Source organism: Anabas testudineus, chromosome 6 (assembly GCF_900324465.2).
Source record: "Anabas testudineus chromosome 6, fAnaTes1.2, whole genome shotgun sequence".
NCBI classification, from domain to species: domain Eukaryota; kingdom Metazoa; phylum Chordata; class Actinopteri; order Anabantiformes; family Anabantidae; genus Anabas; species Anabas testudineus.
In genome coordinates, this window is record NC_046615.1 from 16,393,553 (window position 1) to 16,516,654 (window position 123,102).

General features: G+C 40.0%; 4 protein-coding genes across 6 annotated transcripts; 2 read left to right on the forward strand and 2 right to left on the reverse strand.

Moving 5' to 3' along the window:
* Positions 1–9,099: 9,099 nt before the first annotated feature.
* Positions 9,100–71,878, forward strand: LOC113166137 (cGMP-inhibited 3',5'-cyclic phosphodiesterase A-like). 2 transcript variants are annotated; one of them, XM_026366101.1, is made up of 14 exons: positions 9,100–10,743; positions 41,861–41,911; positions 50,185–50,445; positions 54,845–55,002; positions 62,019–62,092; positions 62,495–62,643; positions 62,776–62,913; positions 63,097–63,208; positions 63,445–63,558; positions 64,154–64,353; positions 64,593–64,796; positions 65,914–66,072; positions 67,446–67,704; positions 67,997–71,878. In XM_026366101.1, exons 1-14 carry the CDS (start codon positions 9,805–9,807, stop codon positions 68,308–68,310), a joined length of 3,132 nt encoding a protein of 1,043 aa, XP_026221886.1. In that variant the 5' UTR covers positions 9,100–9,804; the 3' UTR covers positions 68,311–71,878. The 2 variants fall into 2 exon arrangements, with proteins under 2 accessions (XP_026221886.1, XP_026221887.1); XM_026366102.1 differs by lacking the exon at positions 41,861–41,911.
* Positions 71,879–74,867: 2,989 nt separating this feature from the next.
* Positions 74,868–86,010, forward strand: LOC113165975 (solute carrier organic anion transporter family member 1C1-like). 2 transcript variants are annotated; one of them, XM_026365827.1, is made up of 15 exons: positions 74,868–75,023; positions 78,097–78,274; positions 80,810–80,951; positions 81,475–81,607; positions 81,766–81,887; positions 81,972–82,118; positions 82,338–82,436; positions 82,561–82,809; positions 83,095–83,259; positions 83,896–84,091; positions 84,335–84,500; positions 84,604–84,788; positions 85,093–85,157; positions 85,271–85,388; positions 85,483–86,010. In XM_026365827.1, the coding sequence occupies exons 2-15, from the start codon at positions 78,182–78,184 to the stop codon at positions 85,706–85,708; spliced, it is 2,106 nt and encodes a 701-aa protein (XP_026221612.1). In that variant the 5' UTR covers positions 74,868–75,023; positions 78,097–78,181; the 3' UTR covers positions 85,709–86,010. The 2 variants fall into 2 exon arrangements, with proteins under 2 accessions (XP_026221612.1, XP_026221611.1); XM_026365826.1 differs by lacking the exons at positions 74,868–75,023; positions 78,097–78,274; positions 80,810–80,951 and having other exon boundaries at positions 81,529–81,607; positions 81,743–81,887.
* A 256-nt stretch (positions 86,011–86,266) lies between these two features.
* LOC113166161 (B-cell receptor-associated protein 29-like) lies at positions 86,267–88,383 on the reverse strand. The gene is made up of 7 exons (XM_026366132.1): positions 88,283–88,383; positions 87,970–88,070; positions 87,726–87,873; positions 87,414–87,549; positions 87,080–87,176; positions 86,735–86,835; positions 86,267–86,628 (listed from the first exon to the last, which is right to left on the reverse strand). The coding sequence occupies exons 1-7, from the start codon at positions 88,372–88,374 to the stop codon at positions 86,593–86,595; spliced, it is 711 nt and encodes a 236-aa protein (XP_026221917.1). The 5' UTR covers positions 88,375–88,383; the 3' UTR covers positions 86,267–86,592.
* A 9,266-nt stretch (positions 88,384–97,649) lies between these two features.
* Positions 97,650–101,753, reverse strand: LOC113165927 (G-protein coupled receptor 22-like). The gene is made up of 3 exons (XM_026365737.1): positions 101,635–101,753; positions 99,503–100,657; positions 97,650–99,020 (listed from the first exon to the last, which is right to left on the reverse strand). The coding sequence occupies exon 3, from the start codon at positions 99,014–99,016 to the stop codon at positions 97,700–97,702; it is 1,317 nt and encodes a 438-aa protein (XP_026221522.1). The 5' UTR covers positions 99,017–99,020; positions 99,503–100,657; positions 101,635–101,753; the 3' UTR covers positions 97,650–97,699.
* Between the last annotated feature and the right edge of the window lie 21,349 nt (positions 101,754–123,102).

The window sequence follows — 123,102 nt, forward strand, 5'->3', positions numbered from 1 at the left end:
CTATTATAGAATGTGGGCTAATTAATTATATGTCTTTTAAGTTACTGAATAGTATGTTTAGATTTTTTGGTGGCTTTGCAGTTTATTCCATGATATCAGTTTGCTTACATTAAAAGCAGATCACTTGTACTGAAGCAGCATTGGAGCAAGTTAAGTATGGACCTTGATTCCAAAATATGAGATTCAACAAGGCAGTTTTCCAATGGGCACTCTGTAGATAAATAAATACCAGTGGTTATTATGTCTCACAGTCAGCGAAGATCAACCAAGCTTAATATATAAAATGTAGTGGTGATTGTTATAATAATGTCCAGTAATGAGCCTGAGAACAGAACTGTAGACCAGATCTAAGGGCCTAACTGTGGCGGCAGCATCCTGTCTGTGAAATTACATCCCTAAAATACAGGACAGATAGGAAAACTTTAATAAAATTCTTCCTACATCTGTGAGCAAGACAGAACTGACAGTATGCTGACAAACATATCACTATAACATCTTGGAAAACAAGAGCAATCTTCTCAGTACATTTGCCAATATGTCGCCACATACTACAAACACAATAAAGAACCACAAAAAACATGGTTTCATAATTACCTGCTGAAGTCTAACTTTAATTTTACTGATGGACCCTGACATTGATCTGATATTTTTAAGTGGGCATTATACTGAATTCCTGCGTTTATGCTCCACTTCACTGGGTACTGTGCTATGTATGCTCTTTAAAAGCTTACCTTGGGTCAAGGTCATTGAATTTAAATGACCTTGACCCCATGATGTCAACATCAATATCTCTTATGGAGCACACTACACAGCAAGTTTTCCTTTGTTGTGCAATGGAAACTTCATACTGTCTGTGAGTCATCATGCATCACTATAATGTTCATTCAAACTTGAAAATACTGAGTATGTTCTCTCCAGATGGTGTTCCTGCTGTGGAAGCCAAACATGATGTGCATGTGCCCTCAGCTGCACGTACAGCCAAGTATGAAATGCTCCCATACACATGCAAATAAAGCCACGGGCTGAGTTTGTCATGTACATTCGGCCATAGCTACATACTCACATCGACCCATGGGCATAGGCTCCCAAGCTTTATCTTTGGATTCCTGTGTGGTTAGTTAGTCTGACGGCTTATCTGGCCACTGAGACCAAAATTGGAGTGCAAGTGCAGAGGAAGGAGATTTTTTTCCTCATGCACTAGACTAATAACAAGCCCTGCTGGGTTTCTTGCCCAGTACAGATTAGATCAGAGCCAGGGCCTGATGGTTTGGTCTGTTGGAGAGCCCCGGGTCTTTGGCTTTTACCACTTGGACTACGTGGAGGCCCTCTCCCCAGTGGCCAGTCCAGTTCAGGCCAAGCAGAGTGGAGTGCTGCAGGGAAAGTCCAAGTCCAACACACATTTGTCTGAGCACCAGGAAGTACAGACAGGAAATGACCTGGGCCTTTGGAAGTCATTAAACCTTTAATCTGATACCACAGGGATAGGACCACACTTCAGCAGTTCCCATCACCTCTTCTTTGAGTGTTTTATTCAGATTTCCAGTCATTCCAGTGTTTTTGCTGCACAAACAGAGTTGGTTTGATTTGAATTCTGATGATGTTTTAGCTAAATCTATCCTAAACTGACATTAAATGATTAAACCCATGAATGTGTTTCAGCTTGGGTGTTTTAAAATCCAACATTTAATGACAAAATCAAATAGAAATTATCTTCTCATAAACAAACTTTAAGTAGAGAAATCAATATGAAAGAAAAAATTAAAAACTATATGTCAAAAAACTAAATTAGATTTTTTTTATTATTCTTTTTTGGTCCTTTCCACTTCTTTATCTTTTCACCTCTTTCTAACTGATCTTCTGTAGCTGTATCATCTGTAAGTAAATATATAACACATCGGTGGAGTGCACAAGTCCGGCAAAAGTCGCTGCTTGAATTTTTAACCATATGGCATTTTAGTACCTTAATTATTTAACACTCTCAGTGAGCTTTGAATAACTAGTGCATAATGCAGACCCAGAGAAATGTTTCAGCACTGTAGTTTCTGCCTCATGCCCGTACTCAGTGTAGTACACATTACAGTTTCCTCTAAGAAAAAAGCTACTGACAGGGGGTTCTTACGTTGCAGGACAGGACAGAACAAGTCAGCAAAATGTTTTGTCAAAAGAAAGAAAATCATCAAGAAGAGCACCTTGCCTTAAAACATGGATGTATGTACAAAAGTATCCCAGCACAGATAACAGAAAAACACAACAGAACTTTGTGATGCTCTGATTTTTACCATTTCCCTCACCTTACATGTACAGATGCAAACTAATTATTTATTTACAGTGATGTGATGTAACTTATTTTGAGGGAAAACATACTTAATGTTTAAATGCAAAGTTAAAATCTTTCCTTTCTCACAGGGCTTTTCTTCAAATATGTCGATAGCTTTATCTCTCTGCAGGTTTGGGGCAACTAACTCTAATTTAAAACATCTGTACCTCTCACTCTCAATCATTATTTCAACAGTGACATGCATCTCCACTGGCTTTGCCTTTAAAGGGTAACGAGGATCTGCTGCTACTGTGTCTGTGCGTGCACCAAGGACTTATAAACACTCCTGACACAGTGTAATGTTCAGTGTAACCTGGGGTACACATGACTTCTGTAAACTGAACCCAATGTCTTTTTCTATAGACAACAAAACAACAACAACAACAATAATAATAAATTAGAGAAAGTAAAAAATGAAGATGAATATTACAACTTTGTTCTAAGAAATGTAATTTCTACAGTTATGAAAATATGAAAAGAACTGCAAACGTATACAGGTTGCAGCTCTTTCTCCCCATTCAGTTTAGTTCTACCGCACATCTGGAACTAGATATACTGGCTCGGATCTGTAAGATAATAACAGGGTGTTTAGGTATTATGGTGCAAGAAGAATTTCCTTCCTGTCTTCCGAGGTAAATAATTAATACTATTAAGATTCTAGTGTGTTAAAGCTTAACTTATAGCACATATTGTGCTCGGCAGAGACGTGTGTGTGGCAAGGATCTTCTCCGATTTTTTCCCTGATGTTTATAATGCTCAGGCTTAACCAAATGACAACTGTAAGCTGTTAGAGAGGTTTCTCATTTTTGTCAGTTTACTTAAGACAGCCTTTCCTCCATAAATGACGTCAAACAGCCACTGGGAAGACTAAATACGGCTTTTTAAAATCTGTTGCCATCTACACAACTGTCCTCACACTGTTCTAAATGGGAGATTTTAAGTCCCTCCTCCTCAGTTGATGAGGGGAGAAAAGTGAAGAGGTGGGGATGTTTTATATTCTCAATTTAAGAGCTAAAAATGTTGCCTTAAAAGTCCTTGTTTAGCGTATCAACCCTGGAGGTGTTTCCCATAAAATGTTATTGATAGAGGAGAGAACAAGAGTGAAGAGTGAGAATTTGTAAATTGAGGTCTGAATCGGCCTGCTTCCTCCTGAGGGACCACACACTTTATGGATCACTTCCTCCTCTTCTCTGGTCCAAGAACGGCCTGACATGTGCCGGCGCCATGTTCTGTGATGACAACCAGGATAAACGGTACAAACAGCGGGGGATACATGGCAGCTTAAAAGCCTTTGTCCCAAATAAAATTTACAAAGAAACCGAAAGGGAGAAGGGCTGTCAGAATATAGAGATGAAGACCAGCCATGTGAGATGCAAACTGACTGGACAAAGCTGGGACGAGGCCAATCTCGCTTCTGCTGCTTTCTTGGGGACAGGAAGTCTGCTGTGGGGTCCTGTCTTCTCTCTGCCTCTCTTTCTGTTTAGTTGCCAGTTTGCCTGTATTCTGTCTTTGTCTGCTTTTCTGAGCATCAACACTTCATAATCAGCCAACATTAAACTGAAATCTCGGTCCTCCCTTTTCATCACAGTGCAAAATTGTGTTTTACAGTAAATCACCTGACAAGTGATTCAGAAAAACTGACTTTTATGAAGGTCTGCTGGAGTTTGGAGGCTTTGGCCTGAGGAGAGGAAAGTTGACTTGCATGCTTCACTGAAAGCCCACAGCTGCTGGCTGATTCTGAGTGGTACCCTAAATTGCTCCGTAGGTTTCCATCCTTGATGATTGTTTGTGTCTGGCATTTGAAAGACCAATAGCATGTACTTCAGATTCCTCTTTGAATGCAGACCTCCCTACGCAGCCAGACACATTCTCCCATAGCATATTTACACCCCAGGAGAATAAAGTGGCCAGCCAACCCAGGCAATGTCACTAAATTATTACTTACAGTTTGGAATCTGGTATTTTCTCTCCTGGTACTGATTCTAATGCATAGACTCAGGATGTGCATCAGGCCTTACAATGAGGCATCGAAAGCTGTATTTGTTCTTCAGACGTTAACATTCATTTAAAATGTGCGTACCTTTTTTGTTTAACGTCTCAATCCCATTTTAATGCTGTATAAAAACATACATTTCTAAAATATCAGTTGACACACTGACACAAGACACTGAACCCCAAGCTGCTCCAGGTGCATCAGGCCAGTGCATTGCCATGAATTTATCTTTGCACATTTGGGCCGAAAAGCGCTAAATGAGTGCAGACCACTTTGATTATGCTTTTGGAAAAGGCTGTTCATTACTCTCATCCTTTTTCCTGACTGGAAACTTGCCGTAAAGCACTTTACCCATGACCCCCTATTTCCCTGACAAGAGGCTAGAGCCTAAGGATCTGTTTCGCAGTCTGAGATCCCAGTAGCATTCCTCATGTTTAGGAAAACATGTAAACTGACGTCTAAAAAACTAAAAGTGAACAGTCAGCTCCCTTGGCCTTTCTCGTCTGGCCCAGATGCCCATATGAAAGCTGACTTTTGTGTGCTGGACAACTCTCATACAAGGTGAGCGGTCGCTGTTTTTCCTGGCATGTCTTAAACAAACACAGACCAATTACACTGGGCTGCCTGGTGTGACAAACCATGACCTACAGTTTTATTTTGCATTATTCGAGAAGGCTTAAGAATTAAATCTGTACTCTGCAGAACAAGAGAGACAGAAATATATAATACAAGTTTCTGACGTTTCCCTGGGTTAGCATAAATCCCAGGCTCAAACAGAAATCTAGTGTCTAAGACAAGCGCTGCGTCCCTCGCCAGCTAACTGCCACATGGTCTGAGTGAGCTGCGGTGGCAGAGCAGCTTTGAAAACTTTGATCTGAAGTATTCAAAACTCACACATGCAACTTTCCTAACTCCTCTGAATATATATATGCAATAACATGTGGCTTCTTTCCCACTCAAACCTTGGAATTGCATTATTCATCTGAGGCAGTGTTTCAACTTTCTCTCTTTCTCTGCCCGCAGCGCTCCCACCCACACCAGTGAATTAAGTACCCGTTCTCTAATTCAATCCCAATATTCTTTCCCATCATTCTCTAGAAACTGAGCCCTGTGAGTGTGCACATGTTCTTTGAATATGAGCAAGAGGGGAAACACAAAACTTCAATTAATACGCTTTTACCTTAACAGACTGGCTGATTATGGCTGTATGATGACTTTGCCTGTAAGAATTGTTTAATTGTGTGGCTTAGATGTAGTATTGGGGGAAGTGTTCAGAGCAGTTATTTAAGTTTAAGTAACACTAGTAAAATAAGTCTCCAAAGGTCCTTGGATATTCTTGGATTATTATTATGTCTGCATTCATGCGTAGCAGACTGTGCTGTTGCAGTTGGTGGTAATGGGAATTAATTTTGCACCTAATTCGACCTTTTATGTAAAACAACTACCATCAATATTTCCTCTGATGCTGGTTTGCACAAGTGTTGTTGATTGTTTTTTTTAGTGGTTCAATAACATTCCTACAAATACATGACTTGCAGTCTATAAAATGTATGTCACAGTTTGCTTTTCTGACATTTCTAGAGCTGCCTGTTGCTGATGGAGAGCTAGATTATCCCACTGGTTAAATGTAATTTTAGAGGAATTTTTCAGGCGATGAAACTTTTTCTGCCATGAAAATGAGCATATTAACACATATGCCCGATATTATAGATGCAGTATGTCACAATTCGATATGTCTGGAGGGCAGCAGTGTTACCAATCATCACAGATAGATGGTGGCAGACGGCGGCTGCATCTACGTATAGTACAATGTAGTTGACGGTGGATTATTTTCATTATTGATTAATAGAGTTACTGTACATATGTGAAAAGTGCCTTTTACAATTCACTAAAGCCCAGATGTTTAATTCTTCACACTGGGAAAATATATGATTAGATGTAGGTACTCGTGCAACTGTGTGTACATACACGTTGGCAGACAATGGCTGGAGGTCAGGATGCGTCCGCACGCGGAGGTCTGTGCATTTGATGGCATTTGAATGTGTGTGCGTGGGGATGGGTGTCCACGGCATCTCAGTGGAAACTTGGCTGTGAGCCAACCATTGCCCATGAGGGCTGGTAAACATGCTGTGATGGATCTCACTCTGTGCACCCAAGTGCCAAACACAATGTAAACTTGTTTCAAACACTCCATTCAACTGCTCACTCCTCTTTTTTACTTCATTTCCTGTCTTTGAAATCTGAATAACACACTGTTGTGTAATGTATAGCATTGTTGCTCTACTACATAGATAATCTAACACTTGATAGCTCAATCTGCTTTCGCCTCGTTACACCTACTGTCAGAGTTTGATCAGACAGCTGCTATTGGTCTATAGTGGATTAAAGCCTTAACTCTAAAATTAAGTGAGAGCTATCCGAAGATTCATTGATATTTAACACATGCAAGAGAAAAGATAACACTATAAGAGGACAATTCAAGTGATATATAATAGAACATGTGAACTTCTTTACATCCACAAAGACAAATCCACCCACAACTCCCCTGTTCTTTTCTTGGATTAACTTCTAAGTGAGAGGTATGTCATCGGCTAATTTTCCTGTTGGATATCGGCAGAGTAAAGGAGGCTGCAGGGTAAAGTAGTTTAAAGTTTACAACCCCATAAGAAACCTTCCTTTGGAAATTCACACTTCATAAGTATAGATCACATCTGTCAGCCACGGCCCCAGAGGCCGGTGCAGGTCTGAGCGAGGTCACATCAAAAGACTGCCCCCATGCAACATCCAAACCAGATGTCTGATGAATTGCTCCTCATGAAAATTAGCTCTTTTACAATGGACCGTGGAATTGCCAAATAGGGTCAGTCTTCCCAAGTTGTTAAAATTCCTGCTCGTAATTCAGAGAAGCCTCTAAACCTGTTTGTGGAGACTGATAGAGTATTTGCAATGATCTTGTCCTGAGCTGCTGTAGTGGCTTCAGAGAACTGAAGTGATTGATCTTCATCTGCTATAAACTACATCTGAACCAGGAAATTATGAGCCTTAGAGACAAAGATAGGCAAACATCTGGTATAAGTGTAACTTTCCAGACAATTTGACATTATGACACAGAGATATTGATGTTTTGGGCAACATGGGTTCCCTCTGAAACATAAAAGATAACCAACAATGCCACAACATGAGTGTATAACTACAGGCTACAAGTAAAATAAAAGCTTTCACATCCCTGGTTTCTTGCCAACTTCTCTTTCTTTTGTCTTCTTCTTGTTTTTTATCTCTAGTTTGTGAAGAGTTACTGTTTCTCTTCCTGTCACCTGTGAAATAAAACAGAATTGTTTCAAGTCTCTCACAGTAAATTTACCTATGGGCTCTGATAAGGTGAAAAAAAAGCAAATGTTGTTGCACAGATCTGCACAGACTTGGATCCAGCAGCTGTCCTGTGTGATACACTGCTTTGAAATGGCTGTCTGGCTCGCTGAGCATGTGCTGAAAGGTGATGGGAGGGACCTGGCCTCCCCCTGATCCCATCGCTCTGTTAGCACCTCTTCTCCTCCCCTGCTTCCTCCTCTACTAATCACAACTGACAAGGGATACGCAAGTCTCTATCTTCACCCATGGAGAGAAAGAGTCGTGCTGACCTGTCTCGGTCTGTGGGAATGAGTACAGGTAGAGAGAGGATTAAAGGGAATAAAAAAACAACTGCTTAAAAACATCACAGTCATAAGCAAGAGTCCTGCTAAATGTGCTGCTTCTGTGTTTAGAGAGCTGCAGGATTTTCATAAATTAATGAAGGACGCCGAGCTGCAAAAACAAGAGCATGGCATGACAGAGGGTTTTAAAAGACAGCGTTCTGTCTGCATTCGATTCTGTGAGAAGAGCAGATGTTGAACAGCTTCGGGGTTAAATGCACAAGCGAAGTGTGCCTGTGGGAGAGTTACAGAGTTGCGAAAGAGACAGAGACTGACGACATGCGCTTTGTGTGTTAACTTCTTTGTACACTACCTGCATTGAGTGCATGTGTGACATGTGCTTGCTTAACAGTGGGTCATTATTCTGTATATTTGAATACGGTCCATGTGAGACAGTGTGAGTGTTATATGGGCGTTAGTAGGAACAAGTGCACCTCCTGAACTGTGACACATGTACTCGTGCACAAGGAAGAGCTGCGTGCTTAAACATGGATGGAAATCTTCTACTGTGATGCAACACATCATCAGTGAGACTTCAAGTGAGATGAATATTTCAATGACCTGGTGGAGTGGTGACATTCGGAGTCAAGCTGGAGGGCAACCAGTGGACTATTATGGCATTTTCTCTGCAAAACACTTTGCATGCAGAGGTCCCATCTCGCTTGTCAGCATCTAGACGCTTCCAATGAAAAATGAATTCATGTCAAACCAGTTTAAAGCCCGTGGGTTGGCTTGGCAGCGTGGCAAAAAATATTACACAAAACATGCAAATCAAAATGCACCCATGGAGATTAAACATGACCTGAAATTTGTGTTCCAACAAAGTAAATACACCACAGTTGTTCTATTCAGTGGGAAACTCACTAGGAAAATATAGGTCAAGCCATTTATATATATATAAATAGTAATGTGATATAGATATATAGATATATATAGTGATATAGATGATAAGACTAGAAATGATATAGTCTTTTGTTCAGTTTTTTCTGCAGTTTAAGTAACATAAGAATATTTTTATTTTATTTTTTTTACAAAAACTAAGGTATTCAATAAAATTAAACAGAAAAAACCTCCACATAAGTCAGATCTAGTGAGGACAACGCCTGCTGGGCTGGCTGAGGAAGGATTTGGGGGTTTCACTACTGCTCCATTATCTTGCTCCCTGTGAGAAGTCGGAACTCGGGGGTGTGAATGATCTGAGACTCACGGCTGGTTGGAGAACACTCTGGATTTGTCCCTCAAAACGCCGAGCAATAACCTGACGGACATTCACTCAGCAGCTCCGATTCCTCCGCAGCATTTACAGTATCCTCGAAAGTAAGGGGAGCCTCTACCGTTTCACGGGAGTCCGGGAAGTGGCCAAACAATGGACAGGGAGAGCGCGTTTTCTCGCCTAACGTTCAGGGAACGGGACTGATGTTTTGCGAACGCGCTCCTGCACGGACCGGGCCGTGGAGCCTCCAAACCACGAGAATGACAGCGGGAGCTTCGGAGACGGCGCGCCGCAAAGGAGGGCAAAGCAGGACGTGTGTGTGCAGAGAAGCAGTGCCCTAGATCTGGATAGCATCTGAGTTCACTTTGTCATTCAGGCTCCTTTCAAGCTGTTACAGGCAGCGGTTTGTCAGCCCGCACCTGAAAAAACAGCAGCACCTCTCCATCCGTACATGGAGACACATCTGTGCGTATTCGTGTCCGTACTTTACAATGAATTCTGTTTGTTTTGTCACTAACTCAAGTCCTGTCCCATGACCACACTGGTATAGAGGCATTATAGACTTCCTCATACTTCATATCTACCATGAGTGATGGCGATGTCTGCAGAATCTGACTGCACCGGTGCGCAGAGCAGCACTTATGAAAAAAACTTTAGCGCACGGGATCGCAATGGTTATGTGAAAACATGTGTCATCCCGCTGTGCAGTGACCGACAATACGAGTCCTGGGTGAGGCTGATGTTCACCAAAATATGGAGTTCCCAGAGACTCCGGAGCGCGGTGTACATGGGGTCGCTTTCGGTTTTTCTCGCTCTAATGGTCAAATGTGCAGAGTGGAGAGCAGAAGCCAGCAGCAGCAGCAGCAGCAGCAGCAGCAGCAGCGCTGACTACAGACTCTCTCACTCATCGTCTCCCCTTCACTTCGTTACAGGCTGCGCGGCGGAGCTGTTGCAAACTTGCTGGACCGTGGTTTCGCCATTGTTCACCGTGGTGTGTGCCTTCTTCTGGGTCGGCGTGTACTTAATCCGCTGCGGGGTTCTCATCCAGACCGCCCTCTCCTTCCTAACCTTGTGCCACCTGGGCGAAGCAGCGGCGCGGTCTCTCCTGGACGGGACGGATGAGCAGCTGTTTTCATTCCCCACAGCGGCCGTGGTCGTGCTCGTCTGCGTGGTCACCAGTGCACTCATGGTAGCTCGTCTTAATCAGGGCATCTCTGTGGTCGTTTTCATCAGCATCGTCAGGACTATTTCACTCTTCTCGCTGCACAAAGTACGGGCCACTTGGAGACCGTACGTGGCGTACCTGGTTGGAGTGCTGGGCATCCTGCTGGCGAGGTATGCTGACAGGCTCCTTCCCAACCAAGGGAGACACAAGGAGGGCTGTACCCCCGTGACAGAAGCCAGGGAAGAGATTCCTGTATTTAAAAGGCGCAGGAGGTCCAGTTCTGTGATAGCCTCAGACATGGCACATAGTCAGTCCAACAGTAAGTCACACCGCCGGACCTCTCTGCCATGCATCCAGAGGGACCAGGTAAGAACTTTCTTTCGCATTTAACTTTTCTAATTCAGCCTTGTTTTCTTCTTTCAATGATGAGTCTGGTGTTTTGAGGCGAAGACAAGACAGGAGGGCGCTGTGGCAAATGAACAGTACCGTTTTATTACACTGATGTCAGTGAAGTATGATCATTATTGCTGTTGAGTGTTATTAATATTGACCTCTAGAGAGTTTAGGAACATTTTCTTTAAGTTATATGTGTGTATAGTCGACATGAAGATGATGCTATTATTATTATCTGTGTGTATGTATGTTATACATTGCAGTGTGGATATGAGAGAGCTTTGATCTGCTGTTATTGCTCTGATCTGCACAGATAATCTTTGAACTGATATCTTGTCATATTCTGTAGAGGCACTTGCAGCCACTGGAAGCCAAACACGAAATTATACTAATGTACAGTATTTTATTTACTTGTTTTCTTTTTTTAATCAGTGCCCCAATATGAATATTTTTATAAGTCAAATGTCAAACTCACCGTAAGGGAATGCTTTTGTCGACACTTGCAGTCCAGCTTCAAGTGGAGCTCTCTTTAGTAAATTGAAAATAGAGAACCAAATTTAGTTTTTTGTTTCTAAAGGCAGACAAAAAAAAACTGCTTTCAAGTGCTGATGAGAAAGGGACTGTAAGGACACGATGTCAATGATTCATCTCATCCCTAATTATTTATATCTTACGTTTTCCCCAAATGATCCCTGAGCCACAGCCACAAAACTGACTAATGTGTTTTTATCTGAACTGTAATGCCACTTGCTCTTTATCACACATCGCCTCTTGCTGTTCTTAAACCCCAGGAATGTAGACGCTCTGGCTATTAAACGTCCTCTGATGCTGATATGCATGCATGCACACCTGTGCCTGTGTTCAGAAGAGATGGGTGGCTTCACTCATCCAAAACTCGTATCAGCTCCTCAGCCCCCTTCTGGAAAATCAATGAGCATGCTGGGCATGTGAACGGGAAACAGATTTTGGCGTGATCAAAGCGCTCGTTGTGACCTGTGAGTGCGGTTAGGTTGGGAGATGAGAGGCTGCACTGTCAGCCTGGCCACTTAAAAGGTGCCCTCAGCTCTCGGGGCTAGTTAGCGTTGTAGTGTGCGTGTTTGTTTTTCTTTGTGGTCACACATACACACTTATGCACACACACAAAACGGATATGAAAAGACTCTTAGATATTTTACAGTTTACACTTTACTCTGATTTAGGTTTGATGTCTCAGCTGAAGCTTATTCAAGTGTCAGTCTTTATTAATTTGATATGCGGTCGTTGCTTTGCTGCAGTGTTGGAGTGAGGATGAACAGTATCTTTGTTTTTAAATGAGAGATGAGCTGGAAAATCACTGGCTAAATACCTCGTTACTGAAGGCTTAGATTGTTTTTCATGCTGCTGCATTTTAAAGAACATTTTTGTAAATAGTGGCAAGAAAAGTTGACTTTTTCTGTCTTGCAAACATATACAAATACATATACACATAAAATCTTCGATTCAGTACGATTGATAGGTTTTTTTCTTGCTGGATAGTTAAATAATGAAGGTCCACATATCATGTAATCACACATTTAATACAAGACAGAATTTGTCTGTAGGTAAAAGTAAGAAACACAATTTTCTCCACTCCACACACAAAACCATTTGCATCATAGTAAGCGTAAATACAGGCATTAAATTGTCATACTGTCATAAAGTTAAAGCAAAGCAAAGACACAGAACATGTAAATAAAGGTGGAGATATACCATTATATTCAGATGCTGAGTCTATTACTTTAAGGGATTCAAGATGGAGTTACTTAGAGAACAATAAAAGCAGCCTTAAAATCGAGACATTAGTCGTAAACAGCTCTCAAACAGATCTCAATCGCAGCTCTCTGCAATTAACGTGCTTCGCTCTGCTTTATTTTTTCTTGCAGTGATGTCCCAATAAAACCTGAGCAAGATGGAAGGACCAGGCATAGTAGATGCAGACATTTATAACATCTCTGACTCCTCTTTGCTTTGTCGTCTCGACCAGACAGGAGCCCTCTGCTGGGAGAGGATCTCTATTACATGTTTTTGTTGTGGCACCTTAAGATAATAGTTCTCAGACTGTCTTCATACGGTAGCATGTAAAAGTATATACTAGATTTTCTGTAACAGACGTCTGAGTGATCTAATGTTTCCTCCCAATTTATGATGACCGTGCTAAGCAGCTGACCAGTCATGGCCGGTCTGTAATTGAGACACACATGGCACACATATGCTGTCTTAACCATGTCTTGTCTGTGTGGTCTGTAATGTGTAAACAAGTCCATGCTGACCCACACTAGTCATCACCTCTCTCACACGGGGCTCTGGTCTCCCTAAGGGTGGTCAGACACATGTTTGGGGGCCACAATGCAATCACCACATGGTGACGAAGACATGGAAGATGTCAGACAGTCTCTGAAGTGTCGAACGGACTCTGTCTGGAGGAAAACATATAGGTTTACTGCATGGCAGTAACATGGTCGTAATTTTCCAGGTAGCCCTTCTTAGTTAGATGACCTAAAGGAGCGGAAAAATGTTTTAACAGTTTTGCCCTTTGCTGGGTTCAGTAGAGTTATGATGTTTTAAAGAAGCAGCACAGTAAAAGGAGCCATGCCAAGGAGCAGATCTGCACTTCGTTGACCTCACCATGTTTGCGTTAGTGCTGTGCGTCTGAAGTGTTTGAAGAATAGTGTGAGGTTGGGTAGAGGATTACAGTTGATACTTAACTTTGTTTTTCTCAGCAAGTGTCTTCCACAAACCTTAGAGCCTTACGTAAAGGTCCTTCAGATTGATAGGTTCAGCTTATTCAGAAAATAAATCCAGCAAAGAGGAATCCCTCTGTCTCGGCTGCCATGTTGCTCTCTGCCCTTCTGCTGAAGCAGTGCTCAACTGTAGATTTAATAAACAGCCATTTTACCTCCTTTTGAATGCAAATTGGCTGCCAGTATCTATCAGCTCACTAAGTAATGTTTCACAGTGCTGGGGTCATCCTCCCCATCATGGCTGCAAAGAAAGTCATTATCAGCTGATCTGATGGTGATTAGTGGGGGCCTTCTTCTTGGCTTAATACAAAATGACAGGCTGGTCTTTGGTGTTTCAGCTGGGGATATTGAATTGGAGGAAGAGGTGTGGACTTGCGATGTGGATCACTTTTCGCAGCGTGTAAGGAAATTTGAGTCCAAAGCTCTCTTGCTGCAGACACCAGCGCTGTCATAGAACTTTCTCTCCTCACAAGCAGAGGAAAGCAGCCAGCTGTGCTGCCGGCGCACATCGATTTTTTAAAACTAAACATACCTGAGCTGCGCTGTTTGATCAGAAACTGATTAGTCAGTGGACATAAGGTGATTCTCTTTGCAAGACGTCAGTAGCCACTCCTTTTGCTGTTGCTGACTCCACCCCTCTCCACGGTGCTCTGCTCTCTGTCCTTTTACTGACACCAACACAAATATTATCCCAACCAGAGGAGGAAATTCTTTCTTAACTTGGATGATGAAGATATTCTTGAAATCTATGATAATGACTTCCTGTGGAATGAGAACCAAACACAATTACTGTTGCTATTGTAAATGTTTCCTGTTACTCTATTTTTGCTGCACCATCCATAATTGAATTGTGTTTTGGACAGAGGAGGTTGTTGATAGCCTGTAGGGCAGTGATTTACCACTGGGCCACTGCGCACTCTCATCCCAAACAGCCTGTTTGGATTCTTAAAACATCATAGGATACGATATTTTTTCACATTCATTTTTGCGTGGACGGGCCTCTGGGTTAGAAATGGTCTCATTGAAAGCCTCCTCCTACATTTGGAAAGGAAGCTGATATCAGCATGAGGTTGTGTGTCTTGTGATGGGGCGATCCACTTCACACTTTCAATCTTCATTCAGTACCAGTGTATTAGCTGCACCGTGCCTGTGTGAGGAGGCAAGGGGTGGAAGAATTGGGGTAGAAATTAAAGTAGGTCATTCGAGGTTTTGTTTAGTAGCCAGGGAAAACAGAAGGCTTACTCTTACCCCCCCACCGAATGGTGGAAGAGTCTTGTGTGACGCAGCGTAGCAACATTTAGCACGCTTGGGCTCCAGATTTGTATGTGTTACCTCTGCTCTGTTGGGTATCCAGCAGGAAGCCACACTACACTGAGTTTTGGTTGGTGTTGGCATAAACAAAAGCTCCTTGGCTTCATATTTTGTCTCACCAAACTGACAAGTTCTGGACAAAGTGCTACAACAATCAGCTCCCAGCTGTGTAATCATCTGTGTAAATGTATTTATTTATTTATTTTTACAACCTGGGCTTTATTTTCACGGTTGAAACAGTTCATTTCAGTATATCATGCTAAACTACTCACAGACGTAAATTGTTTTCAAAACACAGCAACATCTCCGCAATAAAGTTTGAGATGGCAAGAAATGAAATGTTTAGAGAAGTGGTGTAAATAAGTCTGATTATCTGAACAACTTCATGAAAGGTTAAAACCAAAAGCGAGTGCACCTGATGTGTTGGTGATAAATCCTCATTGCACATTAAAACCACAGAATGTATATTAGGTCAAAGGGGTCTTCTCTAAACTGCTCTGTGTAGTTACAAAGTAGTTTGAAGTATATTTTTCCCATTTACCTTTGTCTCCTCCTGAAAAGACTTAATAATCTGAGGTTGATTTAAAGCAATAGTTCAACATTTTAGGAAGTACATTTATTCCCATTTTTGCTGAGAATTAGATGAGAGGTTTGATACATATAACCCAACCAAACCAGAGGTCCAAGTTGAGTAGCCGTCTTTCCTTTCTTTCCTACCCCTGGCACGACCACGATCTGGCTCCCTGCTGATTACCATGGAAATTATGGAAGGACGTCCGTGTGAGCATGTGTGTGCATGTAAGCGAGTGTGTGTGTGTGTGTGCGTGTGTGTGTGTTGCCAGCAGCTTGATGGCTGCCAGCTGCTGCAGGCTGAGAGGTTGAATCCGCTCGGAGAAACACGGAGGGCCTCAAACCACAGACACAACCCAACACAGCTGGAACTGCTAGACAGGCGCAGGCATCCAAGCCTGACACACAGCACACATATTAACACCTCAGGATACTAATAACTGCCTCACATTTGAATTGAATAGTAGAATCTGAAGCAAATTATGGATTTTTGTGTATGTAGAGCAGTAGATTACATGCTGTTCTTTCTTCTGCTCTCTGTTTCAGACTAAGGCAATTATGTCACTCAAGTTTTCTGTGTTAGCATAAGAGACCGACTATTTCAGAGATGGAGGTGAACAGAATGTTCCTGGCACAAGTGTGCGTATGCATACAGTACGTTGGTGTGTGCGCTTGTGCACGAGTGTGTTTGAGTGTGTAAGGCAATAAGAGAGAGAGACATAGAAGGGGTGTGTGCATGTGTGTTTGTGTTAAACTAAATTCATTTGCATATGTGTATGTGTGAAGCGCTGTTTACACTGTAGCTGATGATACCTGAGTTTTGGTGGCGCCATTATAACAACACATTCATTGATGGTTTCCTCTGTGCAATATAAAAATAGGTTTTCTTCAGCAGAAGCCAAACTTTGCAAGTTTTAAATGCTGTCAAAATGCAAGCAGCTATAAGCAGCTTCAGAGAGGACGTCATAGTTTATCTGTGGGAACTTATCTGTAGTAAATATAAAATAAAGTATACTAGGTATTAATGTGTGGTTAGTTTAAACCATAACAATTGGAGTTTATTGCAAAAAAAGGTTAATTCTAATATTGAATTATTTGTTAAATAAAAAAATATTAAAATAAAATAAATTAAATATTGAGCACTCTTGAAGTAGTGAGACGTTTGTTGATATGACTCACGTACAAACAGAAGAGAGGAAAATGCAGAAATAGGCGGCAGTCAGTTTGAAAAAAATATGGACAGAGTAACTCCGCAACCACACATAAACACTAATAAACAAACATCACAGACGGCGGTGGGGGGGGGGGCAAGAAATTGCTAAAAAATAAAGTTGCATCTTTTTTGATGTTCTCCAAATGATGGTCGTGTTGGTTGTGAAAGCAAAAACTGAATATATTAGTTCAAACCTTCTGTTAAAAGTACCTATGGTTGCTAATCTGCAAGTGTTGCAGTGGGTTGTTTCTTTGGGTGGACCCACTTTCTAGACCGGGAGCTGGAGTAAAAGCCTGAAAGTTAGGCAAATTTGAGAAGAGCAGTGTTTTAATTTGACATCTAATTATCTGATTTACACAAATCAGAAAGATAATTACGCTTTCAGTGTAGTCAAGATGTCTTCCTAACCTTCAGTGCTTGCCAGGTTTTAATTTGAAGGAAAAGAAAGTTTGCTTTGCAGCTCTGTGAAAGCTGAAGCAATGTTTTCGATCTTTAAAGAATGGATGAGTAAATGGGTGCTAGTACACATCCGACAGCACACTTCATGAACCTGAACGCAGCGTGAGCATGTTCGACTTCCATCTCTGTTTATCTTTTTGAAGGGCCTTTTCAATCGCATGGGGAACCCGCCTTTAAGACAGTGATCCCTTACATGTAGGGACATTCCTGCGCTTGCCCTGCTGCTAAATGAGCTGGAATGTGCAGGTTGAGCAGTACCTGAAGGACAGCCTGTGGGCCCTTTCACCCAGCGTTCCCCTCCTCTCCCTGCACACCCTGACCTGAGCCAACACCACCATCCAGGGCTGTCACCAGGTGTGCAGCTGGCCTCTACCGAATGAATAGACACTCTCACATCGCCCCAGGAAATGTGTGTTTGAGTGTGTATGCATGCCTGTGAGGGGGAGGTAGAAATGTAGAGTGTGTGGAGGGGTGAGGGTGTAAGTCCTAGACATAAATAGCTGCAGTCAGTAGAATGTGTGAAAAACAAATGGAAGAAACAACTGTTAATTTCCCTTCTCACAGTGCGCATGCACATCCGGGACGGCGGTGCCTGAAATAATTGATCTCATGGCTTTTGATTGGTGTCCAGGTTCAGAGAGGAAGTGCAGCTACTCCCCCAGGTCCAGTCTGGCCATTGTGTCTCAGGTAGAAGCAGAGCAGGCCACAGTCACCGCTGCTGCTGTTACCATGAGTCATTGAGCAAGCAGGAACATTTTGAACCTCTCAGACTGAGGCCATCCAATAAATCCAAACATGGTCAGATGTTAATTACTCATATATTTCAAGCACATGATGAGGTAGACGTCTTACTGATGATGATAGTTTGTAATCCACTACCTGGTTGATCACATATGGCTACAACTGGACAGGCTTTTGCTTTATTTGATTCAAATTGTTCATGCAGTGTTCATATTTCTATGTTCAAAATACCAGTGGTAGAACAAATATTTAAAGTCTTCATGTAGGTCAAAGTTTTTGCATCCAAAATATTCCTAAACAGATGTACAGACGTTTAATTGTGCTTATAATAAAAATAAAAAACGAGTCCTGTTGCAGCAGAATGGCATAATATATATAGTACATGGTATTATGATGTCGGGTAGGATTATTACCAATTCATAAATATGTAATAAAACATAAATCTTGTCAAGGTTGAGTTTATGTCAAACTTTATTACACACTATAAAGCATTGAATTACTTGCAATGATGCATATTTTATAACTCCATCTAGTTTTTCTTATATAAACTCTTGTAGAAAGCAGCTTCTCTGGAGAAAACAACATTTTGAAAGCCTCTGACATTTAGTGAGTCGAGTACTGTGGAAGTAGAAGGCAGCACAAAATGAAAATGCTCAAATAAATTACAACTGTGTCCAAACTGTACGTACAGGAGGTACAGTCCTTCAGTAAACATACTTAGTTACATTCCAAAGGCACAAAAGATTTTAAAAATGGTTTTAAAAATGTTCAGATTTCCTTGGATACTTAATAGTTTTCCCTCTTGTCCTTTATAACATTTGCACTAGTTGTGGAATTCCTGGTATTAACAGTAAGTATCACAGGTCAAGATTTTACGTGATTTTGGAAAAACAGCCTTTGGACCTAAATGTCACGAGCTTCAGTCAGTAAGCTGCATGTCTGTTTAGCTCAGTGGCATGGTGTGAGGAAATGTGTTGTTGTAACCTCTGCATGGTGAGCCCTCCCCATCGGTCAAGCCTGCTGCCTCACTGGCTCGCCATGAGCCTGTCTGTCCCTGCAGCCAACAAGGCCTCTGCTGTTCCCAGCTCAATGCTATGTTTTACTCTCTAAATATGTTAGAGAAAAAAAAATGCGTCTGTACATCTGTCTGTCAGTTGGCTTATTTCACCCATTGCAGGGGTGCAGAGTGTTAGGCTTTGGTTTAAGGGCTGTTTTCACACAGTCACTTTCAATTACTATGATATTAAAAGCACAATGTATAGTTGTAGCTCTGTGCTGAATTTGCATGATGGTATACAGTTTTAATATGATAAAACGTTTTTATGGACCCAGTGAACAAATACCAGTGTTGGAACGCTGGTGGTGATGCTCAGTTAACAGCATGGAGCCATTTTAATACAACTTTGGTCACATTTCTGAATCCACTCTGCAAACAAAAACCACTAATGGCCAGCTCCAGGAAATTTGTTGTTTTTATTAATTAAAAATAGCAAAAAGTGGGGAAGAAGTAAAAAATGGTGTGTGGAAGTTTGTGCATAATTGGCATTTAATAAGGGATTTAACAAAAATGGAGGTGCAGTAAATATTTAATTTAATTTTAATGTGAATGTTGTTTCAAGTGGATTTTCGGTTGTGAGTTAAAGAAAAGATATCCCAAAGGCACAGAGATATTCCAGTACCTGCAAGAATTCAACTGCTCACTGTATTATTCAGTTTCAAGTGGGAGTCTCTGCTCAGTTGTTATAGAATTGATGAGACGGAGCAGCAGCAATGACATGACCTCAGTTCATTTCCCCCAAAACTGCTCCGGCCTCAGCTTTTTGTCCATGAATAGTTTGATAAAGTGCTGATCCCCTACACTGCTACACTACTACTTCTCTACACTGTAACCACCTGCTACCTAATGCACATGCACACGTTTCAGCAGACTGGCCAACCAAGGCCTTATTGATTTGTGGCTGCTAGGCTCTGCATTGCCCGGAGACACTAAACGATGTCAGGGCTGACGTGTTCTTGTGTAGGTGACATCCGTTTATACTCGGTCACAATCAATGGCTATGAGCAGCAGGGTCTTCTCTGCATATGTGTGTGCGTGGTCAGAGTCCTGTGCAGTTGAGATAGTGGGCAGTTGGTTCCCAGCATCCCGTCCTGCCCAAGATAACCCGGCTACAAGTGCAGGAGCACAACCCAACACTAATTCATGGATCCTGAGTCAGGTCACATGTTCGTCTGTAAAACAAGACATGAGAAAAGACACTCAGTGCCAACATGTGAGCCACGTTGATAAGACACACGGCTTTGTTTCAGAAAACTTCCAGTGAGTCCCCATCCGCAGTCCGTCGTCCACACAGATAAGACACAGCCACATGCTTTGTGTCTTTCTGGGAAGTCTCTCTGTGTTGTAAAGAGAGGGTGAAAATTGTAAAAAGGCCTCACAACAACTTGACAGGGATTAAAAAAGGCATACATGGGCCTTGATTTTAATGGTTATGTTCTTGGGGCAGCCTTCGGTTTCTCTCCCCACACTTTCACTCCATAATGTTTTCCATTAGCTGCTGCTTCATTCATACTGTTGCTGATTCCTGCGTGGCCTCCTCCGGGGCTGGACAGCTTAGATGAAATCTCCATACCTCTTCTTTTCTTTTCTCTTTTTCATCTTGTCTGATCTGTCTTCAGGTCCTCAGACTTGAGGCAGTTTAGCAGCCTTAGATCCTGGATCACAATGATGGCTCGGAGACCACATTTCAGATTTGTTCAGTAATAGAGCAGCGCTACTGAGATAGTCTGTAATTCTGCAGCTCTCTTTTACCTCCCTCACTGACAAGAGAATGTGTGTTTTGTTTTTTTGTCATGTGTTTTTTCCTCTGAGGATAATCAACCCTTCACCTTGTGTCTCGCTGTCATGGTCAGATCCACTTCAGTTTTAAGCTTTAAGAATTGTGAGATTTGGCAGGTGATTCATCATTTGGAGAGAGTATTTCCATTGTAAGGATGAGGAATGGCATGTGGTGGTTCTGGCTCCACAAACTGGAGAGGCAGAAGGACCTTTGACGTCATCGGGAAACGTGACCCACTTCTCAAGAGGCGAGGAGCCTTGGGCTGGTAGAGCAGATGTTGCACAGATGAGCCTGCATACGCACACACACCCCCACCCACCCACCCACCGAACCACACACACACACACACAACCCAACCCTTTTGCACACTTTCTGTTCTGCCTTTATTTTTTATTAAAATACCCACAGAAAAAGAATCAACGGCACAGTGACTTTGGCCAAGTCTCATTTAGGTTTGTGGTTCCACACAGGCGTGAACTGATGTGGTCATCAGCTTGTGCGTATGCAGACGAGGTAGAGCATGACAAAAAGGAGGGTGTTAGTGGGTCATTCAGGTTAGATCTGGTGGGGTTTTTTCAAAATTGGTCTCAAAGGGTTAGAGAGTCTCGTCAAGCGGCTACAGGATGTCTTTCAGCTACACTGCTTCTGTTATGTAAGCTGGATATAAGAAGACAAGGTGATGTTAGGTCTAACAAAGCCAGTGGTTCAGTTCTTTACTGGGTGTAGCGTTCAGCCAGAGGCAATCACCTCCTGAGCTTCCTCTCTGCCATCACTCTTTCAGACTTCTTATATAAAACCTTTCTTTCTGGTCTGTCAGTTCATTAGACATGTTAAAGTGCAATAGTCCTTCTGTGATTTTCATCTTTTATTGAAAATGTTCAGGTGCCTATCACAGGGCTTTCACAGAGATTGAGTAGATCTCAGAGCTCCAGGCTGACAAGCATGTCACTAAAAGCTGTCTTACCTGTGTCTCCTCTGCCAGTTCACTTTTGGAATCAGTATTTTTCTACTAACATCGCGACACTATTTAACTGTATTTCAAAGGTGCCTCTCATTAAAAACTCACTGAGAATCATCCCTTGACTGTTGCTCACCTCTCTAGTATTTAGTCTTTCAGTTCGTTGTTTTGGTTTTCAGTCACAGTCGTATGTGTTCATACTGTACTCTGAATAACCCAGTGTGCACCACACGCTCCACACCAAACCGCATACAAACAAATAACAGCTAAAATGAGAATAAATATTGGAATTACATTTATCAGGTGGACTAAAACATGACTCCAGTTAAAGGATAATAGTCTGTGTCTATGCAACATTTGATAACAAGTGTGGCTTATTAGTGATAACACACATCGCTGTTGTGTTCACAGCTTGTCGTCAAGATAAGATATGGTAGCAGTTTATTGATCCCTGTCGGTGATACAGGAGTTGAAATAAAATGAATAACAGAAAATGAAATAGTAACCACAACTTTAAAGGAGTATTCTGCTTTATTCCTCTGCTCTCTTATATATTTTTTTCTGCCAGTTTTTTGGTTTGTCGTGTGAATCTGAACTCAGTCCCCTGTGGGAGACGATAATGTTTCATCTGATCTGATTTCGCCCCCTAAACCTGATACACACATAATGATATGTGGTGTAACCGATCTTCTACATAATTTGTGGTAATGAGGGGAAAACATTCAGGCATTTCACAAATTTCAGTTGATTAAATCATATCACAGACATAATATGTTTGTCCACAGCGTCCGTAGCAGGGACGAACGGTCCAACATGCAATCTGAGAGTTTGTGTGATTTGTGTATGAACACCTCAGCTTTGACTTATTCTGCTTTTAAAACCCTAATTTAGGGCATTTTTCTTTCTTTGCAATGACTTGGACCAGTTTTGATAGATATTTTTGGATTATGGCTTTGTTGTAAATAAGCGTCTCTGTCCATAAAGGGTTCGGAGGATTCCTCAAAAATGTGCACAGCTTCGCTATCAGCCAAGCCACAGCTGGTTATTCAGTTACAAATTTCTCACACAAATCTGCAGAATATCCCACATCTATGGAAAATGTAATCATCAATGCCTATTGATCATAATTTTAAGCCTGGCTGCGTACTGTTGACATGTTGGCATTGTTTAGTTTTAATATAGCTTCATTCTGGCAGCAGCCTTCTTTTTTTCTTCAGGGAAGAGCCTGAGGTTAAATTATTTCAGGCAGATGTTAGGTCCACTCTTTCTGTGCGTGTGTGTGTGTGTGTGAGTGTGTGTGTGTGTGTGCGTTCAGAATCGAAAGTCCAGTAAACAACATGGTGGCTCTTCCACTGAGAGGCTGCTCCCACTGTTTATGATGAGCTCATTATTTCCTAAATGTCAGTAGTAATGAAGATTGACCATCTTTAAGAAGCCACTCAATTTACTGTGACTGAGGTCTTTACGTTTCCCATCATGCCCAGCTCCTCACCACTCTGTCGCTGAGGCGCAGTGAGCTAAGAGCGGACCCAACAGCATTACATGCCTATAAAGGTTCTTCCTGCTTCGTTTCGCATGTGCCTGTGTTGACGCTTGATGACAGCAAAGTGCTTGGATGTAGAAGGAAATACAAACAGAAAATATTCATGAAACACATATGCACATGCACATGCAGCACCCACACACCTGTGTAAAGGGGACTGGAGCCTGCGATGTTGCCACAGTTGTAATAAGCACTCATTCATTTCCACGTTGGCAGAATGTTAAGACTGATTCAGGGGCTGGTAGATGAAAAGGTCAGTGGGCTTGTTTTGAGTGAGTGTAAGATTTCCATCATCACACCGCATGCTCTACCAGGCCCAGTCCAAACTACACAAACAGCATCTCTGAAGCACTTGACAGCCTTGATTCTCCCATTAAGTCAATAATCTGCCTTCAGTCCTCCTCCTTTCTCCTCCCCCACAAAACTGACCTTAGTTTACGCACTTCCCTTTTTACTTACTCTGAACAACGCTTGTCTAAACAGCAGCATAACTTTCCTCCTTATGTGTTTCCCTCCCTCCTTCCTCCATTTTCCACAATTTTTCTCCTTTTTCTCCCCTCCCCACTTCTCACCCAGCACCTTTCATTGTTTCCAGACAGTGGTGAAACATATTGAAGGAAATGTGTGGAACGTTAGATTCTGTTTGCATGGAGAAAGGCAGGAGCACACACACACACAGAGACACACACACACACAGAAGGAATTGTTCCATGAAAGTGGCATCTGTGCAGCCCATTAGACAGGGATTCACTGGACCTGTGCGGGCCTTTTACATATGGTGGTCAGCTGCTGGAAAGGAACTGGAACCAGGGGTCACATCTGATAGAAAACATTAGGGGAGAAGATGCTTGTGCAGACACACTGTCTTCACAGACGCGTAGTGCCCTTCACTGCTCCCCTTGGTAGCATTGCACTGGCGAAGTCATTCATATCCACAGAGCCTGGCTGAATGAGGGGCTCCTCAGCTCATTCTGTCTCACACACTCCTCCAATCATAAACTCTAAAAAGTCTGACATTTACTCAAAGGAAAGTCTAAAGATCAGTGTGGAATGGAGCGAACTCTGCTCTCATCAGTAGCAGCACAATTATTATTGCAGGAAAAATCCAGCTCTACTGTAGCGACTCTCCAGAGTGCGAGTCTGCCCCCTGACTTTAGTAGAAGAGGAGCCAGTGAGCGAGTGAGGAAGTATTCTGTGAGGGAGTAAAGAAAGGACGAGGCTTTCTCTTCAGATCATGCATCTGTGATTCATTAGTATATTTGGGTTGCTAGGTTTGAGTTGACTAGACCAAGCATGGACCAAGTGTTGGCCAGGACAGAATATTTCTTCTGGACCAACCCAACAGTATATATTGAAATGTTGTCACTGATTTGATACCAGTGTGCAACAAAACCTATTTCTCTTATAAGCGTGAGACACAATTTATAGGTCATATTTAATTTTGGGTTTAAATTTTTCCAAAAGAAGGAATTAACCTGAATAATTTTATATATTTATATTTAATTAAGATAATTGTGCAGACATCAGTTATGATACAGAAGATCTGAAGTAACGTTTTTTTTTAATCAAATACTTTCAGAGCTAATCATTTAATGCTTATCTCAGTCTCAATGAAAGACGACAGTGAACAATGTCACAAACTGCCATTTGGGACAGGTAACAAAAATCTGTGTGCAAATTAGTTTAATCCTGTTGAGTAGTTATAAAGGATCTCTAAACATTTCTTTGTTAACATTTTAGGTTGCCTGTGGCTCAGTAGGTGGAGTAACTTCTCCATTAATGACTGTGTTGATCGTTGTTCCTAGCATAAAAAACACATTCATTCCATATTTTTTTCTATGAAATGCCACCTCACTACAAAACTATATAATTTAGAATATGATTATACAATCAATTATTTAATTTTGAATATTTTTATTTATTTATTTTATGCACATGCAACTAGTGGATACGAGGAACCTTTCTGTCTCTGTTTTATTTAGCTTAGCTAAGGTTGTGTTGCTTTTGTTCTAATGAGAAAATGTTTTGTGTTGCAGTAAGTTACTTATGGTGACATTACAGTATTTAGTTGAGCAGGTGTTTATACTTTTCAGTAGCTTGACATTTGGAAGGTAACTCAATAATCCTGTTCCACACCTTGTTTGGAGAGCCTCCCATATATTTAAAAGTCAGCTATAGTCGAAAAATGTTGTTAGAGTTTTAAAGGAACATGTTCCTTCAGGGTGGTACCTTGGTCACGGGGATGTTACGAGAAGCACGACCCTACGTTGTTTGAAGATGTGTCAGAGCACCTGGCCTGTGCCTCAGGATGAGGATGTGGCTGCTAATGCTGCATGAGACTCATTAAGTTCACTGGCCTGCCAGGTGTACTGCAGCGTTGGTCAGCACACACACTGTGCACACACACTCGCACTGTGATGCATGAATGTATACATGTGTGTTTGCTAATATGTGTACAAATAAGACATGTTAACACACTTGTGTGTGACAGACAGAGGGAGGGCTATTGGACTTGTAAGCCTCTAATCGGATCAGCTCAGATATGGTATCATTGTAACCAAATTAGTGATGATGCAGAGTATAGTATATCAGGTTTTGGCCAGAGCTCAGTCACATTTGTGGCAGAGAAGTGACATGGAGCACTTGTTCCAAATGTAATAACTGCACTTGCGTCATGCACATTAACGACAGCTTAAATACAGATACTGCAGAGAAAGATGGACTCGACACTGAAGCTTACACATACAGCGCTTTGTACAGACACAGAGAAATGACCAGAGTCACTCTGCTGCAGTTACAGTGCTGCGGGTATCAGTGCTAACCTCTCTCAGTCACAGAGGAGACAAGGAGAGTTTGCAATATTTAATGCATGCAATTTGAAATGCATTATTTTTACTTCTATATAGGGATGCTATAGCAACATTTCTACAAAATCTTCAAAACAATTATGACTTAAAGGCTGCTGGATAAAACGGAAGAACACAGCAGTGCAAGTTAAATACACATTAGTAATAATAATAATTGATTACTAATCCTCATGGGGAAGTTCTTGTGGACAGACTCCTTTTAAAGCACAACGGGTTCAGGTTTCAGTGACATGTCCAGGAAAACTTCAACATGCAACTTGGAGGAACTGGGAGTGAAATCACTGACACTGTGGTTTATGGACGACTGCCCTGTTCACCTTATTGAAACCACCGCAGTACCCTGGTAATAACAAACCATAATATGTGAATTAGCCAATTTTCAGTTGTTGAAGGCCATATCAGATGTAAAGCAAAACGTTGTCACTCTCTCAGTCCAGGACGAAAAACTCAAAAACTAGTACATCCAAAAAAGCGAGTGAGTGCCAGCCCGTAAGTCTGAATAATGAGGGCTTTTGCGATTTAAATGAAGAAGTTGTTGTAGGATCCTTAATAGGAAAATCCTTGTAAGAAAATGTACTTTAATAAAGAATCCACTATAGTGACAGCCATTACTGAGCATCCCTCACAGTGATGGAGTTTAAAATCAGTGATGCAGTCGTATGTGTTCATACTGTGACAGAGAAGAAACAGCTTGATTTTTCAAAGGTGATGGCTCTTTACTTAAAGGTCCTGTCATATCTAAATAAATTGTCTGTGGAACATTTATTAATGGATTATTCTGTCTAAATAATAAAAAGCTATCGCTTCAACAAAGACCCACATTTCACACAGTAGAATTTGTAGTGAAAACACATTTAATTTGGTAAAACTACTGGAGCTAAACTCTGCTTCTTGGGTTCTGGTGCGTCTCACCGTCTGTCTGGACTCACCTAATGATCTTTGTGGTGGGAATGCGCGCAGCCTGGGTAATGGAGTCTGGATTACATGTTTATACAGCATACTCTTCTCTGATATGCCCGTGGTTCTTAATTACCAGAGTGACTGTTTATCCACACTGTTTGCCTGGATCCTTATCAGCCCTAACAGTGTTTTAACTCCCAGTGGAGAATGTGTGGGAGATGGTGAGAGGAAGTGTGCATGTGTGTGTTGTGACGCACAATAGCGTACACGTCAGCGTGCATGTTTAATGTACTTTAGTCAGACATGGGTCAGAGTGTGTGGAATGCAGAACATGCAGATTCTGCCAGTGATATCCTGGTTGTGGCTGTGCTGATGAGGTAGTGTTTGCACACTGGGCTGTCGGGATGGAGAGTCAGACTTGTGGTCTGCAGTCACTGAGGGGACACTCGTATTGAGGTTTTAGTGCTGAGCATTGAGTGTTCAGGTTATTGCCTCATTCCTCAGCACTGAGGTTATCAAGCAAACACTGAATTTTGCTGGTTTTACATTCCAGATCAGGAGGCCTTGTAAAATTGTGCAGATTTTACAGAGTAAAATCTGGCCTGTAAAAATGTTCATACAGTGTATCATCAGTCTGCTTTTTGTTTAACGTGGGGCTGGGAGAATGAGTTGGCGCTGTGTGTCTACACAAGTGTGCATCCCCGTTCTCATTTGTGCATTTGGGGTGACAAAACATTAGAAGCACATCTCAATATAATGCACAGCAGTACCATAACATCAGTGATAAACATACAGTAGATTTATCACCTTTCTGACAATTTAAACGCAGCTAAGAAGTGATAATCTTGTAAAAGTACATTTCATAGCAGAGCTGCTGCACTGTTTTGCATTAGATCGTACAGGTGTACCTAATAAAGTGGCCAACGAGTGTATGCAGGCTTGTGTGTAACCTGATCTGGCCATCTCCCTGTGTGTGAGTAATGGTCCCTGTTTTATTGTCCCGCTCCTCAACACAGTCCATGAGTAATCACATAATGCCTGCTCTGACGTCAGGGCTGTTGCCATGGTAACGCAGTGCTCCCCACTCTGGGGAGGTGCGTTTCATTTTTTTTTTTTTTGTCTTCTTCTTCTTCTTGTTTTTTTTTTTTTTTTTTTGTTTTGTTTTTTTCTTTTCCCCACATCTCGTCCTGTGTGCGCTCGAAGCTCTGGCTCCGGATGGAGACATTACTCCTCAAGCTCAAATCACCTCCCTCTAATCTATAGTTTCAGATTGTCGTCTTACGATTAGAGCCCCGGACTTTGCTCTTTTAGCTTCCCCTTTATCTTTTTTTTTTTTTTTATATCATCCTCATCGCTCCACGATTCACTCTCTGACTCTCTTTCTTCACTGTCCCTATTTTAGTCATCCACTGTCTCTTCTTTGCCTCCCAGCTCTATCTCTTTCATGATTAGCCCCCATTTTACTCTCTGTCCTCTCCCTTCCCCTCTGCTTTTTTCTCATTTCCAAACTCTGTAATAACCGACAAGCCACCTCTCCTATTTCAACGCCAGATGTATTCATTTTTCTCCCTGTCTCTCATGCACTGCTGAATTTTACTGAACGACCCCTCTTTTTTCTACAGGCTCTTCCTTTTTGCAATTTTGCCATTTCCTTACTCTTTCTTCACCCTGGTTCGAGTACATGCTTGGATGAAAAGGAAACATACTTCCTTTGTGTGTCCGTGCCTACGTCATAATATTAATTCAGCTCCAACCATCCCCAAGGTGCCAGAGGACAGTAAAGCAAGTTCAACTGTAGTTAGAACTGAACTGAAAAAGGAGTATTGTGAACATGTATGATTTGTCTGATTTTATGCAGAGATACTCCATTGATTTATTGTGCTTTTATTTATTTAGGATCACATTACATCAAATACATTTTGATGTATCACTCCAATATCCAGTGTGCTAAATGCATAAATCAAAGTTGTGCAAAAGCTTTTTAAGCATGATAGCCAAATTCAGATTTCCACCAAGTCTAGCTTTTCCCAAGCCTGAAAACCATCAAAATGTCAATAATCAGGCCAGTCTCAATCTCTAGCTGGTCGGCCAGTCTGTCTGGCCAGCCAAACACTCACACAGTGAAGCCGTTAATGGCTCTGTGTTACGTCTGTTGTCATTGCTCAGAGAGGCCAGGGCTAAAAGCATTACACTGCCCATTTCCAACCCATTTCCTTCCCCTGTTGAAAGTGCTGTATCGCTGCTAAGGAAAGGGGTATTGCTGTCTCCAAAACCTAGGAGTGATCCACCGCTGCCTCTCTGTCATGTGGCTGATCAGCTCTGTCGCTCATCTAGTCAGGAGTGTGATTTGTAGCTAACAATGAAGACTGGCTTGTTGTCTGGGTGACGTGTTTGTGTCGTGAGCAGGACCACTGTAATAGACTCTATGTGTCTACGGCTAATCAGCAGGGCTCATCTTGCACAGGCGTCTGTCTTCATTTACCAATCAATTAGACCCCAGTGGACAACAGGCCGCCTGACACAGGTGCATGTGCGGCTTTTCTCTGTAGATGTGTCGCTGACAAAACCTGAGCGGTGGTTCAAGACTGTGTGTGATTCTGTGCAGTTTGCTCGAAAGGCAGCCACAAAAAAGTGCCACCTTACAGCTCAGCTTTGAGTCACAGCCTTGAGACGTGTTTCTAACTGACTTGGCCTTGACTCTTAGTGGCCCCGGGACAGACGGAGCCATGGCCATTTGTGCATTGTTGCACGCTACTGGAGTTTTGACCTGAGACCCTGAGAGCGTTATTGAACCATAACTCGGTGAGCCACGGCTGAGGGTGTCATTGCCTGAGGCAAGGCCCATTCTGCCAACACAGGTTCCCTGGTTGCCCAGTTTAGTGCAGCACTGCCAGCTCAGCAGAGTGATTGAACCCAGTCAAGGACAAGGACAAGGTGAGCATTAGAGCCAGGCAGGGTGGATTTACACAGTGCAAAGAGGATGCACCACAAAAATCAATGCAACAACGTTTGGAAAGACATTTCTCCCTCCTGTTGAAGGATATATATGTACACTAATATGTCCTTTGAATTAGTTATTAGACTTTAAGCCAAACTAAGTTTTATTTAACAGGCAGATGAGTGGGAATGGTCATCTAATCTGCCTTCGAAAGAAATTGGAAAAAGTGTTTGTCTCATAAAATGCTAAGTGAATTAAGTGAATCCCTCTCATCAGCAATGCTCAGTCACTTTTTCAGCCTATCAGTGTTAATCCATCAGTTGGCACCTCAGTGTATAAAAGACTGGAATGAAATGTGACACATGGAAAATGCACTGTTCTACTAAAACAATCCCCCTTTGACCTGACAGGCGCCATTTAGCTGCTGCCTTCCACCTTCTGACAGCTCATTATTGTACCTGTGATTTGTTCTAATCGCTGACAGTGAATGTTTGAATGTGGAGGTAGGTTAGGTGAGATCTGTTTGCAGATTATCCCCTAAATCTTGGCTTCAAAGTTTTACAGGAGGACAGTGGCAGCTGTCCGTTCAACGTACACCCACACCCCTCTTCTTTATCCCCACTGGTTGTGTGTACCAGACCCATTTCGTTCGGGCTGGTGCAGATGTACTAATCAGGTTATATGGGGAGAAGTAATTTGTTTGGTCTGTTTTACATTAGATTAATGCGCACGTGGTGATAACAAACATGCGGATTTTTTAGATGGAAAAACATGACCATTTGTCCAAATTTGAAACTCCAGGGTGGCCATTTTGTATTTACAAGCCCTACACAGTACAGCCTTATCAAGCGTGCAGTTGAAGCTGTTTATGGCTCAGTTTTATAATGCTTCTCCTCGAGTCTACCTCTATAATTAATTGAACTACTTCCATTATGCTGGATTATCCATTGCAATTGGACATTTTTGAGCCAGGTTTGTAAAAACAATCCTGGCTGATGGTCGTCATTTATCCAGATTTGCAGCAGACGTTATTTGTTTCTGCTTTTACATGGTCTACGGAAAGTGCAATTACAGCAATTACAGATGAGAAGTCACACTAGCTGCAGGATACAGACCCACTTTGTTGGATGTGAACCTCTGCTGAACACGATCTTAAAACCAGAATCAATCTTTCTTTTCATTGTTTGATTAATTATCCTGCCGCGACTACTGATTGACCAATTAGACAGAAACAGATGAGGATTTGGACGATGCAGCGACCGAGCGAGGTTAAACACACGCTCCATCTTGTTTTCTCTTCTTCAGATGGTAGCAAGATGAGCCTGCTGTTCTGTGGTGTCAGAATGTGAAAGGCAAAGGTCTCAGCAACTTGTTTCCTCAGCTGTGCTGCACCGTAGCCTGTTTAGGAGGCACTAAGAATTTAGAAGTTAGAGCTTTGTTGTCTTAAACTTTCTCTGTTTCCCGCAACACAAAGTTTGAAACCACAATATTATCAAGAAGAAAAACTAGTCAGGAAATACAAGGAAGTGGGAAAGTTTTTTCTTTTGGTGTTTGATTGATTTATTGTATATGCATTTTGACAATTGTTGCTAATTTCTCATGACATTTACATTTATAACTTGATGCTCCAGGAGGTTTTTGCACCACATGAAATTCGCAGGGTGCTTAGGATTAGTCACACAAAGCTGAGCCACATCGCAGTTTTGGCCCTTTGGTTAAAGTTTGTTGTCATTATAGTTAAAGGTTGATAAAATAAATGCATTATGTCTCTTAAAGCCGTAGATTTAACAACAATTTAACTATGCTTTAGGTGAAATGAGCTCATTTCTCAAGAGCGGATTATTATAGAAGAACAGATGAAATCCAATGTCAGGGAGCATTTTAATGCTTTATTTTATTATCAGTATCAACATTTAGCAATTGGTCGCTAATTAACTTCTCATCATAAGCCTATTTTACAGTATTGATTAATCAGTGTTTTTGTGTTACTAGCTACAAAACACTGTAATCCAAAATATGCCACACTAAACCATGTTACCTGTTACACATTACCTTCATCGCATTATAGCTTTTCACAACAAAGGTTAATCTTCAACTACCACTAGAATAACATCAAATGATTCCTCTACCTACGATATCATACGTGCATTATAATGTAAGATATTCTTGTTACTTTTGCTCATGAGAGAAAAATAAAAAACACAACACGTTTAACAATAAGTCACCAACACAACCTGTAAAATCTTCAAACGAAACATATTGTACTTTAAACAGACGTGTAAGTGCTCATGCATATTTATGGAGTGAGTTGTTTGTTCCTTGTATCTTCTCTTGACAGCAATTTTGCAATTATTTATGGATTCCATATTTTAAGTGGAACAAGGAGACTATTTCAGGCAATAGCTGCTGATGATATGAAAACAGATGGAAAACACAAAGTACTTCTTATTTATTTTATCAGGAAAAGATAAATATAGCAAACACAGTCCGAGGGGATGATTGCTGCTTTTATAATGTATGATCTCTGCTCCCTCTTCTCGGCAACATCTTAGACAGTATCAGTGAGAACTGAGACCGATGAATGTGTGGAATGCAAGCTGACGTCACTGGTCCTACCGTAACTTTAGTCACATGGCTAGGTAAACACAAGCAGCCGTTCATCCTGGCGTGTGTGGGAGGTACCGGCGACTCTGATGAAGAGGATTCAGGAGCAAAGTGTTCCTTCAAGAGAGCTTTGCTGCGTGTTGTCGAGTGTGAAAAAAGAAACAAATGTTTGTGTATTTTTTACTCGGATTCCTTCCATGTTTAAACAGCAGACTAACAACGTTTTTTCAACAGTGTTTTCCTAGCTTGTGGTCGACCTTAATGCTGTTCCAGATCCAGAACATCTGTGGACTATACACACACACTCACAGACACGAAAATACACTCATTTACAAGGAAATACTGTATACTGTATGGAAATATGCTGTAGATCTATGCATGGATACACTTTAAAATATAGTGTAAACAAGAAAAGAGCAACTTTGCATGTACTTTAGGAATCAAACAGGCATTTACACACATTAATGCTACTTTGTGTTTTCAGTCCAGTATACTTTACATGTAATTAAAGTAGTATAAGACTCAGAAATTCACTATTTAAAATAAATGTGGGTCTGTGAATGGTCGATCTGGTTCAGACAGAGCGCTGTTGTCACTTCACATTAGTGCTCAACTAAAACCGTATATCCTGATATACCTTTGTCAAAGGCATAACTGCTGCACAACATGGTGACAGCATTTCATTTTGATTTCTCATCATACATTATTTAGGTGGACAGGACAGGGAGCTGTAACGTAGCATAAATTGTTTATAGCTTTCAAAATCTCAATGAACCAAAGATAGAAAACTATGGCAGCCTATTTCTCCAGACAATGTCCTACATTGTCTATATCTTATCCTCCTATTTGCTTTGCTTTAAACCAGGTTCCCAGAATGGCTATGGGCATGATGGCTGGATTTTAATTGCTCTGTGCTGTTCCTCATAGAGAGACATCTACCAGAGTGTGTCAGGGAAAGCCTTCTCTTTTTCCCTTGGACCTTCATGGTCCCTGCAGATCCCTGCATTCCTTCTACATGAGGAACTAGGGCCCTCTGGGAATTTCACTGACAAAGCAAGCGTTTTACAAGCTAATGGTGGAAAACTTGCCCATGGGGCTGACCTGAGCCTCTTCTACGGGAACACGCTCTGTAATGCAAATCTTTCCACCTGCAAAAAGAGGAAGCAGAGATTTATGCCCTGTACAGGTACACTTTCTGTTTCTCAGGGTTCACACAGTTTGATAGATGCACACATTTTGAGATTCTGTCACTAATATTTACGTGGATTCATTAGAGATATACTTAGGTGCGTGATTTAAAGACATATGGTTGAGTGGGAAGTCACTGCTTGTTTGTTTGTTTACTGGAGTCCTGTGGGAATCTGGATGGGATTGTAAACATTCTATGTGCAGCTGAAATAGTAAGGGAGATGGGCGTGTGTGGTCCTCTCTCTGATGAGCACTGACAACCCATGGAACATAGACCTTGCTGAGTCAGGCCTGTGAATAAAAGATGAAATAATGTATGCACTGGAGGAAGCATGCATGCACGCAGTTCCCATACAGCTTTCATAGCGTTGCCTTTGACTAAACTATGCATATTTAGATTGTCAACCCCTGTACAGTAAATAATTTTAAAAGTAAAGTTTAAGTTGGATACTCAATCAAGATCAGAATAATATTTCTACAAAATTAACCCAGTCCAGAAAGTTCAGTGCATTAGCCTCAGTTCTCATGTCAGTGTCGGGTCCAAATTGTTTTGTTATTCAACTGTTCATTAACTTTGAAAACCCCTCTTGACGTAGATCGCCTCCTCCAAAAGAAATATTGCCTCCTGTCCCAGTCAGACTTATGGCTTCATAAAAACATTTTATAGTGGAAGTGTAACACCCAACTCTGTTGTCTGAGACCTGCACTAGGCACTAAACTGGCACAAATCTGCCCATTTTTCAGAGCTTAAATAAGACCTGTGAGCAACACAAGAGGGAGAAATGTGGTTTGATCCTTTTAAACTGCCCACACTCCTAATCCTCTGGACTTTTATAATATAATTCATAAACACTACAGAAAGTCTCTAAGAAGACACAAAAGTCAATATTATCATTTTGTTTTTGTAATGAAAGTTGGACTATACCAGAGACTGAAGCTGGCTGAAGGGCTGAATTGGCAAATTGATGGATGGTGGAATAATGCACTCTTTATCTTATTGGTGTCCGTTTTTTTATTGGACATGAAACCAGAGCAATAAGACTTGAAGTGTACATTTGTTCTGCCCTTTATGTGCGTATAATCAGCCAATCAGCAAGCAGGTGCAGTCACATTTGAGGAAATGTATCAACTCTTTAGTGAGTTACTTAATTTCTCTGTATTTCAGAGGAAGACAGGTTGTTTAATAAATGACTGGCAGTGTCTTAACCAATTTATTGTGGGTGTGTAACTCTTCAAAACAAGTGTGCCATGGCCAGAGAGTGGCCAATACTGTTGATGAACTATATATTGTTTGAATTAACTGTGATTTCAACCACGCAAATTCCACTGGCACCTTGCACACGGAACAGAGTATAGACTTGTAAAACAAACAAACAAGTGAGTGCAGTGTTCCCGTCTCAGCTCTCCAGGCCCCAGCAGTAATCCTGACTGGACCATTATACACTAACGGGTTTGGCATGCTGATTGGAGGTGGGCTGCCAGGTCTACCCAGCCAGATCCCCTCTTTTTCACCTAGCTGAATGTGTGGAGCTGGGAACTGCTTAAGAGGACGTTAGCCAAAGAAAAACAGCATGTGCACACACAACAACAACATTACAGCAAATTAAACAACAATCATTTTTATTAATGATAACACTGCATGTGGTTATAAAAATGTCTCTACTATCCATATAGTTTTCATGCGGAGGATTTTGCTTTGTCAGTGACACATTTCATACCACCGTGTTTGATAGCTTTTGAGGTCAGAATATGGGGTACTCCCATTGAGCTTTTCTCTGGGTCATGGCATCTTTGTGGCCTGTGCTTCCACCCTGGAGACGGACAGAGCTATCTCTGGTCGAGACTCACACACTGGGTTCCTTCTAGGATAAGACTAAGCCTCTCCCAGGAAACATAAAGAAGATAAATCCCATTAGTCACACTTCAGAAATGAGAAGAGTCTGAATAAAAAAGTGTGCAGAGGGGGTGGGCAGAGGGGGGTGCGCAAACAGAAGCAATGTTCATGTGAGTGGTTTTAATGCACATGCAGGTGTAGTATTGTTTGTTACTGTAAATCTGTGCGTGCTTTGTAGGCTGGTGCACGAGCCAGAGAATGTGAGATTGTGTGAATGCCAAACAGCTTTGAGGTGTGCGTGTGTTAATCTTCGCGTACACACGAGTGTATTCCTCATCCTCTGCACACTGCCCCCTCCGCTTTGGCAGCCCACTTCAATAGTTCCCTTCCCTCCAGCAATGACGCAAATGACCCACGATGACTGACCCCCACGGTAAAACCTGTAAAACATTAGCTAGCGTGAATAGGAATGACTCTTCGTACTCGCCCCTCAGCAGGCAGCAGGGAAGGATTTATAGGTGTCCTCGCAGCAAATGGCTGCTGTGCATGGGGTGGATATGACCGAGGAGGAGGGGCAAGGTTTGTGGAGTCACCTGGACAAAGAGTCAGACAGTTTGGGTCAGAAGTTTGTGCCTGGAACCAAGCTTTTCCACATTTTGTTCCTGTACTTATACTTTATACTGTACACACCCATGTTAATATGTGTTTTCTTTTCCTTTCATCATTTCAGTTCAATACTATTGACTAAAATACAGAGACTGAGCAAATTCTGACATTATGAATAGAATAGAATCTATCTAATCTCTTTTTCATGTACTATATAATTGTATGTTTGTGAGTACTGTAGAGTCTTGAAACTCTGTTTTAGTTTTTTAGCCTGTCCTGATGTTTTTAACTTACATACAGTCAGAGGCCAACCTTTGGCTCACAGTTTTAAATACAGCAACACAAGCAAATCGTTTTAGTTGGGCAGACGGTTCACACTTCAGATTGCGAAATATATGAAGGAAGCCCGGTTGACAAGATGGTCCAATTGCAAACGATCCCTTAAAGCTTACTTAAATGGGGATGTACACATTAATCCAAAGAATTACTTTACTTTTTTCCCCCAAAACATGTGTTTTATTCCAACTGGTGCAACAAAATCCTTGAAGAAAATAAAAAACTGTCATACAGCAAAGAGCACAGTTTCCCAAAGACAGTCCTGATAGGATATGATGCTAATCATGAGAACACCTCCATCTGCAGGTGCAAAACAAGATTACACCTTTTTCACCTCAGCAATGTAGACTTCATTGTAGCTCTAACACCTATGAAAGGGAGTTCAAGGATCCTTGATTGCTGCCTTGATGGTATCCTTACAGCTAAGCCACTGTCGATTTTGCAGCCTTCATATAGTGAGACTTAGTAGAATCTGACCTACTTTCTTTTTGTGAGCTGAAGTGAAAGTGAGTGCAGAGATGTCTGAGTCAAACACTGCAGACGTCAGAATGTCTTTGACAGAAAGCAGTGATTAAAGAACAAAGGAGCAATAACTAAGAAAAAATTCAGAGACCTTGAGGCAGTGGGTGTGAATCTGAGTGCATGTGTGTGTGCACTTATGTACGCAGGCATATGTGTGAATTCATGACTTTGCAGACTTCACTGTAAGTGAAGTGAGTATCGCAAGTCTAATTGGACAGAGAGGTGGTGCATAAAACCCTTGGGTCAAGCTAATTGGAAGTCCTGCAGACTGATCTGGTTCTTCAATACCACCTTAATTAACCCAACCATAGTGAAAGATCAGCACTCTCTTGTTTTGCCTTTCCTCCTCTCTAACCAGGAGACACTGTATCTAGTGTGCACTTCCTCTGTGTCTTCAGCAGACACTGAATCTGGGTCTCAGTAAATGTAGTGCACTAACAAGCTAACGCAGCTACTGAAGATACAACTAGACGCACATCAACTACGCTCATATGAAGCCAGTAATGAGGGACAAATAGGACACGGGAGGCAGAGGAGGTAAAAGAATGAAGGCCCGATCATGAATGAATCATTAAGAAACACAGCTCGTGGTTCTCTTGCGCTGAGTTGTATGAGGATGGGGCAGTTTCCGGTTCCCTTTGCATAGCTATTTAGAAAAGTACTCAGTAGTAAGTTGATGACAGTGGGTCAGGTTTGTTCCAAGGCTTCAGGTTGATCATTATGAAGACTGAGCTTCTTTACTGTACGTGCTGGTGTTGTAGCTCTCACCACTTCACATCCACAGGGAAGTGGTTCTCAACTGGTTATTGGCGGGAGCAAGATAAACAACAAGCATATTCCAGTAGTTTATTTGTGCTTTGACACCGTGGTGTTTACCCAGCACCTCAGAGGCATGACAGCTTGCTGTGGGCTGTGGCTCCAGGCCATGGTGGTGGACAGGGCATGGCTGCATACTGGCATCCCAGACTGCAGCTCTCTTAGTAGTCTGGGTGAGAGTAAGGCTGGGGAGTTTACTTGGCTGGCACTAATTTGAGTCATGAGACTGCAGTTCAGTTACCAAGGGCAGTTGGCACATTTTAGCTGTTTTCTCAGTATTGGACATTTTCATATTTTGAGCACCTTTCACATTATTTACATTTAAGCCTTTAGCAATTATCTATAGTATGTGTGTTTATTCCTCTGCTGTTGCTTAGTGATGAAAACCTCAATTAAACATTACTTGATGTAACATAAAGACTGAATTTTGTACTAAACAGCTGCAACATTTGACTGTAACATTCAATCTGAGTATTCAGATTGGAGTTTCCTTCACTTCAAGAGGTCACTTGATCTAAATAAGTTACTAATTACCTATTTAAATAAAAGCTTTTCTAGTGGTGGTTTAATTTCTCCAGGTTTTTACCTCGATACAATGAAAGTAAATGGAATTTTGTTTTTGATGTGCACAGTATTGAAAAGTAACACCTCTTTCCAGGAACAAATTTTCAATGACAATGATATTCTAGACCTCATCGTGTGCAGCCTTCACAGGGAGAAAGCAAAACAGTGCAAAACAGAAAACAGTTGACAGTCTGTGGGTTATGTAAAGTTACAAGGACATTGATCCTGGAAAGACAGATTGCTGCTGTATTATGTAAATGTACCTCTGTTATGATGCATGCGCAACAAGAAAAGTGTAATTAATGGCAATTGCCGTGCAAGCAGAAAACAAACATCATCTCCAAACTCAGACAAACTAAGTCAAACTATCTAAGTGAACAGAAGCCATTAGACAGGACAATTTGTATCTTTGATTGTATGTATTATGGATTGGTTTCATTTTAAAAAGGCAAAAAGTCCACATATTTGTGTTTAGTAGGAAAATACTACTATTAATAAGTGACAGGCATATCTTCATCATAATAACTGATGGTCTTCCACCTCAATCCCACATGTTGCAATTTAGGATGCATGAAAAACTAATTAGCAAATAGAAATAGTAATTCTGTAGAAGAAGAAAAGAAAGAAAGAGATTCTAGGCTTTGACACTCAATATTATTGTAAACGTGACCTGGTGACAAAAAATGTAGAAGTCTAAATAATAACAAAACAGAATCATCATGTAGCTGAATAACTTGTTTCTTTTGTTTGTTTCTCACACTAGCATCATTCTGGATCATGAAAGGGCAGTAAATCTCCAGAAGAACCCCATAAAATGTTTGTTGAGTGTGTCATGTTACTCTGGTGGCTATAGTGCCATGATTGAAAGACACACACTTCCATTTTCAAAGACACAAAGCATTTTTTTTCTCTTGAGGACTGGTTTCAGTCCCTTATAAATTACGAGTATTGCTATAAATGATGGAAAGCCTCTGCTAGACCTGGCTTATTCTGAGTTATGGGGCAGCATAATGAATCTAGCAGAGGGTGAAACAAAGGGCATAACTTCTACAAAGTTGTTATTTTTCCCAGTAGGTGCACTGGAGCTTTAGGACAAAAACAAATCCATTTGGAAATTTTACTGCTTCAGCTGTGTTATGCTGCCTGGAGGGTGTCCATGAAAAACCAGGAGATATCTAAGAAATCACTCATCTGTAGTTTTACCACTTCAGACATAATATTGGCACTGAGCTGTCATATGTTTTAAATATAATCTTATATCACTGCTCTCTATCCTTTTGAACAGAAGACATATAGCGTCTTTTCTCTCATCGTATTCCTTTTTTAAGCAGTGATCTATATGTATTTGTGAGGTTATTGTCTAGCGCTGCTATTTTTTGATTCTCGTGACTGATAATGCTACTCTTTGTCTTTTGTTTTTGCTGCACACATTTCTCTTTGGTGAGAAAAAAAAACAAAAAAACAAGAACAGAACACAGCGGCACCAGCTTGAATCCACTGTTTGGTTTAGCAAGTAAGTAGTATACATCCACGTGTATTTGTTGGTCAAACTTTTGGAGCCAGTCTCAGAGGAAATTACTTCCACTGTGGCCTCTAAGTCATTCCATGCAAGAGGCTATCAGAGTCGCTCAAATTTTATGCCCAGCTTTGATTTTATGTGGGTTTTTTGTTTTGGCACATCAAAGCGAGCGAGTAGACTTCTGTGTAGTCTGGGTCTTTCTTTCATAGCAGGGAGATGAAACGTTGGGTTACATAAGACTGTAAGACGGAAAGGCTGTTTATGTGTGTGCGCCTGGAGAGCCTCACTCCTTCTAGGACCTTCCAATGGAGCAGGACTCTGTCGCAGCCTAGCCTGCTGCCAGCTCTCTTTACTTTAAAAGCAAAACCCTGTCATCAGGGTAGTAAAGAATAAGAAACACACTCACTGGCTCTGGCTGGCCTATACTATTATTTACAGTAATTTACATGTCGTACATGAGCCTCTTACACAGCTGATTGCTTGTTGACATCCTTTTCCATCTCGTATGGTGATTTTAATGCACGAGAATGTACGTGCATGCTTGATGGAGCTTTAAAGTCACTCACAATATGATGCTGATGATCGGGGAATCCAGGCTTTTCATAGCTGTGGTGCTCAGGCTGGAAAATGGAGAATAAAAGAATGAAGATGTTTGTTGAGAAAGGGCAAACCCCTCATACTGCATTGTTTTACAACCCCCTAAATGTCAAACTGTGGAAAAAACCATTGCTCTTTAATAATAGGTGTGCATTTCATTGTGTGCAATTGTTATGATGGCGACCTTGTTTTCGTTCTGTCAAGGTTACCGTGTTTTCTGGAGCAGCAGCCATTCTTGTCAGAACCTTGAAAACAGAATGAGGTGTACAATAACTAAGCCAGCAAGTATCCAACAGACCACACATATTGTGCAACCCACCAAAATACAGTGAAGTCACATTTGGTGATCAGAATATTAAAACTAAATTGAAAACACTGCTGAAGAAATATGGTTTGTGGGTCATCACGATTACTCATGAATCGTGTTATTGCAGCGGAACTTTTCAGATTTCATTTTAAATGATGTGTGCAACACAACTCCACTTTCTGTTGACGTCAGAGAGTTTGTGGGAAGAAGTATTGAAGGCCTGGATAACAAGATAAAACTGAAACGATCTGCGTGGCCAATAACTTCAAATCTTCAATTCAAATTACAAATATAACTGTATTTTCACAGGCAAATTTTTAAAGCCCTGCCTACCTTATAACAAGGGAACATGGGCAGTAACTCCACAATTTATTGTTGAGAATAAAGCAGCACTGTGGGAAAACCCTCCACAAAACATCTCTGCTGTCCAGACAGGCCCATAGAACTGGTGACTAAAACCAACAGTTTCTTCCTAATGTTTTCACTCACAGCATGACACAACTCAGTGACCTCCTCTGACACAGTAAATTACACCTAAATTATCAATTTGGCTGTTATGCTGAGCCCATTGCCTCAGAGTGCGCTACAGCAATTTGTCACAGCGACATGCTGGGTTCATAGAGCTTTTCAGTTCTGGGGCAGAAAGCCCTAACAGAGACGCGGGAGTGGAGGGGGGGGATTAATGTTGACTTGGCTCTCCTGCAACGTGTTCAACAAAAATCAGTGACAGAGCAGCACTGATGCATTTGGTGACTCCCAAGAAAGTGGAAAACAGGTTTATGAGGCCTGTGGGAGGACACAGTGGTTGGTAATTAGACAGCGTAAAAATCCTCAGCCTCCACCAGCCCTTTAGGCAGAGTATAGGAGCTAAAGTAAACCAAGCCTTACTATGAAATCGCATTAGACGTCTGTGTTTAATGGAAAGGGGGAAAAAAAATAGACAAAACCCATTTTTTGCGTTTATGAGTGTTTCCATTCGCCGCACACTTCCTCAACTCTTTGCCACGCCACCCCTTTTCTTCCTCTTTCCAGCTACAGGTCAGTATATCTCTAATATGGTTGTAGCCTCTGAACATGCTCTTGTCTCTATTTTTCCCACAGATGCTCCCACGTACAGATTGGGACCACAAGAGAGGCTCCCGAGGATCACAGGTTAGAACTGTCCACAGGAAAAAAAAACACAAATAAAAACAATAACGATAAACAGCTGACAGAGAAACACACACACACAGCTCCCTGATCTGTCACTTGCTCACACACGACTTATAAAATGACGCAAATAGTTAAAATACTACCAGGACTAGGGAGTGTTACCCACTCATTTTAGCTGTTGTTAAACAGCATGTCCACAGGGGTCACTTCCCAACACTTAGTTAGTAATAAAGGCCAGGGAATTGAAACTAGAAGGACTCAACACAGCGGACACTGCTTGTAGAGGGCAGTCACACACAGCCACATCCTTCAGATTACCTTTCCAATCTTTGGGGACAAAATATGTGTGTGTGTTTGGGAGTTGATGAATTGAGCTGCTATGGAGCTAAAGGGCAGGACTCTGGAGTACATGAAGAACAAACATTGCCGTTAGCATTAGAATTGCCATATACTTTACACTGTGTGTGTTGTTTAATGCATGTCCTCCTATCAGAAGAATATTTTTTAAAAATGACGGCACATCTGTGCTGACAAAGTAGTATATGCTTGGGTAGCAGTAAATGCCGCAAAGCTGTGGTTGGAGGGAAAATTAGGGGATATTTCATGAGTAGTGATCATAACTGTGCAGCGTGGGATTGGCTTGTAATCAAATTATACACTGTTTAATTTCCTAGATATGCTTAAATGTATAGAGTGATATATCTGTTCCAAAATCAGCCTTGCAGTATTATCCCTGCAGAGCAGAAACATTTTCAAATAGCATGTTAGCCTTTTGAAATATTGTCAAAGGCTCAAATCAATTTGTTATTTGGGGTTAGTAGGCAAGCACATATTTTTTGATTGATGCATTCCCTAAGCTGCCATTTAAACTCAGTGGTCAGTTCAGTCTTTTTTCAATTTGAATTGGTCCAGTGCAATCGTCAGTGGAATCTTATAATAATCCAGAGACTGACGAGACGTCTAAGAAGTCTAGGCTTATGTTGGCATCTCTCGCCATCTTGTGGCTATTTTCCCTTGGCTCTTCTTTCTTGGACCATGTTGTTGGTCAGTGAGGCAGGTTGTGCTTCACCATGCCATCGCGACTTGTAGTGTGTTTAAATCACACACCTCGCTCTTTAGCCGGTGTCCAGAGCAGTTGATTGATCTCCGCTGTGCTGTATTTGCCAACATGTGCACATCAGCAGGCTCATTCTCCAAACCACATCTTTTTTGTCCAAGGCTTGCAGTGGATATTTTAGCTTAGGAACTGACGGTGAAGTTATGCATGGAAAGAGCTATTTAAATATTTGTATTTGATTTGAAAACACATTTTGGAAGATTACCCGGAGAGATTATCAGAGAGAAGTTTGTAGACGCAGATCTTGTGACTGTTATTCTAAATTACAGAAAGGCTGGAAAAGTGCTCTATGAGGCAGACAAGCTACGACTTTGTAGTCATGTAAACGATTTCTCAGTCACTTTCAACAATCTCGATCACTTGAGATCAGTTTAGGAGTTGCAAGGTTAAAAAAAGATGAAAACATTTAACTACCTGTTCTCTTGCTAGTCCTCTGCCTTTTACTTGGTTTTGTTGGTGGTATGCCTATTCAGGTTGCAACAGTTTGAATAACGTATTGACTGTGCACACTGCGGTGCTGAAGATAGGTACCCGTTTATATTTAACCACTCGTACCATGTGATAAATCAGTGCTCAGCATTAACCGTCTGTTTTCCTTTATGCATCTCTTTGGTTCGCTCTGTCCTTCGTGTCTTGTTTCTGCCTCAACCAGTTAGTCTGTGCGTCTATCTCTCTACATCTGTTCTTTTAATCGTATTTGGCTCCTTTGTTGGAATCAAACACCCCGAAATATGTGAAAGGCAAAATAAACTTCTCCTTGGAGATGAGATAGCTGCATGCTAAGGGTCAATTGGCTCGACCTTTCCCACTAAATCTTTAATGAGGCAGTTATTATTTCTTTTGTTTTGATCCCCCCACATCCCCAAACACCTCCCCTTTTAATAAAATATGTAATAGCATGTAATTGTATCCCGACTGCAGCCAATGGCCTGGCTCAGCACAGTTTGTGGGGGTGAGAGTGGTGCTGCAGGGTGTAGTTTTGGCTGTAGGAACTCAGACGGGGAGCGTTGAGCGTCTCAGTTGAGTTTCGTGTTACGGCTGTGCTGTGATTCACACTGTATCACTGATCTGTTTTTCTAAGTAGAAAACATCACCATCTCCCAGGATCCTGTTCCATCTCTTCAACTAATCCATCCCAGCAGACATAATCAGGGCCGTGACACTAACCGTACTGCCACTGAAATAGAAAACTGCATAATGATCATTTTTCAAACATGCTGATAGTTCTACGTGAATCAAATCAAACAAAGTAATGGACACGCTGAAGTATTTTTACATATGACCCAGCTTCTGGCTCAGCATATACTGCATTTCTGTGAGGGGTTAATTGCAAAATAAGCACTACACTGTGTGTTTCTGTGCCTTATGAAGAACCAGAATTGCTTACATTAATAAAATGCATTTGCTAAGGGAATCAAATTCTTTCTTTCTCCAGTAGGCCCCTGAGGCATTTGTCCAGTCTGCAGATCTCCTCTGGGATACATAATATTCTCACCATTGCACAATTTTAAGAAGCCCACATATCACTGGTGTTTTACTGGAGGCTTAGAGGATTCTATGTTTAGATGAGAGAACCAAAGGATTAAAAGTGCATGTAGTGGACCATCTTCAAAAAATTCTCAAGAAATTACAAATATGTGACCTCTCAGTCTGTGTATCCATTAATTTTCATCATTAGACAGAAGGATTAGTGTTTTGTTTGTTGCACCAAATGTACTTCATCTGTCTTCTGCAATTATTGGCAAAAACATGTGGACACAGCAGGAACACCAACAATCATATTCCCATCCCTCTATGTTGTTGTAAAAGTCAAAGTAGATCATATTTCACAGGTGAAATGTAGTTTTGTCTGTACACACATACTGTATTTGTAAAACATCCCTTTGTTTTATACTGTATATACTATATATATCATGATTAAACCAGCACTAAGATTTATTTGCTAAACTTATTTGGTGTGAATAGTACAACTATAGTACAACTAAAGGTTCAGTAGGAACTGGAATACAGAAAGGCTGTGTGGACAAACACCTTTTAACTCTTTAGGAGTGATTGCCGGTTTGTTTTGACTGGCCCTCGCTCTGGTTTACATTAAATGCTGAGCGGTTGTTAATCTGCGGCATGTCTCCTGTGTTCACACAGGCAGAAGAAACATTGATCATTGTACACGGTTGTTATTCGGTGTAAAATGTTAAAACAAAATGTTCAGGAATGGTTTAGTGTTTGAGTTGGCTTGTACAGCAGTCACACAAAATGATTATTAATGCTATAGTAGCCATTTTTGTCAAATGGAGCATAACAATAAAAGCTGGAGGTTTGTGACTAAATATCTCACAGATTTGTGGTAATTTTGTGTATCAGCAGGTGCGCCTCGACCTGGCATTTGTCAAATCAGAAACTTTTAAATGCACTGTGCCACCTGCCAGTTAAATGCTAAAGACTGGCCAGTCATAAAAATACCAAATGGCTGGAAGCAAGAAAGAATCCACATGCTCCGAAAAATGACTTCTTGGATAACAGAAGGTCAACGGACTGGTTTATAATGGTACAAAGGTGGTGTGAGATTTAAAAGTTTTAGTAGATGAGTTTTGCTGCCTTTGGACAGTACCAGCAAACCTCAGATGTTTCTTTGTGTTAAACTAACCACCTGTATTTCTATACAGACAGCAGATAGGTCAGAATTCTTATTTAACTCTTGGCAACAAAACAACGAAGCATATCTGCTTCAACGCCGTGTCAGTGCTGCATACACAGACCAGTAAGCCAGACTAAAAGACAAAAATGAACGTTTTTATTTTGTTGAACACTAAATCTCATTCTGAATCAACCATTATAATATTGGTGCTATTGTGTAAATTTGACAGGATGATGGTTTTTCAGTTTTTCAGTTTGAGTCACTGTTCCAACCTGCACTCCTGGCGCTGCCAGCTGTTTTCATGGCCCCTGACTGTGTGTTTTTGCCGTTAAAAAGAACGATTCATTAATCTCACTTGAAAACAGATGAATGACGAATCATTTCAAAACCAAGGAAGCTGTTTTTTCAATGATCAAAGAGACCTTTTTTCTTTTTTGTCTCCGTAGTTTAAAGTAGTTACGCCCATAAATCCTCCACACAACTGTCTGAGGTGTTGGATCCTTAACCATCTCTGAAGGGTGTTTTCTCAGAAAAACCTCCATAGAGAGAAGTGTGAGCCAGTGGCAGAAGGTCGTTGGCGGTTTTAAGTTGTGTTGCTGAGAGTTGGTTGTAAGGCAGCAGTGAAAATAACGTTTATATTTGAGGAACCATTTGAGAAATAAAGACATATACAGCTGTGTGTTTAAAATTCATACATTTACGACACAACAGATGTGTTTTTGAGGTAAGAAAATTCACCCTGGCTCTGAAAAATATTAAGAACTTTGAAACGCATTTAACATCTGCCCAAAAGCTTTTTCTGTGTTACTAGAAATGCCGTTTCCCATGCTGGGGTCACTGTATGTGGCTCGTATGAGTTCCATCCTCTCAGACAGTGAACGCTGCTAAGTTGGCCACGGCTGATGAATGAAGCTGATCATCTAACCTGACAGGAAATCCTTATATAACACTATGATATTATGTAACGTCCTCGCAATTTGATCTGTTATGGGATGTCTGTTGATGATTTTTTTGATGTTTTAAGCTGCAGATTGTTGGACTGTATGCAACATCAGAAGGTGTCTTCCAGCCAAGATGCAGTTTTTAAAGCGTATATAAGAGCTGGACCCAGGGAGGATAGGGAAGCTCTAACTCTGTATCACAAAGTCAGACAGGAGATTTTTTTTTTTATACTTTAACAACATAATTTTTCTAATGCAGACAGGTATTGCAACTTCTTCAAGAGAATACATACCAGAGGAAGCAAGATCCCCACTGTGTACCCAAAGCTCATGTCTCAATCGCTACCCGTGCACCTGGAGCCTTTCACCACACTTTATTTTTCATGTCAGGTTTTGGGCATTAAGTGGCTTGCTCCCAGTGCAAAATATGCCCAACACATTCATCATTCCCTCCCCTTTTATGGCCCCTCAGGTCCATTTTGGAGTTTGTCAAGCTTAGTGATGCGATGCTCTAGGTGTATCTCTGTGCTGTATTCTAAGGATGGCTGCCTTTGTATGTGCTTACATGCCAGTGTCACTGAATATTTATGTGCCAGTATTTGTATATGTTTCTTGTGTTTTCACTTGATTTTTGCTGTGTGAGAACCAGGGTAGAAGTTGTACATGAGTTTGTGTGCACACATGCATGTGTTTGGAGATCCTGAGACCCCCTATGGATTACTGTTGTCTCTGTCCAGCCAGATGTTCACCAGCAGCCATATTTCCCTTTAACCCCCTCTTTAGCAAACTCCTAAATCAGCCTGTAAATTAGCTGGGAGACAGGTGTTTACATCTTATCCTCACATCATGCATTAAAGCCGAGTATGGGAGAGAGGGGAAGAGAAGATGTAGCTGTTAGACAAGATGGGAGGAGAACAGTAGTCGTCTGTCCAGAAATGTTCCATGTTCCATCCATCATTGTCTTTAAAAGAGATGAACTATTTCCAAACCGCTGTTCATATGTCAGATTTATCAATAAATGGGTGTCATGACCACATGCGGCTCGCCATATGTGGAGTAATGCCCTTTAACCTGCTGAACACACACCTTTTGTATTTTTGCAGACCAAAAGGAAAATCGTATAAATAGAGTGACTTATCTGATATGACTAGGAAAATAAAATGCGAAACCTTCCCTGTTCCCACAAGTGGAGACGATTGAAACATTTTCACGCATGTTGTGCAGGTCAACCTGTTGCTACTTAGCCAGTGTAAATAGAATAATTCTGGGTGCCGACGACATCGGGGGAGAACAATCTGAACATTCTTTATGGGAAAAGGGAACTCATGAGCTTATTAGCTAAATTAGCTTGCAGCCAAGACTGACCTGTGTTTAGTTGTGGTTGTTCAACTGCTCTAGGCTTCGCAATTAAGAGTGGGTTGTGAACCTTTCGCTTTACTCTGTGAAAACAAGGCTGGCTCACACTATGCTGGTGCCTTCAAAGCTGCGGGGCAGACGGTCAGAAACAGATGATGGCTGCTGGCCATTTTGAGATGTCAGGAGTGTGGAAGTCAAAGGTCAGATTCTTGCTGAGACATTGCTAACGAGTCCATTCATTAAGCATCAAGTACTGCACAACTGTGCGGAACATGTTTCAGACTAATGTTGTTGTTGAGGTCTTTTACAGACTGCAAGCATGTCAACTCCTAATACTGTGAAGTACCACCCCCTGTTCCGCTTCATGTTTTTGCTCTCTCTTAGGTAAAAGGAGCCGTATAAGGTATAAAATAAAGCCGTTGATGTGTAACTCCATGTACGTGTGGGTGTGTATGTAGTATGTGACTGCATGCACTTTATAATGCCTGGTAGAATTGAATAGGTGTCTATAATCAATAGTCTGTTGTTTTAGTATTTTAATATTGTTGTGAATTGTGTTTTATTTTGTGCCATGTTGTTTCATTTTTCCTAAACTAATTGATCTTTTGAAGTACAACTTGATTCTGGCTTTGTAAACTATCATTGTATAATGCTTTCTCCATTAACATGGGCCAGAACTCCAGCCAAGTGTTCACTTTAGCTATTGTACAATTGTCCCTCAACATCATATTTACACGCAGATTGTGGCAGCTATTGAATCGCTCTTCGCCTTTGATGTATCAGGCCAATTGTAAATTTATTGATATCAAAAGTGAAAGTAGTGTCAGTGTTACCATTTTTTAGCTGAATATTTGTACGACAATGTTTAATTAGTTTTACTGATGCATTAATGTGCAATCAGCATTTAAAGGGGAAAGCAGCATTTCACTTTTTCAATTTTATCTGTTTCACCAATCAGTCTCTGATGAGAGTAGCTAGTTTGATAATGATCACTAATAACACACATGTCAGGGTCCATGTTCACATCTTTGCAAAAAGGGTGAGAAATTTGGAATTTAGTGATGTTGTTTTTAATTATTTCTGTTTTATTGTGTAGTTTTATTTACTGTATAGAGTAGAGAGTAATGTATGTATTTAAAATGCTTAAACATACAACAAGCTTTAAACACTAAACTGACAAACTCTGCCTGGCCAAGTTTCACCCTCTAATACTTCTTTGACCACTTTTTGCTGTGTCATCATTTTGATAAGCTTATGCAGTGTCACCACATATATTTCTGGCATGAACTGTAGTAATTTCTCACCAAGATCTTGTATTGATGATGTGACTGGACCACTGTGTAATGTTTGTCAAGGGCGTTAAGGTCTAGTGTTTGGTCTCTGTGTTTGCCAGTCCATGTGGAAAATGATGCCTCATGCTCTCCAAACAGTTTTTTTTTTCTCAACAATTTACATTTAATCATTAGGCAGATGCTTCTATCCAAACTTACTAGTGAGAAATAAGGTGAGCATAAGGAGGTCTTGCTAAGAACCCTATTTGGAATTAGGCCACCACGTCATCTTGGAATATGCTTGTGTCATTAGGGAAGAAAAATCTATTGATGGAAAAATCTGGTCATCCAGGAAATTAAATTAAATAGTTAAAGTGGTGACTTTTTTATGGCCAGGCAGTGCATTATAATTGTGTTAAACGTGTTAGCAAAACATTCCCTGTTTACGCGTTGATCAAACAGAGAGCAACATTACTCCAATACTGACTCATTTCTCAGTTCAGACATATTGCTAAAAAATGCTCCACTGTGTTCACCAACCACTTGGTAACTCTGTGAAACCGTGGCTCGCTGTTGGGCAAATAGCATACTGTGGCCTTGGCAGAGTATTTTCACAGAAAACTTCTGTTGGCTGCAGCCACAAATGATGCAGATGAGAACAGTGAATTTAAAGTGTGCGAAACAATTGTACTGTACAGAAAGTTAATTTCTAGTGGGAAAGATAAAGCTGGTTGTCTTGTGCAAAAACATAACTTTAGCGTAGTTTCACTGCCTGTTGCACCAATGTCACCGTTAACCATATTATGTTCTCGCAAGGGAGCTGCTGACATAGTTTATGCACCTGCTCTTCACGTCACTAAGAAGCTGCAGTCATTAATTACCATCAACTCACATTAGTTCCAGGAGCAATGATGTTTTATTTCTTGTTTTTCTCTCTCCCTGTGCCCTCACAGTCATCAGGCACCACTGTCATGGTGGACATAGCAGTAATGGGAGAAGCCCACGGACTAATCACAGACCTGTTGGCTGACCCCTCTCTGCCCCCCAACACCTGCACCTCTCTGCGGGCCGTCAGCAACCTGCTAACCACCCAGCTCACCTTCCAGCCGCTGCACCGGCCACGCCCTGCTCCCCTGCTTAACCCCAGCGATGCCTACACGTGCTCCGATTCAGAGGAGGGACCTGAAAAAGGAGAGAAGACATCTATCCACAAGGTAAGGAAATAAAGAGCAAGCTTCCTATTTGCAAAGATCCCAAATTGTGAGTAGTAAATTATGTGCTCAATCTTGAAAATCACCAAAATTGTGTTTTGTTGGTGATCTCCTTAAAAAAACTGTGTGATTGACAAGAGGTGCAAACATGATGGAGGTTGTAGTTTTAAAAGAGGGTTTTGTGTGTTTCACTGTCATTGAGAGTTGGGAGAATGACCATACACAAATGCTCCTTTCTGTTGAAATAAGATGTTAAAAATCTTATTATGACTCACATAAAAGCCAGCCATCTCTATACTCACCATCTCCTAAGTTGGAAAAAGGAACACTGTTCTTCAGAATGAATGAATCATGACCTGGAGTGTTTGGCAGCTGACGCTGTTGGAGTCACACACGATCTGAACATTCAAAGAATGCGTGTGCCTATGATTCCCGTACACATGCACAGGTGCACAGAGGGAACAGGTTGCATATGTTTTAGGTCAGCCACCTATAACTCTCCAGCAACCGCAAAAAAGGTGCATTTGGCCTCAGTCGCATCCTGAGTGCACAAAAACTTTGCGTAACGGCCCATTCCCAGCAACAAGGATTTCAAGGAAAACACACATAAAAATCTACTCTGGAAGACAGCAGCAAATGGAATGACCCAGACACGAGGAAATGCTAGAAGTTTTGGCTTGGCGCTATTGTGTGGCTCCTTCTTCGCTTGCCCAACAGCTCCAAAACTGCATCGCTGGACAATATGTTTGTCTTCTTTTTTCTGTCAAAAATATTAACAAAAGTAGTAAATATGCATCCAGAGTGCATTCTTTCATTTTTCCTATGCCTCCTATTTGGCCAAATAACAGCAGCCATCTGTTCTCCAGCAGATTGCACCTGGCTTTCAAACATTATAAAAACAGATGCAATCACAGCCACCGCAATTACTTTCAGCCTCGATGAACCACATTGTGTGTTATCAATTTATGTATTAGTGTTTTCTCCTTCCTGGATTTTGTGAGCTCAAACAACAACACTCCACAAAGTCACAGCGTGCACTATTTTGTGATTTGAAACACACAGTCTTCACTGCGCAGCCTAAGCAGATCAGCTGGCCGCGCTTCTTATGGGTGATATCAAGTTTGCACGTTTTTGTGCATGCAAACCTTGAGTAAATCAGGCCCTAGGTGTCATGATTTACACTTAATTGCTAAGATATGCTGTAGAAGGAGCTCCAGATCAAAGTGAGTACATTTCAACTAAATATCAAGTCAGTCAATTGTTCAAAAGTAGTCAAGACCCAGACAAAAAACAATTTTGTTTGGAAAACGATGAACTAATCCTTAAATGGAAACGTGGTCCACCCTATAAAGGCCAAATGATTTATACACCACATAGTGCTTACCACACATGTTAATCTTTTAGCCCATGTTTCAGCTAATGAGTGCTTCCTGCTCTCAGAGCTTTTAGCATCAAATGAGGGAGTGTATTTTCATAGAGTTGAGTGAAGAAAAATAGAGCGCGTCAACTGCTCAGAACATTATTCTCCCTTTCATAGCCACAGCTGTGTCAACATGACAGATGTGCAGAGCCAGACAGCATGTGTGTGTGTGTGTGTGTGTGTGTGTGTGTGTGTGTGTGTGTATGAGTAAAGGAGAAGGGTGGAGGCAACATGAAGGTGAACGCATCTCTCAAAAGGTTACAAAGGAGTGTGTCAACAATTCTGGATCCCCAACATGATTATGGATCTAGCTATTTATCTAAGGTAGATACATAACCCTGCTGTCAGAAGCTGGTGCGTGGTCACTAGCTGCAACGCCATCTTATAATTATTTGTACGACAGGTGTATTTTACCTGAACTTTGTTAAAAGAAACTACTTCGTGGATTGGCCAGTAAGGCTGCACTCATCAGAAATCACTGCACTGGGTCTATCTGCCCAAGAGAAGGATAAGAGGGAGAGGGAAGGTGGTTAGTAAAGGAGCAGAAGGACTTGCTGGTGCTTGCTTTTCTGCCTGCTGGCTAAGGGTTTGATGTCCATCGTGATGCACAGTAATGCCTTTCAAGTGCTTTTGCAAAACCCCTTCTCTGTCTAACACAGAGTAAGTTCTCTGTGCTGCAGAAACGCTGTCGCTTTAGAAGCACATGCTTACATACACAAAAACCCTGAAAGACAAAACACACACTACTACTTGAATTTGATTTCACTTACCTCATTTAAACATTTGAAAAGAAAAGCAAAAAACACTTGCAAGCAGGCAGGAATACTTTGATGGCTGTGCAGCACAGACTTTATTCCATAAGCTGATGATTTGGATTTAGTGTGCCTGCTTCCGTGATTAAATCACAAAATGGGTCACATCATATACAGTGTATACAAGTGTCCAGGGCAACTGAAAGCACAAGACAGTCTGAGTCAGAAGAACAATTAAAACACAGTGTTGTAAATGTATTATTTTCTACACAATATTTAATCTCATTGTTCACATATCCGTCTGCCCTAGAAATGATGAAGGGCAGATTTCCTAAACACACAAACATGCAAGTGCCGCTGAACATACAACTAAATAGGGAAACAATTTCTGTACAAAAGAGAAATAGGAAAAACAAAATATCACCACAGCCAGCTGAGGCAGATGGCTGCCCGCTGACGCCTCATGCTTCCTCAGGTGGCATTTGTTGGGTTCGTATACAGTTCTGTAATAAGTGCAATAACTGCCTTGAATTCAATAATTCAACAATATTAAAGTTATCCTATAGGGCCCAGAGTATATATAACCAGTATGTCATATATGCAAGGAATATATATATAGTTCATAGCCCTAATGAGACAATTCAAAGGAATGAAGCATAATAATACTTATGATGTGGGCGTCAGGGTGCAGTGGTGTCTAGTGTGTATATCCAAAAGACTTCTCTCTGCTTAAATCTGGCTATAATATCTCCTCCTCTAGCAGATGTTTTGACATGCTCAATAGCTCTAAAATGTAATGCAGCTGCTGATGCATGGTTAACTCTCATATAATGACAGGCTGTAGCATAGCTGTCCTCCATATGCTAAATGGCTGTCTTTTGTTCTTCAGTGCACAACTTTAAAGTTCTTTCTGTTTGGCCTACAAAAGCCATTAACAGTGCATATAAATTACGTTAGTGGAATGGCAATTTACAGAGACAAGTCCAGTCATAGAGTTGAATCACTGGCAGAAGCAGGCATCCGCTGTAAGTTGTAAGATGTTTTTTTCTCTTTTCTTAACATGGCTAGGTTTTTTCATTCAGCTACTGATGTTGAATCACCACCATAACTCCACCAATCCACTTTGAAAATAGTACTTTTGATGTATTTTCAGTAAACACCATAAAAGCGCATTGGAAATACGATTTTCTAATCTTATAGCACCATAATACACACATTTCTTTGTCACCTTGCGCTGAGATTCTGCATCAATGCAATTTAAAGTGTGGTTTGGGGTTCAGTATCCTAACCAAGGACACTTCAACGTGTAACCAGTAACCCTGCAATTTGACACCCCTATCTGAAAGTGAATTCAGCACATTACCATCAAAATCATTTTCTGTGTTTGGCTTAAATTAAAGTGATGGTGCTTCATTTAATTTGAATACAAATAAAGTGTTGCCTAAATGTCCTAAACAAGCACACTGTATGAGTGCTTGTGCTCGCACTCGGTATACGATGCTTCGCTGTGAATGAACTCATTCAGGATTCTCAGGCGATCTTTACTAGGTCACCCTGCAGAAAACTGAGAGATAGAGCCTGCCATGTGTAGTGCTGCTGTGCCAAGCTGCTGCATGGCTCTGAACAGATGGAGGCATCACACAGGCACAGACCACTGGGAATCACAGAGAAAAAGCAAAGAAAAGCCAGATAAAGAAAGTGGCGGAGAGAATGAGACAAAGGAGACTTATGGAGACAATGAGACACAGAGAGGCAAAATCCCTCTGATGTAATTTATCTGTGCAATGCAATACTGACATTGTATGTGATAATGCACCATGAGGAGCATTGCTGGCACAGCTGTCTGCCACTATCCTCTAGTCAGTGATGACCACAGTATTTATTCTCTTTGAATTTAGTGAAGAAACAAATGTAATCCTCCCAGACATGAAAACATCTCCAGGTTATATCTCCTGCATCATTTTTTTCATCCCGGGCAGATGTAGGGAAAACAATTGTCTTGTCTAGATGATCCATGTGGTTAGAGACAAAGTGAATAAGCGTCGACTTTGTCTTACAGGTGGGAATACTTTTAGAGCTTTTATCTAAATGAAAACACAATTTCAGTCATGCTTTTTGACTCCAGCAGTTAATCATGGGTGAAGATTTTTATCATTTCTAATACAGAGATGTGAAGATTTTTTTTCCAGTGGCTTTATATGTGTCGGGGGTTTTATTCTTGTGTGTACAGCGTCTGAGGCGGAGTCTTCACCCCAGTCTTCTCAGGAGGATTTCTTCCACGTGGACTACCACCACCTCTGCCACAGGCCTGCCCACCATTGAGCCGGGGCCTGTTCGAAGGGACCGTAGCGCAAGCATCAAACCGTACCATGAAACTCTCATATGCAGGTACCTAAGCTTAAACTAAATGACTGATGCCCTATTGTTTTGTCTTTATGTTATCACTTGCTGCAACTCTTCTCTTCCTCATCTTTAAGCACTTACTTAAATCCCATTCCATTAGTTTCTACTGGGAATTTTACCTACAAGCTTTTACAAGCTTTGTTTCAGTCTACTAATTAGAAGCTAGTTTGTAACATAGCAGTATATGTATACATGTAGGTGGTACAGATGCTTCAAGGAGGACTCCTATAATGGCCACAGTGTGGATGTAGTTATACAAAAGACATCAGCATGAGGGAAACGTAATGGTGCAGCCATTTGGAAAAGGATGTGTGTGCAATGGGAGCCAGAATGGAAATATGCCCCGCAGGCGAACACATTAACCTGAATAACTAACACGCACATCAGCTCTCAGCACATTAGTGCTGAAGATAGCACAAGTCTCAAGCTCATGATTCAGATGTGCACAGATCTGTATGCGTGATTCTGTCTGCAGGATTTTTGTGGTTTATAGGAGAAAACGTGTTGGAGGGTAGAGGATGTTGCAGGTTTTGTGTAAGCGCTGATGACTATTTCTGCACATATACAGGTTTATGTTTGCATGAAAGTGTTTATGTGTGGTGGGTTCTTTGACTGAATGCAGTTTTTTCATAAAACCTGATCTGATAGTTTCATTGTTATCAGTAATACTGAAGCAGTGAATCATTAGATATGTCTCCACACACTCAACTGTGTTTGTATCTGCATTTTTTTTATTTTTTGCTAGTAAATCACATTGATGCTTTTAATCTTGGATAAACACAGGGCCTTAATTTATCAGACTAGTTATGATTACTATTTCAGTGTGAACTATTTCAGCATAATTTACCGTGATCAGTGAAGAGATTGCATTCCTTACAATCACTTTGTGATTACTGTGACATTATGTTTGGATTATCTTAAAACAGCTCAGGTTAAATACTGTTTTTGTGAATTTCAAAGGGGAAAATGGAGATTCATCTTAAATACCTCAGCTGTGCTAATTCCCATGCACTTGAGTATGAGCTATTATGCATACAGTACATTATTTTTCTGCTGTGGATGCGCAAGCAGTGCTAGACAGCACAGTCTCCCTGTTTTTAAAATATTAACAATGCCTCAACAAGAACGAGTCTCTTTGTGTTTCATCTACTATATTCAGTTTGTGTCACATGCACAAAAGTCTTCTGATGGAGGCCAGTGTTTTCCTGCAAATATACGCTTTTAGGGAACTCTGTGCTGCATAACACCATTACAGATATCTGTAGTGTGCCAAAATAGTGGGACTGGTTAGTACATAGTGTAGGTTTGTTGTGTGTCAGCTTGTTCTCATTGTTAGTTTAATGTTCAAATGTTTATCTGATCTCAAAGCTAAAGCAAGAACGTACATTTTAATGTGTGGGACAACTTTAAAAAAACATATCTGAAATTTGGCACACTGTAAACAAATCATTTGCATTTATTTACAAGTATGTGTGCGTCATGTGCATATGTGTGTTCCCTCTTTCTGTATTTAACACTGGTATTAAAGGATTTCTTAGATTTTGATACACAAAGTTTTTAAAACTAAATAAAAGGGACACACCTATTGTAAAGACAGAATACATATAATGAGCTGAGTTTTTAGAACAGAATAATGTCTGGAACCACAGATTAGGATCAGCTCACATACTAGGCCAGGCAACAAAACTAACTCAGTGCTATTCACTACTCACTTTGCAAACTTGTTACCAATTGTTGAAGCCAGGTGTTTTCGATGTAAAATGAGGCATAACCCTGCAACTGCATGGCCAATTTCCCACCTCGGATTAATTTAGAAACTAATTTGAGTGGATAGTTTTGAAGAAATAATATGTTTCCACAAGAGTTTCCATGTTTTTTTGGAAATTAGATGCAAAGACCTATCCCAGGTCAGCACGTGGTGCATTTATCCAGTCAGGGTTTATGTTGTCGAAAAAGTGACGGAGGGTGCTGTCTTACAGTATGATAGTGAACGTAGTTGGTATATATTGTATATTTTGTCTGTTTCTAACACGTTTTCCATTAAAAGTATTTTTGCGGAGATTTGTTCCATAAAGCTTGTACTTTGTTAATGGCTAAAATCTAAAACCGAAACCAAACTGTTCCTGTAACAACACACGTTTCTTGTCTTCCAAGGTAATGGTTTAGGCTGCTGCCTGGAGAAATAAGCTGACTAGCCAGACAATGTCTGCAGCTCGTGGTAGATAGAAACTACTACAGTATTTGTTCAAATTGTGGCGATTTTCTGATACGCATGTGGTTTTAGATTAAAGGATTACGCGTAGTGGTATTTTTCATGGCTTCCTTTTGAACATTTATTAAAAATGGCAGATCAGCATGCTGCTGCAGCCATTAGGGCAGATCATGTGACACATAAGTGAAAACAAGTTCCCTAGATGTACAATGCATTCAGCTTTGCTTGTGTCAAAATAATGTGCATGTAAACCATAAATACGCTAAAGCATTAGGACACCTCTGTCCCCTCAATTTTACGGCATGACAATATTGTGTTGAATGTTGTAGCAAACATTTGCAAAAGACCCTCCTAGTGCACAAAGCAAAAAGTCCATAATGAAAATTTTTTCAGTGTGGTGTTCTGGGTTTTCCTGAGAGCCTTCACCTTAATGGGATCAAACATTGTTTGCATGAATTGGAATGCCAACTTGCCCCTGTGCTCCTGTGGCTAGAGCAAGTAGCCAGGAACCAAAGTCTTGTGGAAAACTTTCCCAGAAGTGGGTGAGCTGCTACAGTAGCAGATTAATGCTTGTGGTTTTGGAATGAGATGTTTAACAATCACATGTCATGTTCAGGTGTTTGATCAAGTAGTTTCTTCTTGATTAGTAGCTATGTACTTTGAGCCACTTATTGTATGCTATCACATCCGTAACTATATGAATACAATATGTTTGTGTTTATGTGTATGTATCATCTGTATGCATGTTTGTGTACATGTAGTGCAGCGTGGTAGAGAGAGTGTCCTAGACTAGGAAAAAGTTGAAATAACAAAATGACTGGCATAGCAAGATGTGAAAAAATAATGTTTGTCTGATTTTTCCTTGCAAAAGTTGCAAATATCAGTGTGTGTGCATGCACATTCTTCGCTGACCACTAAAAAAGCACAACACTTGTGGACTCCGCTTCCCAGAACTGCTTCCCGGAGAATTTTTACTCTTTGAAGGGTAGAAATGGTTTTGAAATAGCGTTCTTTGACATGTGACACCCTAATAATAAGAAATAATTCAAATTCAACCAATGATTTGCAGTAGTTTAAGGTTAATTGTAGGGAAAATTCTGATATAATATTGTGTTTTTAATTATGTATCAAAACTTTGAGATCATACCATAGTATCATTATATCATATCATTGCTTTAGAAAATTGAGTATTAGTATGCTAAAACTGCTACAAGAGTCTGCAACTGATGGTTCGGACTAATAATTGTTTACTGTACTGCATTAGCAGCACTGTAAAAATATCCTTGCACACTGTTTTGTTTTGTAGTGATTCCTCTAAAGAACTGTGTGGGCTGCATCTGTCAGTGGCTTGTTTGGGTCTGTTTGCACAATGACAGTGTGATACTTGAACAAGTTCTGTAAATGTAAGCACACTGAGCAGCTTCTGTACACAAAGCCTTGTCGTCTGGTCTTAAAGCTCAGCCCAGCCCAGCAGCAGGCCCCAACTATGGCCACTTATGGCGGTGTGAGTATAAACAAACACCTGGGCCTCTCCCCAGTGACCAGAACCCCACAATTAACACACAATCAAATGCACACTTCTACACACTGTCACAGCTGCTTCTTCTAGCACTGGTTGTACAGGCACAATTGCAAAGTACAGAGAGTCTCTGGGTTTAGTTTGCTGCAGCTGAGAGGACTCTGAGTAACAGTAACATTTAAATTTTGTTCTAGGCATCTGGCCCTTTACAAAATACCTATAATGAAAATAGGAGCTGGTAAGGCTTCAATGCATTGACACTGAAACAGTGCCCATGCCTGTTGATGACTATTCCCTGTTGGGATCAGACCTCTGATGGTCTCTTAGCAATCGGCAACCTGCCAACACATCATTTCTCAAGCAGGCACTAACACAACAATCATAAGATTTAGTGGAGTTGAAGAAAGTGTTTGTAATTTATGTTCTGTATCCTCCATTTGTCAGTGTTATCAAAAACAGCCAAGACAGCCATAACATCCAAATGTATTTACGGAACAAACAAAACACTTATAACCATTCCCAATATTTAATAAGTCCGCTCAGAAAAGTGAGAGGCCGAGAGAACACAGAGGGAACACACAGAGCTGAGGTTGGGAGAAAATGAACACATGGCTTCAATTGTCTTCTCTCTGCTTCATCATCAAATCTGCACAATCTTAATTAGTACATTAGGCTTCTTTTTCTTCTGCCTCCTTTTTCCATCATGTCAGCTTTCAGTGACGTACAGTGTTAAGAAGGAATAACACCAACTTCAAAGCTACAATATCTAATATAAAGGCTTTTTTTTTATCAGGCAGAACAAGTAAAAAGGGGGAGCGACTGAATACCTTCCATTTCCCTCAGCCCCAGCCACTGTGCTGTTATCTTCTTCGCGTCATCTGGCTCAAGAGTAGGTAGATTACTGGAAGCACAAATAATAGCTGCTGTGTTTATTGTGGCTTGGACACTGTCCGTTTAGGCTCTCAACCAAAGGTAATGTGTCAACCTGCTGTGAGTGGTTGAGTATAAAATCTGGTAGTGAACTGCAGCAGAGAGGGGAGCTTAGTACGTGGCTCGATACATTAAGATAAGCAACATGGTCGGAGAACAGGCGGCATGAATGTTCTCAGAAAAACCATACAGTTTGACTATTTTTACAGCATTTCCTTTTGCAGGATAATTAACTTGATGAAGGTTCATACTTACAGTGAGAATTGCCAAGGTTTTAGTTTTAGAGTTGTTGCGATCTGGAGTCATTTTCCACTCCAGCAACAGACTCAGTTGACTGTAGGACTTTGGTTGATGGACAATGCATTTATTTAGTTTCTCCTGCAATATCGGTTAACAAGTTCAGTCACTGTTCCTGTTTTTATGGTGGTGATTAGGCACTCACAGCACTTCATTAAGGTTCGAAAAAGGCTTTGATTTTAGTTTTCTAATAAAAGTACTCCTCGCTAACTGGAAGCACAGGACAGCACATGTTTAGTTTATATATAGAATATAAGATATGATGATCTTTTCAGCATCTTAACCAAAACCTGACCACAGCGCATGATGCTGAATGTTTCCTCCACAGAACAAATATATTTGCAGGCGGCAGTTACTTTCTTCATGAAGCTATTGGAAGAAACACATGTGTAATATATATGTTATTTCTAGGAGAAAGGGTTGAAACAAAAACAGGCCTGTGTGTTTTTGTCTTCATACTTTAGGTCTATCTCACTGGGACAGTTAAATTACTGTAACCGTAGTGCTAACTACTGTAACTACACCATAGACGTTTTTTTGTGATAGAGGCACAGTCACTGACTGACAGATTCCCCAAGTGGCCAGCCTCTTTATTTACATCCTGAGCTGGAGGCTCAATGTCAGTAGCTGAGGTTATTCTGCTGCATTAGCAGAAAAGCAGTGTCTGCCAGTTTTTCAACTTTCATTAAAAGTAAACCTTCTAGGCCAAGTGCTGCTGCCTGCCCAGACCCCCCTGACAATAATGCACTGCAACTGTTTGTGGGCCGAACTATCAAAACTATTTTATATTCCACACCTGCTAGGCATTACACACAGTGGTCCGACCTGGCCGTGCAAGCATAACAGAATTCCCTTTGTTGGGGCCTGAAGGCCATTAGGAAGGGTGGGTACAGCTCGAAAGTGTTCAAGAAACAATTTATCAGAAGGAGATAGACACACTGCAGGCCTTTGTGCTCCCTGTGACAGTATGCTCTAACGGCAGGCATTTCCTGCTCGGCGAAGGCACGTTTTACAACATTTAGGGAGAGGTATTTTAATTGGAACCACCTATAGCCTGACAGTGGCCTCAGCGGAGGAACATGGAAAAGCTGTTGAGAGAAGCTCTGGAGGCTCCCCGTGGTGTCACACCACCTAACTAACTAACACAGGCCGGCTCAAAACTCTTTCCGTAAAACATATTAGTTGACTGATTTATACACCAGTCAATAAATATGAATATTTCCATCTGTCTCTGTGTCTGTGGTTAGCAGTAAGTAGTTCCTGTTGCTGACATTGGTCCCTCATAAATCTCAAAGAGGTTTGGCTTGATTTTCTAATGAGTCGTTTATAACAGCGCCAGTACCCACAACTGTTTCAAATTTGTTTTGTTGTTGATCCCCACTGCATTGTGTTAATGTGTGCATCCATTATGTTCATTAATGAGGATTTTTCTCGAAGCATCTGTGCATCTGTACGACGGCTGTTTCATGTGGGGACAGCACAGTAGGAATCCTATTAATTTTTTTTTCTTAACAACTTCTGCCGACATGTTAGACATCAAAGACAGATGTAGTGAATGGCATTATTCCCGATTCTTTTTTTGCAGTTACAGACAGCAAATACTTGCACATTTGTGTTCTGCAAGCAAACGCATACATACTATTCTGCATTTATCCCTTTGTATTTTTTACATTTTATTGTTGGGTTTTTTTACTTCCTGCTCTGACAAGCGAAACTAAATATGTAGAATTCTCACCATTGTGATAAACACCACATTTTCTCAAGAGTGACTCAATTTAATCTTACAAAGACATCAAATATTCTAATTACATTACCCAGAGGGCAGATGATAAGGCTGAACCCTGTTAGCATGTTTTGTATATAGAGGTTGAGCACTTTACTACTCAAATTCATCTGTGAACTAACTGTGACTAAATCTGACATACAGCATATAGAGGATGTTTAGCACAGCACCATTTGCAAGCGTCATAGCGAATGCACCATGGATAAATGAAACATGCTCTTTTACACTTGTTCTAACTTGTAAAACTCCTTTTTCTACAGCTGTGGGAGACCATACATCAGACTGAGCCATGGCGAGGGCTCTATCGACAAAGGAGACAGGATGCCTCGGTCAGGTATGCCTTCAGTCTTCTTTCTTTTAAGCATCGCTATCGTTGCCTCCGAGCAGCATGGACAGTGCATGGATATAAATAGTAAAATAAACTGTAGACACTCAAATGAAAATAAAACGAACGTTCTGCTGTTCTGTAATCCATTATGCATTGGTGTTAGACATTCTTCTCTGATGATATAAATGCACAACCAAGACTTGCCTCACCGTGACCTTCAAACTCAGAACTGTGTAGATAACCAGCTGGAACAAACCAGGGCTAGGACAAATATATATACCAGAGAAGTGAATTTTCCACCGAAAACACCTCATGGTATCAGGACAAAGCGTCACTAGAAAGAGATTAACACTGGAGTTTTCCTTGGCCAACAGTGTGACATCTTTTTGTTCCTTCTTTTAATGACAGAGGACCAAGTTGTTGTGTCATCAGACTACGACAGCACCCACGAAGCCAACCACAGTGACAGCAGTGATTTAGCACATACAGAGGAGGACACAGAAGAAGGAAAAAACCCTGCACAGAATGTTATCCTCCACCCACTAATACCTCCTGAGGTACAGTACGACCAGGCAGTCTGCCTTCAGTCACATTAGTGCACTTTTTTCAAGAAGCATTCCTAGTCCTACTGGAACAGTACATACGGTATTTTTGTCCTAACCACTTTTTGCTATGTGTCACTTGAACAGGACAAACCAATTCTGGCTCCAGAGCCTTTAGTAATGGAGGACTTGGAGCCTCTGATGAGTCAGTTAAACAATTGGAACTTCCCCATCTTCAGCTTGATGGAGAAAACCAATGGGAAATGTGGACGGATCCTCAGTCAGGTGAGCACAGTCCAGTGTTTTTAGCTGAGACTCAGGCTGTGTGCCAAGAAAACACGCAGATCTGTGATACTGTGTTACTTAACATTTATAAATGAAGCTTGTATAATTATTGTAACATTTGTGAAATGTTAATCAACCGATGATGTTCCCGGGCTCTTTGACAATTTAATCTTTGTGTATCAGGTCTCTTACAGGCTCTTTGAAGACACTGGCCTGTTTGAGACATTTAAGATCCCTGTGAAAGAATTCATGAACTACTTCCATGCCCTTGAGAATGGTTACAGAGACATACCATGTAAGCTTGAGCATCTCCCTCATCCTTGTTCATACATGTTCTGATAACCATGTTTGCAGCTGTAACAATGAAATCAGCCACTAGAGGGAAATATTATACAATTTTCCAGTGTTAGTCACATCTCACTGTATGCAGCATTTACATTGTTAGAAGATACATGAGCAGCCCAACAGTGCACTCTGCTGGGCAGTACTCCACACACACACTGAGGAGACTTGTTTTCTCTCTTGACCCAGATCACAACAGGGTCCACGCTACAGATGTGCTTCATGCAGTCTGGTACCTCACAACACAGGCTGTACCCGGCCTGCCCAGCCTCATAACTGACCACGGCTCTGCCAGTGACTCAGGTGTGTCTATTGGTACCTTCATACAGACATGTGCATGTCGTAGTGTGGCTGCTGGTGTGTAAGTGAATCCATCTGTTCCAAGTCGTCATGTAAGAATAAATGATGTTACCATGCATTGTTGTTTTTCAAATTTTTCTAAGCCATTTATGATTGGAAAGATTTTCTTCCAAGTAAGCTGGACTTTTTTATTTTGATTTTTCCATCTGCCTTCAGCCTCACCGTGAGCTACCTTATTAATGCCAGTGCATCAAACCTGCAGGAGAGTGTGTTCTTATCCTACTCATAGTTTGTCTTATCTTACTCAGGCTTTTGGCATTGGCATTTAAGTACCAAACACTATTTGAAGTCTAGAACAGCATGAAATTGCTGACAGATTAGAGTTCCCTCTCACCCATATTTCCATAACCTCATTTGTATGCCTTACTAGGGCCATCCCTTTGATCCACACATAAGTGGATTTGAATGTGTATTTCTGTGTGTGTGCTCTGGAGTGCATGCGCATGTGTGAGTTTAGGCATATGCACATGAAAGTACAGTATATGTGTTTGCGTAAAATCTGCCACCCTCTTTACTTTGTCTGTTCCCCTGTGGCTAGACTCTGACAGTGGAATAACACACAGTCATATGGGCTTCCTGGTTTCAAAGACCTACACTGTGTCAGAAGATGGTTATGGCTGCTTATCAGGCCTCATACCTGCTCTGGAGCTCATGGCTCTTTATGTGGCCGCCGCAATGCACGACTATGACCATCCTGGGCGGACCAACGCTTTTCTTGTAGCCACCAGTGCCCCACAGGTACCTATGCCATTCACCTAGGCTGAGATAAGAAGGTTTTCATTTCACCAGGGTGTCTTGATACAGAAATACAGCTTTTCTCTAACATAATTTGTACCACTGGCTGTAATAAATTGGAATCGTGTACATTATTTACTCTCACTTTTTATACCTCTTTACTGCACTGTATTTGCATACATTGTTGAATTAGATTTTGTAATTGTTGATTTTAAATGTGAGGTTTTTGGATGTGTTTGTAGGCAGTGCTCTACAACGACCGATCCGTCCTGGAGAACCACCACGCTGCCTCAGCCTGGAACCTTTTCATGTCGCAGCCAGAGTACAACTTCCTTGTTAACCTAGACCATGTGGAGTTCAAGCGTTTCCGTTTCCTGGTCATTGAAGCCATACTGGCCACCGATCTGAAGAAGCACTTTGACTTTCTAGCTGAGTTTAATGCCAAGGTAATTCTGAAAGTGTAAATGTTTGATATTGAATATTGAAAGAGAGTTTTTCGATATGATGATGACATAAATAAACAAAATTATCAACTTAGAAACATTGTTTATTTCAATTTATGAATATCTAGCATCAGATTGACTGAATAATGAATTGTATTGGGGACATGTTAGTAGTATTACAGTTTTTGAGTCAGTTGTATTTTGTTGAGGTGCTACAGTCAGGTTTATTTATACCTCGACTCTTTTCATATGCAAAATACGATTTGTTGAAAAGGGACCATGCAGTGGTTTTCAAGGAACGGGTCTGTTTGTGCAGAACATTGCAGCACTTGGTGAAGATATGTTCTGCTCAAGTAAACAACGCATAGCACCCTGGAGCTTTTCAAGAACTTGTTAAGTGCAGACAGATTGTTGACTTTGGATTTGATGGTCTCGGGTTTTTCCATCGTAAGTATTAGTACAGGGGTACTGCTCAACAGCCAGGCCTGTCAGCTACCAATTAACTAGCTGTCTTGGCAGTAAAAGTAAAGCAATGTTTCTCACTGTAGTGCACCCTGCTCAGCTCTTCCTGGAAGCAAAATAGCCTTCTGTGAAGTACCCATCATGTTTTGCTACACTTGCACATGATCTCCTCAGCTTCCTGGGTTATTAGGTTAGAATAATAAAAATCTGGTTGTCAGCAGTCTTTCATATCTGGGTCTGAATCTTATTAAACATAACTAGGAATGTTAAAAAAATGCTTATTCAATCCAGAGAACTATTTCACAACTAGTGATGTCTTACAGAATGATATTCAAAGCATAATGATTACAACCGTTACCTTTTGAAATAAAGTGTTCGCTAGAAGACGTCTGCATATGTGCCTGTTAATACAGGTGGTAGCTACAATTAAAAAGACTTGAGACCTCATATCTTTTATCCGAAGTCTCAAAGTGCATTTCAGTGTTGCTCTTTGTCTTCTCCAAGATGAGTAAAGCCTTTAGGCACCGATATGAATACACACTCTTTGAACAGCAAATCGATGGTGTCACATTTACATAATATCTACAGACCCCATGCTGTGTCTGTCAACATGTTTGAGTATGTTGAATGTCAGTGCATCTATCTGTTGATCCTCTAGGTGGGTGATGAATCTGCAGGTATCGATTGGTCCAATGAGAATGACAGGTTGCTGGTCTGCCAGATGTGCATTAAACTGGCTGACATCAATGGACCTCTGAAATGCAAGGAGCTGCATCTTCAATGGACAGAGGGTATTGTCAACGAGTTCTATGAACAGGTGTGTGAGTCGTGACAGCTAATTTGTATACAGATCAATGTACTGTCATGTTTGTATCTAGAGGGAACACAGCAACACAAACCGTGTGAGGTATGATGCACAAGAATTTCAAAGTTTTCTAGTTAGTTTTTTTTTTTTTTAAAGACATTAAGATACTGTTTTCCCTCTGAGAGCTGTTATTGTATGAGGAGCTGTCATTATATGAGAAAGGATTTATGTATCTGTTCATGTATTTGTAAAGTAAAGATACTAAAGGTATCCTGAAATCTTTGCTGTAAGAACAAGCAAAAAAAATTACATTTATGTCTTATACGCATGAAATTGTGTGACTTGACTCATTTAAATTTGCATAGCTACAGAATGGAGTCATGCAGAAAATAGAATCTGTGATCAGGGTTCATATGGGTCACAGATGGTGGCTCACAATGACCTGCAATGCATTATGTCCCCTTGGCACTACATGGCTACTAATCTCTGCTAATTGCCTAATGGTCAAGCACAACATGCTCAGGCCCGTTTGGACCTTGCTACATTGGCTAGGTGACACAGCCAGATTGTTACAAGCCACCATGGAGTCTATTGGAGGGGGACACAGAATACAGGAGCCCCACAGAAGCAGCTAATTCTCTTATCTGACCATAGGTGGGTTGCTGCTAGATACAGTATGGTGATGTAGGAGCGGCAAATGTCATTCATGTGAAGTAGCCTCTGATTACACTGAATTGAGAGTTTAACAACCTTGAAAAATGAAGAAAGCAATCAAACTCAATACAGAGCATGTTCAGGTTAGGGTTAGCTCTCACTGCTCCTCTTCCCCTTGTTTTTCCCACCTGTCAAGACATTCCATCAAATTGCAGATCGGATCCATCTGATATCCCGCCTATGGATGAGTCATTGTGTTTTACATCCACAGTCCACAGCAGGGACAGAGGCCTTTTTTACTGTATTTTGTATGGAATAACACTTGGACTCAGTTACCATGGCAACCAGGAAGCCTTGTAATAGCTGTTGTTCGGTCACTTTCATACGGACGTCATACTGTAGGCACACGTGCAGCTGCTCTGTCGCCTTCCCACTATCATCATGTATTCTTTAGGCTGTTATGACTCTCACAAATGCTTTTCTCTCATTTAAAATATGTGTTTCAGTAGATTATTAACATGGGATAATGTACTGATTTTAATATCTATCTTCACCTAATCTATTTAGTCATTTAGTTAAAGTACAACGAATAATTTTCTTCGGCTTCGGTTCTCTGATGCTGCGGACACAACAACATTTTAAATTCTCAAAACAAAAACGAATCATGCCATGCCTTCGTGTTCATTCAGCTATTAATCATTTTGCACTAATCTGGGCCATGCTTCATGTAGGGTGATGAGGAGTCCAGTCTAGGCCTTCCTATCAGCCCCTTCATGGACCGAGCAGCACCACAGTTGGCCAAACTCCAGGAGTCGTTCATCACACACATTGTGGGACCACTGTGCAACTCCTACGACTCAGCATGCCTGATACCTGGACGATGGGTGGAACCCAACCCAGAGACAGATGAGCCAGAGATCTTGGAGAATGAAGAGGAGGATGAGGAGGATACTGCAGAGGAAGACACATCCACCAGCTCAGAAACATCACGTAAGCACGATGGTCTAAAACATTGGCGTTGTCTCTAATGCCTGGTATTGTATACATTCATTTACTATTGACTTTTCATAGATTTGACCATGCAAAATGATATATTTTAATACCAACATTAACCAGTTTTGACTACTTAACAATGAAAACTCATTCAGATTATGTAAGATTGTTAAACATAGCTGTTTAATTTAGATGCTCTTTTGAGAAGCCAAAAGGAAGCACTTTTACTGTCAACCTCTAACCAGCGTGAGTTTAAATTAAACATATGGTGGCTTGTTTGTGATTTTAGAGAAAGCAGCTCCCAAGAAGAGGAGGAAAGCCTTTTGCCAGATTACCCAGCACCTGCTGGAGAATCATGAGATGTGGAAGAAGGTGATCTCAGCAGAGACCCAGAAACAGGGCCAAGGAGCAGAGTCTGCTCATTTAAACAATGTAGCTGAGTCTATTCTGGCTATTCATGAAGAGGATGAGGAACCAGGCAGCAGAGAGGAGATGGTAGAAGGAGAGGATCCGGAAGAAGGAATGGAGGAGCCAGAATGGCCCATGTCTCCACAGGAAGGCCCTGAACCTTCAGAGGAACTAGTGGAGGGGGACCCAGAGTAAAACAATCCTTGGGAATAATGGCATCAGTCAGGGCAAGGACATGAAAAAGTATTTAGTTTTTTCTTATCCTATCAACTGACTCCTGTTTTTGCCAGCACATCACTTAGACACAACACTGTAGATGTTTGGGAAATGTGTGCCTATATAGAAAAAAAAAACAGGGTGGGAAAATTTGTGCTTTACACATTTATCTGAATTTCTGGTCTCACCAAACATTTAAAGGAACTTTCCATAATGCAATACGGGATTATTGGTGTACTTTGGGATACAGACTCTTTTGCTACTGTCAAGAGAAGAGGAAGACTGATTGCACAGACCTCAACCCAACGTGGTAACACAGGACTGCAGAGATTTGCTGCCAATTTATACATAATTATTTTCTGAATGCAATTATATATAGACATCACAGTTACTTGTACTTGTGTTTTAATTTTAGCGAGTTTTTGAGCTCTCGAGTGGACCATAATATGTTTTTTTTCTATATATGGATTATAAAGGGAGTGAATCAAATGAGGAACATTGGTGTTATCTTTCTTCCTTTTAACTTCTGCCAAAATTAATCACTTACCCACGGGCTTTAGCATACAAAATATTTATACACTTTATGTTCTGCATTTCTTGCCAAATTCTGTAGGTTCCACCATTTTCTGTAGCTGTATTGGTTCAAGGAGGGAGGCTTGACACTTAACATTCTGTATGCACATGCGTTGGTGTGTCTGTGCGTTTAAATTTTTGCGTTTATATGCATAATTTTTCTGTACAGGACATTGAAATATTCAACAGATTACTTATTATTTGTGTCATCTCTGGTATCCACTCCTAAGGTAACTGCTATAGTGGTCAGTAAAGGGTTCAGAATATCATTTATTTTACCATAGAGGTCTTCATTAACAAAGCAACAGTGGGATGTTAGAAATCAGTCTGTGCTGCGAAAAGACCAAAAAGGGAGTATGGAACATGAGCTAACACTACCAAAGTGTGAATTAAAGGTACAACAACACATAACTGTGCAGTCATTAAATATTATATAAAAACAAGACGTCATAATCTATTTAAAAATGGCCATAAGAAGAGCTTTTGTCTTCTTATGGCTTTTGACTCCCTGACTATATAACTGAATGTGCTGTGTTCAACTCTACAGCACTTTTACTGCAGGTATTTAAGCATCTTCTAATTAACTGACCTTTAACCCTTAGGAAACTGTTGAAGATCAAAGTAAACATCGGTATCACCTGTGAGTCTGTAAGTTAAAAACACAGACTAGGAAAATTCAGCTACAGATATTTTTGTTTCTTCCTGTGCTTAAAATGATCTCATAGCCGAGGTAGTGATAGTCGATGGAAGCCAAATGATGGCCTAAGATTGTGTGTACCATCCTTTTTTTTTATTTCATACAGTAAGTAGCAGTATGTGATAAACAGACAGGGAACTAATGATGTTAAATAGAAAGACAGCCTTGCAATAACTACAACATACAGTAGAAAAAAAAATCATTTCTAAAACATGAATGGTTCATGTGATGCCAGTAAATAACATGGCTCTAAATAAAACATACATAACATAAAGTTTTCATTAAGACTCAAAGTCAGGTGAGTCAATCCATACATTCAGCTGAGCCATGAGGTAAACATTGTGGCGTGGGCTTAGAGTGGGATGCAAAATGTCTCTGATGAATATTGCACTTTCCTTTAATAATTCACATGTTCATAGAAGAAGTGTTTGCGACACTGTAAGTGGATCGTGACTATGAGAATAAGTAAAGTGCTGTACACTCAGTTAACAAGTCAACTTACTGTCACGTAGTGCAGTGAGCCAAATATGTAATGAATTATCTACTACTAATCTTGTCGAGTTCTCATGACCTACTTGCACATCTTAATCTCAAATGTGTTAGTATGTTATACTGCACCACTGCTACGCTCCATAATCATATGTCTTTAAACAGATCTGCAAAAAGCAGAGCAAAACACCACAACCTATAGATAGAGACGATTAAAACTACATTTTAAAATACAGATATTTCTCTATTAGTACATTGTTTCACCACGCAGTGTTCCTGGCTATGATAAAAAAGCACTCTACATCCGTGATGCCCTGTTTACTGCTGCCCTGACTCTGCAACAGTCTGTGTTCAGATTAAAGATAATTGGCATTAAACTGAGACACATTTATCCCAAACATTATACCCGTCCAGAACAGCCAGACCAGCAACTTTAATACTGAACAACCTTCATTTTCTATGACGATCATGCACACCCATTGAATCTTACTGTATATACAACATGTCTTCTCTTTCCTGTATGTTGCCTGCAGTTCATCTCTAAAGAGGTACAATCATTGTTACAGACACAATGTACCTATTTTATTCCGCTTTTCAAAATCCTAATGAGGTATCACCATGGAGGGGATCAACAATGTTATATAGGAGAGCTAGAAAAGAAGAACCCAGAACTTGAAAAAACAGATTTTCTATGTATCATCAGGATGATGTCACTTCCATTCCTAGTTACCATTTCAGCTCCGACTTTGTGAATGTATATATACAGTATAGTGCATGTTTGTGAGAGCAAGAAAGTGTGTTTGTGTCTATTTAAATTCTTCCACTGGCCTCTCTAGGGTAACTCTGTCCTGTATTCGACGACAGTACTGTAGCTCGTACTGCTGACGAGAAAGGAATACTACTTTTACTCACAAGTAGAGATTGTGAAGTGATGAAGGGTAAAGTGATGCAGTAGAAGAAGTTCTTCGACTCTTCTCAGTTGCTCTATTGAAAATTGTTATTCACAGTAGGTCCTATCGCATATTTCTCCTTGTGCTTCCTCTTTGATCTATGTACTGCTTAACCTGCAGATCTGAGATGCTCTCTGCCTACAGTAGCAGAGCAGTGATCACATTATTTCTCTCATCTTTAAAGGTGGTGAGATTCTGTCCACTATAATAATAATATGTTGGCAGTCACATTTCTTTTTTAGAGTGGACATTGTATGCATTTTTCCTCCATTTCCAGTCAGAGATGATACAGTATATCAGTTTAAATAGTGTATTTTTATGTCTTAATTGATTTCTTTATCATACTTAGTCATGTGTGTAGCATATGTGTAACCATGGGAACCAAACAAGCTTTACAATGATGTAAACAAAAATGAGATGAGTATTTTTATATAGCTGACACACAATTAAATAATTAATTGCGTTCTTCTCACTAGTACCTTGCACTTACCACATGTACTAATACTTACACAAGGAAGACTATGTCCAAATACACAGTATTTGTGAAAGTAAAATAGTGAATTTCCTTGCAGGTTGATGCTCCATTTTGTACAATGAACATATATGCTGTACAGTAAAGAAATTTTAAAACTACAAAAACTCTTTTAGATATACATTATTTATTTTTACCATTTTGTAATTTAGACACTATACTGTAGCTTCAATATTGCCAGACTTACTGGAAGTGCCTATATTGGTATTATGTATCATACAGTGAATATATTTGAAGATCATTAGAAGTTGTCACAAACTGAACCATGTGGATGTTGTAATGTGAATACATTGAATTACAAGACTATCATTTCTGTGGTATCCTTGCGTCTTTGTTGTGTTGTTGTTTAATTAGTTTAATAGACATTTAGAATCTTGATCAGAACATTTTTGTGCCTCGAAACTGAGTGGTAAAGACTTGAACGTACACAAACCAGCTTTAATGCAGTTCAGTATGTGAACACTGCATACTTCAGTGTATGCAGTAAATGTAGATAATTATTATTATCTGCTGTATATTAATTAAATCTTATATATTACAATCGGGGGATGTTGAGACTGAAACAACTGAGGCATACATCGTGTTACAAGCACATTTCTCACATGTCTCTCTGAGCACTGTCTGTCTTTGAAGTAGATTTTACTTAATATAGTAGATATTTTGCTAGATTTTCCTATATATAAAATATAGCTATACAGGTATATAATATCTATGTGTTACATAATGTTTATAAACTAATGTTTGTGCTTCCTCTTTTTTGGTGTGAGATTTATTCAACAGTATGAGTGTGCAAAACAAAATCTGTCCCCCTGGCGTCCCAAAGGGTGGATCTACAGGGACCGGTAAAGAGGGGCTTGCCCTGCAACTGAGCAGCGTGGAGAAGAAGAGCGTCATAGAAAGTGTTGCATATGTGGATGAAACAGCTTCGATACGATTCTGAGAGAGGTGCTGCTGGATCTGAAGATGAAGTCAGAGCTTCTCTTTGTTTTACAACCACACCAACTTCACTAAAATGAAACTACATTAACAATGACTGTAATGTACAGGAGGCTAAAGCTGCTTCAGTAATAACAGTGTTACCTGTCTTAATGTTGGTCAAATCACATGACGTGATGTGATTTTAGTGCCATTTACCTTTACAAATCCATAACATTTCTACGGTGTCTATGGAGATCTCATCTCAGTGTCAATGCATCAGTTTAACAGTTTAACAACCATATGATATATGACACATATGATACACATGATAGTCAAGAGGGACAATGATCCACATGTGGTATATAATAGCTATGATAGAATAAAGTTGTGTAAATATCACTCCACGTTAAACCTTTATTGATCTTAGCTTTGTTATACTGTATTGACCACGTGCTCCTGACATGTAATCTAATATGAGCAGCATGTGTAATCTCATTTTAACTATTAGATCCTGTCATAGCTTGACTACTGTAGGGGACAGTAGTTGGACTGATGTGCAATGCAAAACACAAATGGAAAAAGAATTTCTAGGCACTATGCAGCAAGCTGTCTTACAGCTGTCAATCATAGCCAGCATTACATTTTTCCCATCCTGACCCCTGTCTTCACAGGATACGAACCATCAGAGAAATGGGAAAAGAGAAGGGACTAGGCAGGAGATAACATGACAAACAGAGAACACCACAGAGGGAAGAGATTACATGAAATGACAGAACGAGAAGAGGAAGAAAATGAGGAAGGGAAAGATGATGATTGTCCATCTGCAGCAGACTCATGTACAGTAAAACCCAGTGCACTAACATACAACATAACTAAAAGCTTTGTTTCTCTGCTCAGATGTACATTTGAAATAACAAAAAAACATTAGTATTAGATATTTGTAAGAATTTCATGATACGATTGGTTTAAAGAAGCCTTTCCAGTTTCCCATGCTACCCTTTGCTTCATCTATATTTACAGAACAACTGCAGAACAGCTGTGTGCTTCACTTTAATCAAGTACCTGGATTTGTATTTGATTCGCTCTACTACATTACTGATGGTTTATTTTACTTAATACATTTAATACACCATTCAATGCTTTACTCTTGAACATTTATACTGACATTGCAATCTAACCCTAACACTAAATTTCACCTGTGTCACTGTAGAATCAGCCCATTGGCCTGTGTCTGTAGCTCCAGTTGAAATTTTAACTAAATTAAATTAAATATATTAAATTATGTTATGTGTAAAAACTCCAGTATCATCTTCTTTTGCAGGTTTACGTCCTGGAAAAGAGTCGGACGTATCAGGAGCAGATATTAAAATAGAGCATTTTAGCACTTTGGCCAATTCTGCATCTCATTTTGAACGTTTAATAGATTCTGTTAACCTATACTCGTGGAGCCACAGAGAAACGTGTGGACATATTTCTAACAAGTGGATATGCTGTGTTTAGACCAGTTATCTCCATGGTAACAGAGGAACCCGAGTAATGAGGTCTGGCCTCCTGGTGTGTCAGTAGGCTCAACAGGGGAATTATGACCTTATCAAATGATGCATCTTTATCGGGGGGGCCGAGCATTAATGGTGCATTTGTACCTTCTAGTTTATGCATGTTTTTTACTTTCTGTCTGCACACATTAGAAGACAGGTCAACAATCTGTTCTGTGTAAAACAATTTGCATTTTGTCCTGTAATGCACCCCATCATTTGTCAACTTCTCTCCAAAACTTTTTGGGGTCGAGGCGAGTTCACTTGATGGTCTAATTAATTTTCAGGGAAGCCACTGAACTCCATTTTGAAACGAGAATCTTCATTTTATGCGAGCCTATTTTTGGTGCCTTACTGAATAACTTTAATGAAGCTGAATTCAGTGAGACGGTGTTTGTTCTCTCTGTGACTTCCACAGTTTCCTACTGAGCCACATTTTGTGACTTTATTATCAACGTAGGAGGAGAGTTAGATAATGTTATCAACCCAGTGAGTCAGTGATGATAAAGCATTTACATGTGTCCCCATTATGAGTGTGAGTAATCTGCAGTTGCTTAGCATTTTCTAATACCAGAGCCATCTTTGACAGCTGAAAACATCACATGCTGCAGGAGGCTTAGAGGAGCACATTATGTTATCTGGGCAACATGAAGGGAACAGTGATGATGCCACAGCATGCTGCAGGTGTGCAGATGTTTCACATGACACTCCTCCGCTTTCATCTTCCAGAAGATGGGAAATAGCAAGTAGTTTTTTGCAGCTCTCTGTAGCGCATCACGTGTGCGTCACTGTGCTCAGTATACACCCTGTCTGTTTTCAGTGAAACGCACTGTTCTCCGCTGTCGAGCAGCTTGTACAGTATGACTAGAAAACCTGATGACAAGAGTCTTATTTAATGCGGATTGGGCATTTCAGTGCAACAGCAGGACATCAGCTGCGCATCTGTGTTTATTTTAAATTGCAACTTAGGGACGTCGAGGTTTGGAGCAGCGAGTTGGGTAAGTATCATGATGTTCTTTTTTTTTTTAGTAATGATCCACTGTCAGTGAAAAATCGTGCGGATGCTGGGTTCAATGATTTTAAAGCGTGGGGTTTAGTGAGGTAGCTTCGATGTGACGACTCTCACAACTGCAGATTAATGGACCCAAAAATATCCCAGTGTCAGTGAAGCAGCAACTCTGCATCAACAAAGCCTGAAACCTGTGCGCAAGTCCCCGGAACCAGCAGGGGATTTGCAGAGTCCAGAGAAACCTTATGTCGACTCTCAGTGTGCATTGATGAATTCACCTGAGAGCCTGAGCTCTGAGCAGTAATTCAAGAGACACCACGTCACCGATGCTGCGTTGATTACGCAGCACCTGTTTACTCTTGTCACCTCCTCATCGCTTGTTTGTTTGTCTCTCTTTGAAATGCTTCCCCCAAAAACTGTGATTTGTGTTCGTCTACAGTGCAAAGCTTAGCGAGCCACTCATTACTGTCAGGAATTGGGATCGGGAAGTCAGCCATGTCTTTGAAAGGATGATAAATTATTTCTGATTATTAGATCAGGCTGTCTGCTGCTACATGTAGGCTGTAAGAGACCTTGTATCAGTTTGTCGCCACAGAAAAAGATCATGTCAAAGAATCCATCATGTCATGAAGATACAGGGAGTTTTAGATGAAACTAACTAATATTATTTAGCTTGGAGCACATATGTAAAAATCACTGAGATGCACTGAGGAACCTCCTCAAACAACAGAGATCTGAGTCATGAAAGAATTTACATTTGTGATGTTGTGCACTGTCCTTTACGAAGCCCTCCTTCCCTTCTGTCAGGACTGGAATGAGCAACTTTGTCTGAAGTGTGCCTCTGGTCAATAAACAGCCTCTCTTGGACCAAACCTCACTTATTTTCAGCCTAAAATGAAGGACTGAATAACTTTTACAGTTACAGCATTCACCTTCTCCCACCTACGCAACGTTTATATTACTAAACTAACTGCAATATGAATATAAGCATATTACATAAGTGATATATGACAAAATCTACTTGCTTTAATTAGTAAGTAGTGACAGACCTATCCTACTGTAGCTCTGTGCACTTTGCTGCCACTCTGTTAATACTTATGTAGGCCACTGTATCCGTTTGTAGATTGTAGTTTTCTCTAAAATATAATTCAGATGGTGTATTTTTCTATGTGTGATCCAGTTTAGGTTTGTTACCGAAAGCCATTGTTCTCCTGGGGTTAATGGTTCTTCTCTCTATGTGCAGCTGTAATTGGTAGGTAAGCTGTAATAATAATCACAATCATAATAAAAGCCCCATGCATCTGGAGTTTGAATCTCACTGCAGTTCAAATCCATACTGTGGTGCAGTGCAAAGAGGAGAGATCCACGGGGAGTTGTCATGTCACTGAATAAACAGCCTGACTTTTAAACAGTGGCACAGCTCTGCTCACTTTTCGTCATCTTTCTAAACATCAAACCAAAGAGACTTGATGCAAACACAAGTCATCTTTGGGTTCATTCCATTCCTCGTTTACAGCTCATCTAGGAATTATATTTCACTAAATAGAGCTCTTAGTATAATCACAGCTATTGAGAAGCTTATTCGAACAATTGAATAAAATGAAATTCATTTTACAAAATGACTCATCACTGCAGGATGTCTCAGGTTTTTTGTTTTCGGTCCGACCTGAACTAAAGAAAAATGGCCTTGTGACTTCTTCAGAGCATTTGTGAACATGATATAATGATGATGATTACGTAGATTATTATGTCAAATTAATATTTCTTATACTTCCAGAATAGTAAAACACTGTCCTGTTTTCATTTTTCCACACATTCAGCTGTGACCAGTGTCCTTTACGGGATGAGAGTCATTTCTCTGTATCTCCTACGTCACGTTGTTAAGTAGTTAAAGTCTTTTTAAGTCATATTTTTATTTCCCAAAAGGCCCTTGAGTGCACTATGTGCTGTTAATGTAGGTCTAATTGACCTATATGTTAAATTTAGTGTGAATACAGTTAGGAGTCATTAATTATAAGTCATCAACTTAACCTCCAGTAAGAAATTCATAGAATCGTTATCTGCAATCTCATCACTGATGTTTGAGAAAATGCACAGAGGTGCTTCTTCTGCTTGGCCTTGCATTAAATTATATTTACGTTCCATATTGAAACCTGTCATGACTGGTCTATAGCACAGGGATGACCTAAATGCAGCCAGACAGGCAGATGTAATAAAGTTACTTTAATAAGGGCAAGCATACTCAAGGCTGACAGGCAGTTAGGCAACTAAGATAAATAGACAGGTACAGGAACAGATTCAGTATAGAAAACAGACCACGAACAGACAAATGGCAAGAACCAGAATCTACAGTTTAAAGCGCATGAAATACTCACAAAGACAGTCAACAATGTAAGAGCAGAGGAAAAAGGTTTAAATTTACAGAGGACAGGTGTTTAAGTGGATGTGGGAGCTTGGGAATCACAGCAGGGCAGAATGAGATAAGGAAACAGGAATAGGAGGAAAACAGTAAGGACATCTAGTAGTCATTTAAGTCAATATGTTCCTATGTTAAAGGCTTTTAGTGTAAAAGTCCATCTTTGCATCCACAGTACCTGGACACTGTTTGTTATTTTGAGTGGCAGTGTAATAGTAAAGTGAAATGAGTTTCCACTGAAAAGGCTGCAATATTGGAAGATAGTTATTTAATGTGGTAACTTGCCTTTCAGTATATCATCTATCAGATAACACATTTTACAGAGAGGCAGGACTGTGGATTTTCCTTGGTCACTTAGAAACCGTCTCTCTGAGGGCAGCGACAGAGGAATAGTTACAGCAGGTCAAACCTGATTCAGTGTTCATATGAACACCTGACTATTGTTTAAGACTGACTTGAAAACCTGTCTTAAAAGCGCAGGCACATAACCACAAGAGCCCACAGAAATTGTCAGTGGAGTTAATTACAGTGGATTTGGTATCAGTGCACCAGCGGTTCACATGGTGCGAGGAACATGCTACTCCTAAAACGCAAGCCTATAATAACTTGCTGTCTGTGCTGATCTCTAAATCTGAATTCCTTCCAGCAGTGTGTGAGTGAGGACGGCACACAGTAAATCATCTAAAGAGGAACCACAGCTCAGGCTACATACAGTACAGTTGGAGGCTGCCATGAAGAAAATGGACAACACGCCAACAGGCAGCTGGACTCTAGACAGCCCTAACTCCTCTGCAGTGAAAAACTCCTGCCAGCCCAATCTAAAGGTATTCTGTTTTCACATTTTAAAGATTATTTCAGTAATTATTCTTATGTATATGAAACACCTTTATCTGTATAACATACTGTAGAACGATCATAGGAATATGTGCGGTACTGTAAGTAGTGTTTCAGTCTGCATATACAGGCCCTATAAGCATGTAGGGCTCACGTGCTAGTTTTTAAGTCATGTGACTAACACACAGCACACATATCTAAAGCACTTGCATACAAAAGACAGAACAGATGTGTGTCCTTGTATATGTTTGTGGAAGGTCTAGTTAATGAACTTGGAAGGTGTTGAGTGCAGCAGCTCATTGTGCCCTTTGGACTGTGTATTAAATCCCTGTGAAAAAGTCCTCAGAAAACGTTTGTGCTTAAGTAAAAGAGGTCAGAACGGAGGGTTTGTACTTCTCTATTGGATTAAGAAGCACATTGGACAACAATTAAAAAGCTGCTTAGTGGAATTCTTGGGTAAATACAAGCGACAATAAGGAACTCTGGTCATGCTGCTTTTTTTTGTCCGTGTGTGTGTGTTTTTTTTTTTCTGTGCATGATAATCCTGCTGTGAACCTTTTAGCGTGGTGCTTGTGATACAACATTCACTTGTTCATCTATAGACGGGATTGTAGTCTGCTTGTAGTACACGTCATGCAGGATTAAGGTTATTCCACATATTGTACATTTGTTTTACTATAACTCACATACAAATCTAATCTGATAGAAGAAGCTGTAAGATTGTTGTGACGTCATATAGACATATTTTAGATTTATTTTAGATTTCGAACAAACATGTAAAGACACTTTACCTCTGTATATATTACAACTGTATATGGTTTAATCAGGACAAACTACACTTTTATCACAGCAAAACATATGTTTTGTAGTTTTGTAGTTTTTTTAGCATTGGTGAACTCATCAAAAAAAATCATAATTCCAAAATTCAACTTTGGTTTAAAAAGATGTATTCACTTACATGTTTTAAATGACATTGTGAGGACTAAATAAAAATGTATTAATCACAGTAATGTTGCCATATGAGACCCACATTACCACAGCATTCCTGTAGACGGATTATATCCAGTTAGATTCACTGGTATGAATGGTAATTATGCGCTTGGCATGAGAGACGCTTGTGCTCATATTGACAGATGTATTAATGAGCTGAGGACCACCCAGATAGTTGTCATAGCTCCACTTTTCCCTCTTAGCTCCCCACAAATGATTGGCAGTGGTTGATGCGAAGTCGGTTTGCAGTCTGTTCATCTTGTCATCACTCACTCTACGGAGACTGCAGCTGATGAAATGAGGCTGCAAGAAAAAAAATGCAATAATTGTTTATCAAATTTGGCAGAAATGTTTGATCTGGTTTCTTAGGATTGTCTATATATGATAGTCAGTCTAACATATATAACACATAGCCCAGACATATTGGATTTATCTAATCTACTGTATAACAAGAAATGTTTTAACAAGTCACTGCACACGTATTTTTACATCAAACTAATATTAAACAGTACCTCTTGAAGCTCAGAGATGTCTTTGTTGTTAAGCCTCTTGCTCAGCTGTATTCTGATTGGACAGGCTTTGAAAGGCCACTGACAAAAGGGATTACAGTTCACATGCCTTAAAGCATCGCCGAGGTGTAAAATCGAAGCCGTGTGCACTGCTGTAAGATTTGGCGTCACTGGTGTTTCCATATATCCGACTTTTGATTAGGATTTTCTGTTTCTTTTGGATGCCAGTATAACATACGGTTATACCCAAAGGCCTAATACTTCACCAGTCACTATTTAAATTGCTGCTGACACAAGGAATATGACAAAACATGGGTTTTCTGCTATTACTGCAGTATGTAACTATTGTATACATGCATACATACAGTTGTATGTAACCTATTGTATTTTTACTAATTAAATATTGTCCATTCACCACACAAATTTCTCAGCTGGGTTGATCATAGTAAGAGATTTAATAAAAGCATAATAATGCGCGTGTGGGCTGGTCGGTGGCACGTGTCTCTTTCAAGCTTGGGCTATTTTCAATCCTTAGACTGCAGGCTACAGTTACCTCTCACCTGTTTCCAATTATGCCGCATGTTGGTCCGTCATCTCATAGTGCAGTGGATGTGTCTGTATCCCAGTGCGAGTGGCTTCCCTAATCCCCCCTTTGTTAGCGACTGCCGGTGGCCACAGGTGACCAAGGAAAAGGAGGCAGGAACTCGTTACACCCTCTGTCCTGAGCGTCACCAGCACATTGACAGCTTTCCTACAAATGTCTACTGTAGCTGCAAATCCATGTCACACGTAGACACACACACTTAGTACTCACTCATTTAGAGAGAGTTTTGTTTTCCATTGTGCTCAGTTTACTGAGTTGCAGTTGAATCTAAATTCAAAAGGAAAATACTAATAACACTGTTAATTATAATAAAAAGGCAGATTACAGATATAATATATCTGTTGACATAAAGTGGAGAGGTGGAACACTTCAGGCTCACTTTGTTTAACACAGTCTTGTGTTTTCTTTCTATGTCTTTGCAGATGTTTCTCGCAGCTTTGTCCTTTGCCTACTTTGCCAAAGCTTTATCTGGCAGCTACATGAAGAGCACAATTACACAATTAGAAAGGAGATTTGACATTCCCAGTTATCTGATTGGCATCATAGATGGGAGCTTTGAAATAGGTAGGTTCATCTTTTTTGTCTGTATATCTCTATGTACTCTGACTATTAATGCATATATTTCAACCTAAATATAGATGCTTCTGCAACTAGGCCAAGACTATGTCCCCTGTGCCATTAGGTGTATACCTTTGGTAAATATGAGGTAGACTGAGTCACACATGGTTGTGTATGACACATAAACAAGCCCAAAGAGTTTTGGAGAACAAATAAATGTCATGAACAAGCTGTGGACTGTTTCCCAATATGTCTCTGATGAAAGGTCTACCTTATGTATTGTATTGTATGAATGTGTGAATGCAAAGACTTTTCTCCTTGACTACGAGTAGCTCTTGAAGGCTCGTCAGCTTTGTCACTACAGTACAGTAGTTCTTCTGACAGATAAATCACTCCGCTGTGTTTCTTCCTTTGGAAAAGTTTCAATGTATATAAAAACTGTATTCAGAAAAGCGCTTCTCTTCGGTGAGTCTCATTTTTAATGCTTTTGATTCATCCCAGTCTCCCCTGTACCATCTCTGCCCTGTAGGGAATTTGTTAGTGATTGCCTTTGTGAGCCATTTTGGTGCCAAGCTCCACCGACCCAAGATCATCTCAATTGGATGCGTCTTGATGTCTTTTGGGACCTTCTTAATCGCCATGCCACATTTCATCAACGACCGGTAGGCATGAAGTGTGCTGCACCTGCACACTATGCATGTGTTGCTGTTCATCCATGTAATTATTGAACACAATGCAGTATCTGTGCCTGAGTATCTAACGATACCTGATGCTTTGTTCCTTCCCTTGTTTAACAGTCACATTGGTATTTTGTATGCAGCTACAAGATTGAAACATCAATTAGATCTTCAGTGAATTCAACCAGCAGCCTCTCTCCATGTCCAGAAGGTTCCCCAGAGTCCACCAGGACAGGTGACAGGCCCTCTATACTGCCCTCCAGAGGTAAGACTGGAACATTTGCTGTGTCCAGAAGATTTTTTATAGTTTCTGAACATTTGTACTATAAATTCTCACTCTGAACTGTAGGCTGTGAGCGAGAGTCCAGTGTTTCACTGTGGATCTATGTGTTTCTGGGAAATGTTCTTCGTGGGATTGGAGAGACTCCAGTACAGCCTTTGGGAATCTCCTACATTGATGATTATACACAATCTGAGAATACTGCCCTGTATATTGGTAATGAACTCTACACACTGTCTTTGTCAGTAGATTTAGATACTGAGATTAACATTACTTCATTTTAAAAATGATTATTTTATTTTGTGTTCATAATGAAACCATTTTACATCCAGTCAAACCAGAAACTATGGTAAACAGGAATGAGTTGTTAGCACAGTAGTTACTAGGTGAAGGTTGCATCTAAACAAACATGCCTTTCTTTATTGTGTTTTACAGGTTGTGTTCAAACTGTATCAATTATTGGTCCTGTGTTTGGGTATCTGCTGGGGTCACTCTGTGCCAAAATCTATGTTGATATTGGTTATGTGGATATGGGTGAGTAAGCTACTATAACAAAAGCAAGTAACTGTAATGTGATAATTAATAGTTCATTATTAAACTGCTGAAAAGGTTTGGTGACGTTTTGTTCTTGATTTGTTGCTGTTTGATCTTTTTGCAGAGACTGTGACTATTACACCTAGTGATGCCCGCTGGGTGGGTGCATGGTGGCTGGGCTACCTCATCACCGGTACCATAACTCTCATGTCTGCTGTTCCTTTCTGGTTCCTGCCCAAATCACTGCCAATGCCTGTGGATAAACATGACACTAACTGCACTCCAGAGCAAACCAGGTTTATCAAAGATTTCCCGACCATGGAGCACAAGTTCAGATCTGAGGAGCCGGCTGATTTACATCAGATGGCCAAGGGTACGAAACATGTTCATGCTCGCAATGACTATTAAGTACAGCGATTTTAATGCTAACTGCTAATACAGTATTTTTACACTGACATTCGACCCAGAATATTTCTACCACAATAAATCTATAAATCACTCACAAATCTGCACTCATGTAGGATTCATGTTGCATTTTCTTTTCTTTGCCCATTTACTGTAATTTCTCCACTTTTTGTAATGAAGGCATAAAAATGCACTGAATTGCTCAGATGTGTTTGAAGAAGTGGTGCTAATTAATTTAAACCTCCTCCTGCAGAGTTTGTTCCCACACTAAAGAGCCTCCTCGGAAATCCTGTTTACATGATCTACTTATGTGTGACCATCATTCAGTTCAACTCTCTCATTGGGATGGTCACATACAAACCCAAATACATTGAGCAACACTATGGCCAATCAGCATCAAAAGCCAATTTTCTCATGGGTAAGCCGACTATTCTGATAATTCACAATGTTTACCTTGTTTTGTTATTTTTACCCAGTGATTTTTCATCTTTGTAGATGAGTTACAAGCTTGATCAAAATCTGTGTTGCTTTGCTGATTGGAAGGTATTGAAGGATTCAAAGAATGTGAGCTGGTTGGTCATTGGAAGTGTTTCATGAACCAGCTTTTGATTAATTTTTTATGCTCCGGCACCACAACTCTCTTAAGTAAACTCTGGAGCTTACTTAAGATGACAGCTAGGTTTACTGCAGTTGTTGGAAACTCTGAAATGACAGGCACTGATTAAAAAAGCACCCAAATGAATGAGACCAATTATAAGGTCAATCTGAAGGAATCAGAAACAATGTAAAAGCAAAGCTCTTTGTATCCACATAAGGGAATGAGTTAAGAGAGTGTTGGACGATGAGGAATGCATCGCATATTCTCTCACGCATCAAAAGTCATTTTCATCTTTCATGATATGACTTGTGTTCACTTTACATGAAATTTGAATGAGTCTACTTTGATATAAATGAGTGTTCTGACTTTGATCCCCCTTTGAAAGCCATGTTGCTGCCTGATGTTGCTTGTAGGAGTTGTTTCCACTGATCTTGTTGTATTTTGTGGTTTGTCTAGGCATGATCAACATCCCAGCTGTGGCCCTTGGGATGTTCTCTGGAGGGATTGTCATGAAGAAGTGCAAGCTTGGTATCATGGGTGCAGCTAAATTTGCTTTTGGGACCTCCCTGCTGGGCTACTTCCTTTCACTCTTTTTTTTAGCCATGGGCTGTGAGAACTCCAAGGTGGCAGGCATCACTGTTTCATATACGGGGTATGTACTGGCCAAATGCATTTCCATCATATCACCGTGAAATGTTACCAGTCAGAAGATGGAGCTAAGTTTGTAGAAATGTTTTTTCAATACAATTACTCATACTGCTGACTTATTTCCTGTGGTTCCTTTTGTGTTGCCTTTCTGCGCCCCTCTTTCATATTCCATGCACAGTAATGGTCATGACTTCTTGATGTATTTTTCATGCGAGCTGTCAGTTACATATGCACTTTCTTCATGCAGAGTGGAGGGTTTGTCTTATCAGGAGCCGTCTCTCTTCTCCGACTGTAATTCGGGTTGCTTGTGTTCAAGAAGAGAGTGGGATCCGGTGTGTGGCGAGAACGGGATCACCTACGTGTCCCCGTGCTTGGCTGGATGCACCTCCTCCTCTGGGGCTGGCAGAAACACGGTTAGACCTGTGCTACCACCTTTGACATGTCCATGTTTCTTATTACATAGTAAAGTAACTGTTGCTAACAAACAAAGCATCTTGTTATTTTTTCCTCTGTTAGGTTTTTGGCAATTGCAGGTGTGTGGCACTGGCTGATACCCAATCAGGCAACCTGACGGCCACTCTAGGCCAATGTCCAATCAGAGAAAGCTGTGACAAAATCTTTCCATACTTCCTGGCACTTTCTGTCCTCAGTTCCTTCATCATCTCTCTTGGGGGAACACCTGGCTTTATGCTGCTCGTCAGGTCTGTCAACAACTGACTTGTGGGTGGCTGTGACCAAGGACTCACTGATTCATTGCTTTTCACATGTTTTCAGAGATTTTAATCGCTTCCATAGGTTTCAGTGTCATCAGTGAAGATATTTTATTTTTAAAAACACTAAGAAAGAAATTAGAAATGCGCTTCAGTGCATTTTTTTACTCTTTTACCTTAAGCACATTACCAATCTACTGTTTAGTTGTAGTGTCCTTTGATGTCCAACTGTACAAATAGTATGTTAATATTGAAAAGTTAGATCTCTGTTAACGCCTCAGTCTTGTTCCTACAGGTGCATTAAACCTGAGCTGAAATGCCTTGCACTTGGAATCCACACTCTGGCAACACGCACACTTGGTGAGAATCTATTTAGTATTTCTATTCATCTCAAATTATTAATACTACTATTCATCTCTTATTATCTTTTTTACTGCAACACATTTTTTTTTTTTTTTTTATTTATACAACAGCTGGAATACCTGCCCCAATATACTTTGGAGCCATAATTGATACAACCTGCCTCAAATGGGGATATAAGACGTGTGGAGGAAGAGGAGCATGCAGGATATATAACACCACAGCTTATAGGTAAATAAAACTTTATGTGATTTGGAAACTTTGAAAGTTCTCAAAAATAAATGTATTCACCCAATTTTTATCCTAACACTATGCTTTTTCACAGGATAGTGTACCTGGGCCTGACATTGGGCTTGAGGACAGTTTCATTCTTCTTTTGTATTCTGTGCTTTGCTCTACTCAAAAGACATGTTGAGATGGAGGAGAAAAATGCTCTGACTGATGGAAGTGCAGAGTCAGAGTCACTGAGGAAAGAAGAGAACAGCTCCATACACTGTGAACAGTTTATTCTGACCCTGGACTCTAGTCCTGACAGAGAAACTCACTTGTGAGCCTCCTCTTCTGATTTGGGTCTATTGAACACCTCGTCTGTATAGAGGAACAAACACTGTGGACACTTTTCATAGCACAGAAAGTATATATTTGTACAGGATTTGTGTAGATGTACAATATCTGATGAGTTGTTTTATAAACAAAACAGGCTATTTCAGCAATGTATAAATTTGTGTGGTTCTTTTTCATGATCAAACAATTTTTTTAGAAAAAAATGTAACTGTGCTGTACTTTCAATATTTGTCTTTATAATTATAATTAAAATGGTTAAAAAAAAGGTTAAGATATTTTGACATTCAGAATATACAGAAAGAAAAACTATGTGAACCTTTTGGAATTTCATGGTTTTCTACATTAATTTATCATAAAATGTGATCTGATCTTCATCTAAGTCAAGAGTGTAAACAAATGCCTAAAATAATAACATAAAAAATTCTGATCTTTCATGTCTCTATTTAGAACAACCATAAAAAACTATTTTTTTGTGTGTTTTTATTTTTGCATTTGTGATATGCCATACCACTGTACTACTATTACAGAAAGTCTATGAAGCCCTCTCACCCCTCTCAGAAAGTCCCAAACTGCTTTGGTTTGGGTTAAAAACATAACTGTGTGACAGAGGTATTCAGCATTCAACAAAAGCATTCAACCTAGTGAAAGCAGAATGTTAGCACAGATGACAAATTGAACTCCTTAAAATAATTTTAGAATAATAAAAACACTTAAGTACTTGTCAGGTATTATCAATATTAAACATTGAGTTCGGTAACAACATTCAGCATCTACTGTTTGTTTAATTTCATAAAAAAGTACAATGAGAAAAACATTAATCTATAGACAGAGGTTTCATAACACATGAAAAGCCTCCACTGTATTTCTAGGGTTACTGGTCTTTTTTGTCTTCAGCTCTCTGGAGATTCTGTGGATGGAATAATATGAAACCATTAAAACCTCCAGCATTAGAAGGGTGTAGAATATAAGAGTTGTATGATTGTGTTGCAGCCACGTCTTCTGGTGTCTGTTACCTGGAGTTGATGGTGTTCCCTCAGTAGTCTGTCATACTCTTGTGCCAGACCTTTTGTCTGCTTCTTCATAGCCTCCACTTCAGCATGAGACGTGTGCACAGCTAAACACACAAACAATGCTACACATGTAAACAGCTGCAACATCACTGACCCTAAGAATTCTCTTAATACAACACCTAGCATGTACAGTATATGCAAGAAGGGACCTACGTTGGACCCTGCTCTGTTTATGAATGATTACTTTCTCATTATCATAATAATAATTATTATTATTATTTGGTTTATGTATGAAATTAAATGTATGGCAGCCGAGTACCATGTGAGAATGCAGTGATATTTACTCACCTTTCTCTGCAGCCTTTAGCTGTCCTGCCAGCTTCTCAACCTCCAGTTTCAGTTGGTGGTTTTTTGCTGACATGGATTTTTCATCCTCCAGGAGAGTCTGAACACAAAGGGGTGAAACTAATTATCAAGCTTAAATTGTTAATTTCACCATCAGACAACAGAAGACATACAAATCAGAAATTACAAAAACAGCAGTCTGTGAAAAGTAGAATGTGAATTAATGTTAACAGTACTACTAAAAAGTCAAAGTTATGTTTTACTGGTAGATAGTGCTTATTGGGTGAAAGAAACCGAAATGCATTGGCTGTCTAAGACAAAAGAAAAACAGGCTCACTTGTTGAAGCATTAGGTTGTCCTCCTGGTGCTGCCTGGCTGCTCTGACGGCACAATCCACCTGCGCCTGAAGGCCTGCGCTGTCCACCAAGGTGGCAGCAACCTGGTTTAGCAAGGTGATGATCCGATGCGTGACACTGTGACAAATTCACAAGACAGGAAAAGACAAGAACCAGAAGCGTAAAGGCAGGATAAAACAAGACAAGACCCCAGGATTTGTGAATTGTTATGGTTGAATAAGCAAGAGGTCTGTTGTGTGCAATGATAAAGTAGTTCTCTTTAATCTGTGAATGTGGAAATAAATTTCACTTACAGCCAGAGGAAGAGAGAGAAGCCAGATATGTAGAGGTTCCTCTGGGCTCTGAACAGCTTCATGTGGATGTGGTCATACAAATTGGGGTTCACCTTGACATCTTGCATGGGCTCAGGACCCGAGTACTTCTGCACCTCACGAAGAGCATCTGAGGGAGAACAGAAACCTTGAAGCTGGGCTGGACAGATAACATGTTGTCTGTCACTCACAGCAGATTGTCTCTGACTCACAGCAGATTGCTTACCAAGGAAAAGAACAATAAGGACCAGGATCATAGTAAAGAAGCATTTGTTCCAATATGGAGACAACCAGTTCCATATTCTCCAGCTGAAAATCAAACGCCATCTGAAAAAAGGGTAGAAATACACTGTCAGTCATGAAGGAGTTCCCTACTGTAGAAAGGACATTGATGCACTCTGCTGGTGATTTGTGTGAACTTCCTCTTGAATTACCAAACTTACAATCACACATTTGCACAAGACACTTTTTATTTTTGATTTAAAAAATGGACTGCTGCACATGAATCTGGCCATGAGTATGTGGCTGGGCTGCATTACCTCTGTGCTGATATGAAAGGTATACACAAGATGAGGTTGACTGCTATCTCTGCATAGAGGAAGAAAGCCACAGCCGTCCACTGGAGAGTCATTGTGGCTGTGATTTCCTGTGGGGATTCACATATTTTATTCTCTTTAAGTGTAATATGACTAACAAGCCTTTACTGATATAATATAAAGGTTCCTGCTTCAGTGTGTATCTTTTTATCATCAAATATGTTTGATGTCTCTGTTAAAGTATATTGTAATAATTTCATTAACAATGAGCACACTATACAAGTGTGAAAGCAAGTGGAAATCAACGACCAGTGTTACGGATTAGTGAACTACATGCATGTGAAATTGCAGTCGAACAACAGTTTGCAGTAGCTCACTGGTAGTTTTCTTACATTGCAGATTCAAGAAGCCTTGTTGTCATTCTGCAATATACACAGAGAAACAGTGAAGTAAAATTTCTTTCCTCTGGGTCCACGTTTTTAATCTCATAAAACTAAACTTGAATATATCAGATGTTATTTGAATTATTTATAAGCAAATGTTCAAATCACAGAGTGTTTAGCTTTCTGCATTTCCCCCATCTGGACTCTAGTTTCTGTTTTTGTATCACGTGTACACGTGTAATATAGTTTAGACTTCTAAGTAGTTAACTAAACTAGAGTAGTTTTTTATTTACTTTGTCTGTTAAACTATATTCACTGTATTCTAACATAGCACATGCTATTTCTCGAGTTTGGGAAGTACCATTGTGTCACTTCAAATGCGAGACTGTCTGCAGCAGTCTTTCAAATCGTCTTGCTATTTATGAACTTTAACATTTAACGACTCTATTTTAGCTCTTCAGCTCTTCTACTACTGGCTGTTGTTCTCAGTTAGTTTAAGAGTGGCAGGACAGCTACCTGGTCCAAGCAATAGATAGAGTTGTTAGCTTACCAAAGTTGAACGATCAGAAGAATTAGAGCGTACAGACACACACATACACACCCACACAAACAAGCTCACACACTTTCACAACAGCTGTTGGGGAGTGTCAGAGGACCTGCAGTCCTAAATAAAGCTCAACTGTGCTGTTGACCCAATTTGTCAAACCCAGTTGGATTTGTCAAAAATCACAACCTTCAAACTGATCAAATGCTTTGCTGCCAGTTAAGGATGATTGCTAAATTTGTCTTTTTACTTTTGAACTATTTTTTCCTGTGTTGCAGTGAAGGGTCAGAGTTTTCTCATATTTCCTGTCATGGTGTAAAAATAATCATGTGGGGAGTGACAGTGTTTTAGAAAACAATTAAGATTGATCTTGAAACGTCCAACATTAACAAGAATGCTATATGTTATATATACTATCTTGTATACACATGCTGGATAATAAGAAACCAAACAAACGTCCACAGGGGGGCGATGCTATCTAAGGATATAATTTACAGTAGCTTTGTACATGGTCCTGTTATTATAACCGTGATTAAAAATTCCAGCCAGATAGTCTTTGTGTATCAGCCTGATACACACATAAGTGGCCGTGTGATAAAGACTGAATAGAAACGATGAATGTAAATATTATGTAATATAAACACTTATGAGAAGCCTACTGAAATAGCAGCTCTCATTCAAGACTCGAAAGGACTGCTCATTTTGTGTCTTTGTGTGGCTTTTAAAAAGGAATACAAACAGCTTGTAGCTTCCTCATAAACACAAATTGCATGAATAGTTGCACATCAACAACAGAGACTGAGGGAATTCTTGAACACAGCTTTCAGTACACGCTTTCCTTTTGAATGATGAGTTTTGTGACCTAATTCAGCTCCCTGGACTATTCTGTGTATTTTGCCCTTTTCACTGTATTCATCTTGCAAAGTGTATTCACACGGGCTTCCTCTGTGAAAGAGACTGATAGCTGCTGTCCTTTTTGACTGCGTGTCTCAGGAGTGCCGAGGAGCAAAATGTTTACAGCTGCACCCTGTGATAGCTTTTCGAGAGCGGGCAAATGACTGTGGCAGAACTGAATGTGCTTTGATTGCTCTCCTCTCCACACATCTCAGAGGTCACAGCTCAGGAGACTGAAGTGTCATTATAGTAAAATGCCTGCAATAAGCAGATGGTCAGGCTGCTGTGACAGTGTGCCTGGTGGAGTGGTGTAATCTGAGTTCGGTCCATTTGATTTTTTGTCTTACAGTAATCCGTTGTATACCTTGTGACAATACATACAGGCTGTCAGCTCTTCATTACACACATAATTAGATGCTGGGAGAGCTAATCTATGTTTACTCCAATGCCATGTTTTTTTTTTACTATTTTAAAACTTGCTGCTATGTTTTTCAGGAAACAGCCATATTTATCTTTATTTATTTACCCACTGCATTAGTGAAAGTCACACAGACAACAGGTGATGTTGAGACTGTGAAGAGACAACGACAGACAAACTAGAGTTGCTTGTTTACAGGTGTTTGTCTGCTTGTCTCCCTTTAAAGACCCGGCTATAAAACTGCAGCCATATTCTCTGTGCATATCCAAGAAAACACTTTCTGGTATTTTTTACTGATTCAATGTGTGAAACTGGCTGCAATGCCGTTCCCCGACTATTGGTGGCGCATGTGCACAGGTGTGCTGCACAGGTGTGCGGTGATGGGTCTGAACAATGATGGAGATACCCTTAGATTCATAGATACAACAACTTTGTGGCAAATACCTTTACAAATGGAAATATTACGTCGGATACAGACACTAAGTCACACGGGTTGAATCTCTTCAGGAGTGAAATCACACAGGTATGTGTTTTAGCTAAGCTAACGCTAACTGTTTGGCTACCTGTAATTCTGTTTGGCTACCTGCATCTGTTTTTCTCTATTTTATTATCATTAATATCAAATATAATAGAAAACTGACAGCATTTTAGCATTTTGTATATATTAAGCAAACAGGCAGGCGTCGGAAAAGACTTGAATCTATGGTTGTCGTTAACCAGGTTGCTTTGCTAACTTTAGGTGAAGGTCAAGCTGCAGTTTGTGCTCATTTTAAAATAGTTGTTATCTAAATCGTCTAATGCTGCTGCAAACATGCACACATTAGCTCTTCTGTCTTTAGAAAACACTACAACTTGCATTGTATAGCAACATGTGGTGGATTTTGGATTTTGCCTGTGATACTAAACTACTTTGAAACAGTATTTTCGTGTAAGGTTCAGTAGCATATGTAGGCCCCAATAATATATAAATATAAAATGAATATAAAAAAGCAGCTATTTAGATAAATAGTGATTGGTAATGATTTTCTAGAAATAGCAGTTGCATTTTAAAGTTTGTACATATATCAGATGATAGAAAAGGAAGGTCAAACTATAATATAAGTATATTGGACTTTAGCTCAATCACATGAGACTTAACATGGCCTCTTAAAATAGAGACTTAAGTCTGGCTCTAAATTGAAGACTGGACACCTGAACATGACATGCTCAGTTTGTATTTAACTTTGAAAAGTGGCCAGAATCAATTTACATTTATTTCTTATCTATAATGAGCATATGATCACAACCTAACCTTCATTATTTATAAAACAACAAACACAATGTGTCCCATCTATAGTTAATAACTGCTGGTGCATATTTACAGTAAGCTACCTACCTACATACAGAGTAAAAAAAGAAAAGGACCATAAAGAATTACTACATTTTCATTGTGTATGTGTGTGCCAGAGAACTATGAGATTTATTGTTATAGGAGCTAAAGGTGATTTGTAGAGCAGGTAATGAACAGTAACCCTGCCTCACTGTGTACAGTCACTTTTCCTCCCATATACTCTCCACACATACACCCAAAGTCCTCCCAGAGAGGCGGCATTACTTGGCTATTTTCTGGCCGAATTTTCATTTTGTTCTGTATTGTTATGAATGAAGCCATTTGTTATTGTGATTTCAAGCGGTAGCCTGTATGAAGGTTTGAATTAATCAAACCTATCGACTTGACTAAAATTAGCTTGGTTAAAGAGTCATAATATAGTTTCTGATAACTTTTTGATTAACTGCACAGATGTAAGAATAAACTACTCAGGTGTGAATCAAAGCTGTAGAGATTGAAAATGCTTTTCAGGTGATTCATTCATTTGGGAACAAAAGCCCCAGTCATTACTAATTTTCTCCAAAATTGACCAAGAAACTGAAATTGAACTGGCGGAAGCTGCTGAATGCTTTATTAGGTTTCTACCACATTTAATCTTCAGTTAGAGTTTGACATTGTGGGCACAACTGTATTTTAAGTTTGGAAGTCTGTTGAAAATGCACCTTGGTGCTCACAGTTAACTTCGCTCTGTATATAGTTTGTATATACAGTGCATGGTCTAGTAGCTTTTTATTAAAGAGCCAGCTAGTGCTCATCTTTTGTACTCATGATTCAACAATAATGAGTTCTAAGTCTGTCGAAACCCACCATTGTCTGTGCAGTGAATGGATGGGAGCCCTGGACACACAAAATAACTTCTGCCACTTTGCAGTTCTATTGTGACATAAGGGCACTTGTAGGAGAATGGAGTCTATTTAAAATGTAATAGTCTATTTTGGCTTTAATGAATAGAAATGTTCGCCATGTAGTGTCAGACTCAAGCTTCCAGGCTGTGTTAGTGAGCTCTGTTGTCGTGGTCCCATTCATATCTTTCCATGTGGAGAGAAAAGTGGCGGTATAATCACCAGACAGTAGTCATCACTGTGAGGAGAGCTGGAGGGCAGCAATCTCCTCTCTGCTGTCTCCCTTCTCTCACACAGTGGTTGACACTCTGTCACTGCCTGATAAAACAATTGGACTGACATGTGGCTGTGAGCACATAGTGTATGTGCATAGCTCTACATAGCTGTAGAGTAGAAACACACACGGCGCTGAATCAATGTATACACAAACACACAGTCACACACTGACTGGCAGGTGCACACACATCAGGGGCTGGGCATACAGCCATCTTAACACAAAACTTCTGACTTCTTTTTGTCCTTCACATTTTTGGTTTGGTGTGATAAGAATATGCGAGTCAGTGTCTTTGTCTCAGCCATTTCCTAAAGGATGATTAAGATTTCACTATATAATGGCAAATCTCCCATTTTCACACTCATCTTACACACTCTATGAACATACTTGGTAGCATAACCATTTCTTGCTATGGCCAATTTCACTTGAAATACAATTTGTGATTATATTAGATTTGAAATTAAATGGCCTTATTATTGTATATTGTCTACTTCAATATTCATGTAGAATTTCTTGTCCCTGTTTACCCCCCAGGATTAATTTGTACTCTGATGCAGAGTGGATAATAAATGATAGCATTTGATGTGTTATTAAACGTCTGCTCTCCTCTGACAACGACAGAGAAGTGTAATCTTCTGTAGTGTTAGTTCTCCGGTACCACACAATGATGCCAATAAGGTCATAGCAGATAGGGGTCATGCTCCATTATATCTGTCTGCCTTTGATTCCTTGTTGCCATCTCAGCCATAGATTTTCTTGTACAGAGATTACAGTTTGTATATCAAAGTCATATATCTTCCAACTCTATAAAGTGTCCTTCCATCTCGCTGAATGTGACTTGGTGAGGGTAACATTTGGAAAATGACCACAAGCAACAATTTGCCAAGCTGTGCTGGCTGGTGTGCTCAATTCACTTTCTTTTTCTCTACGATAGTAGAATTACAGTTGAGTGTTCGCTGACCTAATGCAATAGAGGCTCCATACGGACACAGTAATGTGATTTCCTAGGCTTTTATTCTGTGTCTGCGGTTGGATAGAGAGAGAGCTCCTGAAGAGATGGCATCTGAATTGGCAATGGCTGCTTAAGAGAGGAGAGAGGGGGAAGGACATAGTGTATGCAATAGAGAGAGCAGCAGGGAGCAGCCTTGATTTAGTGTACTGTTGAAAAGGAAAAAGACACATCAGGCGATTCTTGAGGTCACAGTGATGCATTATTGAACCTTTGTTATTGACTATGGTAGCATATTGACCTATTTGGTTATTGGTAGGTCATCTCATGTTGGGGGTGTGGTTGTAGCCTGCTAACTTAACCAATATGCTAACCAGCAGTGCTGATCTGTAAATGTCAACATGAATAAAGGTGGTCCCACATGAAAATGCATACTGTCAATATAGTAGCTATTATAACAATAAAGGTACCTATTCTTTAATCAGACACTTATTCCTCACATTAGTGCTATTTACAAACAATAAAACTGCATTTTATTGAAGGAGCCTTTATTATAATATGAAGAAATCCTTTCTACTATTACTATTTCTACATACACAAAAAAAGACGGCCACGATGTGATGAATTTGGCAGTGTATTTTTTTTTTTCATTTTTTGTGTAAATTACTGCATCAGTCAAGTGCTAAACTGAGCATACAGTATAATGTAAGTCACATTGATTTTTTAAGCTTCATTAATTCCATATATTTAATATTTATTTTTTGAACAATCCAAGTTAACGCAGCTTTTTCTTTGCCTTTGGTGGTCAAAATTGATTAATGCAGCTTTAAAATTGAATTAATTTTGATCATAATGGTGAATTTGAGTCAGAACTGCAGCCTCAGGTTTATTGTCCACCACATTATTTTTATCATTTCTAAAAGTTTGGATGATATTTTGGTAGAGATTTAAAATTTAGCTGAGAAAGTCTCTGTTGTTGTTGAAAACTCTGTTGTTGCTCCTGTAGCTTTTCCCTTTTTATAGATGGGAACAAGGTTCATAAAATCTTCTAAGTGTGCCAGGGCCACAATCCAAACACATATAGTGTAATCAATAAGAGAAAACATTGATTAAAGAAAAAAAAAAAGGGGGCAGTGTATCGATATAATGAATCTGTAAATGAAACTGACTGAAATCAACTCTCCAATTGGAACCATATATACATACATTTAGGAAAAGTTTATCTTTTTTTTTTTAAATTGGTCCACTGGTACTTGTGAGATCAAAGGATAAATTGATTTCTTATTTTGACTTCTCTCTTTTTGTTGTTAATGAAGGATTAGATACAAGAAGCAGAGAGACTGTGTTTGGTTGGTGTTTGGTGTTCACAGTCACAACAAAATAGCAAGTGATAAGAAAAACATTTTATATTTATTAACATTATATCATTGAAGCTAGATGCTCCTACAAAAATACTCATGCAACTTCTGTGTCAGCTGAAAATTAAATCAAGAGAATTAGAAGCATCAGTCTCAGTGATTAGTAGGAGCAACATACCCCCCTCCAAACAGAAAATTACTAACAAGAAGCGAATGTCAGTCTGAATAATGTGTTAACAAAATGGCAGTTCAGTCACAATGTCAGGCTATGTTGTGCTTGAAAGATCTTTTCTGTCTTGATCAGTGTAGCTGCACCTAAGGATGGGAAACAAATAGTGGACAAGAACAAATTGTTCTAGTTGGTGTAAATAGTATTGGTTTTTGAGAGGTAATTTTAGAAAGTAATCAATTCAAATGATTTTTTTCAGTAGTATTGATGAAGTTCAGAATAGTACCTGACATTTAAGCAGAGGTCTACTTTATAGTGGTAACACAACAGAGTCTAAAGCCTTTACATTTGTTCACCAATATTCCACTAGTTTTCCTACTAAAATTGGACTCATATACATTAAGAGGTCACATTTGTCCTCTAGGTCAATGTTTCAACTCACAGGTAATTTCCCTTTCTGGCAGCTAATCTGTTGCTGGCTGCGGTCCCATCTCCCCGCACAATCACACATATGCCCTCAAGGCACCGTGACATCCACCATCACCCATCACGCCGCCTGTTTACAGCAGAGTCATAAAGAACCTGAAGCATCCGATAGAGGTTGTGTAATTGTTCTGTTAGCCAACGGCCCCATGCTCTCAAGATCCAAAGGGCTGTTCACTTTTCTACTGTACCTGAGACAACATAGACATAATGAGCTCAGTGTTGGATATATATTGTGGCATACAGAGTATGTACTTTTATGCAAGTTGTAAATACATTTTATAGATATGCATCTTAAACAGACTGTAATCTGTGACTTGGTGATTGTAAAGTAGGCTAAGCCACCAGGCTAGCTGAGCATGGTTTTATATGTTAAGGAATATTTTAATTCCCTTTCTAATTTCAGTATTAAAATTGAGTCTGAATGTAATAAGCTGACACTTTTTGATCTCGAAGATTCTTACAATTGGAAATGTTCTTCACCTGCATGAATAAATTATTCCTACTTATTTAGAGGAAGCTTGCTTCATAGACAAGTTGAGCCAAAAATAAAAGGCTGACTGCATTTTAATCTACAAGCAAAGGCCACTTGGGAAATACAGTTTCACAGTCTTGTTCTTTGACAAACAAAGGAGGACACGCACTACTAGTAGACATACACAAGCAGGGAAGAAGAACTTCATTAACTGATATTGTGTATTGTAAATAGAATCTTTTATTAATCTTTAAGATTTTTTCAGTAGTTCTGTATTGCAGTTATGGATTTGCTTATTTGGAGAGCAGTTTTCTTAGGCTAGTGTTATTAAAAACAAACAATGTGATAACACAACCGTTTTCAGTATTTGCTTTAGTTTCATTAAATAACTTCTATATGAAAACATCATCTGATTCTGCCCTTTCAGAATTAAAACATTGTTTGTTATTCTTTTTTTTATTGTGTTCAGTGTTTGCTCTCCCTTTTGCAGACCCTGTCCCACCATATAGTCATGCTTCATTCATCATACCAAAATAAGGCAACAGTAGATTTTCCATTTGGCTCAAAGAGGTAACTGTTTAAGTGAAACAGTCTAGCTTTTGATTACATCTGGTTTATGTCAAACAAGATGATGAGAACCATGGTGTTCTGAGAAATGTCAGTGTTCTTCTTTAACTCTTGTCTTTATTGCATGCCCTTGTCTTTACTGCATCTCAGTACCTGTAGCCTCATTTCACAGCAAGGGCCTTCACTTCGAGGGCTCCCAAGCAATAAGGTCAGTGGTCACTGGGGACTGCAGGGTCTGTTGTCAGAGCAAGTTACATGGTGATGAATGGGAGTAATCTCACAGCTGTTAAAGTATCATATACACTTTACTTGGGGGGAGAGGACAGTAGGAAGTATTTTACTGCGTTAGGTGAATGAACATGAAATTTATTATAAATATACATATACATAACAATTCCTACTTTTTTCTATTTATATACCTTGTTTACTCTATTCTGTGTATTATGTATATATACAAAGTACTGTATTTTGCAAAGCCATGCAAGATCTACAGTACAGTACAGTGTATGATATGTCTATGAAACCTACTTTTGTTTTCAATAAATAGTAATAAATTATCCATTTCTTGTTTTTTGTACATTCTATTACACATAGTTTTTACATTACTGCTTTGGATTAACATTTTCCCTTTTTCATCATGACCTGAAAGTCTGTTTTAGCTGCTTATAGTGACTGTATATATAAAGAAAATATGTTCACTCGACATCCTCAGAAGACAGACACTTCTGTCTGGCATCTTTGTCCTCAAATGTCACTTTTTTGTTCCTTTTTGGGTCGATCCAGGAGTTGTGGATAATAGCATTATTAGGGGTAGGATCAGCCTCAATGATGGATACCACTCGCTTCTTCATCTTGCTTTTCAAGACTTTCTGGAACTTCTGTCTAGTAAAAGCGTAGAGTAGAGGATGAAAGATTGTAGTCCCATAAGCCATGACCAGGAAGCCCAGTCTTAACCTGACCATTAGGTCACTGGGGCCCACACTTAGGATGACTGTGTTTAGTACTGTGATGGGTGTCCAGCACAAAAGGAAAGTAGACACAATCAGAAGGGACATCCTGAAAACCCTTTTTTGACGCTCTCGCCTTTCTCTGTGGCGTTTAACAGCCCTTCGCAAGGCGATGATGACAGACACAGAGGTGCGCATGCCCAGTGTAGGGTTACGGCTGCCACTGCTCTGGGATCCATCTGTGGCTTCTTGCTGTGTTGTCATAGCTGTCATGGATGGGCGCTTTTTCCTGCGAGCTTTCTTCTTCTGTGAAGCGTGGAAACGTGTGCCAATACGAATATTGAGTGCCTGCAGGATCTTTGAGTAGGTAATGAGCATAACAACCGCAGTGAAGAAGAAAATAGGTATCTGAGCAAGCAAGTGGTAATAGAGGCCAAGTTCTGTATAGTACTGGTTTACATGGACCACATTTTCCACTATTGTTTGGTTCAGCTCAGCGTGACCCTGGGCGAAGAAACCCACCTCAATAAAGGGTACAAGGAAACTAACAAAAGACAGTACCCAAATGGCAGCCAGCAAAGCCAGGGCACGGCCCATTGTCAGCACCCGGTTGGCTGGCTTGACAGAGATGTCATAGCGATCAAGGGTGATGGCAAGCACATTAGCAGCAGTGGCGACACTAGCGAAGGAGACACAGGCTTCATGGAAGCAGCAGACAAGGGCAGTGTCTTCATCCAGGGAGAGCAGCACCACCACAATGGTGAGTGGAATGCAGCACACACAAACCAGTACGTCCAACACATGAAGGTTCATAGTGACAATGTTGCTAACAGAACTAATGAGGTTCGACTTCATGCAGTAGAGGGCAAGCACAGTGAGGTTAGAGCTCAGGCCCAGTAGGATTTCTAGCATGAGGAAGCCAGTCAAGGAGACTTGAAAACTAACAGGATAGGGATACAGGCTGGGCGTTGCCGGACTCATGGTACGGCTGATAGGTTCAGTGTTGTCTGTGACTGTGACGTTGCTCATGGTAGCTTCTTGTTTCAGGTAGGGAAGGATCTGCATTATCCTGCAAGAAACAAAGACAGAATTTATGAACAAGAAAATAAGAGTTTAGTTTTTGAGCACTCTAGAAAGCTGGAATTACCACACATTGGAGAAGTCTTGTCAGATGTAATGGTGCCAGTAATCAAATAATAATTACACCTTCATGCCATATCCTGCAGAACGTTTTATTACTATATGAATGTCATGACTTACTAGTAACAGAATTTCTTCATAGTAATAGCTTTGCATACAATGTGAATCAGCTGTGGCTTTAATTGAAACTTAAATAGTTTTAATGTGTTATAATTTACTATTTACACAATGCATATGGACCAGAGAACATGAAGAAGGATGAAGGCATTAACAGATAAAGCACCAGTGACATAGGATTAATATATAAATATTTAGCACATGCAATATGAAAGTCATCTGTCCCTTTCTTACAGTTGATAATCCAATCTGAATAACACTGACATGGAGAAAAACATGTTTTGCAATATTTACCCTTCCCTCCAGCACTATCTGAATATCAGGGCTGTATAATCAGGCCATAGAGTCCACATCGGATCCACAGAGACGGTCATCACATCCAAACATAGCTGGTGGAAGTGTTTCCGCTCCAGCAGAGCCTTCCAGCGAGTCTTTTCCTTTCACTGTTTGTCCCTCCCAGAGAGGCTGACAGCCAGAAAAGCACCTGTCTGTCTTGCCAAAACCTGTCTATAGTTGGCAGCTTTTTCTTCCTCACCTCAATAGCAAGAAAGCTAAGGAAGCAGACACCTGCATACAGTGGAGTTAGAGAAAAAAGGCTAATGTCCTCTACAGACTTTGTCTCAGATCTCTAGTCCGTTTGCTTTAGTGGTGGTGGGAGCACTGATAGATGAGTGGAACAGGGATAAGATGTCGGAGCCACCTCCTGTTTATAATCTTATGATATTCCCAGGCAGGAGAGACACAGCCAACCCAAAAAAACAAAGAAACACAGACTCTTTCCCCTGCACACAGCTGGAATGTGCCGCTCATAGTAAGATCCAAAACCTTTTTCTTTTTTTGTCACCAATGAGAAGATAATAGTCTGGTCTATAAATATTAAATAATAGTTAGTATCCAATAATATGTACTCCAAGAGGCCGTCAGCTGTGTAGATTCCCCAGTGTACACCATAGTAATGTCCAGAATCTGGCCAGACGGGATCAGTGCACCAGCACGGTGTCCAGGCCCATATCTCCCTTGGGAGCCCTAATGGAACAGGCCTTCACTCTCCTCCTTTCTCATCAGTCTCTGTACTCCTGGCTCCAGCCACCATTGACTTGTAAATCGAACGCAGGTCTCCAGTTTGGCCCTTGACATGCTGAACCCTCAGTCACTGACCATGGCGTGAATGGAGAAGATTAATCGAGTGCATGTGTCTCCAATCATCATGACATGTGTGATCTATGTAACATTTGTGATCACCAGTATTTATGTGTTCTGGGGAGGGGGTTTGGTTAAAAAAATCATAAGGTCATCCTCATGAGGTAGTGGAAGTGAGTTCATCAGACTAAGACTAAACCTTGTAGATTTTCTAAAAGATTCCAGACAGTAATTGGACTTGAGGAAGCAGGAGCTGCATAAGGCATCATCTGTCTGTCCTTCAGTCCCACATCTTTCGATCACAGTAACCTGAAGAGAGAGAGAGAGAAAGGAGAGGATAGTGGATTTGAAAGGATGGGGGAAGCATGGAGGCGGCACTAGTGAAAATAGGCACACTCTCAGTAGAGAGGCGTCAAGGAAACTCTTATTAGCATAGCAACAAGCCTATGATGTCTGTCATGTTTCTGTGCATTGCCTGATGCACTTTTAATGTTTTCTCCGCACGGGGGGCTTGTACAAAAGCGACTAGTATTTCACATGGCAGCAGTGTTTCAGATGTAACAGTTGTAGTATTTTGTCATTCTTGTTGTTTAAATTGTAAATTCCTAATGTATTATTACTGAAAATGTAGCTAAATTGTGTACGCCACTTGTGGCATAATAGCACAGACTTGCTTGCGTCCTTCCTCTTCCTTCCTTGTCATAAATACACAGATGCCGCCTCTTATGTCACAAATGTGCTCTGTGTAATTTCGTTTCGTCAAGGTTGTTTTGGTGAGGTATGCCATAGTTGACCATGCCTCAAGTGAGCAATGAGTATAGTAGTATAAAACAGACATGAGAGAGCATCATGCACATTTCATATACAGTTTTAAACTGAAAAGCTTTATTTCAAATTTTTAGTAACAGAGTTACAGTTTGCAATGCATGCGTAGTTGTACTTGTAAGACATCAATGATGTGCTCACAATATGGGAATATACAGGCATACTAATGCATAAATTATGTTTAAGACGCCTTTCAGGATGTGATATTCACATTCTCAACTACTTGTTATTGCAATACTGAAGGCATTTTAGCCATTTAATGATGGGTTTCACTTTAACCTTAATCATAAATTGTATGTTGTACAATATGTTTTAATTAACGTTATTCAGAAAATAATATTAGTTTCTAGTCATATTTATTTGTTTTGGTTTGCAAGTTTGCTGTCGCATATATTTTAGTCAGCTGAGTGCTGTAAGTCAAACCAATAAGTAGAGTGCCCCATCAAAAGAGCCAAGCTTACCATGCAGCGTAAACATAGATGCTGTGGAGCTGGTCCTTCCACCACACTCTTCTTCCACCTCTCCAACAGTCTAGGTGGAATGATATAAAATGCGGATTTATCTTCTGTTCTTTATTGCAGTAATCCAAGAACTAGGATTAAATGATGACCGTACAAGGGTCACGCCACTGACAGATCTTTCCTTCCTGGGTCCCGGATACAGAAAAACAAGTCCACAGCGGTGAGTCCTGACAGGGATGTTGCTGGGATTCTTCTTTTTCTCCCTTTTGTCCCTCTTTTTCTCATCCATCCATGTTTACTGGTGTGTGAATCCCCCTTGGTTTACAAACTCTCTGTTGCGCTCTCTCCCTTCCTAACTGTGTGGAGAGGAGTGCAAACCATCGCACTCCTGGTATCTCTCTATCTCCCGCTCTTCTCTCCTCACTCGCCCTCGCTCCCTCATTCCCTCTCTCACTCTCTCTCTCTCTCTTACTGCAGAGGTTTGCAGTGCTCCCCCAGTCCTGATTGGTCTTCTGTAATAGGCTTAACCCTTTTCTCTCCAGCGAGGGGAGGTATTTCCTTTTGTTCTGACTCTATCCTCCCCTCCCTGTCACTGACATTCTGTGTGGGGCTGTAGTGATTTTAAAAAAGGTTCTGCTACGTTTTTGTACAGAGACCTAAGATGCCACTGCACTAAATGTACAACCTGCTGCAGAGTTAGAGAGGCAGGCTGTTAAGGGTAAAAAACAAAATGCTGCAATGTGATATTAATGATATTAATTAGCTCTGCCACGATGTAATAAACAAGTAATATGTTTGTGTACTGGAGGGGGAATGATGAGGATAGAGAGGCAGCAGAGAGAGGCAATATTTTTGTATTGATTTTGCACATGTACATAGGTCTTAATGTGTGTGTACATAAGGGAGCAGGAGAGGCATCGAGACAGACAAAGAGGAGATAAATTCTTGCAACTGTGAGTGAGAGAAATGGATTATGCAGGAAATAATAAAAGAAGAGATAGAGGATAGTGGCCCTGATTGATAGTTTCAATTAAGTTGCACTGTCAGATCAGTAAGAGGTTGACCACCCTCCGTTCCTTTGTCGAGGCTCGTTTGTCAGGTGCAATTATTGCCACTGGCCGTCCTGGTACTTGACAGCCTTCAGTAAAGAAGAGGGGGGCATCTGTCACAGTGGTATGGCTACCTGATAAACTAATCATTAAAGCCCCCAGAAAAGACATCAGGTATTGGTATTCTGATGGTGACAGTTTAATAATTAAACTTCACCAGGCAGATGCTCCACTTAGTTCTCAAAGCATTTCAGATCCTAGATTATAGATTTAGAAGTGATTTAAAAACCATAATCTTGGAATTGATAGAAAATGAATGGACAGATTTGACAAGCAATTTATGAAGTAGTTGTGCAGAAACATTCACTAGTTTCAGATGCTGAAATTTGAGAAATGCCTTTCTTAATTACACATTGTTATTCCTTTTATTGTTAAACATTGAGTAGTTACACAATTTAATGACATGTCGGTTCAAACAACCGAAATTCAGCACTTGAATGTAATTGTCACAGCCCTTGTTTCTGACTGTTGACAAATTATTGTTACAAGGTCCACATGTGATGGATCACACATGATGATAGTGGCATGATGAGCTTTATATATAACTAATGCACTCGGTGGGATGATTTCCGATTCTGATGATATTCCAGTGGAAACCCGCTAACATAGAACAAACTGAAGGTCAAGGGGAAAACCAATTATAATTTAGTATTATTGAGGACACCTACCCCTACACACTGCCTCCTCATTGAAGTATTATTGAGAGCATCAGTGAGATGCAAATCGGATCGGAGAATTAAAGATGTTTCATCTGTGGTTGTTTCTGTGTTGGTGTCTTGTACATGGCTACAGTACTTTTCAGTAAGGTTGAGTGTGTGTGTCCACTTTGCGGTGTGTGTTTGTGTTCCATGATGGAAATGGCTGACCGACTAAAATTACACAACACATCAGTGGAAAAATAGTTTTTCCTTCACTGCCTGTAACTCAAGGCTCTGTATGTTTCATAAGAAGCTATTTAAAGGGGGGACATGTGTATAAAAAGTTTGGACAGACTGCTTGACAGCCTTCTTATTGCACTTTAGGATTTCTTCTGGTTTAAGGAGTAGTAAATATGCTGCTCCAAAAACACTGCAATCCCAAAACTTCACAGTTCAATAGAAGAATAATGTTAATATTTCATTCCCATTAATATTTCATCCAGCTTTTTCTCTCTGTCCCCAGACTCCACTATCTGATTCACTACAGTTTTCCTCTCCTTTCACTCTGAATGCCTGTAGACATCCATGAATATGAATATGGCTGTCGATACTCAAGCCCGTGCATTTCTTTGCCTGTTCCACACTTACTGCATGTTCACACGCTCTTTGCCACACTGTGTGGTGTGTTTGTGAAGGACCTTTTCTGGCCTGAGCGCATCATATAAAGTAGATGCAGATTTTCACTCAGTAACTCTCTTACTTCCCTGCTTTACATGCCAAACATCAGCAGGCAGTTGTGCAAAAGTGGGATGGAAGCTGGCAGGCCCAGAGGATCCAGCACGTGTACTTTTATCTCCTCCCTGCAGCAGGCATCCTGCACTTCCATTCAGTCCCTCTACGATTTGCTCCAGATTGCTCCAGAACAGAGCTAGTCTAGCGCTAATGGAGTGGCTGGTATTAAATGTTACAGTGGACTGCTGTCATCTGATCTATTTAAATAGCTTTTTTCAAGTCCAACCTTACATGCACTGGAAAGTATATTATGTTGATATGATAAGACATATTGACACAATAAGCTGCTCCTGCTTTTGTTCCTTTGTGTTTTTTTTTGTAAATATGTTTTTCTTCCCATGTGGTGATTTCCATCTATATAAAGGATTTGGTTTGAGAAGAAAATTGCATAGAAGGTGAGATGTGGTCCTTCCTTTTATATTTTAGTTTTTCTGCCTGGGGTTGACCACAGGTCAGTCTGCTTTGGCCTCAGTCCCAGTGTCACTTGGATTCATGCTCACTTGGTATTAGATTAGTGCCCAGATCATAAGGGGAGAAGAACAGAAGCCCATCTTCACCACCTCCTACGTTTAACACTCATTGAGATTGATGAGCAGCAGTTGAAGATAAAGTATAGCCTCAGTGCTAGAGGAAATGTAAATGTATCCTCTTCCATCCTCATACAGGTCCATTAGTGCTGAAGTGGCTTCATTTGTGCATGACTTTCATTACAGCATATTGTGTGTGTGTGTGTGTTGAGTTTTTGGTACTATCTGTATAACAATACTGTCAAAACACCAAATTAGTTTTTCCCTCCATGCATGTACATATATACAATAGTCGAGTCAAACCAACTGTCTGCTTGTGAGCAACAAGCAATACAATGTGTAAAATTTAAACATGCTAATTGTCTATAAGTGTAACCACAAGTTCTTCTCTTAATGGCACTGCTCATATTTGAGATCATTGTTATTATTGGTTACAGTTGCAACTTACACAATATCATTTCACTAATGGCTTGATTTGTGTTAGCACTTGGTAAAACACTTTATTGCTCCATCCCGTGTGTTATGTTATTGTGGAAGCCAATCGACACAGCATCTGTGGAGCTTTGTGACCTTCTGACAAAAAGTCTTGCTTGTCAGAATTTTTTTTTTTCCCAGTTGACACTTATGACAACTATTATTGCTTCTGTGATTTTGACACCTAGAGGCATGGAGTGATCCTCTACACACAGCTGTGAACATAGTGCAGCAAAAAAGGAATGATGTTAATCTGATGTTAGGCACCACCTCTTACTAATCTCCTCTGTACTGATGACACACATAGAATTATATATTAAGGAAAAATGTAAATGGAGCAAAATATGTTTTATATTTTAGATTTATCAAAGTACAAAAAAAAGAAAATAAGACCTCTGCACACCTGAATATGTGACAGGTGAATTGGAGGAAAACACTAGTATCCCAAAAACATGAAGCTACTGTCTCGCTTAGGCTGTAGTATTGATTCATTCACAACATTTCAGTTTCTGGACTTTAGTCTAATATCTGGGGAAAGCATTACATCATTACACCTGTACACCTTGCAGCCACCCACAGTTTTCCAATATTTCTTTTACGTCAGTCATAGAAGTAGTCACCTTTTGCTTTAATAACAGCTCTGCACACTCCTGGCATTCTCTCCGCTGGCATCGTTAAGTTGTCATCTGCAGTTCTTGAAGAACCTCCCAGACATGCTGAGCACTTTCAGCTGCTTTTCTTTTACTTCCCTGTAATCAGGTTTTTTTTTTGTACTAGTTTGACTGTGGAAGCCTGATTCTCACTGTCCCCTAGGGACAGATCATATATAGATATATCTTCTACTTGAACTGTGAATCCGAAGTACTGCTAATTGGTAATATCTGATGCTGGTAATTAATTAATTTATCATCTGCAGCAGAGGTAACGCCAATCATAATTTAAGTAACTGAATATGGTCAATGTTGTCTATCAACAATATCCAGACACAATCGATGGTTTCAGCACAAAGCACTCATTTTAGTTGATAAGCATTCAAGATGACCGCTTCATGAAGCTGGTTAAGATACTTATTTGGTAAGACATGAAAGATGACGATCTATGATTGATGCTTGTCCAAAACTTCCATGTCACAGAAAAGGCAAAGATATAGTGTAGTTTATTACTGACACTCTTGGCATCAGAGAAGGTTTTTGTTTCCATTATTTAGTGGAGTTTAAATTTGGTGTTTAATTGACTGCTGATCAGTTTTATTGTTTAACAGAGTGAAGGACTTCCACAGCTGCATTAAAAATGTAACTTTATTCTACAGCACTTTGACAACGTTATTTACATACATTAGTGAGAAATTATATCAGTTCTCCACCCACACAGCACTGGGAGCAGTTGGTCAGCTTTTTTTTTTAAATAATAGCCATGGTGAAAGGTCAGTGTGTTGGTATTTGTGTTTTATGAGCTGTTTATAACACTATTTTATCATAAAATATTAGTTGTTTGAACAACCACACACAGTACCTGGTATGGCACTGCTGAATGCGGTCCTGCTGCGTTGTGTGATGCATATGAATGTCATCCTGTACAGCATCTGTTTACACCAGTGAAGTAAGAAATCAGCAACGCACACTGGCAGTTTAGTTGCTGTGTAAAACGATGTTCGTATACACACAAGGAAATAAACAGCACTCAGCAGTGCTGCGTCTCCACACACTCTCTGTATACATCTGGTGTTGTATTGATTGGCATTCGTAAACGGCAGGTGTCGTTTACAGGAGGGTGTATAAATGCCATCTGATAAAATAAAACAAGTATAAAACACAAAATGACAGGGAAAAGGAGACAAATTATGACCTCTTTAGCTTTAGATAGTAGGGACTGATGTGTGTGCTAGTAGTTTACAGCAGTTTGATAGTAGCTCGGTAGTAATATAAAGCTACGATCAGATGGAAGTCAATCCATCTGCTTTGGTTAGATATGAGCCCTGTACTCTGCTAGTCATTCACAGTCCTCGTATTACTGTGGGTTGCTAAGTTTAGACATGTAAAGCTTATCTAGGTGAAGTCGGCTGCCTAACTGTGAACATACTGTAGGGTTAGAAATTGTCCATGCAGTTTCTTCAGTCCCCAACACACCCCTTACACAAATGCTCTCCTGGGACAGATTTTTTGCTGCTTCCTGCCGTACTGTAACCTTCTCACTGTTCTTGAACAGCTTCTTTTCCATCAGCCGCTCAGAAGTCCACCACTTCCTGTCACGGTGCAACATCTGTTTACGTTAGTTATGTCAAAGAGCGTCGGCCAAAGCGTGGGAATGCTAGGGAGTGCAAGCGGGACCCCACACTTACCCATGGGGAGGTGCGAGTGCAATGGAAGGCTGATTCTTGAGGGAGCATACACAAGAAAGCCACACACACACACACTCTGCAGTAAACACAAAAATGCACACATTGATGCGTTGGTCTCTGCAGGCACTCAGCCATCAGGGCCTTCAGTGTTTGTCATCTCATTTCATCTGGTCATGCTGCTACCCCTGGGACCTCGTGTGGATATTGGACATGTGCTGTTTTCTTAAATGGCAACTCTCTCTCAACAACTAGTTTAAGGACCAGTTTATTTTTCTTAACTAACTTGAGGGTAACTGGGTCAGTACATTCTGAATTGCCCGTGTTTTAAATTTAAATCAAGAAAATCTGACCATTTTACATGCACACTTCCCAAGGACATATCTGTCCCTGATGCTGTATATCTTTGGGTGTGCATGTAGGTTTGTCTTTCTGTGTGAGTTATTAAGAAGCGAGACTGCAATGCTGTCTTTGGCCTAATCCTGTCAGTCCGATTGGTTCTCCTGATTGACTTTTTACTACTTACTATACATAACCTTATTCCTGTGTTCAGTAGCCTCGAGGGACACAAAAGAGAGAGAAGTCCCTCTTAAAAGAAATGACCTGCCAAAGACTACAAAGACCATTAGGCTCTGAAGGCCACAGCAACACAGACAAAGGACTTCTTAATGGAGCACAATGACATTTACAGCCGTCTTATGCTTTTATTAGAGAGTAGTATGCCACTATGTAGTTGTGGTTACCATTAATTTTAAGTAATTCATCTTCATTCATTCTTAAAAAAGTGAAAATATAATTGATTTTAAACTCTGTTCTGTCTAGTTAAGGAACACATTATATCCTATTATCTCTTTTTCATTGTATTCTGCTGTCTGATAAAAAGCATGCAGCAACTACAGTGTCCTGTGATGCTACATTGACGGTGACATGACATGCTTTTGTGCAGTTTACAGCTGAGTAGGAGGAGATGCTAATGGCATGTACATTACGTACAGTACATGTGCTGCTCCATCCTCACGCTAATGTAAAGAAGGCTGTGGTTGGAACACTGTGACCTTGTGGTTTCTGGACCAAACTACTTGTTTTTTTTCTCTTGTGTGTCTCCTTTGAATTGTGGTCTTTGGGGGGGATAGAGGGATTAACTTCAAATAGATTAGCCTTTGAACACCAACAGGAGGCCCACTAATAAGCAGAGTTACTCTTCCTCATACACGTACATGTATTCACACACATGCCTACACAGAAGGAAACATTTGTTGTATATTTGCATCAGTACTCAAGTGATCATTGTTAAGACATACCATTGTTTCTTATACATTTAGTTATTTATAGTGAACTACCAAAATATCAATACTTGAAATCTTGTTTTCTTGTAGAGCTGCATTGCTTTCTCCAACACACACACACACACTTGACAGCCGGTCTGTCTCTAAATAGCTATTGCTGTCAGTCTATTGACACAAATGGAATGTAATTCTGTGGAAAACACTTAATAAAGTAATCTATACTTTTTAGGCAAGCTACACATTTAACAAAAATCTTATTTTCACACTAAAGAAGCTCCCCTGTTCCATGATTTATTTGGCTCTTGACAACTGTCCTATTTAAAGGAAATGTATGCCTGCAGGTAAGGCTTCCAATATTACACCTTGTAGACATAGATGGCATGACACACGCCTTTTGCTGTTGTTCCCTCCCTCAAATTGCCCATTTTTCCATCCTGTCTTGTGCCTTCTTCTGGTTTTCTTCTCTTTTACTTTTCTTGCTAGCACCTAACAATAATTAGCCAGTACTAGCTGTCGTCTTGTGCCTGTCCCTAGTCACACCTTGTCAGCGAGGCCTCTCCTGTTGGCAGCCCACCACTAATGGGCCACTGCCTTGGCTCTGACAGCCAAGATGAGCCTATCTTCCTCAGCTGCTACCTCTTCATTAAGGCCTCCCTCCAGCTACTGTGGCACAGAGATCAGCGCCTTTGTCTATGTGTCTGTCACACCAGCTGTGGATCTCCATAGCACCTCAGCTCCTTCTCATACCTAGGTCACTATCCGTCATGCACCTGGCAAAATGCTGGGGTGTGGCTGTGCGTCTCTTCTCCTGTTCAAAGTGTGCAGTGACTGCATCTGATAGTCATTGTTCACAGTCATATAAATGTAAAACACACACAATCAGTGTGACATCTGTTTCACAGGGCAAAATGTTAGGAGTCTGGATGTGTGCAGCACAAAATGTGACGCCTGTATCTTTTCCTCTTATTTCTCCACAGTTTGAATCGAAGGAAATTGATGTCAATTATATGTAATTAAGGGTTAAATGCACCACTAAGCTGCTCATTCTTGTTTTCTGTACTGTAGCAAGGATATGTAGCAGTGAATACAGCTCTTTATTATACCTAGTCACACATTAACCTTTGGCAGGTGTGGAATTAAATATCATGTATCTTGCTTTTTGCAGAAATATTATAATATCTGCAGATTATTTTGTCTTTTAGAGCATCAGATACACCAGGTGCAGTTTTGTCCAGTCTCCCAATGCGTCATGGCAGTGACTATTGCTTAAGAGTGTGACAGTCTGTGTGGGTGGTAGCAGTAGGGTGGTGGTTCCACCTGTGGACATACCAGGCTGTTGCCCTTCATTGTCTGGCACAGGGTCAAAGTAAGATAGGGTTGTTCATTACAATCACCACTTCTAACTGTCAACATATACTGTACATACTATATACATACTGCAACACCACTAGGGTATACGTGATGGCAATGGATAGATACGCGTAGTATGCGAGAAGATGCTATTAGTGCTTTTCTGAGTCATGTTAAAGTAGTGTGCCAAACTGTTTCACTGAAATCAATGTATGCTTGCTCATGATATACTGGCTGACTTGCACTCTGCATTGTAGTACAGTATATACATCCTCTATTTTAGGATACACATAGACTGTAAATGGGTTGCACAAAATATTATTTAGATCTTTCTCTGACGTTCAGTTATTTAGTGATCATTTCTATTAAGAGATGTTTGCCTTAGCTGTGAATCAATCTTTCTATCAGCATAGAGGTTTTTGATGCTCTCAGGCTGTTACTCATCTCAGCAGAATGAATTGATGATACTTGATCTAGGCAGAACTCCAGGAAGGATGACTTGGAAATTGAATACAGAGGGGGGACACTGTTAAACCATTTGTGAAATGGTTGTCTCTTTTATTCACACTGTTCAGGATGTGGGAAAATTTGTATCCGTTCATCTGTTTTAATTTAACATGTGCACGTTATAATAACAACAGGCCATGTCGTTTACTCTTAAAATCCATTGTCACTAATATACTGCAGTACTTGTGTCTATCTAAAGCATATGTGTCAAAGATCATTTCTATATTATTCTTATTAATGGCCCGGCGATATGAAGCGCTGGTAACACAATAAACTACAGATCCCATAATGCAGCGCTTCAGCTGCTTTGCCGAACACATTCCACATTAATCAAATCTAGCTTATGATGCTGTAAGTTATTGCGAAGCTAGTCCTCAGGATGCCAAGTAATGTTGAACCATATCGTTACAGCGGTGTTCCCAAATACGCACTTTGCTGATAAACTGAGTTCTCACGGCGCTTGGGTGACTTTGACAAACAAGAAAATAATTTAGAGTTGCTTCACAACCCATTTACCGTCTGTGTGGAAACTGCACCTTTGCAGATTCAGATGGAGCTGATTGAGCTTCTGTTCCTGCAGAAATGTCCCAGCTCCGTCCACATGCGGCTCGAACCTTGTTCATGTGTGGTAGCACAAATCTAAGAGAGAAACCCTTCTTAGTGATGAAGACTAACAAAACAGCACACAGGAGTCGTCTCACTGGTGAGAACCTGCAGTCCATCCTAAGAATCTCCACAACACAGAACCTCAAACCAAACATAAACAAACTTGTTGACAAAAAAAGATGCAGCTCTGATAAAATGACATAAGAGAAAAGACAACTGAATGATTTGATTTGTTATTGCTGAAAAGCACAAATTTTATTTATATTTCCAGGTTTTGTTATGCAGCATGTTCATATTATGAATTTGTATAATTTTTACAGGTTATATTTTTATGGAAAGCAAAATCTTTTGGGATATTTAAAATTCAAGTTTATTTTTTATATAAAATGACATAAGATTAAAGAAATTTGAATGTTTGTTCTTTTAATGTTTACTTTATTTCTAACGTATAATTTAGACAGGATATATTTTTATAGAGAGCAAAATATTATAAGTTATTTAAGGTTTATGTTCAAAAAAGTTAAGTTTCAAAAGTTTTAGTGTGTTCAATAAATGTTTATCCTGTTCGGCCCGCAACCTAAAGTGTGTTTTGAGTTTGCAATTGAGTTTGACACCCCTAATCAAAAGTGTTATTGTTCTCAACATTGTCAACTCTCTGCCAATCATGATACAAACTCTTCAAATACCTATAGCAGCTTAGCTAGTAAGGATATCTAAGCTGTTGTAAGAAAAGTGCTTGGTTGGTGAGGTAAGCATTCTTTACATAGCTGCTAGTCAGTAGCAGCTGTTTGTGCAAGTGGATAACAGCTGCACATTGGTGCAAAATAACAATAATCAATAATTCACTTCTCAGATGCATAAAGATTTAACTAATGGCCCTGTTTGGAGAAAGTAGTACATATATTTGTGTTAAAATGTAGGGGGTAAAAGTAGAAGCTTGTAATACTTCAGTAATGTAGACATACCTAAAAACTGCAGTTAGATTAAGCAACAAAGTATTTATATTTTTTATCTGTCTTTTCTCTCTTTGTAAAGGCTAAATGAAGCTAAATAGCTTACAGTAAAGAGTAATAAGAAATCATGACAGCATAAGATAGCACTCTAAATATCTAATAAGTTAAGAAATTTGTGGAGGATTTTTGGTTTTTTGCCCATCGATGGGAAAATCATCTGGGCTTCAATTGTAAAATGCAGCTACCTTACCACATTCACTCCATCAAATTTAGCAACAAAGGTACTTCCAGTGAATGGGACTAATTTAATTCAACATCGCAATTCAGGACATGGCATGGGTTTATTTTAAATTAATTCCAATTAATTGCCTTAGTTTTCATATTTCGAAGCTTGATGTTTTTTGTTTGTTTTTTTTTTTTACTTTTTTTGTGTTGTTATACTGATATACCTTGTGATATGTAGTACATGTTATTGTAAGTAGGCAAATGACCAAAACACAAGCCAAATGAGGAAGCCATTTTTGTCTAATCATAGAGTAAATCAAATCCATTAAATCCAGTCTACAATGCAGCATTGCCACATTGTCAAATACAATCAAGCATTTAAGACATTAAATTAATATTTAGCATGGTATGTGAATGGTCTATGGATGGTTGACAGATTTATATTGTCTCATCATGTGTCATAATACTGCCCACATCTGATGATAAATGATGTGATTTTCTTTTTCCTGATGATTATATATGAATAATATACAGTGATTCTATAATAGTAATATACTAAGACCATGTTAATGGCATCTCTGAAGCTGATAGATATGTTCTTTGGGGTATTAAAATGTTGGATGTGATAAGCCATGAAGGCACAGAGACTTTTAAACAAGCTGTTTAGTGGGCCCCGTAGAAAGGGCCTCGTATCATTAAACAAACGGATTAGATTTTGGTTCCATTTGACAAATTGACTGTAATTTCTTTTGCTGGCTGGATGATCGGTAGAGATGGGATTTCTGCTGGGCTGTGTAAGAAATTCACAGGGAAGCATTAGCAAAACAAACATCTAACAACTGCTCAGTCTTGATTCAAAAACTATTTTGCATTACCCAGAGACTGACAATTATTTCTGCTTGAAATAAAACAATTTTGGGGAACTCCCAGATGAAAAGATTGAGCAACACAGTTGTTTTTTTCCTAATTTGAGATGTCAATACTGATTTACTCCTGAGGTACAATCATATAATTAAAGCTATATAAAAAAGATGTCTGTCTTTGACAGGACTGTCAGAGTGAGTATGCAAGAGTGTCTCCAACAGGAGAGATCTCAAACGGGAAGTACATGCTCTGGTGACAAACATGGTAAGCAGATGGCAAGCAACAGGGCCCTGTCGGTCCAGTGTAGGGTTGTGCATTTGGAAGAAAATACTGGGAAAAACCGGTCAGGATTGATGATATCAGGCCATCTGTCTGCAATACAACAAGGTGTCATTTTTAAGAGGGTGGAAAACTCGCTCCCACTCTTTCCTCAGATCTGGGCTTTACAGCAGATAGCACATAACAACTGTGATTTTGCCTCCTCTGTCTTTGACTTTTTATGCAACCAAATCCCACAGTAGCAGTTGCATAATGATGTTTGTTTTAACATTTCAGTTTTTTTAAGGATACTGCATAGTGCCACTGTTCCCTCACAATCTCTTTGTTGTACCTTTTATTCTGCCTTCACTTAGTTTTTTCCTTTTACTGTATGCCCCTCTCTCTCTCTGCCTTCCGCCCTCTCTCACCAGTGATCTTCCAGGTTGCATTGTGGTTCAAGGTTAGGGGCCAGAGGTGATGATGATATATCTCCCTCTCTGTAAAAAGGTGATTGAGGCATGCATAGGAAGAATGCTGCCCAGAGAAGGAGGCACTGAAGTTCAAACACATGTAAGGAGACATGGAAAGGAGTTTGTCCGCCTACACACTCTGAAGACCAGGAGATGTGTGTCTGGGCCTGGCTTAGAGGCTGCTGGCTTGCTCTACTGTAGCAGGTGGTGCACATTTTCCATTTACAAGAAAACACTAAGTGTAGGCAGCAGAGAGGAGGTGCTGCCATCTATTCCTGCATCAAACACAGCTCATCTAAACCACTTTGTGGCACCACGAATGGTCACGTTGTATGAATGCTGTTTGTTCTAACACAATGTTGGGACTTAGTAATGTTTCCAAAATTACACAATATAAAGTAGGGATGGGGGAACAAATTGATTCATAGAAATCCTGTCATATGATACAGTATATATTCTGAGATTCTGAATCAGTTCACATATTCTGAAAAACAAATTTCACATTTGAATTAAATATCTAAATGATTTAAAACTTTTACCATCAAAACGTAAATACAAAGTACGCCAACACACAGACACCAACCAACACACTACATCACTTAAAACTTTAAATAAATATAAATAAAAATAATTGTTTTTTTTCTTTACTTCTGGACACATAATATTAGTTTCAACACCACAGATCATTTCCATTATTCCATCAGACATACATGTAGACCAATAACCAGCAACAAATACTAAACCCTTAATTGCTCTTATCAGCCTTAAAAGTTTCCCATTTATTGAATCAAGAATCAATTGCGTATCAGGACTTGATTCTGAATTGAAGTGACACCAATAACTAGAATTTAATCAACATAAAACCAAGAATCAAGCATTGATCAAACATTTGCAAGGTTTCTTCCTGATGTTATCAGCTAGTAATAAATTTGGCTAAGGTGCAAGTAGATCCTTGGGCATAGCAAAATTTTCACTGGTATCCTACTTGGAGTGACGTAGATCACTGTAATAATTTTGTCACAGTTAGATTACATTCTTTAGGAGACCTTTTTTATTGCTTTAAAAAAAAAACAAAAAAAAAAGTGCACACACTTGTATAGTTTGTTGGACCATCTATAACTTTGATTAAAGCACGCATTTGCAGTGCCATTGTTTTGATAAGCTTCTGCAATGTCACAACATTTATTCCTGTCCAGAGTTGCATTCATTTTTCACCAAGATCTTGTGTTGATGATGGTAGATGATGATGGTTCCCCACTATCCTTCCAGTTTTTAATAATGAGTTGGACAGTTCTTAACCCAGTTTTAGTGGTTTCAGCAATCTCTTTAGATGGTTTCTTTGCTTGATGCATGCCAATTATTTGACCCTTCTGAAACATAATAACATCTTTTCCAGGACCACAGGATGAGTCTTCCAACATGGTTGTTTAAGAAATGAGAAGCTGGATCAGTTAGCGTTAAATAACTGCCAGCTGAAAAATAATCATCCATGCAGTAATGATCCAGTAGGAGGCTCTCACCTATTTGGTTAGTTAAATCCAGGTGATGCCTTTTTTTGGATGGGGAGCGTACCTTTCTTTCTTTTCTTTTCTTTTTTTTTTTTTTTAAACAAGTGACAGCCCATGGAAGCTAGAAGCCATGCACAACATGACGGTTTGGCTCATTTTTGGAGCTCAGACTCTTATCATCATGACCCAGAAAAGTCAAGGAGAACTCAGGGGGGCATTGCCCTGATTTAGCCATATTCCACATGCAGGACAGATGTAAAGATGGCGAGAATACATTGAGCTTCAAAGCAGCATCTAAGATCCATTTTTTTAGTCATTTGCCTAAATCTGTTCCTATCAAAAGTTTGGCTTGACAATGTGTCTTTAGTCTTAACATTCCACTGTGCTTATTGTGTTTGTGTGCTCATGTGACATTTTCATGTTATGACAAGCATGGATATGCAAACCCTTTTGGCTGTATTGCTACTACTGTATCTCATGTGTGACTAATTATTATCGCCAAGGGGAATTATTACAATATATCATGGATAATATGATATGGCATAGCCAAACTGTATACATTCAAGCTTTGTGCCTTTTGTAAGTTCTCTGTTCCTTTTTTCAACTGCAAAAATACACCTAACCCTTTTTAGGGGAACTAGCCCCCCTGTCTGTTATTCAGACTGACTGAAACAATCAACAATCAGATCATCAAAATGTATTGAAAGTATATTTTTTGCTTTTTAAGTAAAAATTAAAATAACTAAGAAATGCAGGACATGTCAATTTATTCTCTTTGCCATTCTGCATATTCTGCCCTCCCTAAATGTGGGTGTCCAGTTTGGCAGATAGGTAAACAACAACAAATGAGAGACTAGAGTTGCTAGTTCAGGCTGTTTATTTGCCTACCAAATAAAAACACTGTAAAACTGAAACGCACAATAGGAGACATACATAAATCAACCATGTCATAATTGACATCTACAACTTTCAATCCTAGTCAAATGACAATGAAAGCATGCTATGGTTTGTTATTAGCTCAGTGCTAAGACACAAGAATTCCCCATTAACACGCTAACTGTAGTAATGTTATGCAGTAGTGAGGGCTAAACCCACCTAAGGATGAAATCTTGGAACCGCCCCTGGTGCAGCCTTTGAGTACTCACTACATAGACTGTATCAAAACACTGCATACGTACATATATTGTGGACTAAGTTATTACCTTAGTTTCAGATTGGAATATTTGTTTTTTGTTTTTATAAATACTGTATATACTTCTACCAAGTCCTATAACCTCACAGCCAGCTTCATCATTATCACGGCTGTTATAATAATAATTCACTGGTACATTATATAAATGCAAATGAGGCAGTGCTAAAAGTATGGCACAGGCTTTTCTATGTGCCCCCACAGTTGATATTTACACTAAACTGAACACTGATGCAGAGTAATGTATGATGATGGGCCAAGCTTGTCCAATTCCCAAAGTGTGATACGCTTCAGTGGTTCAGGTCATTATAGTCAGAGCAAGCACTTTTAATGATAAGAGTTCTGTAGGTAGACATTGCATCATGGTCAAGTGGAGTCATCACCAGTTGTTTTTTAATTGTAAATATTATTTAGTGGTTGCAGCCACCACTTTGTTAACTTTGTTGGTTTAAACCAAAGACATACTGCTCATAATGATATGGATATATTAGAAAAATATTTGCATTTGAGAGTATGATTGTCTGTGTTGTAGTTGTTCAGGGATCACTGTGTTTGCTGAAACGTCTACTTTTCTGAGGAGCAGTAGTGTAGTGATATTCTTTGTTATATGTACCGAAGCAGGAAATTGTGCTTCAGAAAAAAAACAGTTCAGAATTTTACTTTCTCCTTGAAAGACTATTTGATGAAGCCTGTTGATTTCTTGCTATTTCTGGAGCCTCTCCTTCCTGTTGATGTTGTGTTAAGTATCAGTGTGGTTTATCCAGGCAGGCGTTCACCTCAAAACCTTGCTCAAAATGAAAGATTTTTCTGATTTACATTTTTCTTTTTACCAATAACACCCCCACCCCCTATTGTTTCACCACTACTCCCACCACCTCCCCTTGGGCAATGTTAGCAGCGATGGAAGGAGAGATGGATGATGTTGTTTTAAACTGTGACATGTCTCCATGCAAGTCATTCCATTATTATTTATAGATAATTGGCCAGGACCGTCTGTGGGAGCTATTTATAGAGCTGATTGTTCTTGTTTTGCACAAACTCTTAGAGGTTTCTTGTCCTTTTTTGTTTATTCAAACGAAAACATAACAGAAGGTTTAGCTTTTGTGAAGCTCCAAAAGGTAGTTGCCCTCTGGTTTTTTTAGTTTGTTCTGTAAAACTGGTCAAATTCTGCAGTTGCCAGTGTGTTTTTTATTAATTCAAACTGTGCCATTTCACATCTTTGACACTCAACCAGGTTTAGAACCAAAGCTTAAACATTTCAATTCTCTTGCACAGGCAGCAAGAGATTGTCTCTCCTCTGAGAATCTACAGTATGCATTTTCTGCTCAAGTTGAAAATCAATATGGGTCTATTGAGGCCGGTCAGTTATACTGAATTAGTCTGGAACAGAGATCCTGCTCAGACAAATAAACTGGAACCACTGTTAAATAGTTCATTGTGACAACAACATTACAAGCTCCATTAGTTATATCTGTACTTGCTTGGGTGTATGGAGATCCATGTATTACTTAAAATGTTAAATCTTCAACTGTGCCCTTGAATATTCAAAGTGTGAATGACAGAGTGAGCAGGGAATCTAACAGAGCTAAAACTTGAGGAAGTAATCTGATTGAGAACAAAAGAGTGGATTATTTAGCCCACATGGTTCATTAGGATAAGCCTAGAGCCTTCTGGTGAATATTACATGAGAGCGTTAGATTAGAACGGATGAAAGGAAGAACTCTAGCACAGCCAAGTTGCATAAACATAATGTAGATTTAATTGCACTTTATTTGATAGGTACCGTTTAAATTGGAGTATGCAGTTTGGAAGTGAGCAGAAGATGAAATTAGATTTTCTGGAAAATACCTGGAGTTAGCACACCTTGCACACGCATGTGGGATTAAACAGGTGGCAGCACCAGAAGGCTTTCATAATCATCAGTCTCTGTTGTGTCACCGTTTCTGCTGAATCAAGATTCTGCCGTGTGTTATGATGAACTTGCTGAAAAAAGACAACATAACACAGGTTAAATGTGAGCCTATCTGCATAACAAAGAATTCAATTTCAAACACAAGTCGGAGCTTCGCACACGCTGTAGCCAAGCAGACCGCGTTGCATCGCCTCATAAAGTGCTCCATCTCCACCGCAGCGTGACAGCATGAGAACATGGCTGGAATGCAGGATGACAAGGCTGTGTGGTGGAAACAGTCGGATGTCATTAGTATGCAGCACAGACCTGTCTTGTCTAGCTGGACCTTTGCTGAAACTCTCTCCCCCAGAACAGCAGATGAATTGTCTGTAGTGAATTGAGCAGCTGAGGTAAATCTGGGGCTTTTTTTTTTTTTTTTTTTTTTAAACACAAGGAGATTTTTCTTTTGTCAAGGATCTGCTCCATCCACAGGAGTAAAATACAGGAGTTGTATGAAAATTTGGGTCAAAGTTTAACTTCACTGTAATGTTGCCATGAGAAAGAGAAGCACAATGACAGAGAGAGAACCTTATTAAGACTGGTGATCCAGCAGCTTAGCTCTAAACTCCTGAGTGAGTTTTATCAGAGAAGGCCCTTCAAGCATGACCACAGTAATGAACCTATTAGCCATGAAATTGACTTTTCTGATAAATAGGGAACAGATGAGTTTAGGGGACCAGTTCCTCATTTCATCCCTTTTGTTTGAAATTCATAATTACACTGGAGCACTAATACTTTTTTAAGAACTGGATTTGCACATATGCACTCAAGGTTTTTGTCATCAAGTTTTCTACTTAGCTTCTTCTTTTAAGTGTCCTGTGGTATATTAATTGGACTAATTTTCTGGGAAAAAGCATTAAACTCATACCACAGCCACTGTTACGCATCCAAACAAAGTAAAAACAAAGTAAATAATAGAATGCTCTTATTCAAGGCACCGTATCAGCAAATCAGCAAATGGAAACTTTCTTGTTTCCTGAAATAGCATTTTAATCAACTGCTGTGATTACACTCAGAATGAAAACTTTACAACCTCATACTGCAAATGTCTCCTGTCTACCTTTAATTACTGCAGGAAGATTAATTTGATTTGTTTTCCTGCTGTTGAGTATTGCGGCAGTAGACTTCCTGTAGAGACCTGCAACAGATGACTAACTCGGGCTGCATTTTTAAAAGTGTCATGCAGAAACCATTTGTCTGAACAGATTCCTTCATAAGTGACATGAACAAATCATTTAAGAGATTACTAATTTCAGAAATCCTTAGCTTTGCTGTGCATGGTTGTTATATAAGTTGTTGTCTTAGGAACCCAAAGCGTAACATCACTAGTAGGATAGTCTCTCCTCCGTCTCTATGACAGTCACATCCTTTTGACTGGGGCTAACAGTTATTGTTGTGATTTATTTATCTGTTGACTATTTCTTCAGTTAATTGAGTCACCAATCTGTGTGTGAAATATCAGGAAAAAAATGTTTATCATGGTTTCAGCAACATCTTGACTTGAAAGGGATTGAGACCAGAGTCAGACAGACCCAACGTGAATAGACAGAGGCACAATGACAATTATACCTTATCCAATTTGTGTGAAATATCATGAAAAAATTTTCATTATGGTTTCAGCAACATGATAACAAGTAGCGGCAATTGAAATGGCTTGAAAATATTTTAAATTTATCTGGGGAATTTTATTCCCGATTGGTGGAAGACCCAGGATATGTCTATCGACTGGCATGGGAACGCCTCAGTAACTCTTTGGAGAACACGTAGTGGTTAGCTGGCAGTCTCTTTTTTCCTAAGCAACTTACAAGTGAGGTACAAGGAGGTGTCAAGAGAGGGAAGTCTGGGCGTCTCTGCTTAGGCAGCTGCCCCCATGACCCGGCCTCAGATAAGCAGAAGAAGGCAGATGGATGAATGTATAAAAAAACAAGAGTTACTGTAGAAAGCTTTAACAAAGTACATTCAACTTTTTTTCCACAGCAGCCTTCACATGTGCTTGAAATCAGCATTGCTGCACAACATCAGAGGTAAACAACAACTTCCACATGGACAAGAGCACAGGTTATGTGAGTACACACTGATTGTTGTGAATGGGACAAACACACCCACAGAGGAGATCATGTTCAGCGTCTGCTGGGTCACTACTGTATGTGCCTCACACTGCATTTTGACCAAATCCATGTCGTCACTGTGAATAGTAGTCTAGTCTTTTCTGAAACAGGTGGTCTGGGTATTTCATTGGTTAGGGTGTAGAATATCAATGAACTTCAACTGTTGCTGGTGCAGAAAAGGACAATCTCAGTGTGTTTAGGATGACCCACAACACTTTTTGTTTTATTTGCATGGATATCCTGTGACATCCAATCAACATATCCTATTGTGGTGAGTGTCGGACTCTGGTTGATTGATTCTAGTTCTGGCCTGCTCAGAGCTCAGCTCTGCAGTGACAGAAAAGACACAGATGAATAATGCATGTCTGTATAAACCCATCTCGCAAGCACAATGCAAGGAGCGAAAGGGATAGACGGAGAGAGAGAGAGAGAGATACTCCAGAGTTGATCAAAATGAACCCTGTAACTGAAATTATAAATCACAATCTCATGCTGTGCTTATCACAACATGTGCAATAAAATCATAGCAGTCGTGACTTTCATTAAGTTTGTTGCACTAATATAAGATGATTGCTTTTTTTTTTACTGACCTTGTGACCTTTTAATAAAAAAAAAAAGCTTGAGATGGTGACGTTCTCAAACTAGCTAATCCAATTAAAGGGTCTTCTTTATTCTTTTAAGGTTTTCCTATTGCTCCCAGAATTCTCAAACTGTAGGTCAAAGCCATTATGTGCCAGTTGCTATTCCAGAATGGAAACCAAATCACTCAGCACCTTTCACAATAAAGTATTCATTCTCAGAGTGAGTTACAGACGAGAAGGGGGTTCATAGATACTACACAAAAATACCAGTTTGTTAACCTTGGCTAGGAGCCATCCATGGCCCAGAGTGTGAGGCAAAAATATTAAATTTGTATCAATAGCTAATTTGCTCTTTTGATGGAAGATGCAGCAAAACTCTATCACCATTAAATAGAAAAAACAAGAATCATCCTGCTTCACACAATTAAACCATATTATTATTTTGTGACAATTATTGTTCACTAATATTATCAAAACCATTATGGTGCTAAATTCAAAGGTGTTATGTGAAGTGCCAGTCGTCTGTAATTAGGGGGGAGGACTTTTTTTTGTGATCTGTCTTGTGTGAGTGAAGTGAATCTCATGAACATTTACTATTGTACATAATTTTTCCTTCGAGTCTTCCCAGTTTGTTTGTTTTTTCATCCTAAAGTAAGCAAGGTTTTACACAAATTGTTTTTATAGGTTGGCAACAAAATTGTCAATACAGGTGGAGGAAAGCTTCATTTCTCAGTATACAAAGGCACAAGTATAAAGGAGGTTCAAGGACAGGTTTAATACATTAAGAATTAACCATTCCTGTTTTGTTTCAGATTCCTCATAGTCAGAGGGAAGTGTGTGTGTGTGTGTGTGTGTGTGTGTGTGTGTGTGTGTGTGTGTGTGTGTGTGTGTGTGTGTGTGTGTGTGTGTGTGTGTGTGTGTGTGTGTGTGTGTGTGTGGCCATCAACATTTCCTCTGTATTTACACTACTTTACACAATTGTATAGGTTCTTAGTACAGTAGGAAGACAATACATTATCATAAAACAAAGGAATCATTTAAATAAGCGATGGACCTTTCTAGCTAAAATGCTATTCAATATTTGTTGGGAACTACTCTTGTAGGTTATACCATCTGCTTCAGGACTCCTTGTTCTTTTTTCTCTGAAGGTGGTTTTTAATGACTCTGGTTGTATGTTTGGAATTGTCATCATGCTGCAGAATAATTATTCTCCCATCTCTCTGATGCTACTGCATGATGGAGATTAAATTACCTGAAACTCTATTACAGTATTGTAGATACAAATCACGATTTCTCTTCAAAGATCTACAGTATGAAGCATGCAGGAGACTAAGCAACCATGGTGATCATGTGAACAAAAATATAAAATGCATATAAATATCATTTTCTACACAGACAGTCCACCCACTCACATATCCTGTTGTACAGCGTCTTGTATGCCTGTAAACTCAAGCCAATGACTGAGTAACTTTCCTTATTATGCCATTTTAATAGGGGAAAAAATATCAAGCTAGAAAACACATAATTTACTTGTTGCATTACAGCTTGACCTGCTGATTTTAGGAAAATATATCAGTTGGAAACCATTTTGTTGTTTTAAAATGATTATGATTCACTGTACTGGATATACATTTACTAATGCACATACAGTACAATGAAAATGTACGAACATATTCCAATTTGTTTGAATGAATATTACTGTAATTCAGTGCTGGACTAATGTTTTCAGATGCATTG

Excerpts from the sequence above, each read along its gene's own strand:
- LOC113166137 (XM_026366101.1), top strand. The coding sequence starts at position 9,805 with ATGGCGATGTCTGCAGAATCTGACTGCACCGGTGCGCAGAGCAGCACT. Across the intron at positions 50,446-54,844 it reads AGAAGACATCTATCCACAAG|CGTCTGAGGCGGAGTCTTCA; the intron begins GTAAGGAAATAA and ends TTGTGTGTACAG. Across the intron at positions 62,644-62,775 it reads ACCCACTAATACCTCCTGAG|GACAAACCAATTCTGGCTCC; the intron begins GTACAGTACGAC and ends TCACTTGAACAG.
- LOC113165975 (XM_026365827.1), top strand. The coding sequence starts at position 78,182 with ATGAAGAAAATGGACAACACGCCAACAGGCAGCTGGACTCTAGACAGC. Across the intron at positions 83,260-83,895 it reads AAAAGCCAATTTTCTCATGG|GCATGATCAACATCCCAGCT; the intron begins GTAAGCCGACTA and ends TGGTTTGTCTAG. Across the intron at positions 84,789-85,092 it reads GGCTTTATGCTGCTCGTCAG|GTGCATTAAACCTGAGCTGA; the intron begins GTCTGTCAACAA and ends TTGTTCCTACAG.
- LOC113166161 (XM_026366132.1), bottom strand. The coding sequence starts at position 88,374 with ATGACTCTCCAGTGGACGGCTGTGGCTTTCTTCCTCTATGCAGAGATA. Across the intron at positions 88,071-88,282 it reads CCTTTCATATCAGCACAGAG|ATGGCGTTTGATTTTCAGCT; the intron begins GTAATGCAGCCC and ends CCCTTTTTTCAG. Across the intron at positions 87,177-87,413 it reads ACAACCTAATGCTTCAACAA|ACTCTCCTGGAGGATGAAAA; the intron begins GTGAGCCTGTTT and ends CTTTGTGTTCAG.
- LOC113165927 (XM_026365737.1), bottom strand. The coding sequence starts at position 99,016 with ATGCAGATCCTTCCCTACCTGAAACAAGAAGCTACCATGAGCAACGTC.